The 141511-nt window shown below is 40.4% G+C and overlaps 5 protein-coding genes across 9 annotated transcripts; 1 reads left to right on the top strand and 4 right to left on the bottom strand.

Annotated features, from left to right (window-relative positions):
- Positions 1-33642: 33642 nt before the first annotated feature.
- On the bottom strand, positions 33643-71483 carry opa1 (OPA1 mitochondrial dynamin like GTPase). 4 transcript variants are annotated; one of them, XM_034708178.1, is made up of 31 exons: positions 71279-71483; positions 69513-69837; positions 69097-69193; positions 68837-68944; positions 67402-67455; positions 65576-65658; positions 63789-63944; positions 62190-62243; positions 61821-61925; positions 61597-61683; positions 61317-61430; positions 61091-61171; positions 60924-60998; positions 60757-60828; positions 60437-60536; positions 60142-60272; positions 59363-59435; positions 59178-59250; positions 58977-59092; positions 57967-58031; positions 57803-57879; positions 56014-56179; positions 55728-55880; positions 55409-55517; positions 55065-55144; positions 54745-54885; positions 54402-54518; positions 54211-54304; positions 53654-53764; positions 35832-35905; positions 33643-35715 (listed from the first exon to the last, which is right to left on the bottom strand). In XM_034708178.1, exons 1-30 carry the CDS (start codon positions 71305-71307, stop codon positions 35841-35843), a joined length of 3111 nt encoding a protein of 1036 aa, XP_034564069.1. In that variant the 5' UTR covers positions 71308-71483; the 3' UTR covers positions 33643-35715; positions 35832-35840. The 4 variants fall into 4 exon arrangements, with proteins under 4 accessions (XP_034564069.1, XP_034564088.1, XP_034564077.1 ...); XM_034708197.1 differs by lacking the exon at positions 63789-63944; XM_034708186.1 differs by lacking the exon at positions 67402-67455.
- Positions 71484-73358: 1875 nt separating this feature from the next.
- On the bottom strand, positions 73359-113134 carry atp13a3 (ATPase 13A3). The gene is made up of 34 exons (XM_034704250.1): positions 112916-113134; positions 100788-100868; positions 95658-95744; positions 95377-95550; positions 93613-93846; positions 93419-93489; positions 92530-92613; positions 92139-92208; positions 90775-90909; positions 90192-90264; positions 89244-89375; positions 88911-89093; positions 88635-88792; positions 88179-88367; positions 87950-88011; positions 86870-87020; positions 86518-86637; positions 86150-86167; positions 85598-85751; positions 85362-85482; positions 85054-85178; positions 83982-84142; positions 83708-83836; positions 83488-83567; positions 83329-83371; positions 83117-83226; positions 82799-82895; positions 82652-82724; positions 82308-82485; positions 80694-80872; positions 80490-80578; positions 80297-80377; positions 79413-79505; positions 73359-78082 (listed from the first exon to the last, which is right to left on the bottom strand). The coding sequence occupies exons 3-34, from the start codon at positions 95706-95708 to the stop codon at positions 77885-77887; spliced, it is 3816 nt and encodes a 1271-aa protein (XP_034560141.1). The 5' UTR covers positions 95709-95744; positions 100788-100868; positions 112916-113134; the 3' UTR covers positions 73359-77884.
- Positions 113135-118124: 4990 nt separating this feature from the next.
- On the bottom strand, positions 118125-124972 carry tmem44 (transmembrane protein 44). The gene is made up of 10 exons (XM_034704258.1): positions 124683-124972; positions 124481-124607; positions 124312-124402; positions 123919-124073; positions 123707-123793; positions 123420-123590; positions 122191-122349; positions 121478-121546; positions 121210-121350; positions 118125-118353 (listed from the first exon to the last, which is right to left on the bottom strand). The coding sequence occupies exons 1-10, from the start codon at positions 124850-124852 to the stop codon at positions 118180-118182; spliced, it is 1344 nt and encodes a 447-aa protein (XP_034560149.1). The 5' UTR covers positions 124853-124972; the 3' UTR covers positions 118125-118179.
- Positions 124973-126019: 1047 nt separating this feature from the next.
- Positions 126020-133607, bottom strand: lsg1 (large 60S subunit nuclear export GTPase 1). Its single transcript, XM_034674328.1, has 14 exons — positions 133370-133607; positions 132646-132772; positions 132150-132270; positions 131979-132065; positions 131798-131884; positions 131647-131707; positions 131231-131407; positions 129579-129923; positions 129264-129365; positions 129022-129165; positions 127368-127491; positions 127129-127208; positions 126744-126914; positions 126020-126642 (listed from the first exon to the last, which is right to left on the bottom strand). The coding sequence occupies exons 1-14, from the start codon at positions 133466-133468 to the stop codon at positions 126463-126465; spliced, it is 1905 nt and encodes a 634-aa protein (XP_034530219.1). The 5' UTR covers positions 133469-133607; the 3' UTR covers positions 126020-126462.
- Positions 133608-134568: 961 nt separating this feature from the next.
- fam43a (family with sequence similarity 43 member A) lies at positions 134569-136629 on the top strand. Of its 2 annotated transcripts, none has more exons than XM_034700141.1 (2): positions 134569-134693; positions 134816-136629. In XM_034700141.1, exon 2 carries the CDS (start codon positions 134843-134845, stop codon positions 135881-135883), a length of 1041 nt encoding a protein of 346 aa, XP_034556032.1. In that variant the 5' UTR covers positions 134569-134693; positions 134816-134842; the 3' UTR covers positions 135884-136629. The 2 variants fall into 2 exon arrangements, with proteins under 2 accessions (XP_034556032.1, XP_034556025.1); XM_034700134.1 differs by having other exon boundaries at positions 134609-134693; positions 134813-136629.
- Positions 136630-141511: the final 4882 nt, after the last annotated feature.

Below are 141511 nucleotides of genomic sequence, written 5' to 3'. Positions count from 1 at the left end.
CCTCCAGGTCAAATATTACTCCAATACAAGTGAAAGTTGCTCTGTCAGATTATTACTTGAGTTAAAGTACTGAAGTACTTGCTTTTAAAATTCTGCAGTATTCAAAGTACTTCTTAAAAAATCTTAAAACATTGTATTTTCAAAATACATAAGTGCAGTCAAGAATACATAGGAGTACACTCTCTTACATTATGTTTATTTAGAAACCATTATTTGAAATCTCTAAAAAAAACTATATCATGGAATTAAAACAGGAACTAAGTTACTCCAAGCACAGACAACTTAGTTTGAAATGTTCATCTGGAATGAAATAAATGTTATGTAGCTCAACACGCTTTCTCAGGTTGGACATTACATTTTGTATGTTTGGACCAAGTGGGAAACAGGGTGAACATTTCACATGATATGTATCATTCTTCATTTCAAAAACCTCTAACACAGGCTGAAGATATGGCCACGAGTGCTCATGTGGAGAATTACAGCCATCATTACCACCTCTAAATGAACTGCCTGATCTGAGTGAAATCTGCTCTGTGTTTGCTCCATGTACAACTGTGGAGACGCACGATATACTGGTACGACTAAACACTGAGACAACAGAACTACACAAACACATTTTACTGTCTTAGGGATCAGATTTAGAAAATAGAAGGAAATTCATGAGCTGACTTTAAGCAAATGTAGTGAGTAACAAGAGCACTGATAAAAATGTAGTGGAGTAAAAAGTACAATAATTGTCTTCTGAATGTAGTGGAGTAAAGTAATACGTATTCCCAAAAAATATACTCAAGTAAAGTACAGATACTCAAAAAATGTACTTAAGTACAGTACTCAAGTAAATTGACTTTGTTACTGTCCTACACTGGGAATTTATGAGTTAATGTATGTATTAAAGAGGACAGAAAGTCAACTCCAACACCCAAACCAGACTGGCCACAATTCACAGTTCATCCCTTATAGCAGCTGGTGATATATTTAATCAGTGTATAGTATGGTAATGTATGATGAAGCATTTGGCCAGTGTGATAAGGCCTAAATCTGCTGTATCTTAACTATCAGCATACTTTATCATGTTTAAGATACACATTATTGATGGATTCACTTCAAATTCTCTTTAAGATAATGAAATAAAACTCACAAAACACACTGTTCAAATAAAATGTCTTATTTATAGTTTTAATCAATAAATATAAGTGTAATTGCAAACTTATAACACATTAACCACAAAATGATAAATACACATTTAAACCCAGCCATAGATGAAGTACTGATGTTTGAATGAACTCCCTCCATTTAATACAGCAAGTCCTTCAACTGAGAGCTACATAAAAACAAATCCAATAGCTTGGAGGGCTTTCTGCTACTCTGAAATTGCCATGAGAAGACATAGAGTTACAATGAAGATAATGTCTTGCTGAGTATTTGTGAAGTATAGAACTGAGGATCAACACATTTGTTTAAATCTGCTTAGAGTAAATATAAGATGGAAGAATGTAACACATTGATTAAAAGTATATATTTACTTTGCAAAATGCTTCCTTTTGTTTTACTCTCACAAAAATAAATTCATAGAATCCAGCCTGAATCTTTGGCAAACTGACCCCAGCTCTTGGTAAAAGCAGCTCTGGTATTCAAACATTCCCACTGGGGAGAAAAACACACCTGAGCCTGAAGGTGTGTGAGCCACGTGCAGGGAGAAGTGAACCTAGGTCTTATTTTGCCTACACTGACTCCCTGCATGACTCGTCCCTTCTCTCATTTCCACGCTTGAGTTACCTTCCCTTCTCCTGCCGGGACTTCCCTTATCCCAACCTATGTGATGAGCACATGTCCCTGAGGGCCTCTCCGCACAGAGTTTCACATTCTCTGCAACTCATATTGTCTGTCTGAGATGAACAGATGAGGAATTCTGGCAGGGAAGGGGAGCTGTCTGCCTGCAGGGTTGGAGGGAGCTGGTGTCGTGGGATATTTCAGGATCTCCTGGGGCTTTGTTGGCATCCCGTGCGGCTTTGTTATCAGCTCCAGTTGGGAATTAGGGGATATTTAGGGGGGAATCCTCGGCTGTGTGTTGGGTGGGTCGGACTTGGCAGTTAATTGTACACGTGAAATGTGCATTTGATTTTTGAACATAAAGAGTTGTTAGAGTTTTATGGGTTACATCATGCATTTATCCATTTCATTGTGAAATATGACTTTCCATTCCAGAAGAATTTCACATGGAGTGACATTGTCGTACTGTTCAGTGCTGATGTAATTGTGGAGAAAAATGGTCATGTGGAATGAAGGAAGAAATCTGCATTATCTCAACTCCAGCCTCTCAGATTACAAATACATGACTATTCTTATCACTATATATGCAGTTGAAAGTTTTCTTATTACTGCATGACCAAACTTTTTATGCATAAATGTGGATTTGTGGATTTCAAATGAGTATAAGCCAACATGTTGTCTACTTTTGCCAGGTAACAACTCATAAAGTAATTTCTATGCCCAGCCAGTTGTATAATAAATCAAGTTTCATAAGTACTTGTGCCACTTTTAAGATGCATCACCAACCTGTAAGCAAGTTTAATTTACATATAGGAGAGACAAACTCTCTGGTGTCTTGAGGGGTAGCAAGACTGTGTCCTTTCTAGATCCCAAAACAACTCCAACAAACAATAAGTGAGAAAGCAGATGTGATTTTCATCAACAATTATACTTTTAAATCAGTGCACAAAGCTCATGTTCAACCCTTTGTGAACCAGTTCTTCCTATGATTGGTGCTTGTAGAGTTTTATTTCACCTTGTAGCAGTGTTGGTGGTTCAGTGTCTGGCTTTTCCTACGCATTGCTACATATATGCAATGTGTGGTTGGTGATTGTGTAGCAGCTCAGTGGTCTATATGTCTCTGTTAATTGATGGTAAGAGGTAATGGTACAGCCATGTATAAATCATAGTCCAGATCATATCATGATTTAATTTTGAACTAAAGTCTTGTATCATTGTTATAATTTGCAGTTTGGTGCCTTTTGCAATAAGATTTCATACTCCCCCCAAAATTACTTGTAGTCGTTTTATGAATGATTGTGGATTTATTTAACAAATCAAGAAATTCAAAGACACTAAACTTGCCATGTTGGCTGCATTCAATAGTAAAGGGGTATAATAAATGTGACTCTGTACAGATATTAAACCAGAGAGCTGGAAACAAAACTTCAATTCCATCACTTTTCTTCTCCAGTGCCCTTCTGACCGAGTAATGCCCCCGTGGGGGAACAACATGCCTGCAGTGGTGACACACCTTGGCCTTCCCGTGCCACCTCTGAAGCATCAGCCAGTTGTGATGCAGTTGCCCTCTTGTCCTCTCAGCTGCTCCCTGTACACTGCACCTCCTCTGCTGGTTAACAGACAGCAGCTACATTAAGCCCCTCTGCCCCACAGCACTTTCACCTGCAGAGTAAAAGGCAGCCCAGATAATACAGGATCACCTTGCACCGCCTGCAGCTCTGCTGAGCACACAGCACACAGATGAGCTGATCCCTGACAGCACTGTATGTGTTTATCTCTGTGTGTGTGTGTGTGTGGTGTGTGTGTGTGTGTGTGGTGTGTGTGTGTGTGGTGTGTGTGTGTGTGTGTGTGTGTGTGTGTGTGTGTTGGAGGGGAAATTTCTGTCTTTGCTTTCTAGTTCAAAGTGCCAGCTTGTTCATCCTCAGTTGGATAGAGTCCTGTGTCCTTACCAAGGAATTTTCCCATTAAGGAACCTGCACAACTGCCCTAAAATTACTTCACACACTAAGCTGCCCTTGTCCTCTCTTTAATCTAGCCTTTAAAGTCTCTAATCATTATTATGGCACTCCCATGCTCAATGAAGGCAATAGAAACATAAAGCCTCTCTCAGCAAGCTAGCACAACACTCTAGGACAGCCTCCACTCCGGCCTTTATGAGCTTTCGGATTATAGATTCATTTTTGCTGGACGTGTGGTCAAATTCCTCCCTGGGAAAAGCCCCTCAGTATTCCCTCCTTTCATCTCCGGCTCATTTTCAGGGTATCTAATGGTCATAATCGAGGCAGCCATGCTGGGGGTGTGTTTGAAGGAGCGGTCAAGGAGCCCCTAATCCCCTCATACACAGTTTGTAGTGGCGGCCCCTGATACAAGAGCTGATTTTGTTGCCGAACGCTGAGAGAGAGCTGGTGGGATTTGAGTTTTGGGACTTATGAATACACACACACACACCCACTTTGGACACACACACATACAAAGACACAAATACTCTTGCAGGAATCTGTGGGATCCTGGCTTTGTAGAAGACCAAGATTTTAATGCAGGAGTGCAATCATGAGATTAAAAAAAAAGAGGAGACATGGCAGGATATTCAAGTTACTAAGACTTCAAATCTTCGTTCAACAATGATCAACAGTGTGTAACTGCATGTAAAAACACTCAATTTGTGTAAAAGTCATGCTTTCTCCAAGTGTGAAGAACTCTGTACGAGTTCAAGAACCAATTAGAATCCAAAAGCTTATTTGGAAATATAAGGGCTAAGTTTGCAATAAGTGAAAATAAGTTGCTGCATCTCTCTTTACTAGTACAGAAAATGGTTATTTAAAGATATTTTTTACTGTCAACTTAAGGCATACAAAATTGTAACAACAACACACTTTTCACAAGTTGACAATGACGAATTAATGCACTTAATTGTGACAATTTTCATGATAAATTGATCTTGATATTAAGTACATTTTGATGTCAATGTGCTCCTACAAAAAAAATCTTTAAAAACAACCTTGCATTTGTTTTTGAGTATCTATAATTGTAGCATTGCTTATTTTTCTCAACCATAGCATCCCAGTATAAAAATAAAAAGACTGATGAATATACGTAATTAAGTGTCAAAACTCCAACTCTGCACGTTTAACCTCTCTTCTCCCCTGAGCGCACTGAAATGTATCAGGAGACTGATACTACATGAAATGAAAAGAGCGGCCGTTTTACTCTCCTTTTAGATGAGCAGAGGCTTCAGCTCTTTTCTGTTTCAGCAGATTACTGAAGTCAAGTGTGGTTTAGTTATCAGCCCACTCCTCTCCCAGCAAGAGAGACTCAGAAACAGGAGTGAAGATGCTCTCTCAAGCAGCCGGCAGAGAAAGAGTGGGGACCCTCACCGCTAAATGCTGGGGCCTCTTTAGACGGACAGCAGCAGGACGTCTGCCTCGGACCTCCCAGTGATCAAGTTCACCCTCTCCACCAGCACCTGGCCCCTCGGCTGGATGGCCTGTCACTCACAGAGGGGCAAGTGGAGGGAAAGCCGGGATGTTTTGTGTAGAGGAGAGGAGAGGAGAGGAGAGGAGAGGATGAAGAACATGTTAAGGAGAAAAAAAAGAAAAAGATGGGTGGAAAGGAACATAAAACAGCATAAGACCGAAAATTGTCATGAAGTAAAGCAAGGCAAATGAAAGGATACATCACAACAGGAAGGGAGGAAAATACATGTAGGGAAACAAAATGAAAGGAAAGAAATAGAAAGAAGACAATGAAAAGAAGGGAAAGAAGGGACAAGAAAATGAAAGAAAAGAAACATAGGATGTAGAAAGACACAAGAAGAGAACGGTCAAAGTGGGAAAGTGGAAGAAAAGACAATAGAAGATGAGGATGGAAAAGGAAAATGGAAGAAAAGAAAAGAAAAGAAAAGAAAAGAAGAGAAATTACAGGACTGCAGCAAAGAAAAGGAAAAAGTGGAAGAAAAGGAAAGGAAAGGGGAAAAGACGAGGAAAGGAAAAAAGACAAGACAAGAGTAATGGAAGGGAGAGGTAAATAGAAAAGAGAGGAGAGAGGAAAGGAAAGAAATAGGGGGAAGAAGAAGAAAAGTAAGGGAAAAGGCAAGAGAGGATAAGAGGAAAGGTATGGAAGGAAAGGAAAAAAGACATGAAAGGGAAAAAATGGAGGACACTTTTTAAGGGAAACAAATAAAAAAAAGGGTGACAGAAGAAAGAAAGACAGAAAGAAGAAAGAAAGAAGAAAGAAAGAAAGAAAGACAGAAAAAGAGAGAGAAAGAAGAAAGGAAAGAAAGAAAAAAGAAAGAAAGAAAGAAAGAAAGAAGGAAAGAAAGAAAAAAGAAAGAAAGAAAAGATGGAATGTAAAAGAGTGAAAGTAACGTAGAAAAACACGAGAAACAGAGGAGCAGAGAGAAAAAGAGTAAACAACAGAAAAGAATGAGACATCTCAGTTTTATGACGTGGAGAATGATGCTGCATGAACAGTCGGAGTGTTTTTGTAGATTTATCATTCAGGTGAAGCTTGTTTTTTTTTATTGTTTGTTACAGCAGAAAAACCCTCCTCTCTGCTTCTGCAGCATTTCGGAGCCAAGAGATGAGCAAGTAAAGATCTCGAGGTAAAATCAAGATGCTTTTAAGCTCCTACATTCCATCAATTCCCTCACCATGCTCAGTTTTCCGTGTTTCTCCCACTTCCCGTGTTCCCCATGTCTGCCCATCCCGTGGGGCTGCAGGTTTCTGGTCCAGCAGGCTGGGACAAGGCCTCCATTAACTGCAGGGTTGTGCAGAGGGCACGTGGGACAAAAGGCCCAACACGGCGTCCCTGCCCTCAGACAAGGCCTGAAACAAATGTTACAGCGCTGGCACAGAAGGGAATCATCCGGCCGGTGTCACTGAATACATTTACCTACCTCAGAGCCCTTTCAGCCTGCTGCTTTGTTTTAGCCCAGGAAGAAGGGAGGGCGTGAATGGAGGGGCGGGAGAGGCAGTGACCGGGGGGGTGTGTGTTAGTGTGTGTGCAATGAGAGAAAAACGCAAGACGGGAGGGAGGAAGGGAAGTGAACGAATGAAATGAACGAAAGAAGCTCCAGGTTTCCACAGTGACCGCCTGAGCTCTGAAAACTCCACAGCGTTTCTCTGTGTGTGTCCACGCCAGTGTGTGTGTGTGTGTGTGTGTGTGTGTGTGTCCTTCCCCAACAAGGACGCCAGGAGGTCTTGTTGATTGTTGTGTTTTGTTTTTCTTTTGGCCTCCCGCTCCCTTTTCTACTCCTTTGTCTCTTCTATCCTTCCTGGGGTCTTTTTAGGCTAATTGGAGACCTGGAGAGCAGTGCAAACTGCAGACAAGACATTCTCTAAGCTCCTCGACTCCAGTTTGGTCAAATAATTAACAGTGAGAGAGAAGCATTCGGTCAACATGAGTGGACGTCACAAAGTCAGAGTGGTATTCTCTTGTTTCTCTTAAAGTGCTTGACTTAAGTTTGAATTCTTTACATAGTATACGAGGTGCTCCAGAGGAACAGAACAGATCAGGAATAAGTATCAGCTGTACATTTAAAATGTTTGACTTGGATTTAAGAGGCTTTCAGACAACGACGCAGAAGAAGAGTTCTCACTTCAAAACACTATAAAGAAGGATCCCGTCCATGTTTTTTATCTGGATATTTCTTGTACGAAAGTGCCTTTGAAATGAACCTTAAACTTTATACACTTTATCACATTTCCTGAAAAGGCTTAGCTTTTTGTAAGTTGTCAGTTTTTTATGGATTAGTGTTCTCCTTTTTACCTTCAATGTACTGAATTCATTGTCTTGGCTGTAGCTCATAATGTTGTGTCCATTTTAGTCATATTATACACAATATCATACAAAAACCTACGTTTTTTAAGCAGCACTACTATAAGGTTTATGGTTATAATCTGTTAACATTTAGACTTTCTTTGCTTAACTGCACTATCTGTAACTTTGTCTCCAAACTGTTTACAGTTACGTAAATCTAAGGAAGCACTTGTAAACCTACAGTCAGGACATTACTCTTTAAGGGTTTGTCTTTTCTCAGTTAAACCAGAAATTGATGATTCAGAGGTAAGTTGCTGACATGTTTCCTGTTGATTACTATCATTCAATCAAGTAATCATGTCATCTGAGATTTTTACAAGAGATACATGATACTGATTATTTTTTAGCCAATGCCAATAACCAATAATAACCTGCTCCTGATGGCCAATATTGATAAGATTACATATTTTGTTCTGTTTCACATTTTTGTGTTTTAAGTTTTGGGTGCATGCACACCTGAGGCTAATATGGCTAAGATTTAGTGAAAACAGATCCATTAATATACAAAGTTCTGACTTTTCTTTGTTCAAATTATTTTATGTTTAACAGACTGTGAATGTGGGTAGAGATCACACCATACAGGACAAGTTATATGTCTGCAAAGTAATGGGGATTCAGGACACTGCTTGAAATATGCCTTGAACTGATGAAATCATTGGTCCTCTACTTCAGTGAAAGTTTGGTCATCAAGTGCTGGAAATTCCGCTCATTGCTTTAGATTTTGTTTGTCCATTGTAGTCTTTCTGCGTTTTTCAAATGCCCGTTGAACCGACACAACAGCATTTTTATTTGGTGCTAAAGCTATTAGCGGCTACTGCTACTTCCTATCTCCTCAAAATATCTTTTCAGATGACTTAGCAGATTTGTTGCATTAGAACTTGAGGACTTTTTTCATGCTCTGGTGGTACTTATGGCACATGTTTGGAAGTTGCAATCCTATTTTCCACTAAACAGTAAAAACATGCACGATGACGCAATTTTTCTCTCTTGTAAGCTTAATGCAGCTGTTCTTCTTCTCTATATGTAACGGTGGATCACATACTGCCACCTACTGTGTCAGAATTTGTAAGCTTGTGAATAAGTAAATACATTTTTTTTTTCAGATAAAATTGTGTTATTTGAAAATTGAAAAGTGATAATATATCCATTCATCTGGCTGATAACCTACCTATCCGATGTATACTGTGCACCCCTAATTTTTAACTGTTTATATATTCTTATTCTTGTCTTACCAATATGTTTTAAGTGTTTTTACAATTTCAGATTCTCTAATAAAGTTTAATTTGCATATTTGTACAGTCTAGACTCTGACGCCTTGAAGTTTGCAACAAGAATTGTATCAGAAGTAAGACCCAAAATATCCCCTGAATGCACATCTCCCTCAGATACAGGCCCTTTAAAACCCAACTCTTTCCCTACCCCAACAGAAAGTAATTAGTGTGTCATTTCGTCCATAATCCCTTCAGCTAATCTCCTCCAATCCACTGGGTTTGATTCAGTCATCTTTTCTCTCATATTCTAATCCATTTTGCCTTTGAGTTTTTGTGTGGCTCGCAGCGCGCCGCCCCGTTCACAAAGAGCAGTCACTGAGCTATGACATTAAAGGTATTGTTGGGCAGGCCTCGGCCCAGCGGCCCCCTTATATGGGCTCACTGTGCAAGGAAGTGCGTGTTTTCATCATGGTTGTCATGGGAATGAACACCAACACACACAAGCACATAACCATCTCCCCCTTCGTCAGCCTCCTGATTTTAGCTGACATAAATTCATTCTTTTGTGTGCAACACGCTGATTCGTCTCCCACCATGTAGCAGCTTTCAGCACCTGAACTTTAAAATATGAAGCAGGAAACTCTATTTCTGTAAAATGGGGTGGTGCAAGGTGAAATATGTTTTATGAAGGTATGGTGCAGGGATGAGAGGAAGGTCTTGTGAATAACTCAGGCTGTGCCACGGAAAACTGACAGTGCTATTCATCAGGGCTTTCAGAGAGTCACAGAGACCAGATAAGATACAGTAAAGGGCTAAACATGACCTCGGGAAATCACCGCCTATATCTGCACCAACACACACTTGTCTATCATCTCCTAACTGTACACACGTGCATGGTGCAACATGTTCAAGCATTCATTGAACATTCATATGTGTGTACTGGAAATACATTCTTTCACAGTACGTGTATAGTTTCATACTCAATATAAGTGTTTATTTGTTTCTGTATTTATATGTGTTCATTAAGAGCAATGCAAAAACTAGATTAAAATCCCTTTTATGTGCAGAAGAATTCCTCTGGTTAAATTCCCACCACCACAATGTGAATGAACATTTAATGAGCCTTAACATTTCCACGAGGTGTCCTTCATTTATAAACGTTTCTCATGTAAAATCATTAAATGTTTCCATTTTTTATTTGGAAAAATGTATATCATAATAACTGATGCATCCATGTGTAAACAGCATTTAATATAACAGATAAATATGATGGAGCTAATTAGAAGGATACCATACATATGCAGTGTAAGGTAACCTGGCATAACGTAACGCAATATAGCGCAGCATAATGTAATGCAGCAGACATAATGCAGCGTGATGTAACACAGCTTTAGTGTCCCCTTGAGGCTAGCTCCGGAAGTACCAGAAACCACATAGACACAAATTCAAAACAGACGATATCTACAGCAGAAACAAACATGTTAATGCTCAATCGGCATACACTGGTGAATTTTTTTGAAGGTTTTAAGATTACGAGTTTTCCATTTTGAGAGGCACAGCTGACTTTAATGACAGGTGGGAACACTGTAGCTGTTGGCTGGAGGCTCAAAGCCCGCCTTTTTACCTCACACTGGCTCGACAGCAGTTAGGTTGAATCCAGCATATCAAATAGGGCTTCCGCCCACTACATCCATTATTTATACAGTCTATGAGTGTAACTTAGCACAGTGTAATGAAGCATAGTGTAATGTAGCACAGTGTTACATAATGCAGCATGACATAATGCAGCGAAACATTAGCTAGCTAATGTAATGTAAATAGTGGCCAATCTTATTTCTGATGGTCTTGTTGGCCTTTGTGTGTCTGAAAGAGACATCAGTAACAAATTCTGTCTGTTCCATGAGAAGTTAAAAACTCCTCACTGGAGCTTTAATAGAATGGTTAACAGGTTGGTACTTCATTTTAATTCGAAAGTAGTCAGTTGCCTCTAGAGTCTTAGCTCTTCTGACAGCTTGCTCCACATTTTAAGCCAAGTATAAGATAAGGGAAACTTCACAATGTTTAGCTTTGTCTCTGAGAACAACCATGACTGCTGGTTTTCGTCACCACAGTAATCTGTTGCAGCTGTCCAGAGAGGTCTGCAAGGTTTGGGATCCAAGGAAGACTCTCAAGGTATCCAAATATCCAAAGAAGCTTGTCCCAGTAAATGTCTCTGAGTTAGAACTGGTGTACACACTGTTTATCTGTCTCTTTGGCTGTCACTGTTGTCATTGTGTCTCGTGGTTTTCTCTACATCACTCTGCCCGTCTCTAAATCTCAGACTGCCTCTAACCTGTCTGCCACTGCCTCAAACCCAACAAAGAGATATGTTTGTCATACATTCACCACAGCCATATGTCAAAACAGGTTTCCTATTGTGGCACTAGACACCTCCTTCAAATCTCTGTGCTGCTAATTGAGTTTGTCTATGGAGCATTCTACCACTGTCAGACATTTGACAGGGAAGAGAGCCAAGTCCCTCGTCAATCTTTCCCGAAAGTCAACAGTGGACCAGACACGCACACACAAGCACAGAAACACACACATGACAATGAAGCGCCGAGGGGTCTGGGACATCCCGCAGACAGCATCCTGTTCCTGCTCAATGGCTCTTGTGTCACAAAGGACAATTTGGCTTCATTCTGGCAGTGCTACCTGCGTGGGATCTGAATGCCTCCCTCACTGACTTGTGGCCTCAGGTTTTTGTGTTTTAGGAACGTCTCTCCCTTCTCCCCTCTCTCCCTCTCTCACTCACCCTTTTCTCTTTCTCCTCATCTCAAGTGGTCTGCAGAGGGGTGTCCTGGGAACCTGGCTGGCTGCCCCGCTGACAACTTGCCCCCCTCTAACAACGCCAAGAGGCCTTTCCCATCCCTTTAGCCCACTGTCTGACAACCAGACTGCACATTCACTGACGTGTACTGACGTTTACACTAACACAATTAGGTACGATTAATATACAGGCAAACTGACATGCAAATGAAATGAAGACACAGACACACAGTGAGACAATGGCAGAGCTGTGCAAGCAGAATGCCAAGGAACGGGCAAAAGGCATGGGAGGAGAGCAACATGCCAATTTTCTTCTGCACAAATAGAAAGGAACCCACACTCACAGACAGAAACAAGAAGTTATATTATAAGTTGAAGTTTGTGTCAGTCCAAATTGAAAAGAACACTGTCATTTACTGAGAACTTTGTGGATTGGCAAAATGCCTCACCTGTTAAAGTAAGACAGTCACTTCTTTGAGGCAAAAGATACCACAGCACAGCAATGTGAACTTTCTGAAAACTGCCTCACTTGCTTGTGATGCATGTGCTCCTTGTAAAAACCTAATAAAGAGTTAACTTACGGAAAAAGAAAAAGGAAACTACAAAAAATGAGACGGGTCCTTTTTAAATATTCTCTAAAGATGACAAGCTCTCAACACCATAAAATCTGAGGGAGAACTGATCATGATAGGTTTTATATAAAGGAAGATGAAGATGTTAACCCAGAAACAATCATTTTAAAGACAATGTAAGAATATATATTTGTATATAAACACATCTCTGATGAATATTTATGTCATATACTATAAGTTTTTGGAAGAGGGGGACGGAGGCTTCAATCAAGTTGGAGAAAATTGCCAATCTCACAAGACGTTTTTGCAACAAATGAAGTTCATGAAGGTTGGAGGAGTAAGTATTTGACCAGATAATATTCCCACAGATCAAATAGACATAAATCATGAATGTTACAACATCTATAAACAGGGAAGTTATAAAATTTTTAAGTTTGCTGATTTTTTTTTATGAATAAGATGTATGTTTTTTACCCCAATTTAAATTCTCACTCACTTGTTTCCCCTAAGAACTGAATATTCGATTGATACTCCAGCATAATCGCTCTGATAACCCCTTCCTTCCTGCAAATATTAGGAAATTTGAGTCTTCAAAATTTATAAGAGCTTATTAAGCTTAAACCATGTTGCGACTCTCACTATCTCATTATTTGTATTATTTATTAATGAAGTTAAGGTGTTAACTTAAATTCGGGAGCAGGACCACGCCTAAATCACACCCTCAATCTCCTGACAAGCCTACTTAAACGTAGCAAGACTACTCAACCGCTCGTCTGTTGCTCTTCGACCCGCCCTCCCTCACCTTGCTCTGCTTCAATTGCCCTTTTTTTCTTACCCCTTACTACTCAACGCTCTTTTGTGCCCTTGTCTAATTCCAGGTACTGCCTGGGATCAAGATCAGCTCCGGCTAGGATAACGCTGAGAGGTAATCCCCATCCTGAGTCTCCATCCGCTGGGCTATACGACGCACAATAAATCATTACATGTTCAAACTTATATTCTCGTGTGGCGTAGTCCTTGCTAGTGAAGTGTGTATAAGTCTATGTGTGATAAAAAAATGTTTGCATCATCAGCAAATGCAAATAAAAATGTTCTCTGTCCCATTGCTCCCTTAAAGCACAATTTATGGAAATTGGTTGGATGGATGTCTTCATTTTAAACATTCATAACTGGTGGGGTGTGAGCTAGCTATATGACTTAAATATTACACATTTAATACAGTTAGACAGGCCAAGCTAAAGTGTATCAAGTGCACTTAACACATTAAATATATGTGATTCAAACTGAATCTGACTCTGTAGTTCCTCGGCAGACTTTCTGACGTTGGTCCACTGTGTGTGTGTGTGTGTTTGTGTGTGTGTGTGTGTGTGTGTGTGTGTGTGTGTGTTTGTGTGTGTTTGTGTATGTGTGTGTGTGTGTGTGTTCCTGTGTGTGTTCCTGTGTGTTCTTGTGTGTGTGCAGGGAACGTGGCGGCAGGCAGCAGTTCCCCCCTGAGGATCCTTGCTCATTACCCAGAGGTCACAGCCCACGCCTGGCCACTTCCTGCCTGACCTCCCTCAGGAGAGCAGTGCATGCTGGGCTGTGGATCACACGTGCTGGTCACAAACAATCCCACTTCCTGTCCCAGTTTGGGTTTGAGACCCACAGAGAAAGAAACAGAGAAAGAGAGACATAGAGAGACATAGAGACATAGAGAGACAGAGAGAGAGAGAGAGAGAGAGAGAGAGAGAGAGAGAGAGAGAGAGAGAGAGAGAGAGAGAGAGAGAGAGAGAGAAAAAGGGAGTCCTGGCTTCTATCTGCCACTTGCTGTGCTCACTTCCTGCAATCTCACGCTCCCTCTCTGTCTCTGGCTCTCTGGCTCTCATTCATTAGCCTCCTGACTATTCACCCCGGCCCAGCCGGCCCAGCACCACAACTGGGAACAAAATAGTCACTGGTCATCTTGTTCCAAACTTCCTCCCACACTCTTCTGTATAAAGACATGAGTCATATGAGCCTGAATCAAGTTTGAATGAAGAGGTTTTGGGACTTTCTCATTAGCATGTTGTGGGAAATTTGTGTAGGTGTAACGGTTTCTTATGATCACCAACAAACATCAACCGACTGGACTGTCGAGGAAAATACAAAAGCCCCAAATACAGGCTTCTAGTTTGATGTGAGCTTTGTCTTCAACTGAACAGTACTGGGATTTTGTGGATTGATTAGTAATGAATGGGGGAAAGCCATGCACTGTGCTGCAACACTGTTTGTAAATGACCCTTTTAGTCAATAATGTGTAAGAAGGGCCCTATAATTAAAGCAACATTATGTAAGAGTTGATATTTTCTTTATCTTGCTGCTCCCACAGTTGAAGAGTGAAATTAAATATTTTTTACCTACTCAAAATAAAGTCTGAGATGTATTCTTTTCTAACCTTTTTACCTCAGTTACCTTCTCTTTTGTCTCCTTGTTTCTTACTTCATTGTTATTTGGGGTATTTTTGTCTCAGCTGTGATGTACTAAGAATAGAGCTAACACTGGTAACAGGTAGAGTTAAGCCCTCACGGTTTTCTAACACAATTTTCTGCGTGGTTTGAACACCCTAAACAAAAGTCACACAGGACCTTCAAGGTGCTGAGTAAGTATAAAATAGGCTATTCCCATCCATTCAAGTCAGTCAAGTTTGTTGTCGTACTGTTTACTCAGTGGTCTCTTTTGAGTTCCTAACTTGATGCTGATAAGTGTCACATATGATTCCAGAATTTTTTCCTCCTGGAAAAGACTCAAAAGTTTACTAATGAAGTCTCATCGCCTATGTAAAAGTATTTTCTGGAATCCAATTAAAGATAGATTCCACATATGTTCAAGTCCCATCAAAAACTTTACTCTACAGCATCTGCCACTTCATAAGTGTGAACCAATACAAGGTATTGGGCATCTAGAGAAGACCTTTCCTGAAAAGCCAGCTAAAATGAAGACTGATGTGTTGAATAGCAGCTCAGGACATCTTATTGATGCCAGATGGGCTTTGTGAGCGCTAGATTGGCCCCAAGAAAGAGACCTTGCACAAACATTATTGTTTACCAGCGCAGAGCCATTGTTGGTACGGCGTCTGTTGCTGAGACTCCAGCATCCTTCCAAATTAGACCACAACGGCAGGGGTGCTGCTATCCCCTCGCTTTCATGGCTCCTACAGCCTCGTGGCCGGACCACAAGCCTTTTTTTTTATCATTGGTCAGCAGCAGCTACAAAGACCCTCCAGGAGACTGACCCCTTGACTCACCACAGGGGGTTCAGCCAGGCCTGCAGCGGGTCAGGCCTGTCCAGGGTTGCTGACTAGGACCTGACCCTGGCCTGCTCCCCTTTCGTTGGGTCAGGGCCTGGACTGAAAAGAGCGAGGTGTCCTGCGGAGAACAGGGGATGAGCAGCTATTCAGTAGAGTTGAACCAGGAGCTGTGTCCGGCTCAGCGTTGACCACCGAGGACTGAGCAGGTCAGCCGGGCTAGACTCCTGCTGCTGGCCACAGATCACAGAGTGAAAGCAGTCATGCTCATTAGGGAAGGCATTCTGCTCTGAAGATATGTGTGAAAAGTCCCAATTAGCTGGAATTAGGTTGCACGCTGCAGTGACGCCCCAATTTATCATATTGATCAGACTCCTGGCGCTCAGTCCCATTCCTCATATTCACAATGGTATGATGGTAAGGATCAGCACAGTCCAGGCAGAAGTAACCCTGAGAAAAACCAGATGGGGACTCTCCTTAACATTGCACATGCATCAATATCACCCACCTGTACCACGAAGAGGACAAGTCATTTACATGCAGACAACACAGATCCTCATTCCAACACAGATGTGGTTCAGTCACTGATCTGACAGATGGTTCCTCTACCTGTTCGTTTTCTTAGAGCTTAGATGGGCATGTCTCTGGCTGTATGATGTCAAATGTTGGTGGAAATCCACGGCTGTCAAATGTTAGCTAAATATTTGAGTCTGGGAGTGTTATGTTCACTTATATGTATAAGATGAGAGTTTTCTATAAGCATTCTTTGTTGTATCCAAGATGCAAATATAAAAGTAAGATTGCACTTCTTCTCTATAGTAATTTTAAATTATGACCAACAGTCTTAAGCCAAGCTAGTAAAGGTTTTGAGCTAAATGCTAACATTAGAATGCTATCTTGATGTTATTGTTTAACTTTACATTTAGTTTGGTGAGGTTCATACTTTTTGTCATGGCAAATGTTTGCAAACTAACTTACTTTCGAGAGTTTGCATGCTATATGAGCTAATTAGCAAATATTAAAACATGCTAGGGCACTACATGGAAAAGTCTCAGCTATGAATTCTCTGGGAGACATGATAAGCAAATGGTCGGGGCCGTGAGTCAAGCCTCAACCGCTGCCACAAGGACTGTAGCCTCTGGACATGGGGCACGCACTTGAACCGCTAGGCCAGCATCACCTCTTTTAAACATTCTTATTGAGATCATAGACTGTATAAAATATGGACGTAGTATTCGTGACGTCACCCATCTGTTCCTGAGCGCTGTTTTGAAGCCAATCGACCGCGGCAGCCATATTGGAAATGCGGAATTCAACCAGGCATAGTGTGACGTAAAGGGGCTGAGTTTGAGCCTCTTAGCCAACAGCTATGTGCTCCTGTCCGGGAGTCAAGTCAGTCGTGTCCTTATTTGGGCAAAAACTTGAAACGTCGCATTAGAAAAAAATTCACCCCCGTACAGTGTGTGCCGATAGAGAAATTAACTACTGTAGCCAAGCCGTTTTTTGAACCAGGCTGTAAACATGTTTTTTAATGCTGCAAAGATCGTCTTTTTTGAATTGGGGTCTATGTGGTTTTCGGTGTTTCTGCAGCCGGCCTCAAACTGATTCTCAATGAATTGCAGTTTATAACACTTCCGCATGGGCTTCATCATTTGAGACCGGAGGTTGCCGCTTGATTGAGATATTTAAATCTAGAGTAAAATAGAGGACTGAGTTACTGCCAGATCTACATCTGTCCCTCAAGTCTTCAACCAGAGATTGTGCCCCCATCCAGCCATGCCCTCCATGTGCACCTCTGGTTTCAAGGCCCATTTGACAAAAAAAAAAAAAAAAAGTTAAGAGGTGAACAGATAACGCCTAAGCACAGGTTGTGCCTTGTTCCATAAGAAAACCCTCATGTCTGTCCCCTCCTATCATCCATCCATCCATCAATCCATCCACCTTACCTCACATCCATCTCATTCTGTCGACACCATGTGACTGAGCTTAGGTTAGGAGAGGAAGCCCCTGTCAAGATAGAGCCCTTATCATGACTAGGTCAACCCCTCCTGTTCCCATCATCCATCAGGGAGGCAGCCACCTGGATGACTGCTGACCCTCGCTACAAACTGATTGGACAGCCGGGCAGAGAGGACACACAGGAGTGGAAGAGATAAGAGAGATAAGGAGCCTGAGCACATTCCTGTAATTCGCCATTTTTTTCCTCATCACATGACCTCACTTAAAAAATCTATTAGTCTTTTTTACCAATTACATAAGAATTGTTTTAATGACCCTAAATAAGGGGACAAATAAGGACCCAGCTGACATATTTGAACAGGATATCAATCCTATTGTGGAGTCAAAGTCCAGCTGGTCTCTTTTAAGACGCCCCACACTGTATTTTTATGACCCGTAGAGGTGTGGAAAGCCTCCAAATCTCCTCTGAGACATTCACCAATTTTCTCCACCACCCTTCCTCCTGCTATTCTGTTTGTTTTGCTTGTATTAGCACCCCTGAGGGCCAAATTATGGATCAACAGAGGAACATCCATCTCCATCTCACCTTAGCCTCCCGCTCGTGCTAAAATAAGTGGCCAATTAACTTGGCAGCAACCGTGTGCGCTTGTCCCCATCTGGGTGCAGATTAATGACTGGCCAATGCTTTCCCTCCCCAGGCCCATTTATCAGAACCAGCAACTAGGTCACACGATGACTAAACGCCCGGCCGCCACAGCCTCCAGGGGCCCAGGTCCGTGCTTCGCTGTAGACTCCAATTGGATTTAATTGCTCGGCTTCCTCTTGGCTGTGAGAGGAAAAAGAGACGACTCTGCTGGCAGGTCCCATTAGGTAGCGCGTCGGTGAGTGCTGAGGAGCCTGGGATGTCGTACGTCTTTTGAGTGGGGGTTTGAAGAGGACTCAGAGAGTCCACTTCATTAAAACATACCCACTTAGGTGAGGATGGACTTTCCTTAGACCAGCTACTGTGTCACCCATCATGATTCAAATGCTTGTCAAGTTACAATGAGTTGGTGCAGTAGTAGAGGGAGCAGAGGGAGAGGGCAACAGGACTACTTACTTCAGAGGAATTCAAATGTCATACAAGTAAGGTCTCATATTTTGCAGTTTTTGACACAGTTTCTAGCATAAACGTTGGCCGGCCAATTTTGAGTAAGTGGAAATATTTCAGAACTATTAAATAGAAGTCCCCTGAGGCAAGTAAAGCAAGCAGTCAGAGGATGATACAAGTTTTAAATAAGTTATCAAACCTAACTGTGTGCCTTTTTTGCTTTAAGGACAGATAAAGAAATATAATAATTACTGGATGGAAAGAGTAGGGTGCCGTATTAGCCAGGACATCTTGTAAGTAAATCAAATTGTCCCATATCTTATCCAATATACTGGCGTTATTCTCAGTTATCACTAGACAATGCTTAACTGATCCTTGATCAGATCTGACACAGGCAGTTCCCAGCCATGCACTGATCACATCCATCATTTGACATCTGTCATCCAATCACAGCCCCCCTCGTTTACAGCATCAAGTGCCCAATCCCTCTGAAATTAGTTTTGTTTATGGATTTTGTTGTTCACTTTAATTATAGCGCAGTGTGGATAAAGATATTACGGAGCCTCTAAAGTGACATGGGTAGAAAAAAGTATTTGATATGTTCCCGTGCGCACCAGAAACTAACCCGTGCACACGCGAAAAATGTCTTGAGATCACAAGATATTATTGCGTACTCATGTGAAAGTTTCCCGTGCTTACGAAAAAGTTTATCATGTGCACAAGGTAACAAGTGCGCACTGGAGATCAACCAGTGCATCGCTGTTTTCCAGTTTCGATCTCAAAATGACAGCACGGCAGTTAGTTGAGCTTTATTTCAACCTCATAAGGATATTAGGGCTTTGCTTGCACATCATCACCGCTTTATTGTCTCAGAATGGCACCTAAAACATACAACCGCTGAAGTGTGTTTTGCCCAATGGAATATGCAGTTAATTTCACATGCGCATGTCATACCTTTTCGTGCTCACAGGAAATTATTAGGATCACTGGAAAGTTTCTCGTGAGCACGCAATAATATTTTGTGATCTCAAGAAATTTTCTGGTGAGCACAGGATATTTTCTGGTGCGCACAAGGACATATCAAATTTTTTTTTCTGCTCATGTCACTTTAGGGGCTTCGTAAGATATAGATAAACCAGCAAAAAAAATGTTGCAGCTACAACTAGTGATGAGAAGCAACGAAAACGTGGGTTAAGCCAGTCAGGGACGACTCTGCACTTTATGCTGTCAGGAATATTCAATAGGCCACAGAGGTCAGCATGATGTGATACAACATGCTGCTACAGAGGGGAGAAGGCCATGTTGGCAAAAGATGCAAGCAGTAGTTTTCACTTTCAATCAATCATTCATGTACAAATATCTTAAATTATTCTTAGTTTGAGTTTGGTTGTATTATTTGTCAATTTAAGACGAATGAATCTGCATAAAAGGAATGCTCTCTCCTGAAACATGCAGTGATAAAGCCCTGAAATATATGTTCTTAATGTGTTTGTAATAATCTGGATAATGTGCTGATGTCAAACTGAAAATTCAGCCAGTTAATCAATGAAAACTACTCTTGTATACTTCTCAGCAAACCTTTGCATCACCTTCCCTTCAAACCAAAAACAGTCATTACAAAATGAAAAGTGAACCTTGCAAGCTCTTCAACAGGATTAAACAAACCCTTATTTAATCTCTGGTCATCTCAGGAATGCGTCTTTAAGAGAGGCTTGTGTTACTTCAATAGCCCCAACACACCACTTCATTTCCATGCCCACCTCATTGAGCAGTGCTAAATGTGATTAGGGTGAGTAAGTTAGCGAGAGATGCTTGATGAAATTAGCCAGGCAGATGGTTGTAATAGAATTACCGTGTGCAGGTCAGCCTTTGAAGGCAGCCTGAAGACATCAGTTGTTAATGTTGAAGTGAATCAGGAGTCCGGCAGCGTCTTTTTATCGGCTGCTAATTGAGTCCTGGGTCAACAAGGAAAGGATGTGTGGAGTGTGCTTGCGTGTGTGAGTGTGTGTAGTTGGACCTGGCCTGAGTGGGCTCCTGCCATACACCTGAAATTATTTTTACCTCCAGCCAAAGATTTTTGTTTCATGAGAAAATTTTAGTTTGCTTCACAAAGGACAGTTTACCTCAGCTTGATCTGATTTGAGGGGGGGATTTGGTTATTTTGAGCTATGAAAGACTCGGTATGTTGAATTCAATACTGGATACATCATCTGGAAAGTGTCCCCTGCCAGGATGTTGTATTACTTTCCCTAATAAAAGCATTTTTCTTTCTCTAAACCAAGGACTTGAAGGATTTGGAGAAAGATGGAAAGACAATTAAAAGACTAAAGGAAACAAAGAAGTTTTTATCTAAGATCCAGTATGATTATGTACAAGATAAGTAGTACTTTTTAAAATCAAATTGTCCAAATCCACCTATATATGACTCGCTACATTTCTTCATGATTAGCATTGTGTTCCTATCCTGAGCTATGTCATCTTCTGTTATCTAGCTTTAGGAAGGTATCGATGGCATTTGAAAGGCACTAGAGCGCTGCGGCCAGTCTGACCCTGTGCTGCCCCGGTCTTTCAGTGCCAGGCCTTTCAGACATGGGTGGACAATATTGACTGCTCTCCGGCCTCTGACTGGCCTCTGAGCCGATTATGAACCGGACCTTCCACAGAGGGAAGGAGCAATAGCTCGACACCACCCACAGCCAACAACCCCCCCCCCCCCCCCACCACCACCACCACCACCACCACCATCCCGCCCCTTACTGGGCCTCCAAAGGGGCCACTAGGGGCCAAGGTCAGCAGCCAGGTTGACCTATGATCTCCCGCCATGTTTGGACACGTCCGCACACAAAACGAGGCCCAAGGCATCTGATTAGAATATGGAGGGGATGAAAGGGCAAGAGGGCTCCGGACTGTTGCAGGCAGTTGTTCGTGTGTATGTATGCATGTATGTTGTTGGCATGACGACCTGGTCAGTGACTGCTCGGACCACCGGACCTTCCTTGAACCTCCCCCACATGTGCAGCTCTTGTCCCAGGTCTCTTTGTTGGGGGACAGGAGGGAGGAATTACACCAGGGATGATCCTGTATTACTGGGCCTGCCTGCCTTTCAGGTTGGGCTTACTTTTGTATGCTGGCTCTGGTCTTATCCTCCCCTCAGTGTTGCCTCCACTGAGCTGATCTCTTTGATGTCCTCATACGCTGACCACCACATCGCAACAAATCACTTTTTGTCCCTGCAAAACTTTTGAGGCATTGTGTTGGGTTTGGTGAAAAGGTAATATGCAACAAAAGACTGAAAGATAAGGGATAACGTGTCTGTAGGTTGTAAAAATGTAAGCTCTCATCCAACGTTACTTGTATCTATTTCTTTAGAATTATTTGACAAAAAGTGACTAAATGTAGCTCAAGTTTATGCTACATTTATCTACATATTCTGTTTCAGAAGACAGAATTTGTTGGCAGATAAAACTGTCTCTGGTTTCCATTTGTTGTTTGAGCCGCATCGTCCTTGGTGCTCTTGGCCTCATCTCTCAACTACAACTTGTCATACTTCTGAAGTTGCTAGTCTTTTTGTAAAAAATGAATGGAAATGGAGGTATTGGCAGAAAGCCTTTTTTCACTACCAGCTGTCTTCACCGGAAGGAAATAAAAAATTGTCTGTAACTCTCAGAGTCTATAATGTCTTTCGTAGTTGAGTATACATCAATTGCATCCTTCTTGGCCAACCATATCCCATGATGAGCGACTGAATAAGACAGTGTTAAATTAAAAGTATAAAGGATTTGGTTTCAACTCAATAGTGAGCTTTACAAATGTTACAAAAAGACAGGTGCCTTCAAACTTTGAATTATCTTTAAAATGATGGTGATAGTGGTCAAGTTACATGATGCTAACTATGTTAGCTAGTTAGCTAGCTAGCAACAAGTTGCTTTGCAACAGTGGCGGCGCTAAGTAATGCTGGTGTAAGGTAAGGAACAGCTGGTAGTCCTCTGTAAACTAAACTGTCTGAATGTGTGTGTGCGTGTGTGTGTTTGTGTGTGTGTGTGTGTGTGTGTGTGTCAGCGCTCCTTGGCGGGCTGAGTTCTTCGAAGGAGGATGCAGCCCCTGAATTGGGGTTCAGATAAAATCCAACCATCCAGTCCTTCAAATTCATCATTTTTTAATCCCTTTGACTTTGACTGGATCCAAAAATGAAAACCCACTTCTCAATCAAAAAATAAACCACAGAGCTAGAATACTTTCAGGAACCCAACAAAATCTGCTTTCCACACCTCTGCAGCGCCCCCTACATCCTGCAGCTGCCCTCTCCATTTGCGATGTATTAACCAGCGACCTACAGCTAACCTCACCTTCCAGCTGTTTGTGTGTGTGTGTGTGTGTGTGTGTGTGTGTGTGTATGCGTGTGTATTGCAAGACGCCTTGTGCATGACCAGTGGTCCATACCATTTTTTTACTACTTAGTGTGCACAGCCAGAGGGTTTTTGGTGAGCGGTGTGTGTGTGTGTGTGTCATGATGCAGGAATAGCCGGGGGTCTCGCTTTGACGCCCCTGTGTGTACTCATTCAGCACAGAGGTCGTGTGTCAGGGGTCAAAGGGTCTTTAAGGGAGGAGGTGGTGGTGGTGGTCGCTCGTGGGGAAGGTTGGGGGTGAGGACATACAAATGCCCCAAGGTAGGTAGACTATCTTAATTGGCCTCTAGAGACTTCAGTGAATGTGTGTGATGGGTGTGTGTTTAAATGCACTTGCATACCTACCCATTGGCATCATCGAACATCCACTAACGAAGGAATACAGCGCCAATGGAGACACTTCTGAGGTCCTGTTTTTGTCATGTGTTAAATCTTCCTAAAATCATGCACCTTGTTTATTTTCTGTAACTTTTGCTAGGATGCTGAAAGTGTGAGTGTGTGACGTGATGCTCTGGTGTATCTGTTTGAATGTAAGTTTCACAGTATGTTTACATCAATGAGATGAGTTTGTGTATTCAGGAGTAAGCACTGAGAAAGTCTGTTTTAGGGCATAAATAGTCTAAGAAAAAATATAAAATACCATGAAATTACAAGATATTAAATTAAAACATTCATATAAAGTGATACAAATGTACTGTGTGTTTCTTACAAGAGTTAACAAATGATTAAATCCTTCAATCCTTATAGGCACGTACAGCTGCAGGACTGTGCCTGAGTGCGAGTGTGAGACAAAAGACTAAAAGTATACTTTTCTTCTTGACGTTTTTACCTTTTGTTTAGGAGAACTATTGGCCTGTGTTAGTGTTGGTGTGTGTGTAGCTGCTTTGGACCTGTTTGCTCAGGGACAGTCAGTCTTGTGCCCTGCGACAACATTATCCACCTATTAAAGTCTGGCCGTTATTTACCTTCCTCCTCTTAAAGGGACGGGTCGCGTCCGGCTGATAAAAGGCTGCAGAGTGTCTGTTTCACTCCAGGCTGGAGAGACGAGCACGGCTACAGTCACTGAGTGTTGGCAGAGCAAACACTCCTGAGTACCCAGGATCACACTCACATACACACACAAATACACCCACACAGACACACACACACACACACACACACACACACACACACACACACACACACACACACACACACACACACACACACACAATGCAGAGAAGGGCAAACACATTGCTAGACAATAGCTCTGAGAAACAATCTTTAAATCTGAAGGGAAACATTCTCATCAGCACACAAAGCAGCCAAGCGCACAATCATACACAAACATACAGCGTGGATGCACATGCTGGAATTTCTAAATATTTGACAATAATGACACAATAACTTTATCACTTTTATACAAGAGGATTATTGTTTTGTACTGACAAGATATGATACCATGCAATGTAATGATCGGTTTTATTGTTTCATTGGCTCAATTGTTTGGTTTACTTTTAATTTCTACCACAACCTGACTACATTTTTTACTTTTGCACTGTAAGAAGCTCAAGTCCTACACTGAATGTTGTTTAACGTTATTTTACCCAGCACATTGTAACATTTTTGAAAGGTGCTATATAAATTAATTTAAAGATAGGATTAAAAAAATGAAATTAAAAATGCCAACTTTAGATAATCATGTTTAAGTTTTTGCAGCTCTCTAAGTAGCACCTCTGTTTGTACACTGTGGGACAAACAATGGCACACTGACAAATCAAGTGTATTCAGCCTTTTTTTTTTTTTAAGTTTATATTATCATTCAAGCCATGTAAACTGAAATCCTGATGACAATGTAAGATATATTTTGAACTCAGCTAATATTTCATATCCACTCCCAATAGTAAAGATTTGCTGCACTAAAGGAGACAGGTTTAAGTTACAGTATTTCTCAGTTGCTAAAACACTAAACCCTATTGTCTGAATGAAATTCCTTAGTGCCCTGAACCCATGTATTGAATCAGTCACTTTTTTTTGCAAAACCATAAGCACTTTTCACCTGTTACACACAACTTGCAAACACATTCTCACTCACTAAAACACATTTTGCACTGTGATGAACTTGTGTTGCATAATGGTAAGCACAGGTAGCAAAATTTAAACACATTTGAAGCACAGGTGTCACTGCTTAAACACAACGACTCAAAACTGATCACACTTGTGGCTAATGATGTGAGGAAACCAATATTGTGTGGGACAATGTCATTTTCACCGCACCATCCAGGTCAGAGAGTGGTTCAACATCAACCAGGAATTCATCAATGTTTGCCTTCCACCGTACTCCCCTTTTCTGAACCCAAAAGAAGAGTTGAGAAATATTATAAAATACTAATTAGATCTAAAACTCAATTTTTCTGAATGTAATTATGACCTGAGTTTGAATCTTTTGATTTCGTCAAAGTCTTGAGTTAACTAATAATTACAGTGGCCCTGAAGTGCAAATCACAACGGCATATTAGAAAACACAACGGCAAATCAGGAAACACAACAACAAATCAGAAAACACAACAACAAATCAGGAAACACAACGGCAAATCAGGAAACACAAAGGCAAATTAGGAAACACAACAACAAATCAGGAAACACAACAACAAATCAGGAAACACATCCACAAATCAGGAAACACAACGGCAAATCAGGAAACACAACCACAAATCAGGAATCACAACACCAAATCAGGAAACACAACCACAAATCAGGAAACACAACCACAAATCAGGAAACACAACCACAAATCAGGAAACACAACCACAAATCAGGAAACACAACGGCAAATCAGGAAACACAACGGCAAATCAGGAAACACAACCACAAATCAGGAAACACAACGGCAAATCAGGAAACACAACGGCAAATCAGGAAACACAACCACAAATCAGGAATCACAACACCAAATCAGGAAACACAACCACAAATCAGGAAACACAACGACAAATCAGGAAACACAACCACAAATCAGGAAACACAACAACAAATCAGGAAACACAACCACAAATCAGGAAACACAACAACAAATCAGGAAACACAACCACAAATCAGGAAACACAACCACAAATCAGGAAACACAACAACAAATCAGGAAACACAACCACAAATCAGGAAACACAACCACAAATCAGGAAACACAACCACAAATCAGGAATCACAACACCAAATCAGGAAACACAACCACAAATCAGGAAACACAGCAACAAATCAGGAAACACAACCACAAATCAGGAAACAAAACAGAAATTCAGGAAACACAACGGCAAATCAGGAAACACAACCACAAATCAGGAAACACAACACCAAATCAGGAAACACAACCACAAATCAGGAAACACAACGACAAATCAGGAAACACAACCACAAATCAGGAAACACAACAACAAATCAGGAAACACAACCACAAATCAGGAAACACAACAACAAATCAGGAAACACAACCACAAATCAGGAAACACAACCACAAATCAGGAAACACAACAACAAATCAGGAAACACAACGGCAAATCAGGAAACACAACGGCAAATCAGGAAACACAACGGCAAATCAGGAAACACAACAGAAAATCAGGAATCACAACACCAAATCAGGAAACACAACCACAAATCAGGAAACACAACCACAAATCAGGAAACACAACAACAAATCAGGAAACACAACCACAAATCAGGAAACACAACCACAAATCAGGAAACACAACCACAAATCAGGAAACACAACAACAAATCAGGAAACACAACCACAAATCAGGAAACACAACCACAAATCAGGAAACACAACCACAAATCAGGAAACACAACCACAAATCAGGAAACACAACAACAAATCAGGAAACACAACCACAAATCAGGAAACACAACCACAAATCAGGAAACACAACAACAAATCAGGAAACACAACCACAAATCAGGAAACACAACAACAAATCAGGAAACACAACCACAAATCAGGAATCACAACACCAAATCAGGAAACACAACAACAAATCAGGAATCACAACCACAAATCAGGAAACACAACCACAAATCAGGAATCACAACACCAAATCAGGAAACACAACAACAAATCAGGAATCACAACAACAAATCAGGAAACACAACCACAAATCAGGAAACACAACCACAAATCAGGAAACACAACAACAAATCAGGAAACACAACCACAAATCAGGAAACACAACCACAAATCAGGAAACACAACCACAAATCAGGAAACACAACAGAAAATCAGGAAACACAACCACAAATCAGGAAACACAACGGCAAATCAGGAAACACAACCACAAATCAGGAAACACAACGGCAAATCAGGAAACACACTCCTGCCAAAGTCTGCCTTTATTATTGAAGCAAATGAATGGAATACCGATCTTATTTTAATACTACGTTTCTTTGATTAATACCATGTAGTATAGGGTTCTGAGTGATGAGCTAATGTACTGATTTGTAACTAAATAAAATTATTAACTGTAGTGTAACAATGATGACACTTTGAAAACTATGATTTAACCAATCTTGTTGCTGATAATCCCACATTACTGAGTAGGTCATCAGGAGGTGCCTTTAACCATTCTGTTTTAACCTTGATACTTGCTTAAACTTTGATGATATTATAAAAGCATAATTTAACCCAGGTTTTTGGACACACACACACACACACACGCGCACACACACACACACACACACACACACACACACACACACACACACACACACACACACACACACACACACAGGGGGGCATGCCCTGGCCTGCTGTTGCCGTTGTCCAGTTGTGTTAAAGCTGTTCTCTGGCAACAGCCAAACAGTCGGTGGGCAGCAGAGCGACCCTGACCGACTGGTTCAATATTTGCTGGTCCAGAGAGGAGGCGTGTGGAGGCTGCAGGAGGTCAGAGGGTCAGCGGGGCAAAGCGGTCGGCTTTCAGGCTCAACACGACTGACCAGCAGGTGAGCAAACAGAGGCTGCAGAGGAGGAGGAGCCCGACGGTGACATGATAGTATAGAGCAGAGATGGATCTCACTTTAAAGGTTTGGTTTAGGGATACGATGTGCATGCATTTAGAATAATTTCTACTAAAGACCTACACGCTCACATCTTAAGTCTTAGATAGCTGCAGGTCTTAAAGTTTAATATAAATGTAGCTTTTTCTTGTCTTTATTTTTCTCATACTCTAATAAAATGAATCAGGACATGATGTTCTCCGGACAACTTTAATTTTGTTAGTTCCCCTAAACTCAATCCTCCCAGAGCTGCTCTTCTTCTAGTTAAATAACTCCTCTTATCCTATTTTTTTACTTTTATTTGTGTAAAGGTCATGTGAAAAAAAATAACCTTTGTGTGTGTGAAACAAATGTGCAAGAATTCCTAAAAACCCTGAGTATGTAACATGGCAATTTCCTTGTCTTAATCTGACGTGATGTCAGGCAGGTTGAAAACGAGAACACTAAACTATTCATTTGGGTAAGCCTGTTTCACTGTTTATCTCACAGAACACATGTAAAACAGCCAAGTTAGAAAATGCTAATCAAATTAAAAGTGAAAATGAGATCAGGACTTCCTGAAAAGAGACAAAAGCTCACAGACTTGATCACTTTACCAGGCCTGTTGTCATTTCAGCTCTGCTTTAACACACGATGCAACAGAGCCACGTCTCAAACATTCACTCTCGGGCCCGTTGTGTGTTTGCTTTTGGTTTTAGCGCCTGCTAAGATACTATTGATGGCCAGTCAAGTAATGTCACCAGACCGTTTTTGGTCCGGCCTTGCTGTGGCACTTAGACGATGAAAGCGGGCCCTCAGCGTCCCCCATCCAGCAACAAGTGCGGCCCCCTGTCAGCGCCAGCCTGCAGGAGGAAGCAGATCAGGCTGACTGACGTAAGTAGTGTGGACAGATACAATTTCAGCCTGGCAACACAGCCAGGATCTGGCAACCCTTCTCTGTGTTTACCTAAAGGCTAAGGCAGCTGAGCCCAGACCTCACCTGCTGGCCTCAGTGGCTGCCATGAATGCTCGCATAATCCCTCTAAGTCCATGCAAACCCAGAGCCGCTTCTTGTGCTAAAAGCTCTGAGTCCCTCCCTCGCTCTAAGACCTCCACTCGATTAAGAAACAGTTTGTGCGACGATCACTTTTTCCATGGCAACTTTGCATAACTCCATTCTGGAGGGAAGGAGTTCCCACCCCTCTGGTTACACACACACACATGCGCACACATACACACTGTTTCTGCATTTAATCACTCAGTCTCCATTTACCCGCCTTTCAGAGGGAGGCGGGAGAAGTGTAAGTGTCTTTATATCTTACACATTGCAGACTACAATTTAATGATTAGTGGCAGTTCTTTTGGTTTGATCTGGGGTATTTGCTCTAATTGTAATTAAATCAGGTATCAGGACAAACCATTCAGGTGAAAGAAAAAAAGACAAAAGCATCGTCAATACTGATTTTGCCATGTTATGTAGACAGTCCAGCCTTTGCATTTTCTTTCTTTACATGTAAGTTGGCTGATCCTGTATGCAAGCAGACTCCCTGATTCTTAGTGGATTAGTAAGAAAACAGAGACCCACCATCAGGGATTTATTAATGGAAGCTGTTTCCCAATGTCCTGACTCATATGACATCAGCGTGAGAAGATGAGGTCATTTTATGGATTCTTTCAGGGTGGACGTTAGCCTTGAATGGTGAGAACATGCAGTGGTCACACCACGCACACACACAGGATACGAACACAGGACCACCTCAGAATTCACACGATCAGCCTCCTCCAATCCCTAAAATTGCAGCTCTGAGTATTGCCATGATTTATAGCTCACACAGAACAAGAACGGGGCTGTCTGTATGTGCATGTGAGGGGTGTGACAAGAAAGGTCACTGACCTTTGTGACTTGGCTAAAATCCCCCTGGGCCTAATTCAGCATTGGAATGGACCCCACAGCGCAATGGGAAGATGCCTCCAACATAATGAACACAAAGACCAATTGTGACGCTATTCTCTGCGGGCCAGAAAGCAGCGGGCCCCGGGGACAGTACAAGGTTTTGTTGGCTGAAACGGAGAAGGAAGCCTGTTGCTTAAAAAGCCTCTGATAAGATTCATCAGCGGTGACTCAACAGCAGCAATTTGTCTCCCGGGGCACAAAGTGTTGGATTTACATCCACTGTATATCTGCACTTGTTGACTGAAGAGCTGATGAGTGTCTCTTGTAGGTCAGATTAGTGTCGTTTATGTGTTGCACAGTCTCCTTGCATTTTATGTAGGGTCTCTTGTGCACTGAGGGTCACAGAAGTAGAAATGTACTGTCCAGGATTGAGATGGTCAGTTTACAAAAGACACGTCATCCAGGGATCAAGTGCTCTTCACTTTAATGTCAAATACTGGGAAAACAACCTGCCACATCACTGGTCTTCAGTAATATTCATGTACCAAAATCAAAACTTAAACAGCTAGGGTGATAGGTTTTCATGATAACTACTGTTATTGTGCAAAGATCTAAATTACAGTTAAGGAAACATGAGACTTCAAAGACAAACACTTGAGTATTGGGGTCCTGGGATTTGGTTCAGATTTTGCTTCACTGAATAGTGCAAAGTGATATCAACTTTCCCAAAGTGACTCAAGGCAATATTAAATAGGTGGTTATCACATTTGGCTGAAGTGAGAGTTTGATTGAGAAAATGTGTTAGCAGACACCTTCAATAAGGGGTTTTTATGTATTGTAGAAATAATAAACCTTAACTCGATGCATTTGTAAAAGGCCAAATTAGCTTTTAAATAGGAGACTTAAGAGGATAATTGTTTTAAAAAATGATGACATATTAAAGTACTTCATTACCTGGCTATGTTCAATACTTGATTCTGAGTTGACAAAACCTTATAACAAAGGTTATTTCATTCTCACTAGCAAAAGTGACTATAGGGACAAGCTGATCACGTCATATCAAAACAATCTGCAGGAAGGGGCACAGCATATTTCACCTGTACCTGTTGACACTGTGACAGAAACGTTGTTTTTGGAATAAAAAAATTGAAGTCATTATTAATATCACTTTTAACTGATTTGGAGAACACTGAACTTTAGATTCATGACTGACCAGTCTTCAGCAAAAAAAGAAGGAGATAGGAGGAAAACAACACAGAAACTGTCAAGGAAGTTAAACTGGGAATGGGCTTTGGCAGTGTTTTAAGATTGGTTAAAGGAAAAATAAGATTATTTTATGCATTGGATCAAAATCCCAACAGAAAACAGTGATGTTTTGACTTTACTGTAGGTGCAAAGGTGACGCTGAATTTTAATTCAGCCCATGAATAGTTTGATGAGACTATTACGTTGCTGTGGAAGTACTACAAGCATTTAATGTGATGGACTATGTTTTTTAGTGAGTAAATAATCTTTAAATCAATATTTAGAATCAACTTGTTCATTCCTTAGTTGCTAGACGGGTAATCAGCAGGATAACAAAGGTTACAAATGATCCCTTCAGGATGAGAAAAACCCTTGCCTATCCTATCAGGATTCTAATTCACAAAGCCACCTGCTCACTATAAAAGTATCCTTTATACAGTTATTGTAAATGTTGACCTGAGTGATGATTTCACACAGCAGTACTGTAACAAACATCCCTGTTCAACCAGGATCCCATCAGTTGACCACCATGTACGTTTATCTGGTCGCCAGAAACTCTACCTCATCCTAACAACCCTACCCGACAGCTTGATAACAGAGGGAACAGAAAGACAAGAACAAAGCCAGCATTGCCAACAAGAGGGCAGACAAATGCTAACACCGCCGCTACTGCCAAAAAACACCCATCCCCACAATTTATTGCCCTTTTCTTAGACTTATTCAACATTTCCATCATATACTGACCTGCCACACCCCCTGCCAAAACACCCCGAATGTGTCTGTGTGATGAGGTGGGGGATTAAAAAAAAAGAAGCAACAAGATCGGCCCTTTCTTTTTGGTAAGAAAGACTAGAAATGAAGCTTTGTGCAGGTCCGCTGCTGTGGCATATTTGAAAGGTCTGGCCCGGCTGCTTTTGTGTCACACACATAAAGGGGATTGAGGGAAAACACAAACTGAACCACTGTGCCGTTGTGGCTTTGGCTATTAGTCAACGTGACGGCCTTTGCAGATGCTAATGGCGTATAGTGTGTCCCGGCCTGCCTCCCTCCTCCCAGAACGTGGCTATCTGATAGCACAAAGGCCTTCAGCTGGAGGTTGACTCTTCCCCCTTTCTTTTCACGCCTGCTGCAAAGTCATTAGCTTTTACTCTGCTTTTCCCTTGTTTTGAAGAAAACAGGGGAATATAATAGCCGCACAGACAACAGAAAGTTGACGTGAGGCAGTTATCTCCATGTGTAAAGCCTCAGGTGATCGTAGTAAGGATGAGGTTGCCCCCCTCTTTCTTCCCTCCATCCAGACCTCCCCTCTGCGCTGCCCTTTGAGCGATGTGGAGATGAAGTAACAAGCAGCCTCTTGTGAAAGAAGAGAGGATGCCCAGGAGTGGAGGACCTCTGGACTCTGACTTATTAATCAGGCAGGCCCTCAGCTGCACGCCTGCCTCTCTCTGGCTGCTGCGTCGGGCTGCAGCGTGTTCTCAGCCTGCTCGGGGTTGAGATAACAGCCTGCAGAGTTAAATACTCGGAGGGTTTGCTCGGTCCTGGGGCAGAGGCCTCATCACTTCAGCACATAGGTCACTGCATCCAGCAGCAACCAGCCGCAGGAGAACAGCACACTGTCTAATGGAAACTAGCGTTGGTTCAACGCAGCTCTCCAAGGATGAGAGTGAAACAAAGCATAAAAGCTAATTGTGCTTAACTTTGCAACTCTTCATCCAAATAAAATATCTTATCCAAAATCATAATATTTTGTGTGGATATTTATCACACCCAGAGGCTGATCTTCGAAAGCTGCATTGTTCACTTAAAGTGCTCCTCTGGTTCAATCATCAGGTTCAAACTAGCAGCACAACAACCAGACTCAACTGTACTTGTAACCTAATCACATGGCTAATAAGGTAATCATAGAATACTTTATATGGCATGATCAACAGATAATGATGCTATCCCTGTTAGCATGACTGCCAGTAGACATTTAGCTCAACCCTCCTTAGTATTACTTAGAGGTGTTAGCATGGCTGTAAGCTAGTGATGTTCATTACAGCCTGTGATAAAGTGTGAAAGGTGAAGTGTGTATCCTGTTTGTCTCCATCATGTCACATGACTGCAGTCTGTACATTGAGTGGGCCCTGTTGTCATGATAATGTAATGTAATGTTAGGATTTCTGTTTCCTCTGAGCCTTTTAATGAGTGTTAGTGTTGGCTCAATAAGAAATATTTTCATCATCTTATGTCAGCTGTTTTTGGGTCATGATCTTTGAAGCTAAAATGATCTGCTGACACGTACAAGTAGTCCCCAAGAGGGTCATAAAAATTGGGAAAATGTACTACCCTTCAAATCATTTCTTTTTTCCTTGCATTTTCCTACATAGGGGTACATTTTAGGCTTGATTCTTGCTATTTTGATCAAATGTAATGTTAAAATGCGTTAAATGGAAGCTTAATAAGGGCTAAAAGTTTGGTTTCAGAATGTTTTCTACATTTGATTTCAACTTGGTTAAATGGTTCAAGACAAGGTAAATGATCAATGTTAAATTCAGCCCTGAAAAAAGGCAGAAATTATGATATTAACCTGATGACAACGCTCACAACAAACACGCCATAAAAAAAAGGCCTTTTTATTTAAGTCAATTTTATTCTAACTTTTTCCTTTCAACACAAATTTAATAAATAAAGCACATCTGATGGGGTGCATCATGCAAACATTACTTTCTACAACATAAAACATCGTTTCGAAACCAACACACCAGTTCTCTGTTACATGTGGCTCACTCTGTATGTATGCTGTACATGATAATAGATCCATGACTTCCCTCTTACTCTGCCTGTACAGAATGCACGGCTTATTATATATATTTATACCCATATACACATGAATGAATGACTGGGCTAGGGTTAGCACATTTGCTGACCCCCTTTTGCCAGTCACACATTATAGACTGTTTTACAAGCTAGGAAGAGAACGTAGATGATCACAAGGGTAATGAAAGAGTTGAGGAAGGAGCAGAAGATTAGGGGTGTTTGTGGACACATCCCGTCATGGATAGTGACTTCAAGATGAATCAGTGAGAAGACAAACGCAGTCACATTTAAAAACTACCAGCATGTGAGATATTCTTCTTTTTTCTTGACTTTAAAGGGCAGTTTTTGATCATTTACAAAGGAAGAGAACTACCAGTGTTTAGATTGGTGTTTCGGTGTGTGATCTGTGTATGAAATCATACACCCCTGGCTGAAGCAGCGAGAAGAATGGGAACTCAACCACCACTCAGAAACAGAAGAGGCTTTGTAAAAATGAATATCTGTGCTGCAAAAATGTATGTAGAAATAACTGATCTGCCAAATGAAAAAAAGGATATCAAACCAGATGAAGACTAGAAACACAGCAACACTGTGTGAACATGGACTGGAAAGTTAACCAGAGAGGTATAAACCCAAGATCAAAAGGTACAGATGTGAAATCTAAAAATTGACTGTCGTTGTTTTTCAAATCAAATCTAACTCCAAATAAGTTCACAATGTATTTTTAGCTTGTGATGTAATGCTCATGACTGATGTCTCCATCTTGATCACATCATCAGTTAGAAAGCTGTTGTACTGTGTTCAAAACACGAGTCAACATCTAGAAACATCCTGCATTTATGTTCAATAATAATAATAATTTGAATCATCTTAAAGGAGTGTTCTCCTGCTTTTGTGGAAGTTTGATTATCATTTGTGGTTTGCAGCATGCGGAGAATACAGATCAAATGTTAATGCAGGAAGATGGAAGTGCAAATACCACACACACACTCACGCAGACAAAGACAAAACAAAAGGTAAAGTATGTGCATTTGGCAGGCATATAAAAAAATGTATCGTCAAAAAAAAGCCCCAAAGATCAAATCAAAGAGAAAGACATTTTTTACAGAGTATTGTTACCACTAACACCAGAGGTGATTGTGAGTACAAACTGATGCAAACAAAAGGTGCCGATGTGAGGGGAGGGAAGATGAATACTCCACCAAGTAGTTGCTTTTTTTGCCTCGTGGATTGAAGGTAAGAATTTCTTGAAATAAACACTATCATTAAGGGGTAGAGTAAATGAAGAGTACAGCTGCAGCTCGGAGGTAAAACTTAAGTGCTTTGGATCTGAAGTGCGACAAAAAAAAAAAAAAAAGGTGAATGTAAAATGGACGAAGATTCTGGGGTGCCAGGTAGGTGTCATTGTGTGTTTCAGGAGCACCAGGCGTAATGAAGGTATGAAACCCATCAGGAGTATGAATGGTGTGTCTTTGTACAGAGATCAGAGTTTACACACTTCTAATCACATATACACAGATACCATCAGCTAAAAAAAAAAAAGATCAATGTGTTCCCAGTCTTCATTTATTGAAAATGAGTGGTCAGGTGTCCAAACTCCTCATTTTCTTTCTGGTTACAGCTCCTATACAGAAGTCCCCCCTGGACAGTAAAGTCTATGAGAAAGCGTGACATCAGTCTTTTCCTATTTTCCTCCTGTTAAGGTCCATCTTTTCATCTGCAGCAAGGGGGGACAGGAAGCCAAGCGACAGGTTTTAAAATCAGGTGGGTGGTGGAGGAGCATGGTGATGACGGGTCGAAGGTCATTAACATATTTTGTTGTCTTTGTTCAGTGCATTTCTTTGTTGTGATCCATAGATTTACTTTAAACAGTTCCTTGAAAGGAGAGGAGAAACAGAACAGTGAGTTTTTCCCCCCAAACTTCCATGCTGATGTAGGATCTTTAAATTCCTGAGACAATAAAAATGATCTTCATTCCCAGACTCACATACCGGCTTCTCTTATTTTTCCTTGTGAAGAGCTTCTATGAAGGCTTCAAGTTTCTCCTGGATCTCCCGAACTTTCTCTGCAGACAAGAGGACAAAGATAATGGTGAGTTAAATCCATGACACATATACAAAATACACAAAAAGTTAAGTGGGCTCGCACAAATTGGTACATTTTTAATTGCCTATTAAAGGTTAAAGTTGTCTTTTCAATACAAAAATACCACAAACCAAAGTCCGACTTTATTAATAACATTATTTCTTATTTTCTTCAGTGGCAGGGAAAAGGATTGCAGACCAAATTAGTAGTTTTATTGATAGATCACTGATTAGCAGCTAACTGTAAATGTTGGGGTCACAGTTCAAATAGAGAAACAAGGTCCTGGTTCCAGTTCTTCAAAAGTGAGGATTTGCTGCTCTTTGTAATTCTTTTCAGTCACATATCAAATTAAAGAAGCATAAACTTTTCCCTAGTATCATTTAAATCGAGTTATTCAACCTATCAGGAAATATCTGTCTTTGGTAAAAGTGCTTTTAATGTCTTTGCTCTCTCTTCTTGGTTTGAGCTTCAGGGTCACCTGAAACTGGATTCTTTAATTTTATTGGAGGATTTTAAAAATAGGACAAGGTATCAGCTGATCAGCCTATGCAAATGTATTAGAGCTTAATACTGCTTTATATTTATAAATTTATAAATCGATGTAATAGTTACTTGTCACTATATGTTTTGTCCTGTTCTATTTGTGAAACTTTTTATGCTGCTGTCTTGGCCAGGACTCCTTTGTAAAAGAGACTTTGTATCTCAATGGGACTATTCCTGGTAAAATAAAGGTTACATAAAAAAATAAAATAAAAAGGCAGGTTTGGTAGCTCGAACTAAAGAAACATGAAACTGTTGTTTAAAAAAGAGGAGTGATTTAACAATATTCTCATCCATATCATACTTTTGTGCAGGTGGAAATTCCCTCCCATTTTTCACCCAGACACCAGATGGTCCCCTCTGACAGCGACAGCCAAACCTCAAGGCAGACCTCCTCCACACATCACGAGAAGGGCTTGTGCACCCTTTCCCGGTTAGCTTATACCACATCAAAGCTCACCCTCCCCTTTTCATGGCATGTAGCTCACGGGCACGTTACTAATGGACAGGAGGAGATACCATAACAACAACATTTCACATGAAAGGGGGGGAATCTACTGGAAACGCAGTCAGTCACTTCTTTTCATGATTACACTCCCATTGTCCGGAGAGGAGCATAAGACCAGCAATCCTTCCAGCCAACATGTACTGTCACACGAGATGAGCGAGCCATCTAAAGCAGTCTTAATCGCTGATTAAACAGTGGCTGAAGGAAGTCTGTGGGCCAACACAGAGAAAAAGGAAGCAGTGGCTCTGCATTGCCAGCTGCACCTCCAGGCCCTGGCTGCTGCTCAGGCTTCCCTGTCACCCTCGCTAATCTGTCTGGATCTCCCCCAAGCACAAACTCAAACAGCGGCTCTGAAGAACAAACTAGCGCTGTGCTATCTTGATCAATCAGCCACACGAGATCCATAGGCGACCTTTTGTTGATTGTTTTCCTGAGAGGAGGCCCGGCGAAAACAGTTCGGAAAAAAAGGCTGGTCCGTTTTCAGGGAGATAAATCATTGCGGTCTGGAGCTCAGAGCAACAGTGTCCTAAGTGTCCATTTCAGGTCGCCACAAAGGTGATAACTGTGTGCGTGCTTTGGAGTGAAACTGAATATGGTACTCGGGGGCTTGTGTGTGCAGCCCCCTTTTGATGGGAGCACGGCTGCTGAGGTATCCTTTTCCTGATGGATGAAAAGCACACGGTTGGAAGAGACGTAGGCACACCCCCACACACGTCTTGAAACACAAGCAGAGCTAAGAAGTGTGGGAAAACACACACACACACACTGAGACAGACAGGTAGGCAGAACTCATAAAAACTTAACTGACAGCCAGAAAAGCTCTGCCCTGAGAAAACACACAGCCCCAACCCTTCCTAATGTATTGAAAAGCAGCAAGAGCTGTACAGTCATGCCACCTCCACCTCCTTTCACCTTCCTACACTCTCACCGCTGGCAGGTGGCAGAAAGAAAAAAAAAATCCCCGGCCTTTGATACTCTGTTAACACACTCAGGCGGAATGGCAGGGCGTTAGGTGGAGATTACAACACCTAATGGAGGTATTAAGGGGGCCTGTCGAGGGGCATGCTGACAAGTCGGTGCAGCAGGTGTGGGGTTGAATGAAACATAACCCTGCGGTACGCCATTCCAGCATGCAGCCCACCGCAGGGCACGGCTCAAAGGCAACTGACAGAGTTCAGCAGTGTGGGCTGAGCGGCCTGACCACAGGACAACATAACTCAATCCAGGCCAATCAGAGAAGGATTACAAACATCTGTCCAACCTGGAGAAAAAAAAAATTTAAAAAGAGATAGAAGGGTGGAGTTTTGGTTGGTGTGAAGAAAGAAGGGTAGTGACTGTCAGATCATCAAAACATGGGAAATCCCCTGGCTCAGGCTTCAAAGCTTCTAACTGGGTTCAGATGTGGCCTATGATGCGTTCTTTTATGGAGCCTCTGTGTTTCAGATGCAGGGCGCTTCACACGGGTCAAACATTTAAAATCCTGCCAACTGTCGGGCAGAGAGCTCCAAGTAATCACAGGGGCAGCAGCGCCAAGCAAGCAGATTAGAGGGCTTGTGTTAAGATAGGACACAGGTTTGATTCCCATGATCGTCTGAGAAAGCTAATTGTGAGAGGCTGAAAATCATTTCCCTCTCTGTCAACACCTGCTGCAACCTCCGGTGTAGAAAGAAGAAGCCAACACACAAGTGCAACAAGCTGCAGTTTCTTGAGTGTCTATTTGAAGCTAGATGCAAAAGCCAAGGAATCCCTAATTGGTCCCATATTAAATTGCTCATCTTTACAACAGAAAGATGCGTGAGTAGAGCCTACTTCAAAAACGACTCTCCATCAAAAACTCATTTCTGCATTCAGTCCCATAGACTGTATAAATAATGGACGTAGTATCCGTGACGTCTCTCATCTGTTCCTGAACGCTGTTTTGTAGCCAATCGGTGGCAGCGGCAAGGTGGAAATACGGAACTCAACCAGGAGTAGTGTGACGTAAAGAGACAGAGTTTGAGCCTCCTAGCCAACAGCTATGTGTTCCGGTCTGCGAGTCATGTCAGTCATGTCCTTATTTGAGCAAAAACTTGTAATCTTAATATATTTTGAACCTTCGTGTTAGAAAGAAATTCACCCCCCGTACAGTGTGTGCCGATAGAGAAGTGAGCTACGTAGAGCCAAGCCGTTTTTTGAACCAGGCTGTAAACATGTTTATTAATGCTGCAAAGATCGTCTTTTTTGAATTGATGTCTATGTGGTTTTCGGTGTTTCTGCAGCCAGCCTCAAGCAGATTCTCGATGAATTGCAGTTTTTAACACTTCTGCATGGGCTTCATAGTTTGAGACCGGAGGTTGCCGCTTGATTCAGTCACACTGTACATGGGGCACCTTTTTATTTGTACCTAATCTGTTTGGCCGGCTTAGTTCCACCTCTGCTGCCACCTAGATTGATCAAAAGATAGGTTGAGTCATCATTTCCTACTTGGGCTTTATATTGCCTCTTCAGAGACCAATGGGGGATGCCATTGGAACTATGTTCATGTTTTATACAGTCTATGACTGGAAACCATACTTGGTCCAATGCTTCAGTTGAGCTTTACAACGAACAATGGTTGAACTAGGAAACACTCATGGACTTTCACTTGAGATGATTAAACTTTTTGTGGCATTTGGTGGCAATTTTGTCTTCTTTGTCTTGCAACCATTTTCCATTGCCCTGCATGCATGTGATGTGTAAATACCATAGACTGTATAAAATAAGGACGTGGTATCCGTGACGTCACCTATCTATTTCTGAAGCGCTGTTTTGAGGCCAGTTGGCGGGGGCAGCCATATTGCTGCTGTCGAGCAATTGTGACGTAAAGAGGCGGGCTTTAAGCCTCCTAGCCAACAGCTACAGTGTTCCCGCCAGTCAATCAAGTCAGCTGTGCCTCTTAATGGAAGACTCATACTCAATATCTTCGAAATTGCAGAGTTAGAAAAAAATTCAACCCCCGTGCAGTGAGTGCCGATCGAGAAATGAGTTATCCAGACTACTACTAATACTACTCGTCTTTTGTACCAGGCTGTAAAAATCTTCTTTTTTGAATTGGTGTGTATGTGGTTTCCGGTACTTCTGGAGCCAGCCTCAAGCGGATCCTTGATGGACTGCAGTTTTTAGCACTTCAGCATTGGACTCATATTTTTAGACCGGAGGTTGCCGCTTGGTAAATACCCATCCTTGGTCAAGACTTTTTTTATTTTCCAAAAATAAAAGGCTTTATTACGCATATATATTTACAGGATGTATTACAAATGACATTTTCCCCAAGGGTACCTTTTATGATGACTTTATCATTGTACGAGATATATGTTGTTCTTTTTTGTGTAGCAGAGGCTGTGTGATGACATGATGACAATATGATCATGTTAAAGTTATGGAACAAAACTTTTTCAAACTTCTTGGAACATACTCCCTAGTAGGTACAATGACCAGCCACCTTTTACCTATGGCCACCAGCATGTGCTTTATTACTCTGCCATTCTGGAGCAACGGTGGCATTGACGGCAACAGCAAAGCCCATCAAGCATTCCCTGACAGCGAGGCTCTTAATGACTTTAAAATGAGCCCTCAGCAGCTTTAAGGAGCCCAGGAGGCCACCGATGTATGTGAATGGCGTCTTTCAGAAAAGCCAATATTCTGTGGATGAAAACTGTGAGAAACAGATATTTATTTCCCCCAGCACCATCTGTTTGCCACCAAAAGACAGCAGTGAAAGGGGGAAAAGGCCACAACAAGGCTTTCTTTTCACCGTCCTGTGGAAATGCAACAAAAAAACAGTGGACAGAGTCACTATTGCCTGGTGCTCACTGAGCAGCAGTGGGAGTAGTGATCTAAAACTCCATTTAGGCGCCTGTTTACCTAAGAGATGAGCCCCAAAACACAGTCATTCAACCGCTCACCCCTTTATCTAGTCATGAATATTCCCATAATCCCCTGGCCTCTATCCCAGAGGCCCCTGCTTTAAGATGCTGGGTGTTGTGTTGGTCGGCAAGGCTGGAGGGACAGAGCGAGGGACAGAAGGGGGAGCCTTTCCCCCACAATCCCTCTTTCAATGCCTTCTCTCGGCTGATCTCCACATGAAATGATATCTCATTCACTCTCACTCTGTAGAGTCGTCTAAGCCTGCGACGGCCAGAGCGCTGGCAGAAGGAGGGCCGAGCCACAAAGCCGTTAATTGACCTGTAATTAGACTGCGAAACTGCCTGGCCCTGCTGGACAAGTAGCCAACACAGAGGAGAAGGCGAAGAGGGAGGAATAAAAGATGAGAGGAAGAGCCTGCAACTTACAGGGAGAAGAAAATAAGTAATCCTTCTTTGATGAGAGATGGCCACTCTCCTGCAAAAAAAATGGTGTTTTTTTACAAAAATGTAGCAAACCGATTATTTCAACAGATCAAGTCTGAAGTCAGGATTGTGGCTACTTTAACATGGATCTCTTGAAATTTCCAACTGAAAACCGAGCAGCAGCTGACAGCACGGTCACTGGAGAGCTTGGGGAAGAAGGGTTGGTTCCTGTCCTGACCTGTCATCATCAGGAGGAAACTTTTTATATCCAATGACTGTGTTCTGCTGTTTCCTTCTCTGAAAGCTGATCTCTTAATGTAACAAACAGAGAGGCCTTTTTCTTCAGCATGCTGCTTGATTTGTCACTAAATCTGGATTGTCACGCTATAAAAAACTGAGCCATGGGAGACACGGACACAGGGGGAGCAGGGATGTCAACGGCCCAAACGCCATGTTAGTGACAGAGCTATGAATCAACACTTGCTCTCAACACTCTTATCTGGAAAACAGATGCCTGAGAGAGAGCAGCCCAACCTGGGGGAAAGACGTGCGTAGGTCTGAACAGGTCAGGGCATGGGGTCAGCTGCAGGGCAGACTAAACAAAAACAGGAAAAAAAACTGGCAAAATCCTTTGAAAAAGCCAGATGATGACTGTTGTTGAGCTGTTTTCTGCAGGTTTTATAGACTAGCACTGCTTGGGCCTTTGAAGTGCCAGACTGTTTAGAGAGTTTTAGAGAGGGGGCTGTAAAGATGAGGATAAGGTGACAACATTTCCAAGATGGTTGATTTTGCTCTAGGCCTGATGAGTTCAAATTAAAGAAGACCAACATAGTAACAAAATCAAGTATTGATGCATGAGCAAAGAACTTTAAGTGACTGAATCTTTTCTTACATATACAGCGGTGAACGGTGGCCTTCACTTTTAATATTCACTCTTTAAAATGTGAAGGTCTAAGACACTAATCTACTCTTAACTTATGTAGTAAATCAAAAAAAGTCACAGGTTTGAAGTTTTCCAGGACTCACCTTTTTGCCCCAAAATGGAGCCCTCTGCTGAGGCTAAGTGGCAATCAATCCTGAGCAGCCACATGGGTCAAAGGATGTGAAGCTGACAGGTCTGGTTTAACACAGATCCAGTCATAATCTTCGAGAGAAAACTCCCCCTCTGCTGACTCAGCCACAGGTGTGTGGACTGAGGTAACTGACGCTGAACTCTGGGGTGAGCGCTCAAATTATGTGCAACTGCAGCTTGAAAATGCACGCATGTCAGGTCGTCACTGCAAATAAGAATTTGTTCTTAATGACTTACCTGGTTAAATAAAGGTTAAATAAAATAAATAAATACATAAAACATGCATACAGCCCTGAGGACACTTAATTTGTAATTACATATTTTATGCCATCTACAGCTGGGAGTCTGCATTTTTAGTATTGGGAGTATTCTGTTTTTTGTTCGTTGTACGTATTTTGTAAGACTGGTATTGACCAATCACTTAGCTGCAGGAAGTGGAGTATGCCGAACAAACAGTCCACATGGGGAGCAGAAGCAGGCAGAACCCAATCCACCATAATGACATTCTGGTTCCCCTTGCCAGTAATCTGATAACAAGGGGTGGGTGATATATAAATATTATATAATATTATGTAAATATAATTAAACACAATCTTAACTTAATCTAAAATTATTAAAACTCAAATTTATTTCATATGATGAGCAAAGAGCCAGTGAGCATTTTAGTTTTAAACAGAGTGAGACTCTGTCTTTGTGCTTGACATCTTTGCTTTTCACCATGTGTGCTGCTCTGCGAAGATCAAAAATTACAACTTCAGCAGCAAATGTGCAAACAAGAATTTATAATTTGTTTTCCTCTCCACACGAGGACAGACCTAACACAACTTATATCTTCACTTTTCACAGATCTGCACCACAATGTTGTTATTACGGCAAATTTAAGACCAAGTACTTATTAGTAAATCACGAGACAATCAATTCATTCTTGGGGTTCATACCATTGAAGTAAGCCAGGATGAAGCCATTGTGTAATTTGATATCCACAGTGTAACTAAGACTCAGCATAAACAGATGAATTTGCATTTATTTTGCGGATATATTTGGAGGGGCGAATATGATCCGAATACATGATCCCTTCTCCTGTTGCAAACTTGAGATAAAACAATGCAGATCACTGAAGAAGAAGAAGTTTTGGCTTGAGGCTGTTCATCGCTAAATTCTGGCCTCACCTGAATGCCCCGAAAGTTCACAATCACTCCCAGAGGCTTATCATCAGTTGAGGACAGCAGATGGCTTCTGAGATAGCCTGGGACTAAATAGTAAAGATATTTCTTAAATCACCTTCTCTCAGTCCATTCTTGACACAGAGGTGACCCCAAAGTAACCGACCAAACAGGATGATGGAGAAGGATATGGCAGTCTTCTGCTGCCTTCAGGTACAAACATGTCTCCAGCTGCTCTGGAGGCCACACACCGTCACAACCATATAACACTGCACAGACAGCAAACGCACCTGGAATTCTTTAGAGCCTCTAGCAAAGTCCTATAGGCTGGAGTCACTGGACAGCAGGTGTTTGCCTCAGAAAAGGTCTCAATGTACCTTCTCAAAAACATCCTTTCCTACCAAAGTTTACTTCTTTCTTTACAACAAACACAAAAACACCTGAGTAAATACATAAATACATACAAAACTGAGGCAACTGCTGAGGTTGCATGTTCCTGTTTAATCTAACTAGAGGAAGTTTACCAGAGTGAGCCTTGCATCAACTTCTGAAGACCACAATAAAATGTATTTTATTGTGTTTCCACTTTTCAGAATGTCTATCTCATAACAACACAGCTATATATCAAGATGAAGTTTACAACAACTTCCTTGGGGCTGTTTGCATATAATATGAAAAAATGCCAACCTAAAGTTAGCATTTTTACTATGGAGAGGGATCATCTGGTTTTCCTATTACTTCATCCCAACCAGCATCTGATGTCACAACTGTGTGTGTGTGTGTGTGTGTGTGTGTGTGTGTGTGTGTGTGTGTGTGTGTGTGTGTGTCTTTGTAAGTGCGTAAGTGTGTGTAAGTGTGTGAGTGACAGGCATATCAGCGGGAATGGGTCTCTGGTGGCCACACTGTGCTGGAAACATGTGAACAGAAGCCTTGCTGGAGTTCCCCTCGCATCACACACCTCCTCTGCTTTCCTATTTTCCCACACTTGTTCCCTCTCTCAGCCGCTCCCTGAGGAGAATGAAAGATGGCTTCGCAGTCTCCGTCATGGTTTTACTTTGTTATCATCACTCCTATTATCACCACTAGATTGACTGTCATCTAAAACACACGGCTCTTTTCCTCGTTTGCTCAGCCTGCAGGATTTATTTCCTGAGTTCGTGTCTGGGGAGGGTATTTAGAAGATGGAGATTGTTTATTAGACAATTACATTTGAATAATCTATTGGTGTATAATGCAGAGACTCTTGAGCAAGAGATTAAGTGTCACAGTTAAATATTGTTTAATTTTTTTCAAATTGTCTCACTATATTAAAGGTGATCTGGTGATTCATCGAAGCACCCAACAAATGACCACCACAAACGGCGTTTTTCGACCACAGGAACTTTAACCCGGAAATAGGGACTTTACCCCTGAACTACGTGCGTTTCGACCGGAGGAACCAGGGTCTAAATTTAGTTCAGGGGTAGATAATCTCCCCATGGAAGGCCCCTGCTTGGGGGGGTAGTACTTTTCAAAGGTCCTGGGACTCTTGGTTGAACGTAACATGTTTGTGGAGTTAACACAGTTGTTGAAACACAGAGGGAGTTCCTGGTAATGCATACTAGTTTAGTTTTTTATTAAAGCTGGGGTTGGTAATCAGATTCAGATACACTTTTTGTCATACTGGTTAAAATGATCTTTATGTCCTGATGGCAATCATTACATGATGTGTTCCTAAAAAAGAGTGACAAAAAAACTGCTATCTACAGCCGGAGTAAACCTGGGAAAACACTAACCAATCACCGTTTTTTGGCTCCCCAAATTTTAAACCAATCAAATCCTGTCCAGCCGTTCTGCCCTCCTCCTGCGCGTACATTTCCCCGGCGTGCACTCCTCCGAGTCCCCGTCTCCTGCCTCTACTTCCCCTGACTCTACTGACTGCCCCTCTCACTCGTCCTCGGGCCTGTCCCCTCTGACCTGATGAGGTGCTTTGCTCAGAACTTTAGACCGGATCAGAGTCTAAAAAGCTCTCACCAACAAGCAGAATAATTAATGACGTTCAGTAAGTCCTACAGAAAATATATATTTATTGTAGCGTCCGTCCGGACACTGTAGTGATGACGAGCCGATTCGTGAATACATTGATCTTTAATAACCGGTCACTGTCGGCCGTGATCACGCCAACCAACAAAGCAACAATCAATGTTTGAATGAATGAAGAACTTCTCCTCTCCTCTCTCCCACTCGCACACTCTACACCTCTCCTGATGCCTTCACTGACAGTCAACACTGTAGGAATTAAGAACATCTACACTGAACACATTTAACAAACAGTAGAGCTGTTACAGTATTATATGTATTATAACTTTTGAGCGGGGGGCGTCGTTTTGGAGGAGCTCCGAGGGAGGAGGGGAGGGGTAGACGGAGTCATGAGGAAAAGCTACATTCAAATTCATGCTGGTTTTCCGAGACTACCAACCCTAGCTTTAAGATTTCAAAATATTATTTACTATAACTTTTTTTCTCCATACGTCCCTGGTCGAAACGCAGACAACAATGGGGGCACAGGAACCTTTTAGTTCCGGGGAAAGTAGTTCTGGGGGCTAAAAGACCCCGGAACTCTTGGTCGAATGCACCTAAAGATTACAAGCTGTGTTTTCAAGAGCTTATCAATCAGCTGCTGGCTTGATGGGAACCCACTGTGTCTGTGAGAAGTATATTAGAGACATTCTTGGTTCTTAGCGTGACAGAAGGGAGTGATGTGAGTGAGGGAAGCAAGGAAGAAAGACTGTGTGGGGGAAAGGGGCAGGAGATTGATTATGAGAAAGTGTAAAAAACATGGGTCATGACTTTGGTAAATGGTGGCAGATGGCTGGTTGAGGCCTTAATAGAGTGAGGTAAAAGGAGGAAGTGGAAGAAGAAATGGGACGGTGTGTTTTAAAGTAGCTTATGAAAAGGTTAGAAGAGAGTCAGAAACAGGGAGAGAGAGAGAGAGAGAGTGAGTAGGTAAATGAAGAGGAGTTAGCAACGGAGGTGCCTCATGCCTCGCATCAGTCTTGCTTCTTAAGATCTGTCTTGTAAGGAGAGAAGGAGAACGTTCAGAGAAGAGAGATGTTTAGGAAAAGTTCCGCACAAATGGAGAGCGGAGAAAGTGTAACTGTGAAAGACTTTGAAACTAACAGAGGAGACTTTAAAAATTAGATGAAAGACAAAATGACCTGGATGATATCCCTAGAACTAAAGAAAAATTAAAAGAAGGGAACCGTTTCATTATGAGAGGAACCAGTGTGTAGTTAGTCTGATGACAAAAATGTCTTTCATCTGTATTAATTTTTTATACACCAGGAGACAGACAAAGAAAGCTATCATAAGATGTGGACAAAGACATAAAATAACAAGTGTTGGCAGTCGCTTTCACACATTAAAAGGATAAGATTAGACAAAATGCTCGAGGGGCGGCTTTACTGTCTTCACTGTGCTAGTGTTATGACAACTGTGGATCTAGTCTTTGTGAACGTGTTGCTTCAAGGGAGAAATTGATCACTTGGTAGCTGAAGTCTGAGGTTTCCTCTTCTGTGGGAAAAAAACACAAACCTGTATTATATAAGACTTCCCAGTTTAGACAGAGGCAATGCTAACTTGATAGCGTTTGATTCAGAAACAGTAAGTGTCGGGATGATTTCACAGAAATGTGACCTATCAGAAGAATAAAGGGGCTTAAATAGAAAGAAAGAGAGAGCCAAGAAAGGGAAGATAAGGACGCAAGATGAGTATCAGAGAAGGCAACAGACTACAAAGTGTAGACGGAGAAACAAAACAGAGGAAGTAATTCAAATTCATAAAAGGTCATGTTTAAGTATGAGTGGAAGTAAGAGCATCAGTCCCCAATGTGCCAAAGAGCAGACAGTCTGCCCACTATCTCACTGCACAAAACCACCCCCACGCTCCCAAAGTGCACACTAAGGCCATGTCTACAATGATATGGATGCATTTTAAAATGCATGTTTTTGTCTCTGTTTTGACTTTTGTTTCTGTTAAAGGTGGCACTTTTGACCTCTGACTTTTAAAAAGACACTTTCCACAACAAGTAGTCATATCGGAGATACTGGATTGTGTTGTATTATGGCGAGGGAAAGCCTTACTGTAAGAAATACTAACTCAAGTTCAGGTTGTATCATTAAGTTTGGTTATTCTTATTCATGTTCAGGGTTAGGTGCTGGATAGGGACACCACAGTAAAAAAAGGACTTCTAACATTAGGGTGCAGAATAATGCTAAATACAGTGGGTCAAGATTTCAAACCCTGTATTTGCAGAGAGAGAATGAGTGAGTGAGACTACCTTACCGATGCAGCATTTTAAAAGTCATCCTGACTACGCTACATTGAGATGCATCAATACCAAGCGGCAACCTCCGCTAAACGTTTAGCTGCTGATCTGGCACATCTCCAGACAATGATGACTGTCTTCTCTGGCGGCAATATTTGATAATGTGAGACACAAAGCTGGCCAGGATTCTTGTGCAATACTCACTTTGAGAGGCCTGAGGTTGTACGGTAGGTACAATGGGGTTTGGAAAATGTGAGGGATGTAGGTAAGGTAAGCAAACCTTACTTGTGCAGTCATGGGGTGTGTATCACTATAAAGTCAAATGAATCGTTTTCTTCAATTGAGGAGCAGCAAGTGAAGTTTTAAAAGCAATCTGAAAACCTGACTTTGGGCATAACCACGTGTCTCATGATGAGGATTAATGATTATTCCATAGTCAGAGGTAGAATGGCCTCACTCAAACACTGCAGAGGTGAAAAGACCAAGACATGTTCAGCCTCATTTCCCACTTGCCCTCACAAAGCCACACAGAAAACATGAACCAGCTGTAAGGTGCAGGAGCCACAGCAGTGTCCTGATAAAGTATGGCCCCCACCCAACCCCTTTGACAACAGCCGCATGTGCACGCAACACCTTAAGACGATACGTCATCCTCTACAGAGCAGAACTCCTCCTCACTAATCACTCCGGAGGAAGCTGCTCAAAAGGAGGATGATGAGGAGGAGGGGGGAGGAGATGAAAGGAAATGAAGTGAGCGTGAGGCTGAGAGGGCATTCCGGTGAGCAAGCCCAGACAACCAGAGCTTTATGGTACTCTGCTTCCACACAGGAAAAAGGAAAAGGAGAAAGTAACAGCGTGTGCAAACATGCAAACACTTCACACATTATCACTGTTCTTGAGGGCACCTTGTGTTGACACCTTTGATTCCTTAACCCTCCAAAAGCCTCAATGCAAAGATGATATCCATACTTTTTACGCACATAGTTGCATTGATTGGGTGCATGTTGTATCAAATTGATAGTATTGAACGCAGCTCTATTGCTACTGCACCATGAAACGATTATGTTGCATATATTTCAAATGGCTGTGGGACTGTTGCTGCTTCTACTATTCCCACACTTCTGATATTCTAACCACATTTGATACACACTGTCCCTTTAAATAAATAAAGTAACAGGCTTTCCTGTGTTTGGTTGATATTTTGTAAGTCACAATATCAAATATGACATCCAAAACTTCCGAATGAAGTACCAGTAGTGACACACACACATTTCTATGGATGGCAATGAAGCAACCAAGTGTCATCCCAGTGGTCTCCTCGGGCTCTGCTCCAGAAACGGCTCTGTGCCATACAGCTGGTCTGGCATACGCTGCCAAACACACACACCTTTTTGCTGTGTACATTGTGCTACTCATTAACGGCCTTACTCACTGAGGCACACACACACACACACACCTGACCTGTGTTTGTAACTTGAGCGCTAAGCCTGCTAGTAGGGGCAAACAGAGCTTTACAACAAAGTGCCCCTGGGAACACATTTCTGCCTTTGTTAACTACTGTGTTTATCCTTTCTCCCAACTCCTATCTGCCCCTCTTTTCCCTCCTCTTTTCCCTCCTTTTCCTAGAGTAGAGGCTGTCAGGTGAAGGTAGGGTCTCAGTTTCTCATTCCTTTGTGAGGGATAAGGCGAAGGAGTGGGTGAGAGAGAGACAGAAAGCGACAGAGAGAGAGAGAAAGAGAGAGAAAGAGAGAGAGAGAGAGAGAGAAAGAGAGAGAAAGAGAAAGAGAAAGAGAGAGAGAGAGAGAGAGAGAGAGAGAGAGAGAGAGAGAGAGAGAGAGAGAGAGAGAGGCAGAAGAAAAAACAGAGAGAGAGTGGGACAGAGAGAACCAGGGTGTAAACAGTGTCAAAGACAACCATAGAGATGAAGAGGTGAACAGAATGCTAGCTAGATCCAGCAGCGCGTGCTGTTAGCTTACTGACCTGTGGGGTCAGGTCAGTTTGGGCCAGAGGCGATCTTCGTTGTTGGGACATTAGCTCTAATCTAGAGTAAGACATCTAGAAAATGAATATATAACTCTAGGACCTTGCGTTACTGGAGAGAGGTGTGTGGAGCTACTATTAGATACCCTTAATTCATGATTTGATTTTCAATTGAAAAAAAAAAGCTGTTATAGGGAAGATTTAGAGATGCTGCTTTGGCTAAGATCCCCTTGGTTGGGTGTATTAAGACTGATCTAAATTCCTGAAAGCACAGAATGGAAACAGATATTCGATTCCTACTTGTATAGTACTGGAGTTAAACATTCAGGTAATGTGACAACCCTTCTTTGGATACAGCAGCGCATCACAGAAATGGACACACCAATGCACACTTCCTTTACATCTTCATGGAAGAAATGTTTTGGCTCCTTCAGAACTTCCCTCACTTTGTGCTCAGAGGCACATTACCAAGTCTGCCCTTCAGCCAGCCATCACAGTTCAGTCTAGACTGATGGACCCACATACCCACACCCACACTTGGGTCTAGTCTGCATTACCCTGAAAGGCCTTTGCAAAGTGTCAGAAAACTAATGACCCAGATCCTCCACTCACCCACCAACTCAAACTGACAGACTGACAAAGCTAAAACTTTCAAACATACATTTTCTGGGTAGGAGGTGAAGAAAAGTCTGACTTCAACATAAAATTAGCTCTAAGTGATATGGGCATGCTGGGAAGTGTATTTGCATCACATTGTATGAGTGGTGTGAGTATTTTTGGGGGCATTTTCATGCATCTAATGGAGATTAAACAGGGAAGTCAGACAGGATATGAGCGAGGAAGGGCACATGAATGAACATGCAACTAAAAGTACCCATCCAGATGCAGACCAGGAATAATGCGGTTCATAGTAAGTAACTTCTAAGTCTTAGTTAGCTCCATTTATGTAGATGCAGAACCTCAAGCTATCACATAACATGAGGTCATTTAAAAAAAGCAAACTAATACATTGCGCATGAGAAACGATGAGAGTTTTGTCCACTTTATGAGTAACTTTAGCATTGAACCATCTGTATTTCAGTCGTCACTTCTCACAAAGCAGGTCGGAAATGACAGAAAAACTGAGATGAACTAGAGAGCAAAGTTTACATGTTCCCATGCCTGACCCTGCGAGCTGTTGAGAGGGTTTGTAGTGCATGCCCAGGTGTTTTTCTACCCTATAGATCCCATGACAAAGTCATACTGCATTCCCACGTTTATCAAAGAGCGGAGTCTGTGATGGTGGAAGTGGGGATGTCATGCCTGTTTGGGAAAGTTTGGAATCAACTTGCCTCATAGGATTTGCAAGGTCAGGCAGGTCTGAGCATTCCTGGCGGTGTGTGGAATAGAGAAAGTACTCCGAGCGTGTGTGTGTGTGTGTGTGTGCGTGTGTGTGTGTGTGTGTGTGCGTTCTCCCCTCTCCTTTAGGCTCACAAATAAAAAAAGACAGTAAGAGTCGGTGTCATGCTAAATAGTGCGTGTATGTGTGTAGATTTAATACCTGCTCTATTTTGTTTGCTTAAATGTGCAATACGGTTGGTATCCTGTTCATACATGATCTAGGGACACATCTTTGTTTACACTAGTAGTAACAGAGCGAAAACGCTATTCAAGGTGATTGTGTGTGTGTGTGTGTTTTCACAGGGTGATGCATGTGAGTCTTGGTCACACACATTGGCAGACTAACCACTTAAAGTCTTGCATCCTTCAACTGTGCAGCTTTTGTTTTGTGTCACCAGAGAATATGTGAGCTAAGATGCTGCTATTGTGTATGACATTTATAATGACAGGATGTATTATTATCTTTGTGCATCATACAGGGAGTTCTGGAATGTGTGCTGCTATGTGAACACAGACTTTTCTTTACAAGCACAGTTTTGCGGAGTAAGACATACTGGAGACGACTCAACCTGAGTTGTACTGTTGTTAATTAACAATAGCCCTAAAAACGTACATAGAATGAGTATAATGTATTTTATATGGACAGAATGCCACTGTACAAACACAAACTAAGATAGAATGGTACCATTTACTATCCTTCCTGGCTTCCGCTTTCATGTTTTATCTAAATTCTCAGAGTTTCTTAAAGTCTAGTCACCAGTGCAGATAAGATCATTACTGCAGATGACTTTGATATCCACGTTGTTCTAGCATATGGCCTTAAAACTGACAATTTACCAGTCTTCCTACAAAATCCTCTATCACATCATGTTCTTTTTTTATCTTTGATCTCTTCCTATCAGAGTTTACTCCACTTCTAAAAATGTGTTAACCAGGCTGTCAGGAAGCTGAACTCCATTCACTACCTCCCCCCTCTGTCCCCTGGACTGTAACATACCCACTACATAGAAGGACTCTACCTCTACTGCTTTTGCACATTAAACCATTTACTTTATCTCCAGTACTGTCTGCACCTTAATATCATTTGCACTATTATCTATTTACATTTGTCCATTTTTAAACTGTCACGGCACTGCACTACCTGCACTGTGTACATAGGCTGTTTTTAACTGTATTTTATTATAATTCAATTGTGTTTTATATTACAATTTTTGCTGATTAAGAGTTGGTAGAGAGAAACAGCATCTCGATTTTCCTGTATGTCTTGTATATATGGTGAAAAATTGACAATAAAAACCTTTGAATCTTGAATCTCAACTAGGAGTTTGTCTAATAGAGCCATGGCTAAGTCCAAACAAAATTGAAAGCTCTTATAAAAACATCTGTCCCTCTCAGATCAGTTTGTTAGTGCCACAGGATCGCTGCCAGTTATTTCCCCCCCACAGGCGACAACTAAGCAGCAGAGCTCTGAGGTGTAACGCTGAAACTTATGAGCTGAAACAAATGTCCACAAAATTTAAAGGAATGTAGCGCTCCACCGTAGCAGCTGAAACTCATTTACTGTACTCATTACTTTGACTTTAACTGCCATAATAATCAACATCAGTCTATCATCATTAATTAGCTGTTCCTTTAAATAGTACACACACTTATATCATTGTCATTGGCACTGAAACCATAAGTCTGTATAAACTGTTGTTGTTTAAGTATGTCACTATCCCTCCATCCCTCTTTCCAAGCCCAAGTGTAAATTGTCTTTCTGTACATTTGTTATGAACTGGTGCAGTATCAATTAATATTGATTGATTGATTAATTGATTGAAATTGATTGGCAAAATCAAAGAGGGTATTATTCAAATCCATGTGTGTGTGTGTGTGTGTGTGCATGATGAACAAAAGTGCAGAGTGTGCATGCAGGTCTGGGCTTGTCTTGAAGGCACGAGGACAATCTGTTTCTTGCGTGTGTGTTTGTGTATGTGTGAGATGGACAGCCTCGATAATTGAACACAGCATCATTTACAAACACCAATCTAGGTCTTCATATCTGTAACCAAATTACATCACATCACTTTGCCTGTGTTAGGGCTGTCACCAACAAGTGTAACAAGTGCCTGTGTATTGTAAGGTGCTTCTACAGTAAACACATGCGAGGACAGGCCTGGCATACTTAGGTTCCATCAGTTTGTTGCTTGACTGTAAGAACACTGCTGTAGTAAACTGGCCACTACCATTCCCTTAAGCACTACTGCCACCTACTGGCAACTTTAAGATGTCCTATAAGGACACAGTTCACCAGAGACAAGTTGAGGAGCTAGAGTAGGTGTATGACAAGTTTAGGGTAAATGAAAATAACTTGTATGATTCCTAAAAGCAACTATGTCTTATCGCTTTGACTCCTAAAATGAACGCTTGCATTTTTCTTTCGCTTACAAGCAGGAATCATTTTTCTGCCGTCATATCTGAGTGACTTACTGAGATCCTCTGCCAGCTGGACACGGCGACCGGTGATAAGATGGGTCTTCTTCTCCAAATCTTCCCCAAAGTCATCCAGCACCTCCTTTACGTTTTTCTCCAACCGACGCACTGAGAGGACAAATAGAGGAACAAACACACGCACACACACAAAGCAGAACAATCAATATTCAATTCTGCAACAGTGTATCAGATTTTTCCTCCCATTGTCTTCATTGAATGGTTTGATCAACACATTTACCCATCAGAAAGGAGTTCATTCTCATAATAGATGTATTCGAGCATACTGGTGATAGGAACAATTTTGTCATCGAACAATTATTGGTAACCTGTATAACTGATTTTGCACTGTATCACAAAGCCCAGGCCAGCAGTCTGCATTGTTTGGTTAACCACATATCAACAATTAAGACGTATGGGGGTAGTGTGGCTCTTGAAGATGATCAAGATCATATAAGAAGATCAAGATCATGTAACCAAAATTATCTTCAATTTGTCTGTTTTCTTTAAAAAATGTACACCTTATAATGTAACACAACCTTTCACTAGTCCCTTACCCTCAGTGTTGGTGAGCTGCTGTCTGAGAGTGTTGGCTGTGATGACCAGCATCCTCTGGATCCTCCAGAAAAGAACCACATCATTGCACTCCAACTGGAAAAAAATATACAAGAATAAAGATTAGCTTTTCACATACTTTAAAATCAGCTCAGGATAAGTCGTATATAAAAAGGCTTGTTCTCCTCCTTACCTCAGAGTCAACAAAGTGTCTCTGGTAGTAATAGAAACCTCTCTTGCAGAGGTTACAGTGGGACAGGGCATTTTTCAGGAAGTGTCTGCGATACAGCTGATGCCATGTGTCCTTGATCTGTAAAGGTAAGGAGGTCAGTTTTTAAAAATATTCAAAGAGGCCACATATACTTAATGCATTATACAGCTGTTATTACTCTCATTGAAAATAAAATGTCAAGTTTTTGCTTGAAATAAAATAAATAAATAAACATTAAAGAAGAGAGATTTGATAATGTGCATTGAACTGTTACACATTTTTCTTGTCTCTTTCTTAGAACCTGAGACGGATATTTTGATCTCACCAGCACAGGGTCGACTTCAACCCCTCGTCCCTCCAGGTTCTTCCTAACCGTGGTGACCTCGTCATTGGCCAAGTAGGCTGTGTGATCATCGTGAAGCTTCAGCAGGCGCTCCAGCTCATTTTTCGTTTCATTACGAATGTGCTGAAAGGTAAGAAAGACAAGTGAGTGCTTTCTCTGTGGTGGAAAATTGGTGTATTGAAAAGGGAATACACAAATCCAATGGGTGTTTTATATCTGTCATACTTCAAAACCTATATGGTGCCTTAGAAAACACAGCACAGTTTTAACCCAGGTGTTAGGGAGTTCAGTTCATTACTGACCTGTTCTGGAGTGCGATTCTTCCAGTTGAGCCACCTCTGCTTCCAGTCTGGACCGACCATATCCTTGATGACTGACTCAGCTACAAGTAAAGCAAAAGAAGAAGTCAGGAGAGGAAAAATGCATCAAGACAACAAAGAGTATGTTTTGACCTCTTGAAACAAGCTTTCCTCTTCCTACCGAGTGTTTCTGTAACAATTAGTTCATGTAAAATGTTTGCAAAGCATGAGAGTACTGTCGTTGAAAACTTTTAACATTGACTGGCACGTCTACAAAGGGCTTTGAAACATTGACAGGTTTATTTGCACATGGTCAAGATTGGGCAAGCTGCACTATCTCAACATACTGTCTCTGAGGCGTGACTGCAGGGTTTCCTCCATGAACCCGATGGCTGCATCCCACTGGGGCTTATCTGTGATGGACCTGTCTTCTAGGGCATTGTGCTGGATCACCCTCTGACACACAAACACACACAGACACACAGGGCAAGAAGAAAACATTGTTATTAGCTGATCTGAATGTCAAACAACAAATATAAATATGCCACTTCTTAGCACCAGTGTATATTCGTATACATGCATCTGTGTAGGGAGTTGTCAATTTAAATAATGTGTGTGCTCTCTGTATCCTCAGACCCGGGATACAGAGATTTAAGGTGTGTTTACCAGACTGTCCATGGCCCTCTCGTTCCATTTGTGTCTCTTGATGCTCTCGTCTTTCACAGCCTCCTTCAGCTTGTCGAAAATGTCGTCCTGGTCTTTGCCTTTGTATTCAGCCATGAAGCGGGCAAACTCTTCCTGCAGTGTCTCCCAGGCAACCTAATGGCAGGCCAAGTATAGCAGAGGAGAGAAAAGGCTGGTATTACCATAAGCCATCACTTAAAAGATCTTTCATTTCTGCAGACGGTGAACAAACGATCAAAAGCCAGTGCAATAAACCAGTTAGCATTACCTCTAGTGCTTTATGTGGAAGCTGCTTGTCAGTCCACTGCTTGAGCTTGATGTCGACGGTGGTGTTAAAGGTACCGGAGTCCATTGTTTGAGCAGCAGGCAGGTAGATGTTTTCAATTACATGAGTAGAAACACGTTCCCACAACTTCTTCTGCAGCATAGACTCCCTGAATGAGTGACAGAAAAGACATTTCAGCTTTTAGTAACACAGGGAAAGATTACATTTTTGAACTGCGTACTCTAGCTGTTGTGATTTTGATTGGTCGTCAAGAAACAGACTGAAGATTCCTTATCAATACTATAGCAAATACTTAATTGAGATTAAGATGGATTCAACAAGAAAGAGGGTAACAGTATTTATAATGTGTCCTACTCAGCTCAGAAAATGGATGAAGTTAAGGGGAAGAACTATGAGTGAGGAGGGAGATCAGTAAGATCAGCCCCTCGGCAATCGCACTTGGACTGTAGTTTCCAATACAGCCTCAGTTTAACCCTGTTAGCAGCTACCAGCCTCCAGACTATCTCCAAATCCCTCTGTGGAAGTGTGGCAATGAAACAAAACCCTCCCCAAGGGTTAGAAGAGGCCAGGTTTATGCCTTTCTCATTTATCATAAACACACGCTCATATTTCATTAGGCTCTCCTTTTGTTCAAGCTAGCACTCCTCACTGTCAATAAGCACTATCTCCAATACTGCTGGCTGGCTGCTGGCTGGCTAACAGGGCCACTCCTGTTCCCATCCATGGGCCATTCATCAGAGTATTGATCAGGCAGAAGTGACGGCACGCACACTTGGGACAACCAGAAAACGATGTATACATCTCATTTAGCAAGGTTTTCCTCACTGGTGGGGAGGTAGGACTCCACATTCATGCACATGGTACATACAGAGAAGACCTGCAGTGTGATCTTAAAATAACTTCACACTTACGCTTTCTTAAACCTTCTATGAAAAGTTTCTAACCGATTGTGAAATAGACCGAAACTGAAATGGATGCCTCATTATAATCTAGAAGAGTAAACAAGACCATCAGCAACACAGCTGACACTTTCTATATTTAAATGTTTGATGCTTGAAACTGCTGTGAAGGGGCAGGTGTAAAACCTGAGGACTGATTGCATGTCTCTTTCCATTTCACAGAACAAATCTTTACAATGAGTGAAACATTTAACTCTTAAGAAAAAGTATGATGACATTTTTTGGCAGAAATCCTGGGCATGTACAGAACAAGATCAGCAAAGTGCCACTGATTTAAAACATCTACATAGAGCATAGATAGAGGCACTGGGCTTTATAATAAGTATAAAATAAATACAAAATAAACAAATAAATAAATAGACAAATAAATAAATAAATAAAAATGATACCTAATAACGGTATAGGTTAAAATATGTGAATTATATGTAAAACAAATATGAATATTTAATAACAAAACATGTATATTGTCACCATCACTCAGAAACCTCATATCTCCAAAACCACTACTTTCCAAGTATAGTGTAACTAATCACTGCATGAGATTTAATCACAAGCTTTTCAAAAAATATGTACGTTTCATCCATTTAATTTTAGAAGGCCTACTAGCAGGCATAAAGCAAGGTTAGTGATTCATGCAAAAAAAATGAAAAGAGAAAATCTGGAGATACAAGGTTTCTGCCTGACAGCAACAATATTTTGTTGTACTTTAACCCATATTTGTATACCTAAAACTAATACAGCAGGAAGGCAAACTGAACTTTTGACCAATCCAAAATTAATAAGCCTCAAGTAAGACATTATCATCAACTTACCAGTGTTGGGGGGTCACTTGACTCAAACTGATGACTTCGTCCAATATTTCATTTTTGGCCTTTTCATAGAGCTCGTTCTGTAAAATGCAAAATGTTGTTATAGTTTTTTTCAAGGAAAATCCCAACATGAAATCCTTCAGTTATTCTACTGGTGTCACTCTTACCCTGTCCAGCTCTCTTAGACGAGGATAGTTGTTTTTCCATTCAGTCTCCAGATTGAAGCGAGATGCTGAGGAGAGGAGGGACAGTTAAATTGTCATTTCTTTTAAAATAATAATTTTTATTTATAACTTTCATCTGAAAATAATATATAACCTAAATATCAATGGATTTCCCCTATGTAATAATAATTCTCCTTGACATCTATCATTTTGTAAGTGCTCATTTGCCCGCATGAAGGAACCTCATATCTTGCATGTTATTATTTTTTCACTTTTAATGTTACGCTCCATCTAACAGTAATTCTCTATAATCAAGAGGCAATGAGCATACGAGTACAGGGCCTCCTTTGTTTTAGCATGGTATGATATAAAGGCAGCTCTCAGGCTGCTAATGGTGTCTATCCTTTAATAAAAGTGGGTGAGGACACTCTCACTGTCTTAACAGGTCCCTAAGGGGGGGGGGGGGGGAGAGGGGCTAGGTCAATTTCACATTCTATATCAAAAGCCAGTTTAATTCTCATGTATGCTCACAGACAGGGGAGCAACTAGACACACACACAACAACACCAAGCCTGCTGTCCCTTTCCACAGCTCCCTATCCACAGTGGAGATTAGGCTAATTGCTGGTTTGTGGGGCCACATGGGCGCCAAGCATAGAGGATGGAGTCCGGCTGTGTTTGATTTGATGGGATATGGATCAATACACCACACAATGGACCTATGGGAACTGCAGTTTCAAAGCCATAAATCTCCTGTGCTGTTAGTAACGGGCTTGTGATTGTCTGGACTAATTGCAGTTGGAAGGCTGGATTGGGGAAAAGTGTGGCAGGGTGGGCTGAATAAAACCAATACAGAGGGGAGGAGGATTAGCATCTGTGAAGTTAATGGATAAAACTCTACCATGTCCTTTACACTATTAAATCATGCCTGGGACAGTAACAGGCATTGGACATAACATTCACTAAAGGGCACAAATAACAAGGTAAGGTAATATGTATTGTGTGTATTCATACCTTTGAAGACGTCCGCCTGCTGCTCGACAGACTCCCTAACCATCTTCCAGAAGCAGTCAGAGACAGCCAGACTCAAGTTCTTTGTGGTCACCTGGTGCGCCTTCAGCATGCCGTCCCTAGTTACAAAGAGATACAACATTGTCAACTTTAAAGTAGTTATACGATGAGGTGTTTAAGTTGGGGGAGCATGGTGTCACTTGCCTTAGTAATCTGGAGTTCTGGAAGAAGTCTTCCTCATAGTCTTTGATGGAGTCTATGCTTTCACTGCTGCTTCCTGCACAAATGGACCCCAAAACAAGGTGTGAAAAAGTGACATGACAAAGGACATGATCATGACCTTACAGTTTGAACTAAATGAAGTGAAATCAAATGTATCGTGATATTACCTCTTCCTGTCACTACAGCAAAGTAACCAAGAGCCTTCATGGGAAACAGCTTGCCTTCCACTATTTGCTGAATCTGAAAGAGAAAATACAAACAACAACTTACACTTAGTGTCAGTCCATTTAAGAGTACTAGCTTCCTTATCACTTTCTTAATAATGGAACAACATCTTACAGATGCATTCAAAAATAAGAATATCTTGAAAAAATTCAATTTTTACACTAGATTTTTTAAGAATCGGAACATGTCCAACTCTTAGCCAAAACACATTCTAGACTCAAAACTTATCTAAAATGTTTCAACCTTTTTTCTTTTTAAATTTTGATAATTCAAAAAATGGCCTTCGGGTCAAAAAAACTACTCAAAATATTAGAATATTTCATTTTGAGTTTGGGTAAATTATGATTCAAACAGGGCCGGCTGATGGCAGAGTGCTGTATCGAAGCATATTAGTGGTAAGGTCACTGAAACTGTGTAACACTGGTTGGAAAAGGTGTGACAGGGATGACCGCAGCATTGTGCAAATTGTCTCCAAAGAGATGCACCTGCATAAGAAAGTGGTTGGCTCCCTCTTGTGGAGCTACTGCTTCACTCCAAGGGCTATCACTTGATGCACTGGTTGGAGGATGTTGTAGTAGGTATTATATATGCAGCCTTGAAATTTATTAATTTACTCTATGTTGACAAAAAATGCTTTGTTATCATGTTTGGATGGCAGTCAACAAAGTCCTTGAAGACATTTCTATGCTTTCATCACAACAAACATAATGAGCTGTATTACTCTGCTCGGGCTGGCCAGGTTCTTCTCAGCGAGGTCCACCTTAGTCAGGACAAATATGGTTCTCTTCCCCTGAGGGTCCATCTGGCTCACTAAGTCTGTTACAATGCTCCGCTCTGCGTCCACACTGCCATCTGTAGGGGAAACATGGAAGGTCCGAAATGATACGATTACTGATTACATGACTATGAAGAGTGTAACAAGTGCAAAGTTGTGTGGAAGTCCATCTCATTGCTTAACATATCACATGCAGCCTTCATATATGACTGCAGCTGCTTTTAGTATGCTCATTGCTCACCCTGAATACAGAGGATGATTGCGTTGGGATTCTGCATGTATGCCTTGCTGATGCTGAAGATTGTTTCCTTCGTATCTGCTGCCATGCCTGCGGTCACCGTCTTAAAAAAGACAAAGATAAAAAAAAAAACATTTAAAACTTGTTGTTTTGTCATTTTTAAGACAATTTAAGTCGATTGGCCTTGTTGTACAAAAATGAAATCTTAATATTATCAGGATTATAATCTAAAAGACTTTAAGATTAAATAATCTGTAGAAAAATCTCACCAGAACCGACATCGATGCATCCCCACCCTTACAAGTTTAAGATAGTATACTCACACTGATGACACCCGGTAGGTCGACGAGCACCATCCTTTGGATGCCAGGACCTTTGACACTAAGGGATATCGTCTGCATGAAGAAAGCAAACATCAGTTTTTAATGAAGGAAGGAAATAAATGAGTACAAGCTTTGTAAAAAACATGCATGAAAGCTCTATATCCAACCTCAGTGCTGACTGTCTGTCCTTCTTTCACACTCTTCCTCATTCTCAGCTCAATCTCATGCCTCAGAGCAGCCAGCTGATGGACAGAAGAAGATATATATGAGTAGATGTAACAAAGAGGATATTATATTAAACTTGAAATATTCATTCATTCATTTTAATACTTACATCATCCTCCTTAGAGAGGTCAAACTCTCTGCCACTGTCCTTGAACATGGCGACATGGTGGGGGCCTTCACTGAGTGTTACCTGCAGAGATGAAAAGAATGTTGTCAGGAGTCAAGATGGATCAAAGAAAATCTGGTTTTCTGTTTTAATAAGAAACATGCAACAGGTAAATCTGGTTTGCTGTTTTTGTAAATATAAAAACATGAGCTGGTCTGGTCCCACATACCTTGACGGGAGAGCGTGTCATCATCTCTCCAGAGCCCCTGGGAAAGATCCTGGCCTGGGCTATCATCTCCAGCACACTGGTCTTACCAGCACTCTGATCTCCAACCACAACCACCTGAAACATAGAGGTAATAAATGAGAGGAAGGAGCAAACAGATATACAGAAAAGATATATCCTCTCCAATATCTATATTGTGAATGTAGAATGAGAAAGAAAATGAAGTTCCTGTTGAATCATCATTTTTCAAATGTTCATAAAATGAAGTTTGACTGCTCCATACTCTGGGCAGGTGGTCCTGGGTGTTGTAGTTGGAGTCATAGTCAGACAAGATATCCAGAACTTCTGAATACAAGTCGATGAGGGATTTCTGCAGAATGGAACAATAGTTACACACATTACTGTTTAGTGTCTTCACGTTGGGATTAAAGGGACAATGGCAGCAATATAATACAAAAAACCTGTTGCGACATTACAGGCGATTAATCCCAATCTGATAAAACATACCTTCACTTTTCTTTGGTGAATCCCCTTATCGTCTTTTTGGAGGACCACTTTTCTTAACTCTTTATTCTCCTTCTCCAGTCTCTCCAGCATGCGCTGATATTTTAACTGTGTGATAAACAACAAAAAAACCAAAACAACACCATAAACATCAGCATCACATGTCAAATAGTGTCAATGCATTACATAGACAATTTGTTCCACTCCTTTTTTAAACCCTTTCAGCCCATCATTTCAAAGAGCTTTCATTCTCTTTGAAGGTCTAAATGCAACATTGGATCTTAAAAGCTTGAAATATGTTATGATGAGTTACATGTTACGAATGTTCCTTCAGTATAGATTTGATAGAAAATAAAACCCAGTCTACTGTACCTGTGTGCGGAGCAGATCTTCTTGAAGCTGGTCTATCTTTTCTCTGTCAGATGACTAAAAATTAAAGTTAAAAAAAAGAAGAAGAACAGCAAGAAAATGGGTTAATGCTTTCTTTCTAATCTGAAAATGAGGCCTTTCCGTCACTCTCGCCGGGCAACTTCGCAAGCATAAAATCCCACCAACACCATGAAGACTGATTACGTGCACAGTGAATCTCAGAGAGAACCAGTGTTGCAGATCAAAAAGAGAGAGAGGGATGTAAATCAGATCTCAGGCAGATAAAACTCATTCAGGTACGATTTAGACTTTATAAACCAGCTATTGATTCACAAACAAGCACACATTACAGGGTGAGTCCTTACATCTGAGGATAATCACAAAATCATGTAGACATTATAATCAGATTTTTATGACAGAGCAGATTAAATGTCTCGTAATTGTAGGATTGTTATCAGGATGAGAGACAGGACAGAGCGGGAGACAGAACACAGGGGCAGATGGGATTTGGAAGCAAAAGAAAACACACCAAACTAGTTTATCAGAAACAGTTTAGGACTACACAACAGAACAGGGTGAAGAAGTCTGCTCTGAAACACCCACAGTGTATTAAATGTTGTTGATTTCCTTTAGAAAGAGATGTATTTATGCATTACAACACTGCTCATGAGCTAAACGCTCCTACCTCGCGTCCACTCAAGTTAGCTTCACACCATGCAGCGGGTTGCCACTCCACTCCATGCAGTGCATCTGGACATGAATGGAGTGCTGCTGATGACTATCTATCCATTTGCATGAGAGAGCTATGTCACTGTGCCTTTTGAACTCCTATGAGAGTGCATGCAAGCCTTCTCCAACGACTGAGCAAGAAAAGCTTAGCTAGCCTGGCAGACTATTTGGGCTGATACGTGGAGGCCAGTGATGGGTGTTTAATAATGGGACATACTATAGAAATAAAAGGCCAGATTTGTCTGCACTAGAAATACTGAGGTTATAAAAATCATTGAAAAACACTGACACCATGGCTTTAAGCAGAGGGCTGGAAAAACGCGTAAAGATATAATGCAACCTCGTCATGTAACATTATATTTAATACTTCATACAGGAGACCTCTTCATTAATATCGGACTATAAGCTGTAGCTATCTAGCATATATTTTATTTTCTATTTAAATGTACCACTGATGGCATATTGTGCAGGTAAGAAAGATCGAATTCAAAGCATTGCTGCAATATTTAAATGTATACTGTCCATCCAAATTGCTGGTTCTAATCTGATCAATTTAAGAGACACATCAGCTGAAGATGTTTGTGCTGACCTCATCCCTAACTCACAGTGACAATGAAGTATGTATAAGCATTGTGAAAGCAGTGTTGTGTTGGGTGTGCTTATAGATGCACACTTCCGAGGACATCCAACCAGTTGCAACTGACTTGAAACTTTCACAGAAGACTTAAAACTCTGCTTTTCAGCCTGGTGGTCAATTATTTTGCATATTCTGTAAATTTGGCTTGATTTCAAAGTTTTTTCAGTATAAATTCTATTTCTTCTCTGAAGGCATTAGTGGGATAGGGCGAATCTAAGTGGGTTTGGGACCTTCACCTTGCGTTTCTGTTGAAGGGGGCTGGGGTTCGGAGGCGGACTGGGAGCAGGCTCTGGCGGTGGGGGACGCGCATTATTGGCAGCTGCGGCCCGCCGGACCTCCTCCTCGTGCCGCTGGATCTGCTGTTGAATAAGAATGAGCTCGCCCAGCAGACCCTGCTGGGGTACGTCATAATGAGAGACAGGTAGGAGCAGCACAAAGACAACAACCAGCCATTGGGCTGGTCAGTCATACAAGCAACGCTGCATCCTAAACACAGGGCGACAACAGAGGAAACCTGGCCCTGGTTCGCAGTCTCATGAATCTCAAAGGTGTCTCAGAATCATGATACAGTTAAAGCTGAAGTTAATGAGACCTAAGGATTTTGGCTTTGGTAATCTTGCCACCAACATCAGTGTGACCCAACAAAGTCAGTCTCTCTCTCATACAGAGCAGAGATGCCAAACTTTGCCAGACTGAAGGCGGAGGAGGTTACTAATACCACAACTAGCACCTCTTAGCAAGTGGCAACAACACTAAATCTTTCCTCACCGTCGCGCACTACTGTTGACTTATGACTGTGCGTTCACTGTACATCAGAAAACACTATGACTGCTTTCCATATTTGCACTTAATGTAAAATGCTGTCAAATCTTTACAGTACTGGTTCAATCAGATCTACAATGTTTGATGATGTTGGTCAGTGCTAATCATAATAAGTCTGATGAAGCTGAAGATGGTGATTATGTAAGCAAAGCAGGCTATGGAGTATGCCTCCATGGGGGAAAGCACAGAGCATTGGCTTAGCAGGTGAGGTATGCTTTAGTTCAGGGTTCCCCAACATGACATCATCATTTAACTTTGTGCAGATTTTTTTGCTCTGTAAAAAGTGCATACAAAATCTGTTGGATGTAGTTTGAACAGAAACATCATCTTTCAAAAAAGTTGCATTAAATGTGCTCATGTTGGAGACCATGACTGCAGACTAAAAGCAGGGCAAAGAAGAGGAAAGCCAAATATCTTCTTTTATCTCTTAAAGCTATTCCTTATATTGATGATCAAACGTTCAGTTTTGACATGAACTCTTGGGAGTTAAAAAAAAAAAACACAAACAGATGAATATAAAGCAGAGGGAAACTGAAACATGTCACTTTGCGGGAAAGAACAGAGAGAAAAAAAAAGAAAAATACAGAGAGGGCAATGGAAACAACACAAATGTGCATCTTGAGTGTTCAGTCAGACTAATGGTGTATAATAAGGAAATAACACAGGAGTGACCTCTATGAACATGATTCCTGGAAAAGAACTGTGGAGAAACTTGACAAGCAGTGAGGCCGGAGTTGAAGCAGCAAGTTCATAACCTCTCAGGTTTTAATCTGAAAGAATGAGTCCTATAGAGTGAGAATAAAATGTTGGTCAAATTTCATAAACTCTTTACGTAAGAGCACTGTAGTAAAACTCTATTCAATGCTCGGAAAACTAACGACTTATCAAATTAAACTACTGCATGGCCCTAACAAAAGAGGCATGCTCTTACCATATCATTGCAAGCAACACAGCCATAAAAACCTTATCTTGACTACATTCTAGGCTGACAGCCAGCGTGAGACCAACAGTTTACAATCGGTGGAACTTCATCTTAAAATCATTAATATGTTCTGGGTACGTTTCAATTCAATCCACCGCAGTTCTTGCCACTGAAGCGAAGGGTAGCCAAGCTGCGGGCAGGAGCTGGGTGATAAGTGGCGCAAGTTAAGTTGAGCGTTTTGAAGCCTTTAGGTGGATGCAGGTTTTTTTAAATACTTGCCTTTTTGTACTGCTTGTCACTGCTATCTGGCGTGGTTGCTGCAGATGAATCTGTGGCTTTAAGTGGAGGATCGCCTGTGGTTTCTACCAGAGGAGACACAACAAACAGTAAAAGGTTAAATCTAAAAAAAACAAAGTTGAGTTGAGTGCTGAGTTTGAAATAAAAGGAGATTAGGGTGACAATAATGCCCACAGTGGAAAGATGCCAGAGTGCAATTTAAAGCAGGCTTATGATAAGAAAAAAGAGACTAGAGAGAGTGCTTTGTTTTCAAATGTTTGGAAATCTGAAGTTTCACTTCTTATTTATTTATTTATTCATTCAACAAACCTATGTTAACAGTGCAGCATAAATGTAATACTCTTATAAATAATTAACTAGTAGCTAGCATGTTATTAGCTCCACTAGGAGGAAACAGTGATAAATGCAACCTAACTTTAAAGCACGCAATTAAGGTTTTAAATCTAGTTGTACGTCACCACTCACTGTGGAATTGATTGGTGGATTTTCTTGGGGTAAGCAGTTAATGAAGGATTAAAAGTAAACCTTGATAATTACATACAGTGAAAGCTATCAACGCATTCTGGGAATCAAAACATCTTAAGAAGGAAGATTTGTGAAAGGATTTTTACATCATATTCTTATGACATGAACTAACATGCTGATATAACCATGCAATGTTCTGTTCGCATTGAATTTGAGGGAGTTTTTTTTTTAGAGGCACTGAACATATAGATATGAAAACTGGAAAGTCTTCTAGAAACATTTCCAAAAGCTATGGAAGGGTGTGGAAGCATGGAGCCTGAAGAAACAATATCTAGAGACATGCCTTGTAGCTAACTTTATGAGTCACAGCAGAGGCGTGGTCCTGTCTGGTCTGTTTGAATGACTGAGGAGGTTTGTCCTCACAGCACTCTTCATGACCTGATTGATAGTATATCAAACTATTTAATCACTACCACAAACAAGCATTTTAATTACCGTTATTACGATAACATTAAAAACGTTACACGTTTTTTCTGAATTTTATCATCATCAACTAGACAGTTTAATGTGTGAAAATATATTTATTGAGATCCGGAAATATAAAAGCTAGCACGTCGATGTACGTTTAATGTATCTTCAGCACTTTTTCCAAACATTTGAGGAGGAATGAATAACAGCAGATGGAGGTAGCCCCAAAGATTAGTGAGTGTTAATGTAATTAAAGAAAGCAGCCAATACAGGCCAGGGTGGAGAGGGTGGAAGTCAAAGGAGGTAAACAACACACAGGGAAGAGGAAGTACAGCCAAGGGCAATCAGGTTAAAGAAAAACAAAATGGAAAAGGGAGAAATGCTGGATCTGCATTTCGGAGTTTTTCAGACCAGGAAAATAACACCTTTTTATCATAATGGGTTTTCTTTTAACACTTCTTTGAGAATATTAACAAATTAAGCTCTCTTAGGATTTAAAAATAATACAGAAAGAGAGAGAGAGAGACTTGAAAAAGTAGGAGGTACTTCCAGCCAAAAGATCTGGATGATTAAAAAAAATATACTTCTTTGAATACCTGGAGTCCAAGATAACTCGTTTTCACAATCCCTGTGTTTGACTAAATACAGAACCTGTGTTCATTTTAAATGATGCCGTTGTAATCAACAGCACTGGTCTGCAACCTGGAAGCCACCGTCCTGGGGAGATGCTCTGCTACCGTCTTTTGAGCCAACCATGGCAAGCAGGAACCCCACAACAATACTACTATCACAGCAAGAGGGGAGTTAAACTGCAGCAGAGAGACAGGAAGGGAGGGGGGCGGGCGGGCAGCGCTACAGAGTGCAGGTTTACACACCTAACAACAGCTGCAGACCAGAAGCTCCTTTGACTTCACTACCCAAACTCACACCTGTGAAGAATGTTGAGGAGGACAGGAGGGTAGGGGAGGAGGAAAAAGGAAGAACAACACAAGATAAAAAATCATATAAGACAGAAGCTGAGGGATGGTGGTCAAAGCAGGGACACAGCTGGATGATGTGTGATCAAACAAAGCAGTTGCTGTGCCAGAGCTTCAGTGAAGTGGCCACTTGTTGAAAAAATGTTAAAAGGCATAAGCACACCCCAGACTAGGCTTGAACCTAAAGGAGCCCAATATGTATATATCTTATCAGTAGGGTATAACAATGTATTTGTTATTATACATTATTAATACTGTATTATGTCTTATCCTTCATAGTAGAATTGAAGTCAGGTCAGTTTGTAGTCAAAGTGCTGTATCGAAATAACTGGGGCAAAAGCACTCTGGGGATTAGGGACTGTTTAACAGCAAGTTGTTCTGCAACAATGTGTGAAAACATTGAGAAAGTTTGGATTGACAGGACATTTGAATTGCCAGCAGGGAAAGTGATTCCAACACATTTGGTCTATGTTATCTGATATAAAACTATGAGCTTTATGTAGGACACATTATCAACCACAACCAAATACAGAAGTGCTGGAGCAGAAAAAGCAGACCTTTAGAAAGAGTTGCAGGTTACTTATTCATATCTTTTCATAACTCTGAGTTTACGATATCTCTTTCTGCTGGAGGCACTTTAAGGCAGGGGTTCCCAAACTTTTCAGCCTGCGATCCCAAAAATATACGTGCCAAAGACTTGTGACCTCCTCTGTCCCTCAAAGTGGTCTAAAGTGGCTTCATTTAGCTGGTCTACAGAAAATTAGCCCACCTATATGAGCATGTGGCTGTGTTTCCTGTGCCGTTGTGAATTAACCTTCTGATTAACTGCTACTGATGCTTTAGATAACTAACTGTTCTCTAACCCTAAACTTAGGAGTCATCTAAAGAAAGAAAGGCAGAAAACTCATTACATTTTCTAATTTCAAGGTTTAATTTCAAGCTTAGCTACTATTTTGTCAATATATTTTACTATAATGGGTAAAATGTACTAATTTTAGATAACTTAAAAAAACAAAAACCTTTTGGAAGATATCTCACGACACCCCTTTTGTGTCTTGCGACCCCCCAGGGTGTCCCGTCCCACACTTTGGGAACCCCTGCTTTAAGGTACGAGAAACAAGTAACCTACTGAAAGAATGGAATGCTGCAGTGATTAGAATAAAGCATAAAAAATTTATAACAGAGAGGAGTGAATGAGAGGTTTACACCTACTACTAATGCTCCACGGATACAATTAAAGTAGACTACAAGAGTACACACACTGATGGCACTGATAATTAATTTTGTTGTTAAAGTTATCATTGGAGGGAATCGTTGAACATTGTTCACCTACCAGAGGAGAGGAGGCTTTTGATGAAAGCGAAGTTCTCTCCTATTTTGTCGAGGTCAGGTAGCAGTTTGGCTATTTCTTCTATCTCTGGGAGAGCTTTGGCCAGTTTATCTGAGGATACAGATACAATGTTAAGTATGGAAAAACGGACAGGTACAGAGTCTTATCATAAAACACGAATAATTGTTTCATTGAGCAATTTTGAAATCAGACATTTACATGTGGATTCATTTAAACTATGACAGTAATATGATAACACTCACCAAGATCAATTTGTTCACTCAGTTCCCAGACAAAATCTGGAATGACCCAGTTGTATTCGCTAAAATCAGGCAGCATGTCTTTCCACTCCTCATAGGTCTGGAAAGAAAATGACAAGGTTATGCTACTATCACTGTACCTCTGAATAAGAATCCACTACAGGTTGAAAGAGCAGATTGTTTAGGTGCCGAGGGAAATTGTGTCACACATGAAATCAATGGCAAATCTAAGATGATTGTCAGTGACTTCATCTGTATTCATTTTTGGTTTGTTTGTTTGTTAAGTGTGTGCCTAATATGACCGAATGACTTATTTTGAACTCAGGGATAATACATAACTTAGCACTTAACAATAGCTAATGGGAAATAAAAAGTGAACAATATTTGAGAGACCCTGAGATGGAGACATTTATACTGGCCTTTTTAGCTGTGTAGCCGCCTCCAACTGCCGAGCCGAGCAGAATGTACCGAAGCTTCAGCAGCCTTGCTGCGAGGCGGGCCACCCAGAAACCGCGCTGCTGCTGGTAACCATGGCCTCCCGACCCTGGGGGAGGCTTGGGAGTTCTCATGGGCAACCGTGACATGGAAGTGAAATAACGGGCTGCAGTGCGATGAGGGGTGCGTTGAGGGTTGGTGTTGTTGGAGTAACGGTGGTGGATGGCACGGGAAAAAGGGTGGAGCTTCTGCAGGGGTACCCGAAATCTCACCCCCATGTTGGTGGAGACCAGGTTCCTGCAGGCCATGCTGAGGGACAGAGAAATTGGATGATAAAGTACACAAGCTCACTTTGCATCCTCTTCCTATAAACACCATAAAGTCATTGGAAGTTCATGGTCACCTCACTGATTCTGGGGAGAATGACATGAAATCAAATTTTTCACAAAGGCAAGGCAACTTTATATGAACAGCGCATTTCATACACCGGGGCAACTCAATGTGCTTTACATTAAAACATTAAAAGCATTGGAAACATTCAGACAAGCATAAAAGAGCACAATTAAAATGACAAATAGAATAAAACAGAAAAGAAAAGGATAATTAGAAATATATTAAAAATAAATTTAAAACTTGCATTTAAAGTGAGTTAAAATAAGATAAGATAGGAAGGCAGTGGCAAATAAAAAAGTCTTAATCTTTGATATAAAAGAGGTGAGAGTTGGAGCGGACCTACAGCTTTCAGGGAGTGTTTCAGATATGTGGTGCATAATGACTAAATGCTGCTTCACCATGTTTCGATCTGACCCTCCGGACTGAAAGCAGACCAGTACCTGATGACCTCAGAGGTCGAGATGGTTCATAAAGTAGCAGCAGATCAGCAATGTATTTTAGGCCTAAACCATTCAGAGCTCCAAAACCATCAGCAAGATTTTAAAGTCTATTCTCTGACAGACAGGAAGCCAGTGTAGAGATCTAAGAACTGGAGTGATGTGGTCTACTTTTTTGGTACAAAACATTATTGACCAAGTAAAAACTTAGCACTTTGGAACAAGAAAGGCTGAACAAAATAGTAGTTCAAGCCATATTAATGTGATCAATTCCAAAGCTAATCTCCACACAGTGACTCCATCGTCAGGTAAAGGCCCTGGATTAATAAACCCAAAACAAAGTCACTGTCTCTGGTGTATCAGCCCGTGATACTATGACATGACATTTTTTAGAATATCCATGATTGAAAGGAACGTTTGAACAAAAGAACCAACAGACAAAAAGAAGGTACGGATCCATTACCTATATGAATGTAGTGTACCTAAAACGATAACGTGATGTTAACAAGTCAGCATATATATTCATCTGAAGTTTACTGACACGTTATCTAACATGCTAATAAATACTAACGGGTGGCTCAAGTCACAATAGCCTATAAGCCAATTGATCTCAAATGACACCTGAAAACCGAGCCAAACCCAAATGGATAGACCACATTATCTCTTAGCTAGCGAGGCTAACTGGCTAACGACAAAACCCACAACAGCGAGTAAATCCGCTTTGACTTTTCTAAAGACATTGTAGTTTCTATGTCTGGAGATGTTCTGAATCCAAAGACCTCTGTTTAATGTAACTACTTAAAGTAGTAAGGCGGATAAATACATGATGCAAGTCGCTAGCAGCGCTGTCCTCAGCTGTCAGAATGACCGGCTAGGTGTGATCTCTGAGCTTATCGTTTCCTGACTGAACACAAACTTACCAGGCGGATTTGCTCCCCACACGCAACATGACGCTGTTATCAACAGCAGGTTCACGCAAATCTCTGAACAATTCTCTCGTCAGGCACGTTTTAGTTCATCTTTCCAGATGGTACACATTTGTTTGCCTCTTCTGGCAGCTAACTAGCTCGTTAGCTTACAAGGACACAGACAGAATGACAGTCCACTTCCTGTTGACGGTGCAACCCTCAAATCAACCCTGACAGAAACGAACAAATTGAATTTCTTCCTATGTAGATTCAAGATTCAAGATTCAAGATTCAAGATAGCTTTATTGCCAAGTGAGCTCGCACACACAATGAATTTGACGTGGTGAATGGAATACTGGTACCTAACAACAAGAAAGCAAGGACACAACAAGACAATAAGGACAATAAATATATAAACCTAAACACAAATCCAAAAGTTCTAAATAAAAATATTATTTGTACAAAGAAAGGTAAAGAAGCACTTATAAAGACATGAAATAAGTTAAATTAGCCTAAGCCAGAGTGCACATGTAGTAGATGAATATAATAATAAGATATGTTATGGAATAATTTACAATATTTCACATGGGTATTGAGGTGTTGCACTGGAAGATGTAGCACTACCCCTTACTATTGTGGAACTATTTCACACTTGTTCACAAAGGTCCCTTCTCTAATTTCAAACGTTGTGTTGGAGCTTTTTGTTTATTAGTTGTATTTAATGGTTTATTTATTTTAGAATTAATAAGTAGAATTAGTTGTTAGATTTATTCAAACCTTTCTTTTTATAAGTAACTTAAGTTAGATTTGGGGGATATATTTTTTGCTAGTCATTTGTTTAGTATATTTAGTTTTTTTTTCCTATTTAGTATTTATTTTGTTTGTTTTTGTCTGTTTGGTAATTAGGAACTGTGGGCACCTGGGGTTATTTAGGTAGGTAGGTGGCAGAAGACCAGCATGCACCTGGGTAGGCCTATGGGTTTTTACCAGCACAAGAGAGGCAGCAGGAGCCGTGATTTTTCTTTGTTTTTTGTTCGCTTGCTTGCCATCAAAATAAATCATTGGAAAACGCTGAACTTTTGCATGGACATTGGACTTCTTTTGCCGACTTACATTACATTCCCACGGTGCATCAGTGACCTTTTGATTACGTTTAGTTAAAGTTTGAGTTTGGTATTATGATTTTTTTTTTTATAAAAAATGGCATCTACATGTTGGTTGCAAACTATTTCTGTATAGATATTTTATGTGTAAGAGGTTGCAGGGTCATAACATAGCACTTTGCTGTCCATTGGCTGCGCACTGATGGATGCTGAATAACTGCAACATTGCAGGCATCCGGGAAGGGCCCAAAAATGACTGATATAGATTGAAACAATGACTCATCAGATTGAATTTAGACTAACAATATTACATAAATGGCTGATATACAGCTGTAGAGCTACACTAGACTATTAAAACATACAAATAAATGTCAGTGCTTAGTTCTGTAGTTTTGGTCAACGCTTGTCTTTGCAAATACAGTTGGTAGATAAGCCAGTTTTGCATCATGTCACACTTAAAGATCTAGAAATTTAAATAGGAAGTTTTCTCTCTGCAACTGTGTAACATCTCCCATACAGATCATTTTTGGTGAGCTAGATTTGTGTTCCGACACCTTTGCAATCCATAACTACACAAGACTGAAACTGTCATCTCTCTGTCCAAGTTCAGGTGCTAGACCCATATAAGGCTACATTTATGAAATAAATGCTTCCAAATGAACCCAACGAGACCCATTTTGTTTTAAAAGAATTGTTTATTGTGATAGGTATCTCATGTTTGAACTTTGAGGGCACAGCTAGTCCAAAGCTGTAGCCAGCATTCACCCACAATCCATAGTGTTCTTCTCATTTCTATACCTGTTGTGTAGGTGATCCATGTCAGCTCATTAAGTCAGTTTTCCACTTCACAACCAAGATAAATCCTACAGATTTTTTTTTGTATTTTTTCCCCCCAAATGTAGCTACATACTCTCTTATAAGTTTCTGTAGGATAATTCTGTCATGTTCTTGTCCAATGGAAACAAAATAATGCACACACTCACATCATACAGTTTTGAGAACATTTATTGAAAAGAAAAGAAATCAAGATAAATCTGAAATAAAATCAGGGGAAAATAAATGAAAATAAATAAAAAATAAATTATAAGGTACAAAAATTTTCAAAGCAAAAATTCACATTTTTGCCAATATAAACAATACACATACCCCATGATGAGCTCCTTGCTGAGGTGAGGGAGCTTCAAATAAAAAAACACTAAATAAACTGTATTGAAATAGCAGACATACATAGATAGACTGAAATGAACATTTACCAACATTAATTTTTTTATAGTTTGGGTGTTTATCATTTTTCTATCCATTACAAATAGACACATTTCCCTGAGGAAACAACATCCACATGAGTCTTCAAATACTCAGTGGCTGACTCAATCTGAATGCCATTCGATGGTTTGTTTAAAACACATGATGTGAATATGAGGCCAATGCTAACTGTCAACAGTCGGTATATGTTGTACCTGTATAGGAGCAAAGAGGTTTCAGCATAAAATCCATTGCTTTGACATGTCAGTGTCAGATTGAAAGGCAAAGCTGTAGCGTAGAAGAAAAACTTGTATTTACACTTTGCACTTCAGTAAATTGGTGACTTTTCTGTATTAAGGTGCACAGTTATGATACAGCTGAGACTAAACCATTTTGCCCATAGCAGCAATATTATCACTTTTTTCAATAGACTGCTGATATTGAGCAGCAGTGCACATTCTTTTCGCCAATTACATTTAAAAATGTATGGATGAAAAAAATGTTTAACAGTAAAATGAGCACATTTAGACAGAAACAAAGAGAAAAGTAAAGATTGTCAGAAGTTGCTCTAATTGTGACTTTGCGGAGAGGCGCCAGAAAGACTGAATGAGTTATATTCCCTTCTTTAGAAAAGTATTTAGAAAAAAACAGGCAAGCAGTAAGCAGAAGACAGAGTCTACTTCAATAACCCAAAGGAAAAATCTCCCCCTTCAGGATGTTTTTTTTTAAACTTTCTTCAAACTCTGAAGCAGACATGTGTTTCATTGTGTTTTAACCAGGACAAACCAAACATTAATCCAAGTGCCCAAATCATACTTCACAATAACGGATTCATTCTGTGAAATAAATGCCCAGGATGCCCAAATAAGGAAATCCGAGAAAATGCAAGTTAACAAAAGTGAAGCTACAAATAAATTCAACAGACATTATTAAAACAAAAGCAGACTGATTGCAACACAGTACCAAAATAGTAGAAAAACACACACCAGCCCTTTGATAATTCAAAAACCATACATTATTATCACTAAATCTTTAGACTTTTATGCACACACTAGAAATGTACATCTCATATATACAGATAGAATCCATCTCTACAATTACTGTTACCTTTAAAGTCAATTTCTGCTGAATCAAATTATATAAGAAAAAGTAAAACAGCCTAAATTTAAACTTTCATTTTTGTTTCTTTTTTTGTTTCAAATACAAATGTAACAAAACAACTCTTTGGAAATAGATTCAATAATCATTGTATTGCCTTGCAATAAATCAAGAAATTTTGTTCTTTACACAACATTCAGTTTAAGCCTCTGTAGGTTACTAAAATAATGTGAAAACAAATGTAAAGACAAAAATTTGCGACCATGTTTAACATAACTTTTGATTTTAAACAGAAATGTCCAAATTACTTTTATTTTCTGTGTCCAACAGTGTTTCAGAGTCTTTCCACAAAATGGCACAAGGAAGTCAATATGAACTGGATTTTGTATTTCTCACCATGTTAATATCCTTTACACACTGATAATTCACCAAAAATACTATAACAAAACACTTGAGCTTTGATTATCAAATAAACAATGTTTTCATTTAAGCTATGGTCACAGATCATATTTGAATTTATCATTAAAACAGAATAATTTGTAAATTTATTACAATATTCTAGCGATGGCTTTTAGCTTTTTTTTTTATTAGTAGTATAGAAGGAAATTTTTGATTTTACTGTTATAGTACTAAATCAGTGATAACCAGTGGACAAGGTAAATGTGATGTCATGTGTTATACATGATTATGAGTCATGTGATCCAGTGATTTTACCAGATTTTTGCAAAATAAGTTGTTCAATTTTTTGAGCAAAAAGAGCAACATTACAGGAAAGTTGATAGACTTTTGAAATGGCATACTCTAGGAAACATGAGATTGGTGAAACCATGAATGCTTACAACTCTTGGAAGGCAGGCTGCAATGATAAATCAAGTTATACTGGCTTTGTGCGTTGGACTTGTACAGTTCTGCTCCACCCCAAATCTGCCTATTTGAGTATCAAACACATGATTGCTGTAAAATAAATCAGTTGCTTTCTCCTTAGTTGAATTCAAATGACATTTTTTTTTCAGCTGGAAAATTAGCCTAATGTGAAATAAAGCTTCATTAGTCATTCATGTACTATGAACTGCTTCTCAATCTAGTCAGGCCAGATTTTACTGAGGAGGAGGCTCCTTTTATTCAGCCACCTCTGAAGTTTCCAGCAAGTGTTTGATGCTTAGCAAAAAGCTTTTGGGGAGCAACTCTTAAAACGCAAAGGAAAGAGCACTGAACATAAAATATAGCCCTTAGCTCTCTATGCAAGTAGCCTACTTTATATTCAATGCAGGAATACAATGATATATGGTCCATCCAGTTTATGCAGCTTGTGTTGTTGCATGGATGTTTAAAAGTGCCTAGAGCAGCAAGCTGATGAGATGCATAAATGCTTTGCCTAAACTGACTTTCATGTTTTATCAGTCTTCCATGGGAAGAATTTCTTTTAAAAAAGGACACATTCGAAGAACTGCTGGCTTTGGAGATGATCTGAAATGGCTTTGTAGCTGTAGGATGCTATATGATGTCATGCATGTGATAACATATCAACATTATCCAGCCATGCGGTTTCCTCTTTCAGATACAGAAATGTCGATGTAATCAACAGTAATGTGATATTTGTAGTATATTTGCTGGACTGAAACCATCAAGTCTGCAGAACATGATGACGGGATGACAGGAAGCTGGCTTCATGCAAGTCATAGGATGCTTTCTGTTCCCTGTTGAATGTTATAATATGCTGACAGGACATGGCTTATAGACACAAACACAAATGTTTGAGGTGTTTAACCACATTAAAGGCCCAAATGAACAGCCCAAGAAGACAGGTTTGCTGTTCCTAGATATTTACCAGAGGAACGAAAAGTTGTCCTGCAGAGAATGCCAGAGAAAAAGCCATGATGTTCCCTGTTATACAATGCCAATGAGCCGACATTAAGTATTTTGCATGCAATCATAGCATTAGTGTGAAAGTACAGCTTGGGTGGATGAAGATTCAGCCATAAGTTTCTGAGGTCTCCTGTTAGAAAGTTAAGAGTTGTTGAGCAATTTGTGGAAGTACATGAAAAAGCTGGAGCATTTAATGTCTGTGCTCAATTACATGGCAATAAATGATACAGTATTTCTTTCAGGTCAGTCAATTAATCAGTCTAAAGGGTTTGCTATGCTAACGTCTTTAAAAGCTGAGATGAAAATCATCTCTTTCTGAAATGATTTTATATATATATATTTTAAAATGTTATACTGAACAATCTCTTTATTAAAACCCTACAACGAACCTCCTATAAACGAAAAAACCCAATATGGATCCCTCCACAGGTCTGTGACAAATAACTGTGTATCTGTTTGGGGTGTGAAGATGAACGAGTTGACAGTAGCCTATCAAACATTTCCAGTCTTCCACTTTGCACAGCAAGCTTGAATGAATGTTTGGATACTGGTCTGTAGAGTGTATTTTTGTCCATCCCTTGGGGTCCAATGTAAGCTTTAGAGCTTTACATTTTGGTTAGGATTCAATGCTTTCTGTTAAGTCCCTGCAAGGTGATAATGCCAGCTAATAACAATGGCTCTTTATAAGTACATTAGCAGTCTAAGACCACTACATAGTAGCAATCTGAGCCAATTACCAGTATCTATGCATCAGCCCACCCGCCTTCAACCTCATCGGTCCTTCTGCTTTTAATAACACAGCATCTCCCTTTTATAGTGAACCCTCTTTCTTTTGCCTTCTCCACACACTCTTTTCCATTCACTAACTACATCACTTGCTGTTTCAGTCAGAGTGGGCTATCCTTTTTCAGGCCTTAGTTCTATGTAGCTTCTCTTTGACATCTAGCCCATACCATAGTTTCAAAGTTTGACAGCCTTGTTGTCATTATAATTGCATAAAAGCAATTATTTTTCCTTGATCAGCTAGGAAGATAGGAGGTTCCATTTACTGTTACTTTTTAGACACTTTCTCAAAGCTAGAGAGACCTGAGAGGACATAAGTGGATGAGCAAGAGTACTGCCAGGACTGAAACTGAGATTCATTTGGTACTTCTCTGAAAGGTTTTAGCAGTAAAGGCTCTTGAACTACAGTATAAGACGCAAGTATCAACCAAATATCTTGTGACAATTTGCTTTCAAGAGGTTGAATGCGTGTTCACTGAACACATGTTTAGGGCTTATTTAAATAATGCGAGGGACTTTGGGTGTGCTAGGAGTTGACCATGATGTGATAGGTGGAGCCGTTTTCTGGGCGAGGCTTGGCTTCAGTCGTAGTGGTTGGCTTTGGAGGCCAGTCGGGGTCCACACTGAGCTCCTGGGCCAGATGCATGTAGCGGGCCTTGGGTGCCATCTTGCTTGGGCAGCATAGCCAGGAGAGACACTTGTATGCCCCCAGGTTAATGCCCCTCTGGAAACACCACAGCCCAAAAACAAACAATTAACAAGATAGAATTAACAAAGAAGGAAAGGAAGGGGAAATTGGGAAGGTTCCATAAACCAAATTCATATACTATAAATATACGACATTACTGACATGCAAATAAGATACAAACATGCATGTAAAACTGTCACAAGCAACATATAGAACTTATAAGGAGCTATTGCGAGCACATTTGAACAGGAATGCATGCATGCAAGTCATTCAAAATAAACTCAGCATGATAAAATCTAGGAGATGTCGTCCGGTGGACAGCTTAAAGAGTGAGTCCACTCCTTAAAAACAAGCTCATGGAATCAAAGATCAACGCAAACAAAAGATTCAACAGCTGATCTTTCTATATATATATATATATATATATATATATATATAAATTCTCATTAACTTTAAAGTCTGCCTGGATTTTACCTACATATGTTACTTAATAAGAACCTCAGACAGTTCTGATGGCTTTATTTTCATAGACATAATAGTGGAGTAAGTAAAGCTTAGTGTTTCCATAAGTCTGAACAGAAGATGCAGTAAAGGGAGGAAGAGGAGTTGGCAAGCAATCAGTCCTGTAAAAACCAAACATGGGAGACATCCAAGGCTTGGGAACGGTTTATGCAATCAATATAAACCTGATATCAGAAATATAAATAACACTAACAATAGCACCACGTTAAAACAACCTGGAAAAAACACATTTTTACGCATCACTCTGTGAAAAGCAAAATGCAACCACAGAAATGGACATGTGCAGTGCATAGAACTGTATGTGCACTTTCAATTTATAGTATATTTAGTAATTTTATTGCACTGTCATATATGTAACTACTCTTTTTGATCAAAAACAAAGGTGACGTTTAGATTACTACCATGACACCTGATGATTTTAACTTATAGACAGCTAAGCAAGGTGGTTGTAAGGCAACTTCTAAAGTAGATGAAAGCATTCATTCACTTTACCATCCAACCAACTTACCTTAGTATAAAATATTGACCACCAGTAGCTCTAAATTGGAAGTAGTTTTCCAGCTTTCTTTAGGCTTATTTTAAAGTTTAGCTGGTGAGCAGCAGGTTTGGAGTTAAACTGCAACTGTTATCAAGCCCTGAACAGAAGGCCTATCAGGAGGGATAGGGGTAGGGAGGGGGTAGATCAGGATGGGACTGACGTCTCGCACATGCATGTCAGGGTTAAAGGTTACAATAAAAGGTTGTGCTCTGTGGCATTGTGGGAAGAAGTAGGGACAGAGAGAGGGAACACCACACAAGAGGAAAAGGAAAGGGCTAAAGAGGAAGGTGTCATATTTTTCCCAACCTGTGGTGTCGGTGCAGCGGGAGTGTCGACAAAGCTGCCCTGTTTGTCTCGGCTGAACACAAGCTTCCATAAGATGATGTCAAGGACGAAGGTCTATGGAATAGCGCAGTGGGCAGGGGAAAGAATTACAAAGAGGCTAATTTGATTTTCACACAGTGTCAGCTAGTTGTTTCTTGCACAGAGGTATTTTGTTTTTGCACAGCCACAATGTGTCAAAGATTTCAATTATCACGTGAGGCAACTGTTGTCTTCCATCAAGATGTTAGTCGTTACATGTGAGGTTATGATTCAATTTGACATATTAGTCAGAAAAGAGTGCAGCCGTTCAAGTTCTTCAAAAAATAATACACAAAATGTTGATTAAATGCTAAATAATTTGGTTATTTTTTTATGATTTATTTGAAAAAGTGAAGGAATATGCACTGGTAGTTCAGGAGCATCCTCTCAGGTATGTGGTAAGTAGTACATGGATGCAAGGATGGCTTTCTACAAGGAAGAAAGAGGCATAGTGATCCCGCTCTACAAAGTGCGGCAAGCCAGCATAATCTGTTTGTCTTGACAGAATAATTATATTCTTAAGGAGCATGTGTCTATCAAATACTTTAAGATAAACATATGCTGCTTTAGGGAATTTCAAAGCCCAAAAAAAGCAGAAATCACAAAAATTGTTTCAAGTGGTGGAACACTATCTGTTCAGTATTACATAATCTGTAGCTCGTCTCTTAAGACACAGAATTTTCACTACAAAACATATTTACGCCCCACAGCACAAGATTGATCCTGCTGTCTGAGACAAAGATGAGCACACTGCATGACAAAAACAAAAACTGGACATGAAGAAAACACACACCTCACTTCTCTGTGTGTTCAAATGTGTTTCTTACCTCCATCAAAACAGACGCAGCAGCGTTGACTAAGACGATGAAGAAGAGTTTTACCCTCCACTCAAACGGGACACAAACAATCTGAAGAGAGAAAGAGACTCAAACCGTGATTATGAGGGATTATAAAGTAAGCCTTTAAATTATAGCATTATAGAAAGAGAGCACAGTAAAAGTGAATGATTTCGGCGCTTACCTCTAGAAACTCGTCAATGCTTCTGACAGGGCAGAACATGATCAACAGCAGGAACACATACAAACCAAAGGCAGACAGCACAAAAGGCCCTGCACAGATACACACACACACAAACACAAACACACACACAATTATACAATTTAAATGTAACTTATTAACTACCTTAGCACAGAATTATCAGAGTTAATGATAAAGTTTTCTTACAATTCTTGTAGCTCGGCTGCCTGAAAGGTTTTCCCTTTGAAAAAACGATGGCAACAATGAGATACTGGAAGCAGGAGACGTAGAAGAGGCTGGTGTTCTCAAAGTTCTGGATGTTGTGGTCATCCAATTCTGTGTCGTTGTGGTCGGACATGTTAATGTGTGATGACTGGTTGCAGACGCTAAATGAGAGAGAATTCAAAAGCAGTCAAGTAACAGTGACCCAAAAAAAAAAAATCTGAACAAGAAGAAGACAGTTAGATGGTTGCAGACTATTTGAGGCAGGCTTGTATTAGAGGCAGGCCTTTATTTACAGTTTTCTCTTTTTAAAATGTATAATCGGTCAACCCCCGAACAAAGCTTGTGTTATATCTGATCCTATATATTGTATTCTGATCCTTCGTTTTACCTTATTATTCAATTGCAATATGCTCAACTAACTACATATTGTATTTGTTTCAAATTAAAAGCCGTCCAAATTTTCAGTAGGAACAAAGTTTTCTCCAGAGAAATGTGCAGGAACTTACTTCGGATGATTCTATGGCTACTCATACAGCACTTGAACTGTAGCTACTGCCATCTTGTGGCACTCATATGTTACTACAGGTGTATGGCTGAGACATTACACCAGTCAGCCATTACATTATGACCATGCTCCTGACACTGTGTAGCCCCCCTCTGATCAGGTCAGGGCCAAAACAGCCCTGACCCATTGAGACATGGACTAGACATCTGAAGGTGTACTGTGCTGTATGGCACCAAGAGTGCTTTGAGGTCAAGTTTTGATTCTCACATGCCCATTGTGGGTGTTTTTGACAATGGACAGGGGTCAGCATGGGTGCTATGCAGTCCCCTATGCAGCAAACTGCAATGCAATCTACATAAAACAGCAAATTTGCAGCAGTTTGTAGCCACAGTAGCTCTTCTGTTGGATCAGACCACTGAGGCCAACCTTTGTGGCCGGTACTGGCCACTGCAGAAAATGAAGAGCTGCAGCTTTGGAGATGTTCTGACCCACAATATGGCTCTTGTCAAAGTTACTGTATGAGCCATTTTATCTACGTTGTTTTTGTTTTTTGTTTTGCTCCTCGCACAATCACCACAAGGGGCACTTCAGTTAAACGGGCAGGTAAATGCTACAAAAGGGGCACAGGTGAAGCAGTGATCTTGGGAGCGTGAAGAGCACACAGTTTTTACCGCTCGTCTTAGACCGCACTGTTAACCTAATCACGTATTTCATTGTCAAAGTAAGCTGTCTGTACCTGTTTATCATTTGACTCAATAAATGGCAAGAAGTAACGCAACGATAACACCGGATTGGACATTTGACTCTTTTAGAAGCGCATCAAAAAGCGCATCAGTTCCCTTGCTGTGGAGATAATCTATGACATTCACTTAGACTGTCAGTGGTTATAGTGTTGTGACAGATTAGTGTACATCAAGCCACATTTACTGTAATAGAATAGTAACACCAAAGATACGTACGGGTCTTTATTGGTTATTTGTGCAAATTGAAATGCTGCGATCAATTTACTACCGATATTGAAAAAACATTGGAAGATAATGACAATGTTGTGATGTCATTGGCTGAGGTTCAGCAGCTCTGACACTACTTACTCTGTATGTGGTGTCCAGACTGTGTACCAGGGCTGATGTCGGACCCAGAGGAATGTAATGGTCTGGAAGCCCAAGCAGATAAGGATCTGGGTCAGCACAGAGAACAGCAGAGGCCCTGAGATGAGACCTGATGGGGGACGACGCGACACCAGCTCTTTCCACGCTGGATTTAAACTCACTGAAAGGTGCAGAGGCAGAGAGGGGCATGATGAAGATGGGCAGAATAGAGACAATGAGGGCGAAGACAAAGATCAAAAGTATTGATATAGGTCAGAAAAAATATTAGGACAATTAAGTGTTGTAAAAAAAAAACTGCTTATGTTTGTGACTTGTCTTAGACTTACTGGTAAAGACAATAAGGAGGATGATGGCAATATCGATGAAGAGGAATTGAAAGTCTCCAAGGTTGCTGAGGATCTATGAAACAGAAGCTCATGTGAATTCTGTGATGCCGTTTCTCTGATAATTTCACATCTAAGCAGCATACTTACAGAGTAGAGGAGAGTGACACTGATGTACTGGATGATGCTGTAGAGGGCCATGAACTTGAACACACAGAAGGATGTGATGAGAGCAGCACGCCCCTCCCTGTCAAAGCAAGCAGACAGTGTCATTTTTAATCAGCATATAGATAACTTTACATCATGAAGCAATACAAAAATCCACTTGACAAGTGACGTCACAACACACTTGTCTGGAAGGGTTAATTTGAAAAAAAGGTGGTGGTTTCTAGTATTAGTATTTTAATAGTATTTCAAGTGTAATTCATTTATTCATGTATTGCATGGAACAAAAAGGCAATAGAAAACCTGATGAGGCTGGGTACACAAGAGATGTTGGGGGTCCGAGAGGTGAACGGAGAGGCCACAGAGGCCTCGAGCTCCGACAGAGAGATGCCACCATGAGCCCTCTTGAGAGCCTAGGGTAAAGAAATTGGGAGTCACAAAGTATGCCCACACTGCAATCTTTTCAAGTACATTTAAAACTGTTAATATCACACTTCACAAGTGGCTATACATACCCCACAGTCGTTTGCTCCGTCTCCACACATCCCCACAAAGTAGCTGTCAGCAAAAAGTGACAAAAAGCAGTTATTGTTTGCTCAGTATAACCACTTTTTCTCACAGTTATAGAAAGCATAAACAGCGTGTGCAGTTTTGTAGCTACAACAGTTACTTACTCTACACCCTGCAGCGCCTCAATGAGTTGAGTTTTCTGGTCGGGAGCCATTCTGGCAAACACTGTCCCATGAAGCACCAGCTACAAGGCAGAATGCATCCAAACACAAACTTGTGACATCAGGAAGGTTGTTATAGATGTTAAGAGCAGCTGCTTTAACAATCTAATTGAGTCATAGTAACTACCGGAGCAATGCCTGGTCTCACTTAAGATGCTCGTACCTTTTGAAGCATGTCAGGGAAATGCTCCTCGATGACAGCAAATGATTTTCCATTCATAGCAAAGTGATACAGCTCTTGTGTTTTTTGCTCAACTACGTGGTAATTATCCTCCAGACTGATAGTCACTTCCTGTTAAAGAAATGAGAGGGAGGATTAGAGACAAAACATCATCATATAAAGCTTACATCACAGCCTTTAACCATGTTTGTGACTGTTTGAGCCTTTGCACTGGCTTTGTGCAAGTAGTTCATTTGCATTAGAGAGAATTCCTCACCTCCAGACGAGATGTCTTGGTGGGCTTGTCGGCGTATCTCCAGGTGATTTTGGCGGCTTGTCCATTATGTGGAGGGAGAGCGTCAGCAATGATAACTGTGTCCTGAGGAGGGATCATGCCACAGTCCCGGGCCACAGAGATGGCTGTCAGCATGTTGTCACCTGGAGTGTGAATACAAAAGATATCTTATTTTACAATGAGTCGGCTAAAAATATCATCACTTCTTTCAGATAAAACCTTGATGTCATGCTCCCCTGGGGATATTTCAAGGGTAACATACTTAAGTTATGTGATTCATAATAATTGTTTTAGGAAGGCTGATTAATTTAATTTATTTTCATTTAAAAAAACACATTTAATATTTATATAAGTAGAACACAAGGCCTGTGAGTGATCAATCAATCAAACAATTAATCTTTGTTTAAATAGCACCAAATCACAACAAACATTCACAAAAACATCCTTTTAACAGGCAGAAACCTCCAGTAGAAACAGTCTTATGTTAAACAGCCATCTGCCTCAACCCAGTTGGGGTGGAAAAGAGGGATAGAGGAGATTATAGGAGAGAGAGATATAGTGGTGAGACAGGTAGAAGTGGTTGTAGTGGCTGGCACGTTCGTAGCGTGATGGTGGGTCAGTGCATGTCAACAGGAAGCCTTTGGGTTTGGGACGTATTGGGACAATGGAGGAGGGCTAGTTCTGAAATGATGCTATAACAGTGTGTGCAGATCACAAATCGATCAGGAGTTGAGAGGTTTTCTGACTGTCTTTTGTTTTAAGAACTATTAAGCAAACTCCTAAATGCATATTTTAACGTGAAAGCCAAGCAAGCAATGTAATTGATCCTCTAGTACATATAAAAGTGAGTTTATACCAGTCCCACCAAACAATCTAGAAACAGGTATATGTTGAGATTACGGGCACAGCTGAGTAAATACTAGAAGATTATACCTTTAGAAAACACAGATTACCAGACTCATTATGTTTTGTTTTCATTTGCGATCTCAGCATGCCCTTGTGTTAATTTTAGAGACACACCGATACAAACATTGTTCAAGATTTGTGTACTAACCAGTAACCATGACAGTGCGAATGTGTGCTCTGTAGAGGTCTTGCAGCACCCCGGGCGTTTCTGCTTTGAGCTTGTTCTGCATGATGATCAGACCCAGAAACTCCATGTTTGACTCAATGTGATCCCTTGTTTGAAAGAAAAATAAATACACATATGAGTTCTTTTGAGTCAAGAACAAAGACTAAAAATGCATTGGCCTTCCTGAATTTGTGTTTTAGCTTTGAAAAATAAACTGGTGACACAAAAGCCCTTCCAATCTGATTTGCTGATTCTTCATTTTTTCATCATTGACGACAGAAAGCAGCTACCTGTTGACATTCTGAACTTTATGCCAGGTGAGTTTGGATTCAAGTCGACGATGTGCCAGAGCTATGACCCTGAAACCCTGCTTGGTGTAGCCCTCCAAAACTTCAGCAAAGTCCTCTGGCACTGCAAAGGAACAGAGAAATAAAGAAGACATCAGTAATGTTTGGAGATGAATAGACAGGAAGTAAAGAAGTCTAATCTGACTTCAGGGGTTTAGTCAAATGAATTAAGAGCTCACCTGTATCTTTCTTGCAGAGACTAGCCACCACTTCTGGCGCTCCCTTCACATAGGCATCCATACGTTTCTCCCCCAGCAGACGAGCCACCACACTCATTCTCTGGAGTGCTGAAGAAAAAGGAAACTGGCGCACGATACCTATCTCATACACTGACTGCTCATGCACACCAACACAGACACACACAAAAACAGATTAAGTTTTTATTGTCTGTGTCAGAGAAAGGAAACATTTCTACAAAAAAAACATCTGTTTGGTGTCAAAAGATGTCTGGTTGACATATTCATAAAACCCAAGATATTTAGGTTAGATCTTATCTATTTCATACTGAAAGACAATAGATCTGAAACTTTAAAATTTCAATTAGCATCGTGAAATCTTGTTAAGTTTGTCACAATACTTTTTCCAAAAGTCTGACCTTCAAGTCATATTTAAATTTATTGGCAGACATTACTGATACAGCTATAAATTCACTTTTAAGTAAGAACTGACGGCTCATTTTAATTTGGTTGTATGAATTTGAGTACATTTTCAATAGGAAGCAGGCTACTTACCGAGATCTCAAAGAGCTCCTAAAATGAGACAAAGAGAATAGTGGTATCAGTCAGTGAGGAAAAAATAAACACAGTCATTCAGTATTATAAAAATTCTGCTTCTGTTCTTCTGTTATGATAGATCTGCAACATGTTGATTTAAATTAAAGCTAATAAACTTCAGATTCAGGATTAGTCAACTTGTCGACAACAGAAAGTCATGAAACTAACTATGTAATAAAACAGCGATCCTGTCGTTTTAAAAAATAGATTTATAAGTTTGTCACATGCTTGTTTGCAATGCTAATAAAGTCTGATTTATCTTAAATATTTCCCTGACACAAACGACCTGTGGTTAAACTGTTGAACATTGAGGTTCTTGTCCTTACCATGTCCTGTTCTGGTGATGTGGCAGGCTCTGGGGGAAGCAGCTGTTTTGGGGGTCGAACCACAGTGGGCATGATACGGTTGTGGAGGGATGTCTCCTCTTCAGTGGCCTCCTCCAGGATCTAAGCAGAGAAAGTTTGAAGAAAATACAGATCAAAAACACTCAGACTATGAAAATGTGTGAATATTTTAAATTACTTAAAATTTCCTTTTTTTCTGTAAAGCATTGCTAGCCAAAAAAAGGAAAATTGAATTTCAAGTCACATCTAAGGGTGGCCTGTGTAACCACACCCCACACTGTGCTGACCTGACTCATATACAGTAATGCTTTTGCACTGATACATATCAACTCACCCAGCCTGTGGCCTCAAACATTTTTAGGTCCAGTGGGTCTCCAGACAGCTGGCCATCTATTTTGGTGAGAGAGTGGCAGGTGGCCATACAGGCCACAAACTGGGACTTGACAAGACTTTCCTTATAGGCATTTTCCTCTGACATGTGGAACCTGGAGAGGCAGAAGAAGTAGGAGGTGGATAAGGAAAGACCCTCTTAAAACTAAGAACTTGTTGAAAAATGTGCATCATGAAGTAAATGAAAAGGCTGCAGGGAGCAATGGATTTCAATGAAATCAGTTTCTTAAACTGAGGAACGATGGTATGTTATGGTGCATATATTGGTTACACTTACAGGATTGACTCAAGCTACAGATACAAACAACTTTTTTGATGCCATACAAACAATCAAAATATTCTGTTCTAGATTCGGGGAAATATTTATCAGCAAACCCACAGCTGTATATTACAACTTTGACTAACACCTGCAAGAAACAAAAAGAGCCAAAAGAGAAACACATTTCATAAATGGACAATGGATAGTTTAGGATCCTCTCATTTAAAAAATATGTTCATTTCATCCTGATCAGACAAACATTATTTTTTTTACTGATTATCCCATCAGAAGTGAAATTTTGACTTTTTTCATGATTTTCCCATAAGACAAAAAAATGTTACTTTTTTTCAGATCATGTCAGTAGAAAATGTTTTACTTTTTTCAATATTCAGTCAGTGTAAAAAATGTCAAATTCTTTTTTTTATGATTTTCGTATCAGTAGAAAAATGTACCTATTTTTGTGTTTTTACATCAGTCGAAAATATTTCCCTTTTTTTTTTTTTTAAGATTTCGCATCTGTAGAAAAATGTTAACTTTTTTTTCATGATTTTTCACGTCAGTAGAAAAGAGTCTATTTTCATGATTGTCGTGTCAGACACATTTTTATGTACTTTTTCTATGATTATTGCCCCGGAAGTGAACTTTTCACTTTTTTCTTGATTTTCCAAAACACAAACTTGGTCAACAAATTAAGATTTCAAAGGAAAAAGGACACTAAAACAGTAATTTTTCCTTGTTAGCTAAAATGACTGCAGACCAGCTTACCTGCCGTTCTCAACCCTCTGGACTCCCCACATATCTAACCCATCTTCAGTCAGAGTTCCAGTCTATAAGTGAACAGAAGTGGAATTAAACTGAGTTTCATATGACTGAATCATACAGACAGTCATTTTTACAGCAAAGTATACCATCTTAGACTCCAAATTCTTAGTTACTGGAGTTGAAAGTTTAAGGTCTGTGTTAAGTGATCATTGATTCAACCACTAGTACCCACCTTGTCAAAGCACACCAGATTGATCTGTCCACAGATATTGATCCTCTGTGGGCTGATGCAGAAGATGCCTATGTCTTTGAGGCGCCGCTGGGCATACACAATGCCAGCTGTCATTGCGGCAGGCAGTGCGGGTGGCACAGTGATGGTGATGATGTCCAGGGACTCAATGATGATGGTCTTAGCTGGCACCTGGGGCAGGAGGGAGATATTTAAAGTGGCATGTCCTGACGTAATTCAATGAGGGATAGTTTTAGCCGAAGCTGTCTAGTGTGGGGCAGGAACATCTCTTAGGGGCATGTTTTTGCTCGGATTGTTCTTGTAAAAAATAAAACTATATCCAGAGCATGGACAAAGAACAGCACAGGTGTAGCTTTTCTGAAAGTTGCATCTTCTTCGTCTTCACTTATAAATCCAAACATTTTCATCGTTAATTCTGCTTATGTCTTCCTGTATTACCTTGTTCATGATGCTGAGGACGATGGAGTAGACAAAGCCAATTCCAGCCACAGCCACCAGACACAACAAGAAGAGGTAGGCATCGCGGTACAGCTTGAAGTCGGTGGGTTTTGGGTAAAGGATGGAGCGCACCAGCTGGCCTTTGGCGGTGCTAAAACCTGGATGAAAAAGTCGGCATGAGCAACTGCTACAAATATTCGATTTTGCTCCCTTTAATTAACAGGCTCAGGTCGATAAACTGTGATAGAAAAGGATGACATTGTAACAGAAGTATACCTGTGCGGATCACCACAGCCTTGACCAGTTCTCCCGTGTAGAATCGGGTCTGGATGACGTTTGTGCCGCAGAAGAGCGTGTGTCTCTTATGCTCCTCTGTGTTGTAAGTACTCTCACCCTCCTCCCCTCCGTCACCCGGTGCTGGATTCGGAAGGTTGGTCTTCGTCACAGGAACGCTCTCACCTAACAGGAGGTAGGTTGATTTTAGGACCAGCTGCTTTGAGATTTAAAGGACGAGTATTTTCTGTTTGGACTCTCCTGAGATGAGTCGTTGAACTAATCAACAGATATTCATGCAGTGTCTAAGATGTACATTCCCACAAATCAGCTAACCTGTGAGCATGCTTTCATTGACGATGCAGGTGCCGCTGACCAGCACGGCATCACATGGCATGATGGTCCCATTGCTGGGGATGATCATCACATCACCAGGCACCAGATCAGTGGACATGATCTCTTCGATATCTGCCAGGAAGGGGGAGGTTAAAACAGAGGAGTGAAGAAGGTCAATGTGTGCATTAAATCCAAACAAAAAGAGAGAAGTGGGCATTACAAAAAAAACCTGAGAATTTGGAGTTTGGTGAAAAGTGTGAAATTGAGCCAACATTAGCAGATGGTGGGAGGGGTGAGTGAGGAGGGAGATATTTTGTGTGTCAGAGCCCCAGAGTCTTGTTCAGCACATCTCTCATTACTCACGGCTCTCTGGGCAGCAGGGAAAAAAGCTGAGGCATCACAAGTAAGGGGCCAGTGCAGTAGGTGAGTGCACAAAAAATGCAAGTGGTGTACAAACCTCCACAGCCTTAGAGCAAACTGAAGATGAATTCTGTCCTTTAGCTAACTCAGGGGATGAGTTCAAGTAGACTGAGCTGATAAGTATCTAATGATTCTGTTTATGCATCAATTCTGCAGAGATAGACATCACCTTTTTCGAGACGCTTTCAGACATAAAAAGGAATGTGCAGAACAATTTAAAAGAGTGCTTTCAAATGTACACGTCTTTTTTTTTTATTGCACACACTAGTCATTGTCTCTCAAAGTCTGCATTGTCCCAGCCTAGCAGCCTTCTGGAGGACAGCCAAAGCAGGGTGACTGTATCATTGAGTCTGGGCCAGCACTGGAGCTGTAACTGTCTACTGTCAGGTTCGGCGTGGAAAGCACTCTTTATAAAAACAGGGAGCTGAATAGAGTAATACTTGCTTGTATTGCTGTAAAAAAGGAATTTAAATGTGTAATCAGAGAAAAAGAAGAAGAAGAAGAGAAATGATGAAGAAATTGACAAACCATTGTTGGCTCGGCATACAGACACTCGGACGATACTGTGAGTTGCCACCATGTCGTGAAGCATGATGTATTGCTGGAAAACAAAACAAAAGAAACCCTTTTAGATTGTGAAGATTTGAGTGTGTGGAGTATAGAGACAGGGGCAGCAGACGGTTTGCAGAAGACCCTTTAGGCTACACTCAAAATCCTTGAGACACAGGGGGCTGTACCAGTTACTTTAATGTCTTTTAGTGTTCGTAAGTGTACTTTAAAGTTTCAGTGATGTTTATGTAAGCAGTAACTTTCTTTGATTTTGTATCCCTGTGGTTATTTTTAGGACTGTTTGCCATTTAATGTCCTGTTCCTTGTAGATGAACCCTATGTTTTGGAAGCTCATTTCAGGTAAAAGGATATAATTAAATGTACTGTGTCTAAGTTTATATGAGACACATGTGACTCATCAATTGATCCGGTGAGATAATGCTGTGTAACCTGACAGACATTGTAAAATTTAAGCTGTAATTTAAGTCTGTTGTGGTTTCCCCATTGCCAAGTAACAAAAACACAAGTGAGAATACAAGTCAAGACTTCATGCAGGACTCACCTTTTTGATGGTGTACAGAGAGGTAGCTATGGATATGACCGACATGAAAACAATGGCCACAGCATAGTAGTAATACTCATCGGCACTCCACAGGATCACACTGAAGAGCTGGAAGATGTAGAAAGGGTTGAGGACCTGCAGGTAGAGAGAGTGAGAGAGAGACATTAGTTTGGCAAATGCATGCATGAGAGCATCAAAGTAGTACAGCTGTAATGAATCTGCAAACAAAGAAATAACATAATGAAGACACTGCCAGGACACTGAGGTGTTATCAAGTTCCCTTATATAAGCATGATTCCCCTTTACGAGATGTAAACTTCTTAATGCAGCGTGAGAAGTGCAGTTGTTATACTGGGTACACATGTTTATTAGTGCTTAAGGTTCAGGTTAATGATACAACATGTGTTAATTAAGAGGGGGATTGAAAAGTGCAGACAAAGCAGGTTGGGGCTTGATGTAAATTCCTATTGGATAATGTTACCACAGTTTCTCAAATGCAAGCTGTGATCCGCATTACTTAGTAAGTCTGACAGAAGGATCTGGCATGTTATTAACCATTAAACAGCATTCCTGTTATATAACTATACTGAGTGTATATACAAAACAGCTTCTTTAAAAATGATGCAATAACTGCAAAAGTCTCAATTATAGGGGAAGAATAAAAGTCAGAGTATTTGGTCCATGTTACTGAAACCGGATCAAATTGGCAATAATAAGGATGAAGTAGTCCGAGAACACAGGAACAGATGTGCCCTGAAGTGCACAGCTTAAGTACACAAGCAGGTGTTTGCGTTGCTAAAGTAGTTCCTGTTGCAAATTAAAATAATTAATTCCTTGCACAAATAACAACAGGCAGTTGACCAATAATATTATTTGCTGACTAACTAAACAAATTTGCAGGTATATAACCGTCTCTTTTTCCTCCAAACCCTCTGCATCTTGGAGACAAGGATGTAGTTATAAACGTTTGTTCAACATATCAATGTACTTTATTCTGGTAATCTACTGAATGTTTGAAGGATACAAATTTAACTTGTATCTCTTTGACTGTCTAATTTAATAATTGACTGAAAATGTAATTGGCAACAAAAGCTGGCACTTAAACTGACCCCGTATAAATCACTATAATGAAATAATAAAGAAGATGGCACTTTGTGATAATGCATCTATTAGAGTACAAACCACAAATATTTATTTTAAAGCTATGACAAACTCTAGCAAAAACCAGAGTATCAGTAATTAAAGTGTTTTTCATAAACTCTATGAATCACAGCAGCTTATTCACAGGTGCAAAATTCTAAGTATCTGGATTAATGGTGTGCTTATTAAAATGGCTGAATCTGTTTATGCACACTGGATCCTACCTCTTTGATAAGCAGCTTGAAAACAGAAGGCACTTTCACTGCAATTTCATTCACTCCGAAGAACAGTTTCCTGAGAAGAGGAAAAAGACACATTCATATGAGAGGAGTGGAGCGAACTACTTGATCTAAAAACACAAACACAACCAGAGTCCATAACAAGTGTGAAGCAGAAATGTACAAAAAACAATGTTAACACGTGATTTCACTGGTTACTACTTGAAGGACGTTTAATAATTGAAATGTAGCAATGTTATATCAGAGAAAGTGTTTGTAACATATTAACCATGACTTCTAACTGCAGCTGCTGGAACTCACAAATAAATAAACTGGCCATTCCCTTGTTGGGCTGCTTTAAGTTGCACAACCAAACATTCGACTGCTCAGCAGTTACCTGTACTCCTGCTGGTTCCTAGACAGGCCTGTACTGTGCTCCGAGTGGAGGGTGGAGCAGCTGACCTGCAGATCCTCCAGGCCGCTGTGAGGATAATATATACAAGTCAAATCAGGGTACGGAGCAAACACTTTCAATTCAACCCAAGCGGCAACCTCCGGTCTCAAACGATGAAGCCCATGCCAAAGTGTTATAAACTGCAATACATCGAGAATACACTTGAGGCTGGCTGCAGAAACACCGGAAACCACATAGATATGAATGGGAAAAAGACGATCTTTGCAGCATTAATAAACATGTTTACAGCCTGGTTCAAAAAACGGCTTGGCCCTATGAAGCTAATCTCTCTATCGGCACACACTGTACTGGGGGTGAACTTTTTTCTAACGTGACGGTTCAGTAGATATTAAGATTACAAGTTTTGCCCAAATAAGGACATGACTGACTTGACTCCCGGTCGGGAACACATAGCTGTTGGCTAGGAGGCTCAAACTACGTCACACTCTGCCTGGTTGAGTTCCGCATTTCCAATATGGCTGCTGCCGTCGATTTGCTTCAAAACAGCTCTCAGGAACAGATGGGTGACGTCATGGATACTACGTCCATATTCCATACAGTCTATGATTCAACCTTAAGTGCCCAAATTAAGAGTTAACATTTGTTTAGGTTGTTTTATCTTAATGGTCTTTATAAAAAAAACTATCAGCACTGTACAGATGCTCTTATAACTGTTATACCATGCTCATTACACCTTGAACTAAAGACGTAACCTGTGTGTATCACTGCACATATATTGAAAGGCAAAAGCCTTTGTCAACTCAGCTAACTTTAGGTAACACAGTTTGAATATATCTAACAAGATGACTTCAGATAATCAGAGATGGCTTACGTTAAAACTTCGAAGTTCTGGACCTCGTCGCTCCAATAATACTTTGTGCTATGGAAGGTAAAATAGCGAATCTGAGTGATAAAACAGACGTAAAGAGAAGATGAGTTGTTATTTTCTGTTAATGTAAGGTGTCATGTAAAGAATGTAGTCAAAGGGTGTGTCCGTATGAGGTATAATTTGAGATGAGTGCCTACCTGTACGGGCTGGTAGTCGGCAAATCTACTGATGAGCTCCTGAGCGGGGCTGCCATCGGAGGGGTGGGGGGTATGTCCATTGGCCAGAGGTGGGGATGCACGGGAGGAGAAGGGGCGGGAAGGGGAGGAGGGGGAGGAAGGGGAGGTGGTCTGGGTGTCCAGGCTGTGGAAGGGGTTGCTCCCTGGGGCCAGCATCACTCGAACCCTGGCCAGGAACCAGCGCCGGAACTCATCCTAAACAGAGAAAAAAAAAAGACGCAAAAGGTTAAAACTAGAGTATCAAAGATCTTCATTCATGAACCAGCTCCAAAACAAAGTGACACTTCTTCTCCTGTCTGCTTTTAAGACAGCCAGTCTAAAAACATACGCTGGTCAGAAATAAACAGCATACGACACCTTCATACACCTTAAAAAAAAACACAGCACTGCATTTGGTGCTAGGCAGGTGTTATTTTCAGACTGTCTTAACACCACCTAATCCCAGCTCTTAACCCTTAACTATAAATCAAAAATGCTGTACTGAACAAGAGTCTTCAAGAAGTGAGTAGTTGCAAAACATATACAAGTAAAGTCTGTCCTCTCAATGATTTAACCCTCTCAAGGGCATTAATAAATCAAAAGCCACAATCGGATATTGATTTATACACACATGGTCATGGAGGAAACCACATGCATGCAAAAAAAGCAGGAGATCAAGGGAGAAAGAAAGGAATGCAGAGACATATATACAAACACACACAAGTGCACCTCAATGTCATGGACACACAGCGAATTATCTCTGCGTTCCTACTGCGTGCCTGCAGTAGATCATTAGTCACAGTGTTTTGCATATGTGGGTTCACTCCACTAACTCAACAGACACAATCTGAATTCAGTATTCTTTCAACTGAGGCATTCAATTATCCTTTTATAATGCTCTCTCATCAGGGTACCTAAAGGTTGTCCTAATTCATTTGCTTCTTGCAGGGTTGTGTCTGTCTTGCCCCTGGTGCCCCATTTATAGCTTGGATACATCTGCAGCTTTAAGAAAGGCTATATTTGTCATATACCTTGTCTCTAAGATATTTAGCACAAGTAGTTATTTCCTGTAGGGAGCATTGCACCAACAACATCTATTATATTCTCACACAGCTTTAAAAGCACATGAGCTGTAGACTCTTCTGCATACAGTACACCACATACATGGCTGTGCCTTACAGCATTTGTACTATCTCTGTGGTTCAAAGAAAAAAGGATCCTTTACACACAATCATTCATTCATGATGCCCAAAATTACTTTCAAATAGAATATAACTTAAACACAGATTAATTTTACACAATCTATGAGGAAAAAGGATCATAAGGAAGCAACAGTCTTATTTAATTGTTAGGATTTCATTCCTAAAAATATAAAAGTGATATACAATTGAAGTATTTTTGTGTGTGTGTTTAAATTAATGACACAGGTCTGAAAACACCTTTGTCAGAAAGGTATTCAATTTAAATTGAAACATTCATTTTGCTCTCTTCCTCACCTTTTTTTTTACTTTACAAGCAGGTGTTTCAATTTAAATGAGGATTCACACTTTAGCTTGCTGTTATTATTTTATGTGCACATCATTTCCTTTCTTAAATTATTTTTCCTCCATAGCAGCAAGTCCTCACATTTGAAAAATTAAGTTGTTTTTTTTTTACTCATTTGCATAAAAGCAACTGACAGTAACGTACTTCAACACAGGGTTCATTGTTTATCAGTTATTCATTTCAGATCTTCCTGCAACCTACCGTGGAGCGCAGCAAAACCACTTCGGCATCACGGGCTGTGGTACGGGTGCAGGTGGATTTCACGCACCACTCTGGCATCCAGTAGAGCAGCAGGAGGAGGAAGCCCCCCGTACACAGCACCCCGAGGCCCACCAGAGCCAGTCGCCATCGACACAGACGGTAGCCCTGCAGCTCCTAAAAGGTGGGAGGCAAAAAAAAAAAGGTTTTGCATTCTGATATTTCAGAAATCATAAACTCTGATATTGTAAGTGGTGTATAATGAAACATTATTCAATAAATACCATCTCCTCTTCCTCCCCTTTGTTGAGGATTTTCTGGTCTTCTTTCTCCATGCTGCACAACAGTTTGCCGAGCGCCTGCCTTAGTCACTGAAAACACAACGGAAAAAATGTGAGTGATTATAACATAATGACGTAAAAAGAACAACAAACAAAACAAAACAAACACAAGAGAGTCAGACACTCTGGGTGGAGTCCCGAGATAATTGATCATTGTAGGATGATGATGATGATGCAGGAGAGTACAGTCTTAAAAGCGCTGTTGAAACCAGATCTGCATTCATTGTTTTTATCTGATTCAATAAATGTAGTTAATGAGCTGAACCACAGGAACCACAATGTGCAGCCTATCACCATTAGGTTTCCAAATCTAGTATAACAGGGGTGGTGTACAAGAAGAAGAAGAAGAAGAAGAAGAAGAAGAAGAAGAAGAAGAAGAAGAAGAAGAAGAAGAAGAAGAAGAAGAAGAAGAAGAAGAAGAAGAAGAAGAAGAAGAAGAAGAAGAAGAAGAAGAAGAAGAAGAAGAAGAAGAAGAAGAAGAAGAAGAAGAAGAAGAAGAAGAAGAAGAAGAAGAAGAAGAAGAAGAAGAAGAAGAAGAAGAAGAAGAAGAAGAAGAAGAAGAAGAAGAAGAAGAAGAAGAAGAAGAAGAAGAAGAAGAAGAAGAAGAAGAAGAAGAAGAAGAAGAAGAAGAAGAAGAAGAAGAAGAAGAAGAAGAAGAATGTGACAGATAATTCACTTTTTCCTTTTCCAGCAATTTTCTTCAATGGGGATACTTCAGGATAGAGAACATTTCAAAGTTCTCACAATTCAGATAATAGCAGGTTATAGGCTCCTCTTTAGCAATCTCTCCCTTGTGCAAATACATGACAGGAGGAATCAGATATTCCAATGGAAAACAATTATAAATGTACATCCGTTTCTGGTGAAGCATTGTAAACAAAGACGACTGTTGTCAGTGCATGAGAGTCGCCTCCATCAGAACCACGTGCCCCATGTGTTTGAGCAGCGTATGACGACAGGACTCATCGTTATAACTGGCCCACTGGCCCAGATGCATGATTGACTGATTCCAGGCCAGCTGATTGCATGTTTCACTGGCCCGCTCCGGCCTGCTACAATACTATCTTCAGAGATCATATTGCCTATGAGAACATGAGAACCTGGGGCGATAGGGCTTACTCCATTGCTGCCCCTGCCCTCTGGAACTCCCTCCCCACACACATACGCAACTCCACTGACCTCCAAACATTCAAATCCCACCTCAAAACACACCTCTTCAGAACTGCTTTTAACTGTTAATGTTTTTATTTCCACTGTGTTTTTAACTTGTTTCTTTTATTGTGTCTTTTATTGTGTGCTATTTGTAAAGTGTCTTTGAGTTCTGTGAAAAGCGCTATATAAATAAAATGTATTATTATTATTTATTATTATTATGTCAAATACGTTTCCATCGTTTTCCTGATTTCGATTCTTGTCATCTCGTAAATTACTGCTACAGCATCAACTGAGTCATCAAATGCAGATGTCACAGTTAAGGAGCTGACGCTGACAGCTTCACTGCTGTCACTCCTGCAAGCGTTCTCCCTACACTCGAGGTGTACACTTGGACACCGACTGCAGCGCAGGTTTTTCTCTCAAGCTAGTGTGTTTTAATGCCAAGAGAGCTCCGGGTCAAGAGCCAGACACCCAGGATTTACAGCCTGGGCATCTGGAGGATATCAGAACCAGCCAACTGAGGAGGAGATGAAGGAAGATCTACGTGGAATAGACAGAGTTCCCTATATGAATTACTTGTTCATCAAATTGGATCATTTTCTTTATTTCAAGAGTGAATTCTAGGTCATTGATCGTGAAAAGCCATTGCAAATTTAGCTTAATATCAACCTCTGCTAATATTAGACTTTATAAAAGCATAGAATGTTCTGTTGAGATAAAGCACTGGTTCTTGTGTTTCTGTTCAAATCTATCAATATTCCCTAAAGTTAGCATATTTTCCTATTGAGTTGACAATTCCTATTCATTGATGATGATTAGACACTTCAGGAGGCAAAATGTAAGAAAACTGAATCTGGAAATAGTTCAAACAAATTTTATGGAGCCCTATTGACCTCAATAGTTGGTTGACACAGGAGACAATTGAATTTTACCTCAAATTTAGCTAAACATTTTTACACTAGGCCAGACAAGGCAAGTTTATTCATAAAGCACCATTCATACAAAGAGCAATTCAAAGTGCTTTAAGAACAGTGACAATCAACAAAAACATACGGCTAACACTTAAAACATTTTATAAGCATTACATTTTTTTTATGCGGCCAGTTATGTTTGATCTGTTTGATTGATAAAAATATGCAATTTTAAAATCATTCTGAATTTTCATTGTTTTTTGGAATTCATCTCACGACCCTCCAATCAGTGTCTCGCGACCCCACAGGGGGGCCCAACCCGCACTTTGGGAATCACTGCCACAATCCATACATTTGACTATTTTAATTTGTTGTAATTACAGAGAATATCTTTTGGTAAGCTCTATCCATTGGAAGTAGTTTCTCTGAAGCGTGCCGCTAAAAAGCAGCATTTGTGAGGGGAGAATGCTCTGTATACAGACTCATGATTTCCATGATTCCCGCAGAAAATGCTGAAGCACGTGTATCAAGTAAATGTTCAACAGCACACAGGACAATTTAATGAAGAACAGGGCCAGCAGGCATTGAAATATTTTACTCCACTCTGTTAATACCAATTCAACCCACTGCAAATACATCAACTCTCTCTAGCTAGAAGGAGATAAGACAGTTTCACCATCTGTGGATCCAAAGTGCAGGAAAGCTCTCAGAGGTCAATGGTTCACTGGAGCACATGTGACTTGCTCAAACTACAATAATGCATGGCTCTTCACAGACAGCTGCTCAGCCTCAGAGCACCTGAGATTATCTCTTAAGAGTGTCAATACGCGCACGCACACACACTGATCAACTGAGTCATCAGATGTGTGTGTTACTAAATATTGAGCTCGTTTGCATCTCCACCTCCTCTCGGTCGTACCGGAGAACCCAGCCATCTGCCAAGGAAGGCCCGCTGTCACTTTGTGTGGGTATGTTTGAGTTCTTCACTGACATTGGCAGAGGGGGCATGTGGGTCAGGGGATGAACAGGCACTTGGAAACACCAGGCGGGCTGCAGACAATATGTCTCTGTGGCTAAAAGCACAACCAAGCTCTGGCGGGGAGCTCTGCCATGTTGGTGCTCAGGCATTGCATTGGGTTACACAGAGAACTCGTGAAGGTCAATGTGTGTAGTAAGCATTTAGGATTTGATTTACTTAGGGTTTTATTGGGATTTCAAGGGGAACTTGTGACATACTATCAATACATACAACATTAAGATGCCAGGACTAATCAGAATCATAACATGACATACTGTATGTGAACAAACACAACCAGTGTCTTTTACTCTGCTGGAACGCCATGGCTTTTACACGTTTTTACGGGATTATGGATGTCGTGACTTAAACTTTTGGCACAAAACAAGATCATAAAAGAAAAACCTCAAAGTGGTGGGCACCAGTTCCCCATATACCACTTCTTAAAGAGCTGCATACACCAGCAAGAAACAATGGCCTTCCTCTGTGCTGTGTTGTGACTGAATCTTTGGTGTGAAAGGCCAAAGAATTTGGTGGTGATTCATACATGACTTTCAAAGCATGTGTTGTTACATCAAAATGAAGAGGGACAAAAAAACAAAAAGAGTACACACACACACACAATGAGAAAAGATGCAAAAACCACACAGAGTGACCCAAAACAGCAAGAGTTAGGACATCCATGTATTTGAGGAGCACTGGCATGTTTTGTTAAGACATGATGCCCGTACGGCCACCCTGCCTCTGCCGCTACCGTACAACGCCTATTTATCCTTTATCTCTCACCTCTAAGACCCAGATTTTATCTGCCAGCTGCAACCGGCTGCATTTTTTTCTCTGGCATACTGCTGGATATTTTGCTTAGGACCAAGCCCTTCCTAGTATTTTACAATAGCAGCCCCCTGGCCGGCGCTAGGCAGGCGCTGGGTGCAGCTCACAAGAACATTCCCTCCCAACTCCCTGATATGACTGGAAATGCCGACACCAGTACATCATGAATACACTCTTTTTACCAGATTACTACAACTGTGACCAATGATTTTTATGGGCTCTTTTTCTGAAATTATATCTGCAGATAACAACTTGTTACAACAAAACATAAGAGGCTGTTACGTTGTTTGGTTGTTAAATAAATGCATTTGAAATAGAAATCTCTTTCTGTTGTTAGTTATTCATATTAATGTTTAAATATCGAATGTTTATGTCATTTTACAGGCATAAAGTTACAATACTGGTCCGGGAGGTCCATGTCCGACAGACTTTTATTTATTTACGGTTAAAAAATTATAATAATTGCAATTACTCGAGTAATCGTTCATTAGTTAATTTGAGTAATCAACAAGGATTACTGTAAATTCCCATCCCTACTGCAAACACTGTGCAACAGAGAAATACAAATGTAATCATCAGCCTCTAAAATGCACATTTTGGAACCATCCACACAATGTCAACTGCCTACTAACGTGCAAATGATGTGAATGTGTTTTCTTTACTAAAACATTAAAGAATGATTTCATTTAAACAAAACGGCCAGACTATGTCACATGCACATGTTACCTTCGAGGTAACAGGTCTGACAGACACCGAACATCCTGGAATGAAGTTGAACCTTTTTTCTTTCCTGCAGCTAACTGACCAATGAGAGCTCAGCAAACAGAGACTCTTCTCACAGGCTGACGTTTGATCTACTCATCAGAGGCAGCCTTAGTTGTAACCTCAGAAAACATACATGGGTCTATAATTACAGGCTACTACGCTAACAGTTGGACGCAGAAAAGCTCCAGCTGACTCTGCAGAGGGCTAGAGTATCAATGTGTTAACGCAGGCTGGAGACAAGTGAAGTTATACTTTATTTAAGTGTGCAAGGGCAGGAAGGAAGGGAGACTGTTGGAAATTCAACAGGGATTTTTGTATGTAGGATTATGTTGCTATAAAAAGTTAATCAGCAGATTTAATCACATAAAAGTTTTTTGTTGAGTGGTGTGCTCCTACCTTGCGAGCCAGGGACAAGATGCCCCAGGCGGTCCTCCTCCCTGCAATTAGCTTGCTCTCTCACCACACCAACCTGGAACCCTGCAGGGAAAAGGCACAAACATTGCAACACACAATACAAACAAAGCTTTCATAAACCTTAAGTTTCCCCAGTGAACTGACTATAGGACACTGGAGGTTACCTAAGAGAGGCTTTCATAAAGGTGGAACATATCACAACTGAGATGTTTTATAGAACAATGTCTTGTCAACGCTATCAGGTAAAGAGGAAGCAAAAGCCAAGGAGTTCAAAGCTTGACCATTCAGTCTGTGATTTCTTTCCTTCACGCAACAAGAAAGTTTTATATCAGCCATGTGAGCCTCATGTTTTCTGTACGAAGCAAATAATTGGGCTAAGGAAGTGAAAACAGTGAAATTTCGGAGTCCATAAACAAGTAGAGTACCTAGAATTAAGGTAATGCCAGCTCTGCAGTCCTGTGGCCCAAAGAGAGGTCACAGGAACAGCTGTGTTTTGTACTCATCTTACATCCAGGTCCCATTAATTTGTGACATGGTTTTAAAAGTTTACAGGCGGTCATGCTGTTACCATTTTTGTTCACTGACAGAAAAAAAGAAGAGTGCAAAGACTGGAAAAAAATGAGTTGCCTTGGGGACTTCTTCATTGATTAATGGAATCATAAAATTTAAGGGAGCAGCTCTAATTTAGACCTCTAACAATCATTTCATTTTGGAAAAATTGCTCATTTTTCAGCAACTTTTTATGATTTATGAAAATGGGTTATCTGAAGTTCAATTCTCAAGTAAACAAGTTGAGCTATAAAGGTGTCAACATCTTGTGACACACAAAAACAGTTTTTGGGAGATAATATCACGAAGTAGACCACACTGAAGAAAGTGAATGAGATGTTTCTCCATCACTTTAAATGTAGATCTATCCGTTCCCACCAGTTCCTGGGAACTTCTGTTGTTGCTAATCCTGTCCTATGTCGACCTTAATCATTTTACGCTTCACTTCCAGATTTTTTTCCCACAGCTGCTTAAAAGCCTGGGTTTTGTAGAGGTCAACATGATAAGCAACACTGTGACCAAAGTATCATGACCTAATACTGTATTGAAGAGCTGTCAGGTGACAACTCCTGACTCATTCACTCATGAGGCTTGGAGCTCCTGTGTTGATTCAAAGCCTATGACATAACACGAAAATTCCCAACCTTTTTCCCTGATAAGCAGCAAAAACAACAACAACAAAGGCTGAGTCATGTCTCGTGTTTAGAACATGACGATGGCAGAAGAAACCTGCTTTTTAATGTAGAACAGCGAGTGGAGCCTCAAGGAGTCAGCATGACATCACTGATATTTATAGTTTCTTTCAGCCCAGCCTAAAGCCACATTGTTGTCTGTCATTTGATTAGTCTGCTGCCGAATTAATAAGCAAAGCTGAAAAGGACAAAAAAAAAAAAAAAAAAAAAGGCAGCAGTTGGATTAAAAATGCCAAACATTAGTGTTCCAAGAAAAAAGAATGAAAGATGTAATCAAATTAACTGAATATACAAAATAATCCAACCTTTGCTGAGGTAGACACAGTCCCAAGGCATGTGAAAATCTGTATCCCTAACTGTAATGTGTACTCTAAGGTGATTAAATTCTATAAACAATTCATTATTATTCATTCATTTTAATAATCTGAAAGGAGGTTTGAGTATTTGTTTTTGAGGTCAGAAATCATCGACTTGAAGAGTAATATTAGCTTCCATTAAAGGCATTGAAATGTAGAATTTAACAGTTAACCATAAAATAAAAATGTTAAATTCTTTCATCCTAGTTTCTCATAAATGGAAGTTGCTGTCAACGTATCTTTAAGATATTAAGTTGATTGTCACATAAGATAAAGAAAAGCTAGCAACACTCAAAATACAGATTTTAGACTTCTGAAAATGTCAGAAAATTTGATTCAATATCATAAATGAGAGGTAATTATATTCCAACAAATTTCAAATCTGACCGATATTATGCATCAATGTTTTTCAGCTAAAGCTGTTCCAATTTGATTTTCTAGGAGTTGAAATGGAAATATGGATTCCTACTATAGCCAACTAGTCTAAATGTCTTATATTACTCAGAAAAGTTAAAACTGAGCACAATTTATTTAACTCGGGTAACCCTGGGGTCACAGAGTCTGTAGGAACTATGTCAAATTGGTTTGCCAAGTGTGGCTAACTTTGGCAAAGCCAGCACCAGCAGCTTTAAGTCCTCTTTACAGGTGAACAGCCATATGTCTGTGCTGGTTACACTTTGCTGCAGTTTGTCAGTGGCAGTTAGCAGGAGGCAAACTGGTTGTTAAACGGTGCAAACATGGACAACTTTACAGCTCTTTACCCATAGGAACGTATTATATGATAGCTTCTCCTGTTTACTTTCCTTCTTCTCCATTCTTTTAAAACTTTTTAAATTGGATTTATTTACTGTTTGTTATTTAAACTCTGTTTGTTTTAATGATGTAAGGTGACCTTGAGTGTCAAGAAAGGCGCCTATAAATAAAAAAATAAAAATGCATTCAGTTGAGATTTTGTTTACTACTTGGTTATTCCACGCATTTATGTTGTTTGACTTCCGGTGTGCAAATTGTGGAGCATGCGCGGGTTGCCTAGTCCAGTTTGTGTCAAATTGAGGTGTATACAAGCAAGAGAAAATGGATCCCCAACCCTAGTATCTAGGCATGTTAGTCCGACTGCAAGACATTAAACTTGGTGAGATTTCAGACTAACATGTTTATGTATTTTAAAAGTCCGGTTTTAGTCAGACTTACCCAATGGATCGCCAACAAACAAGGGTTATGATGGTTCAATCGTTTAGTCCACTAGATGCATACATCCCTAATTTGAACAATCTGCTTCAAGTCCTGTGCATGTGCAGAAGGAGGATGAACGAAGTGAATCATCTGTACAAAGTCAAGGTTACTTTATGAGGCAGAGCCTAGTGGAGGAGCCCAAACACTTCACTTACATATTTTCATACAAATCTGAACCCGAGCCAAACTGTTGGGTTTCTAAGACTAGACATATTCTCCTTTCCCTTTCTGTCCCTGTTCCTCAACAAACGGTCAAAAAGGAAAAAGCTAACAATGAGCCATGACCTAATGACAGAGGTCTATAATTCATGGAAGCATTTAGAGGGAAACGTGTTTTGTTGCCATCATGCTCTGCACTCAATGGGCTTTCTTTATCACTTCCCCTCCTTCTCAGGGGGCGTTATGGCAAGGCTTTGTTCCCCATCGCGGGCCAATCAGACTGTTTATCACTCTGGATACCAGCCATGCCAAAATCTAAGATCACCTGCCCTGTGCCCTGATGTCTGGACAACCTCCCACAAATAAGCAGAGAGCCATGACATTTCTTTCCCAGCTTATTAAAGATAAAAATCAAAGTAAAATTTCAAGAGCAGATGTAGCAAGAGAACACGCACACACAGACACACACACACACACATACAGCTAGTTTATAATTATCAGGCAAAAAGCTGACATGTTATGTGTAACTAATAAAACTTCAAACTCACTTTAAACTCTTTGAAATCACAATCTCTTAGTCAAACTCACCTTTCAATGAAGCAAACATCCACACCTTTAATCCATAGCATCACCCCCAAAATCAAGGATTAAATAAAGGCTCTTCTAGGATGACATACACACACTTCAGATCAAACCCCAGTGTGAAGACCTCTTGAACATTGCAGGCTACTATAATCGTCCCAGAGGGAAAGGGGTGTTGACATGGATGGCATCAGGGAGGAGGGAGGACACAAAGAGGTCAGCAAGGTATGATAGAGTCTGTGTGTTAGCTTAAAACCTTTGAAAAATCTCTAATAGGGAAAATGGAGGGAAAGGGCTGTGACAAATTAAAACAATAATCCCCCAGATCAAAAGTGTTGCTAAGTTTAAGTCGGACCGTATGCTCATGGATTAACAGCTGCAATACTTGACAGTGTAAGAAACGGCCACTGTGCAAGAGATTGAAACACGTTTTACTTCATTGAGCACATTGGTGCATTATAATCCCGACAGTGACACGTTATTGAGACATCCACATTCATTTCAAGAGGATAAAACAATGAGGTTAAAGTAGAAGGCTAATTTTAGCAGGGAAAAGCAAGACTTAAGACATAAATACGCTGTTACAAACTTAAAGTTAAGAAATAATAGAGGGGATAAAAATAATTCACATTGCAATGTCATTGCCCAATGTTTCTATAAAACACCCAACTCCTTTTATGTCCCTGTCCTGCAAGACCAGCCCAGACTTCAAATGCACTTAGAGTATCTACAGACTGCCAGTGCCTTGAGAATAGTTGGAGTGCATTTCATGCTGCAAGCTGACAGAGCAAATGAGAGTCTTTCAGTACTTTCAATGCAAACGTGTACTTTGGAGAAGCTCTCTGATGCGTCAGAGTTTCATGTATCCACAGAGCATTTAGTCAGACTTGCAGCGTCTTTTCCTGCTTCACAGCTTCTCACGCTGCTTTGAACCCATCAATCAAACTGTTATGAGACTGCATCGTGTGAGGCGACATAACAGCTGTGATGCTAGGTGGATTAGATTTAGAAAAATCGGCTGTGGTGTTTTCATCAGTTCACCAGCTTTACTACGAGTATGAACAGCATGCAACTTCTAACCTATTCAGCAGCCCTTCATCAGGAGTAGCAACAAAAGTGGGATGTAATCCAGAGTTCCTTCATCAACACTCTGCTACAAACCAGGGCCCAAGTGTCATTCTTCCAATGGGGGGAATTCCTCTCTGAAATTTTTTTATTTAGGGGGATTTTTTTTTTATTTTTTGGGAGGAAGCTGCGGTGACAACAGCTGGTCTGTCCTAAACTCAACCAGGCATACATTTTTTGTTGGTCATGCGGGGTCATTGCAGTAAAAAATATTTCAAATAAGTGCAGGATTTTGTCGACCTGACCAGCAGGAATTTAATAGTGTGTGTGCAATGCCCTGAACGCCGTGCTGATATTCAGGTCTTGTAGATAATACAACATGCCGAATTATCCCAACAGCCAATGATACAGACGAGAAAGAGCAAACAGAAAAAACTTTGATTGCTGGTCAGCATCGGATTACAATGCAAGTTTTACGCATAGACTGTATAAATAATGGATGTAGTATCCATGACGTCACCCATCTGATTCTGAAGCGCTGTTTTGAAGCCGGCCAGCGGGAGCCACACTGGAAATGCTGAACTCAACCTAACTGCTGGCAGGCTTTGAGCCTCCTAGCCAACAGCTACAGTGTTCCCGTCTGTCAGTTAAGTCAGCTGTACCTCTCATAATTGAGAACTCGTAATCTTAATGTCTTCGAAATTGCCGCGTTATGAAAAAATTCACCACCCATACAGTGTGTGCCGATTGAGAAATGAGCTTTCCAGACTAAACTCGATTTTGACCCAGGCTATAAACATGTTTATTTCTGCTGTAAAAATCATCTTTTTTGAATTTGTGTCCATGTGGTTTTCTGGTATTTCTGGAGCCAGCCTCAAGCGGACACTCCTTGAATTGCAGTTTTTAACACTTCCGCAGTAGCTTAAATTCTCGTGGGCGGAGGTTGTCGCTTGGTTTTATGTTGTCACTCTACCATTATAGATTTATCTCCATTACAAGGGAGCAGGTGCTTGCTGGCTGCTGAAAATACATTTGAGGTTTGTGTGACGTTGACTAACAGGATGTGTAAACATGTCCTCTTCAGTGCTATCGCCTCCAGTGTTTGGCTGTCTAAAAATGACTGTCCAAGGTGTTTTGGCTATTGTAGTCCTTGACAGTTCATAAATGTAGGGCCCTATGAAATCAGTTTAATTTTTTAGAATTCTGTTTTACCCTTTACACTTATTTTACCACCATATAGTGTGTGCTTTTTGTGTCAGTGAATAGGTGGGATGTCCGCTTTTGTACACATTGCAACAAAATCCTCAACAAAGTTTCTTCTTGAATCCGCTTACTTGTTTGAAGCAGCAATGCTTGTCTGTAAGTGCAGGTTGGCCTGGCTAGCATTAGCAGCAGTGTTTTTCTGTTTTTCACATGGCTTTTGGACGACAAGTGGTCATCACACATATTTTTACATTTCCAGTCAACAGTATGTTAGCAGAATTTGCAAAAAAGCATGTCACCTGGCACATAGAAGTCATTTGGGAACTGTTCAGCTCTGTAGTTTGGAGTAAGAGATGAGTTTCGTAGTTTTTTTTGCAGACTTAGCCTGGTGTTTCTGGTGGCCGCTTCGACATATTGTTTATTTCGGAGTGGGTGGGTGAGTGTTTGTCAGGAGATGCAAAGGTGGTGCCACAAATTAGCGGTCCCTGGAAACATTTCCCCAGACAAACGTTCCTTCCCCTCATGATGACAGCATTTCAGTCACATTATGTCAATTTTCCGCGACATTCTGCGATTAACAGTAGAATCCGTTTTTATTGGCCAATTTCTTGATTCCATGAACGCAGAAATCATAGGGCCCTATAAATGTCACACAGGAAATATTTGAGCTAACTTGCTAGCTAAGGTTTCATGGTAATGCTAGCTTGTGGTAGTGGGAAGTGTAAACCAGGGTAAAGAACACTGATGTTAGATCTAATGTTTTTATGGTGCTTTCACATTAGAACCAGCAGACGTTCCTGTTGAGCTTGCCAAATACAATATATCTGACCAGAACAGCAGCCAGTCTTTCCCAAAACTCCCTGAAGCTAAAAGCTAGTATGAGTGAACTTTGAACACACCAGTAGAAACCCTTATTCAAAACAAATTTGCAAATTTGGATTAGTAATGAACTCAGCCCATTCGCAATGTCCACCATATTCACCTTTAATGTTACACATTTCTATTCTCAGGTTTGTGTTACTCTGTTAAATTTCACAGTTGTTTCTGTTTCTTCTCACTTCCACTGATGCGGGCCGCTGGTTTGTCTTGGTCTTGTTGGAGGCAAACCACTAGACCGGCACTTGAAAGTTCTGTTTCTCCATCGCACTGCTTCTGGGCTCCCACAGCAAACAGTGCCGGGCTGCTGAAAGCACTTTTACCATGTCAGGATATTTCTCGTCTCCCCTCTGAATCAACACTGGCAGGTCTTCCATCACAGGCTGCTGTGTTTACACTCACCTGTGAAAAGTCTTGAGGCATTGGCTCAAAGGCTTGTGGAAAAATGGCACCTTACTTCTTAAACTGAGACTAAACTGCTCTAAATCTTGAATTTGGACAAGATCTTACGCTCCCTCACAGAGAGGAAGAAAGTTCAAAGATGCAAAGAGGCAAGTTCAATGCTATGAATGCTCCAGGTATCCAGATAATAACAGACACCAAGAGCACCTGCAACTTCTAAGTCTATGAGATTCTGTTTTTTTCAAAATGCAAAAGGTTAAGAGGTTTACATTGCTGTCTGTGTTTCAAACAAGGTCTAAAGACAAGCAAAGAATTGGCAAAAAAGTTGGCTGATGTGTGAAAAAGTGCTATGAAGCTGTAGTTACCCAACCAATCAGAGATGTTTGTTTGGTATTGCAAAAACCATTCCAAAGTCCCTGTACTTCCAGCCAGCATTGCCCTCCTAGAAGAGATTAACTCTTATGGACAGTCTTTACTCACTGAAGTAATGAAAAGAACAAAATGTATAGCCTTACTCTACATAATTACAATGCAAAGTACATGGAGATATGCAATATCATAAAACAGTCCTGCTAATCTCCTATTAGAAGGCTTAATTCAAACAGAAGAAGGAGCCTCTCACACTAAGTAGAGCTGCAATGATTAGTCAACAAAATCCAGCCAGAGAACATTTGGCAACAAATACCAAATCCGTCAGGCCCCAGAACTCAGCCGCTGCAGTCCATAAACTCAGGTGGACAGATAAACACAAAGTAAACAAAAGAAATGTGTGAAATGTTCAGGAATTTATGTTTCTTTTTACTTTCAAATGAAAAATCCATCAAAGCATCTCAGCTCAAGTTGTTAACCATGATTCTACTTATATATTTAATTCAGGGAAGTTCATGGAGGGAAGCTGTAAAATTTTGGGCTTGTATGGGCTTGCTGACTCACAGATACTACACAGATTGACTTCATCCTGATTCTAGCTAAATCCTGGGAAAAATGACTCCTACTTTCCCGTGATGGGGATAAATAAACCGATGATTCACCAGAGATATTTCATTTTTCCCAGAAGTATTTCACACCGGCTGTAACACAATCTTTTGTAAAAAGGAGAGTTAAATGAAAAAGTTTTTGCCGCTCAGTTTTTTCCTGTGAGTGGAGAGCTTAACTTATAGACTGTGGGAACAACAGAAACACACAGTGTGTGTATGGATATCATTTCTCTCCACTCAAAAGGTCACATTCTCATTAAAACCACACAAACTAATTATCTGCTAAGCCTCTCTGGAGCACAGAAGACACAGGTGCCAGCCAGTCAACAGTCTTGTTAATATATAAACTGAAAGGTGAACAGACAATGGATTGCACATGTCCTGAACTGTACAGAACAATATGTTTTTGTGCTTTACACAGGAATTAATCAGGTCATTCTGAAATTGATCTGGACGTCTATATAAAGTCAAGTCCCCTTTCTGAACCTTTGTTTACTGAAACCTTCTTCTGTACAGGTATGCCAGACATGCTGCAGCACAAACAAGTGAACAGCGAGCAACAGTCTCAATTAATGATATGGAGGCTGACAGTGTGCAGCAACAGGCAAAGCTCCTAAACAATCTCAGTGGAAATAAACCTCTGCAAACATATCGTATTGAAATAAAAACATTAGTGTTAAAATGCTGAAGTAACATAAACATGAATTCACTTTTCTCTGACACACTTTAACCTATTGCAACCTTTGTAATTGCATTACGTAGACTAGGTTTTACCTGTGTGTCAGCCAGGTGTGAAAAGTCATCCTGGACACCCATGGCTGTGAAGCCTAAGCTAATAATCTAGCCGTATGTACACCATGAAGACCAAGAAACATTCTTACAAATCTGAAACATAGAAACTGCAAAGTCTGAATAAACTGCAAAAGGCCTTCAGTGCGTGACCTGCAGCACCTCTGGAGCAGAGACAGGAAGGAGCCACAGTGAGGGATCGGATCAGAGACAGTATGCATACAACAGCTGTTACCCTGGTGCCTCACCAGTGACAGCTTCGGGCTAGATTGTCAAAGAGAACGCCACAGTTGAAAATAACTCACATGACATCTCCTCTACTATTGGCCAGAAGGCTTGTGGGAGAATCTGAAATAAAGCGTAATGTGAAAGTTGTAGTCTAGACTCCATTCTAATTGATAATTAGTGTCAGGACTTGTGGGAAGACAACTATTTACTCATGGACCCATTTGCAATTTCACATTAAAAGTACTAGAATGCAGATGTGCAAAACAAGAGCTGTACGCCAAAATTTGGAAACAATCAATAAGTTAGCATTATAAATATGTACCAACACCAAATTACAAAATTTGGTTCCTTCATTGTTATAACTTGCAGATGGCACAGCTTGTGACAATTTAAAAGATTTTCCTGATGACATCAATTACCTATTTTTTCCACTTGTCCTATTTTTGACTGATTAATGACAATTTTCTGAGAAAAGAGTTTGCCCAGAGGTTTTAACCGTCAACTCAAACACATTTTTTAATCTCTGAGTGTGAACACGCTGTACAGAATAGAACATAGACTGCATTTTCCTTGTGTTGCATTAATATTACGCTAACATAGGACATTCAAAATTCAAATCAGACATATCAACTCACACTGATTTAGATGCATAATTGCGACCTCATTGTTAAGCAGTGCACAAATGTTCACAACATCCCAGCATCGTCCATGAATTGATAAGCTCAAAGGCATTCCTTTCTGACATTCAGACAACTTTATTTTGGGTTCTCTTTTTTTTATATATATATATATATATATATATTTGGCCTTTTGCCTTTATTTTATAGGACAGCTGAAGAGAGACAGGAAATGTGGGGAGTAGAGAGCGGGGGAAGACATGCAGGAAATGGTCAACCGCCCGGGAATCGAACCGGCGACCCCTGCGACGAGGACTGTAGCCTCTGTATATGGGGCGCTTAGACCACTAGGCCACCAGCGCCCCTATTTTGGGTTCTCAAAGCCATCTTTGTATGTGTAGTTTCACTCTGCATGGTTTCTCTAAATCATGTTTACACTTGGTTACACTGTAACATGTATTTAATAAGCTGTGCGCTACATTAAGAATAAAAAGTTCAAGCCATTGACAATCTAAATGGGCTGTTTCAGCTACACACGGTTATTCAATTTTGAGTCAATATGCTTCAGGGTTACTTCTTGACACTGTTTGTTTTGTGGTAATGTTTGTCCCTTGCAAGTCTTGTCAAACACGGGCAGTTTCATTAATTGAGGTAGCAATGTATTTTCTTCATGGTATTAACTATATGTTCTCATACACATGTTCTGTAGCAGGTGTTTTTGATAGGTGTTCCCTGAACTGACTAGCAGATTGTTGCACATTACATCATGACTGTTTCTGGAGACTAGTGTCAAGAGTGTTCTTGTGTACTGTCTGTGTGTGTGGTATGCCAGCTGCACAGCGGCAGAGAGGAGAACGCTCCAGAGGGTCATCAACACCACCTCAAAAAATCATCGGCTGCTCTCTCTCATCCCTGGATGAACTTTATAGCGCACGCATGGTATCTCAAGAAAGTGAGAAACATCCTCAGGGACCAAACACACCCCCGGGACACCACCTGTTTGAACTTCTGCCCTCAGGTAGGAGACCGGTACAGGACATTTAAAACAAACTGAAAAACAGTTTTTATCCCAGAGCAATAAGTGCACTAACTGCCAAGTAATGCAATATAAAATGGGACTGTGTAATCTTCCTGTTCACTGAATGCCTGCCTGTTGAATGCTGGATGTGTCTAGTGTTTTTATTTATTTGTATTTATTTACGTTTGTCCACTGTTTTTATGATTTTGTCTTCTCTTTTTTCTTTTACTACTGTTCTTTTGTGCATCTTTTGCACTGAAAGGGGTTGTGCCTCAATTTCGTTGCACAATGTATAATGACAATAAAGATATATTTTATATATATTTTATCCACCAGGCAGTCAGGATGCTGAACTCTCTCCCTGTTTTGAACCCTCTTCCCATAGTGCCACCTTCACAGACTTAACCCGGTCACTGACCTTCCCCCCAAATCAACGCTGAGGTCTGTCATCCTCAGGACTGAACATGCACACACTCACTTTTAAATTGCACTATAGTAAAGTTTTTGCACTGTTTTAAAATGTATTTTATTATTTTTTATTAGCTTACTCTTTTTAATTTTAGTTTATCTTTTTCTAGCTATTTCATATGTTTATCTGTTGTTGTCGTTGCTAGGGTCAAATCCTCTCTATGTCTGGTGCATACTGCAGTTTTTGACAATAGAAAATACTTTGAACTTTGATATTCTATTCTATTCTATTCTATTCTATTCTATAGTGACAGGTGTTAGGAAGGAACGAGGCCAACCATGCAGAGACGAGGTACGTCGGCCAAACATTTTACCAGCTTTAAATCTTTCTATTTATTAATTCTAATGAAATCACTTCACACACTGAATGAAAGGTATCTCTAAATGTGAACACTCACCAGCCCAATAGAAGAAAACAAGCCCTAATGCAATTAAGAAGCACATCTGTTGTATGCTTTGACTTCTCCAGGTTGTTGCAGTATGTTATCTTTGGTTAAGGCCTTGTTCTGTCACAGCTCATTGAAAGTAAATATAACAATTGCTGCAGATACATTGTCATTTTTTGGCCATATAAGTCAGTGAGGTAAGTTCCTTATCTGCAGGACGAGAAGACATCGCTTGACGTTGGCTAGCAGGCTAATGTTAGCAAAGCTTCATTGTTAGAAAGCTTCTTAGTGCCTAGCTTAATAACAGCGTCCATGTGTTTGCTGAACCCTGCTTTCGGGTTCAAGTATAACCGGACCACATCGGTGTTTCAATGGGAACCACAACCTGTCCTCCGCACACCTCCTAGATATCTAGCTCATGTTAGCTTAGCCCCGCTAGCGACTGACACATGGGTGATGATGACAGCGATGAAGGCAGAAACCGCAAACATACTGGAGCATAACACTCACCCAGAACCACCTGGACACTCTGAAGATCACCTTCGAGTCATGATGAGAAGAGAGCGTCTGTTATCTGAAGGAAAACGTCGTTGAAGAGAGAGAAGGGCTAAGTTTAATAGAAAAATGTTGTCAGACACACAGAGAGCACAGAGGGCTGCTGGGTTGACAGCTCAGTGGGACAGACTGAGTACTACAGCAATAGTGAACTGGCCTGAACTGGCTGTCTGACGGCAGGAAGTGACGTGTCGTCGTGACATCATGGGAGGTCTGTGCAAGGTGAACAGTGCGTCTATCACCAAAAAGTAAATATTGGCAGGGTTATAAAAGGCTCGTTCAGTGCCATGTACAGCAACAAATGACACATGGTAACATAATTATGAAGTGATGATCCACTGGTGACAGCTCAATATGATGCAGTGACCAAAATGTTATACTGTACGGGAGCCCCAAGCAGACATGCATATTGATCCATTTCAATTTAGGCTGCTGTTTTTCTTGAGATCTCCACACTGATATGAGCATAATCCATCACCCACAGTTACAAGGACTTTACTTATCTCATTACAGTTTTTTACAACTGACTAAAAACTAAAATCAAAAGTATTATACAATTATCAAAACCTTACACTCAAGGAGCAAAATATCAGCCCAGATCTGCACCACTATAAGCACAATGACAGCCTCACACTATTTGCAAAACAATACACACAGTGATTTGCAAATCGCTAAACACACTTTTATACTTTGACACAGAAGTATATCATGATGTCACTTCCTTCAATTACAAGCACACTGGCTGTCAAATTACCACACCTATGAGCCAATTGGTTAAGCCATCAGGTGCGCAAACACATGATTGCTTAATTGAAGACACACCAATCAGGTTTAAGCACTATAAAAATGCAGCAGGTGAGTTCACCTGTCTTCAACTGGATCCAGTATTTTATGTTTGTCTGATATTTACTGAGCTTACAGTGCTATGCACACTACTCTAGTAGCATGAAACCTGGGACATGTTGTGATTCTCCATGTTGACTGATGTAGGTCTATAGAGAGAAATAAATGATATTTTCATCAGTCTGCAGCATTACTCTTGTATAGTTTGGTGAATTTATTATATATTTAAATAGGTAACTGGTTCAAACAGGATTAAGTCATATGAAATGTGTGTGTTTCATATGATAAGAAAATATGTTTTTTATTAATTAGTGTAAAGTTTTTACAAGAGTGTTTCATTTAGCAAAGGATCTGAGGTGTTATGCTACTTGTGTGTGTGTGGTTGTGTGAATTGTGTGTAGTGTTTTGACAAAATTGGCCCTGTTTTCAAAATTGTGTTTAAGCAATCGAAAAAAAATAATTAATGTGGGCAATGGCAGAATGGCATGTTCTGGTCCAGCCTATCCCAGGGACCAATCTATTATTTTCTAAATTGCCAGAAAATGATTCCATTATTTTGGGATAACAAGCTTTTCTATCTTGAGAAAATAAGATAAATGTATCTGTTATAATGAGAAAACTAGTTCTGATATCCCAAGATAAAATGAAAAATAATCTGGGATTTTGAGATAACAAATGAAATTGACTTATCGCAAGAAAACCAGCTTCTTTATATCCAAAGAACGAGTTCAGCAAAACAATATCTACAAAAACGACTGGGAATGAAGCAACTCAACATTATAGAAAATGTAAAGAGTAAACAAAAAATATGGATGCATGCTTTGGTGATTACCACTTTTTTTGTGGTAAACCAATTTTTTCTTTGTGCCTCTTTCAAATGTATAATTAAGAAAAATGATTATTAATTCTAATTTCACCATCTCCATTAAGTTGGGGTACATGCCTAATAGAAAATATACTAGCTTCCATCCATCCTGTGAGTCAAGCTTTTTAAATGTATAAAAGAAATTTAAAAAATATTACTTTTCCATTTTTGTTGAAGTTAATGTCACTAACTTGTAATGGTCAATGTTTTTTAAGATATATGAGAGAGTTTGTCTAGAGCCATAGAGGACACGAGACAGCTGTTTTTCCTGACTGTGACTATCTGTTTGTAACAAGAACCGCACGTGGAGTCCTCGTGTTACAAATAACTCACATGGCTTGTTGTTATACAATCTTTTTTTTCAGAGTTATTCAGTAACAATAAGGTAATCTTCAATCAGTGTTCAGTATCTGATGATTCATTCACTGCAACTCTTAAGGATTTTGTGTTGTGCCTGAACAATTTCCCTCTCCCTCCTCTCTTTTCGGACGACTATAGCAAGTATAGAAAAATGTCCTGCAGGCTCAAATCATCACGCATTTTCCCTGTCCTCTGCAGTGAAGCGATCAGTGACGCACGAGCCAAGAAAAACAAAAAGACCTGTTTCCCACTGCTGCTTCAGATGTGCTAATCCATTCCCTTCATCACTTCTGCAAACAGAATTCCACCTTTTTATAGGGACACAATTTGTTTTTCTTTGACCCTGTCTCAGAAGTGACAATGCTGGGGCCCAGAGATGGGCTAGTGCTTGCTCAGCATTCATCATGACATCAAAAGGCATCAAAGGCTTACAAACACTGTGTCTTTCTTGACTTTATTACAGCCTCAATTCCCCCCCAAAATGGTGTATAGCTGTGTAATTGCTGAGTAAAATGTTGATAAAAACAAATTAAAACTGATTTAACCCCCATATTGAATTTTAGGAGCAATAATCTGAAAAGGTGTGTTTTATGAAAAATATATGCTCATTTCAAACGTGTTGCCGGCAACACGTTTCAAAAAGAGTTGGAACAGGGACAATAAAAAAAACAGATGAAGGAACATCTCCCAAATAATCTGGTTAATTTATAACAGGTTAGTTACATGAATGAGTATCAAAAGGGTATTCAAGAATCCAGAGAGGCTGAGTCTCTAAGAAGTAAAGACCAATACTGGATGGCTATGAACTTCAGGCGTGCCGCAGGAGTACTGCACTAAAAACAGACATGACTCTGTAGTGGAAATCACTGCATGGGCCAAAATCATTGTCTGTGAAACCATTAGCTGCTTCCACAAATGCATGTTAAAACAAGAAACTTTTCTGAGCCCAAGCCCATTTCAGATGGACTGAGGAAAAGTGGAACACTGTCCAGTGGTCTGACGGACCAAAATTTGACATGTTCTTTTTGGAAATCACAGACACCACATTCTCTGTTCTAAAGAGGGACCATTCTCCTTTTTTTTTTAGAATCAGGGCATAGTTCAAAAGCCAGCATCATTGATGGTATGGGGATATATAAGTGATTATGGCTTGGGGAGCTTAAACATCTAGGAAGGCTCAATTGATGCTGAACAATATATACACATTTTAGAGCAACATATGCTGCCATCTAGACAACACCTTTTTCAGGGAAGACCTTACATATTTCAGCAAGACAATTCCAAACCGCATTCTGGATGTATGACAGTCTGCAGTCCTGACTTGACACTCATTGAGAACATTTGGCGTATCATGAAATAAAAAATGCAAAGGAAACCCCTAACTGTTGTAGCTGAAATACTATATCAGGCAAGGCTCAAATACATTTCACTTTCAAATCTCAACAAGCTGGTCTCCTTGATCCTCAGACATTTAGAAGATACAGATGAAAAAACTAAACTTAAGATTTTCCCTATTTCCATCATGATTTGGCATTAAAGCGCTCAGATTTATGGAAGAAAAATCACCCAGTAAAGCTGAAGAGAGTTTTTCTACAATATGACCCCCGGTACAATAGCTATTGTGTGCATTATCAATGATCTTGCTCAACATCTCAGATTTCAGGCCTCTTTAGAAAGATATACACGTGGGATATATTCCTATTCATCAGCAACACGAGGTTAGCCTAGGCATCAGGAAGCACTTAATGGTTTAAGATTGTGAACTCCTCGTCGTATTCTTGATGTATTTAAGATAAAACTATATAAGCAATTACTTTTATCTTTACCTTTTCTATTGTCTTAACTATTTAGGTTATATCTTTTTATTTATTTCTTAACTATTTTCCTTTGTTTAATTATATGAATGTTATTGCAATTACTGTGCAGTAGTCTCTATTTCTAAATCCATTTCTGTTTTATGTTTAGTCAATACATTTTTATTTTTATTTTATTTCAATTGCTGTAAAGCACTTTGAACTGCATTTGATTCATCTGAAATATGCTATATAAAAGTAAGCTTGATTGATTAATAGCTATATATGAGGATCAGGCTAAATTATGAGTATTTCACATGGTGGAAAGTATTATCAAGAGCTCATGACAATGAAAAAAATACATTGAAATACAAGCGGAAAATGATCAGTTGGTGAGGGTCGTTCATTTTTCTCTATTGATCTTTGATGCACTAATTCCTCATGAATCAGAAGTCTTCATACTCATGTCAAGCTAGACCCCAACTAAGTTGTGTTGTCAAACTGTAATAAAATCTCCTGTAAAGTTCAAAGTTCAACATCAATAATTGATCTCTTACAGAATTCTGTTGTACATATAAACTCAATATCATATTAAATTGAATAATGTCCTTGCCATGTTTACAGGCTGAACAAGGTGGAATGTCACAATAATTTGTACTGCTGAAATCAGCAACTGCTTTGTTCAACTTCATTAGTTGTGTACCAGTCATCTGTCTCAAACACGACACTTAAGGAAATGTAACCGGGAGGAGCAAACTGTGCTTTATAACTTTTCTTTATCTCTGTATTGTTCCATTATCAGGATTATCAGGCTTTAGGAAGTCCCTTCTAAAAGAAATCTCCAGCTCAGTTGCACTACAGTCATCACCCGAAGCTCCAAAGAAAGCAGATGGACAGAGGTCGGAAGGATGATGGAGAGGACGAAGGGGCCCTGGCCGTCTAGTCTGGTGCTTATCTGCTTCACTGGGCCTTTTCCCAGCCCAGCCCTGATAAAGGGGTCGACTAGCAAAATACAGGATGTGACCCAATAACCTTGAAAGGCAGCAGGAGACCAATATTGTTTTAATAAAGGAGATTTTCTTCTGTAAACTTTCCCTTCAGATTGGCTTCATCAGGCTTGATGAATGCTTCCGAGACAGATCTTTGACGTCAGCTGTAGTCATTTACTTTGTGCACTGGCAAACCTGCACAGTGGAGACCTGCGATTTACAGCATAATTTTAACCCACACTGGGCAGCTTATGTGATTAGGAAGATACAGCATATAACACGTTATAATTCAACTGTACAACACAGATAACAGATCATTGTTTACATTTTTTATTTGGCTTCAAACAACAACACCAAATGTGGCTTACATTACTCATCGTTATTTTCACCAGGCAGAGTTTTCTGTGAGGGTCTGAACATGGAATAAGTGCAGGGTTTACAGGGTTTGGGGTGTTTTAGCCATTCTTGGAGTGCGAACTTCACCTTCTCCTGTTGTTTTGCTGTTGGTTCATTCCATCGAGCATTTGCCTCCTCAAAATCCCACTGGAAAAAAATGACAAGGCAAGGAGTTATAATGAAGAATCAAGCAGAATAAAAAAATATGTATCATATTCTACCATGCTAATATGTGGTTAAAAGTACCGTATAGGCTAATTTATTATGGTTTAATTGAAACATGAAAAACATATTCAAAAAGTGTATGTCATCTCTCATAGTGATGCTACGAATACCAATCATGTATCACATTTGTGGTTGTGTTTTTCTTAACTTTGTTCCGTTCAACACCGGTGACACAGAATTCTGTTATTATCGGCCAGCCATTACATGTCCTTCGTACCGAGTTTGTACTGATGCCTTCAGCTCACCATTTTTATGCACCCGTGAGGAGAACTAATCGGTATTCAAAATCTTTTATCCCGTCTGCTATCCGGCTTTTAAACTCAGACAGCAGTCTTTTTAGTCATTTTAAATAACATTGGTATGACAAGAGATTATATTGTCTTTTAATCGTTGTCGTATCTTACGGTTATTTATTTATTACATTAACTTATTGCTGTCCTCCACAGACCCTCTGGTCCCATGTACAGACCCAGTGCTTGACTTGTGACTTGTAGCATGTATATATGATGGATGTGTTGTAGATGTTAAATGTTGTATGGTTGTTGTATGGTAAGCTATAAATAAATTGCCCTTCTTGTGATCAATAAAGTTGTCTGAATATGAATTACTTGAAAATAAAAATCTACTCATTATGTCTCATGTTGTGAGAAAGAGAAAGCTCCATCCAAAGAATGCAAACGATTTGTTTGCACATGGACTTAAGTCCTAGCCAGCAGGCATCACACAGGAGACCATAAACATCTCTCAAAATAGCAGAGGGTAACACGGGCCCCCTATACACCAGTCACATATTTTAACTTTACTTCCTAAGCAGACAGACCCAACCCTGTACTGGTCCTTAATCAAAGACCCTTTACAGGAGAACAATTGGGCCACAAGGCAAATCTCAAACAATTCCACCCCTAGCTGTACCCCTCAGCATACCGTCCCCTCCCTCCCTCACCTCCACCTTAGTCCCCCCCACCCCCGCGACAAAGAGACGACACTCAGCACAAATGTGCAAGAAACACACACACAGCACAATGGACAATTCAAGCTTCAGGCTGCTCCGACTGCTCCGTTTGTCCAGGCTGCACACTACAAATTCTTATGTGGTTTTATCATGATCTGCCATTGTGGTCATGTAAAGAAGGGCAATGTTACTTTATTTGTAAAATTGTTCACAATTCAAACTTCTCCTTTCTGTCCTCAGCTGGCCTTGAAATGTTTTTGACAGTTTGCTAATTTCTAGAAAAATGAATGGAAAAGTTTTGCAATTGACTAAAAAGTAACACTTCACAGTGTTGGTGCTGTGTCCAATGTTTAATTACCAATCCACAGCACAGGGTTCTGTGGATTAAACATTAAACACAGCGCCACCTTTGTGGGAACCATCTTCTTATTGATTTACCAAGTAAACAGCCTCTGTTAATTCTAACTATGATGTGTGAAAGTGCCAAGAGAAGGGACAACTGTAGGAACTTCCCTGTGTTTTTCGTTTAGAGAACACTGCAGATAAGAGATTAGTTCAGCACTGAATTCATAGATTTCCACAACTACTGAATTAAGCAGCTCAAAGTATTGAAAATTAGGAAGCTCTTTTAGTATTTAAGGTGGTTGATGGGCCCAGAAACCGTTTAAAGATGAGATTAGGTTCTCTAAATAGAGTTACATGTTTCACTCAATAAAACATGGCACATTTTTAACATTTTTAAAGCCCTTCCTTCTCTGCCAGGGGCATTCACATCATTTGCTTTTTCCTGTTTGGTGAACATTATCAAGCTGCAATTGTTGGAGCACAAACCATTTGCCTTTGTTTCACATTAAATGACATCCTCCGTACTTAGCTGGGCTCACTACAGCAGCATAGTCAGTGAGGGAGTTTCTCATGTGGCAGTGAGCCTCAGGGCCTGAAAAGGATGAGGCTTGTAATTTCAATCTCTGTGAAACTTAAGCTCTGCCTTTTTCAAAGAGGAAAAATTATATAAATGTGAAGTGTCCTCTAAAATCAAGTCTGGTTTTCCACTATGTAGCCAATATTTAACTTTGGACACAACTGCAGATTAAAGCTTCATTCCTCTGGATCCTCTCTGTACTCTTTAACCCACAGACATTCATGCACATATGCTCACCCACTCATAAACCCATCTTTGGAGTTTGACTCATCAATCCTACATGGATATGCTGACAGCTGTCTTCACACAAAAACCTCTTAGCGGCTGTCTTGACTTACTTCCCTCAAAGTCACATGTGAAATGCACAAAGCTAAGTTTTGCGTAATCCTGTCCTGACTGCTACTTCCTCTTGTGAGTTTTTCTGAATGCTTTTCATTTGCTCCACTTCTTCAGTTTATAACACTCAAATAATAGCAAATAAAGATAATGGCATGAACATTGTCAAACATTCATCAGACAGCCTCTGCTTCAACTTTTACCGCTTTGTAAACTTTTGTGGTTTGTTATGCAAGGGAAACAGGTTTAATGGGCTCATGTAATCTATCAACAAACTAAACTACTCCAAGTGTACACAGCAGTTCAAACAAGGTGACATGAGAGACGCTAACTGGGGTCAAACACCCTGTCATAGTCATTACACTTTGCAGCAGTCACACACCAATCTTCTGTTGTAAAGATGATGTCTACCCCTAGTGGTAGACTGCTAGTAGTACACATCATAGCTGTTTAGATGTCATCACTTTTTCAGTATCAACAATTATACATGATTAAACATTTCTTCTGCCGTCAACAGAATTAATCTTTTTTTTTTTTTTACACAAAAAAATTTAGTAGTCTAGCCCACCTCTAGATCTGAGCTCTCCAGTAAAGAGTCATACGATGTGTCTGAGGAACAGAAACTGTTGAATCTGATCACTCGCACTGTGCCGTGGAGAGGCTGGTCCTCCATCTCCTCTTTGGACAGTGTCTCCAATGGAAGGCATTTCTGCAATAACAACCACAAGAACAACAACAACAACAAACATAATTAACTGCAGAATCAACTCTGACTGATATGTTTAATATATGAACTGAGAGTGTATTCCTGTTACCAATACAAATTCTTCCCTTACTTTTCTTGCAGATTGAACACTGACATCCATGTAACAGCCCATGTCAGCTGTCTTCTGGACACTTCTGTTCTATAAAGAAAAAAAACCATTTCAATTATTCTGCACATCTTAGCTTACACAGATACATTAATGAGAAAAACTCTTACACAAGGGTTCATGTGACAAGTGTAAAAGGGGGGCTGAGTACACTCATGTGAAAGGGGCCCACGAAGACAAGGAAATGAATAGCTGTGGTTTCTAGTAGGGTCCAGAGAAAATCCCAAAGGGCAGGTCCAATAATATACACTATGTAGAGCAGGGGTTCCCAAAGTGTGGGTCGGGACCCCGTTGGGGGTCGCGAGATACAAATGGGGGGTTGTGAGATGTCTTCAAGAATGTTTTTTTTTTTTTTAAGTTATCTTAAAGTAGTACATTTTACCCATAACAGTAAATAATAGACAAAAAATAGTAGAGTTTTCTGCCTTTCTTTTTGCCAGATGACTCCTACGTTTAGGGTTGGTTAACAGTGAATTATCAAAAGCATCAGTAGCCGCCATAGACTGTTAAAAATATGAACGTAGTATCCGTGACGTCACCCATTTGTTCCTGAGAGCTCTTTGGAAGCCAATCGACGGCGGCAGCCATATTGGAAATGCGGAACTCAACCAGGCAGAGTGTGGGTTGCAGGCTGAAAAGTTTGGGAACCCCTGATGTAGAGGAAAGAATCTGCTTACTTTTGTTTGTGCAGATGAATTAACTCGCTGTTTTCTGTGTTTCTTCATGTCAGTGTTATCCTCAGGGAAGAGGCCAGGGCAGCCTAAAAGGCTCTCTGTATCTGGAGACAAGGTGGTCAGCTGCTGTCTGCCTCTCTTGCACCAGCAGATTACTATAATCTGAGGATGCAGAGTTAAAGGTCTACTGATCACATCTGGTAGAAATTCATTAAAATTTACATTCAATAACTGTGATTAATGGCATATTGTCAGTGTCAGGCAGAAACCTTGTATCTCCATATTCAATTATATTTATTTTTTCAATCAACTTTTAGAATATAACAGATGAAAATATTTTAAAAAGCTTGTGGTTGAACCTTATGCAGTGTTTCAGTGAGTGAAATATGTAGGGTTTTTAGTATTCTGTGGTGAAGTGGTGTTTTTGGAGATACAAGGTTTCTGACCAATTGTGGCAATATCTATACCGAAGATCAAATGTGATCATGTTCTCTTTTGTTTCATACTGATGACAATGTTTATTGCTCCAATTAACTTTAGAAAAAAACATTTTTCATTTTTTTGGATGATTATTGCTGATGCTGCCTCTTCTTTAAAGCTGGGGTTGGTAGTCAGATTTAGATACACTTTTCGTTATACTGGTTAAAATGATCTTTCTGTCCCGATGGCGATCAATACATAATGTGTTCTTAAAAAAGAGCCAAAAAAAGCCGCTATGTACAGCCGGAGTAAACCTGGGAAAACACCAACCAATCCCTGCCATCAGGAGCCAAATTATGAGACCAATCAAATCCTGTCCTGCCAGCCTCCTGCGCGTACATTTCATGTCTTGTTTGTGTTTTACGCTACGTCAACTTTATATATAACATAGTGAAAGTTAACAAACAATGTGCTGAGGACTGGTTTGGAATCAGTGGTCGCGAATCAGCAGCGCTCGTGCATCTAAGCAGGGGCGTTGTTTTGGAGGAGCTCTGAGGGTAGGGGGGGAGGGGTTAGACGGGGTTCTGATGAAATGCCACATTCAAATTCATGCTAGTTTTCTGTGGCTACCAACCCTAGTTTTAAACCTTCTAAAAAACTCTAAAAAAAAAAGACAAGGGAATGATAGGAGCGTGGCTAATTAATAATGTTAATATATATTCACTACCAAGCATTATTTCTAGTTCTGTGGCAAATGCCACAATGAAGGGCCATTGAAGCCTCTAACCTGGCTTTATACAGCACAAGGATACAAGAAGGTCCAGGTGGACACAGCAAATTGCTGAGAGCAGCCATGGCAGGACTCTTAAAACAAAAGTAAACTGAGAGTCATAAAGGAGTATTGCGCTGGCATAGAGAGCACTGGCTGATGAGGAGAGCAGCCCAGAGGACATATGGACCCAGGTCAACATCTGTCCTTGGAGCTAAAGGAAAAATACAGATGAAATCAGTTTGACCCTAGGAATCATAATGGGAAAAAGATTTAGAAGTAAGCCAGACACCAAAACACTTGTATGTGTTTAGTTTGTTTGTTACTCACTGATCTGTTGATTGCAGGAAGCCTAGAGGTACAGGAGATGACAAAAGAGAGCACACCAAGTATGTAGCCGAGGATTTCAGTGTTGTCCTGAGTGAAAAACAGTTTTAGGTTGTGATAATGTGAATAACAAGTGAGGATTATTAATCTGAACAGACCAGGGTTGAAGAAGCTGAATGACTACAAATAGCCACAGTGGAGGTGTGTGCACTCACTTGGAGGGTGACATGCAGCAGTTTCCTCCCACCCAGAGGAGTCTGTGCTGGATGGTAGTCGACAAGGGGCTTCAAAAATCCTCCAACCACCAACAGCACACACATGGCAAGGAGGTGCTGCCTCCTCCTGTTCTTGATCATCCTCTGCCTCTTTTCTGCAGAAACACACACACACAATGAGGTAGTTGTTAAAGCGCATCCTGTGGTCAGAACATTTGGTTATCTGTGGAGTGGCTTTTATCTGTTTTGCCTAACAGTTTTACCAGTTGGGTGGTGATAGAAGAAACCCTTGTGTTACTTTTCTACACTCTGTTGAACATTACATAGCTGAGAGTTGTCTGAGATTAATAAGGCTTTTTCCCTTGAGAAAAAAATGCTTTATTCTAAACTTACCTGCCTGGGAGTTCCAGCACAGAAATAAATGAAAGCAGCATGAAATGACATGGATAACATCTACAGCAGCAGCAAAAGCACCCATTAACATCTACAAAAAAGGAGAGCAGAAATAAGTTCTCACAGTTTTGAACTGATGATAGGTCACATTATTTTTTAAAAAGGTTACCAGTATATAAAGCTGACTGGACAGAATGGCTCCAACTGTGCTGCACATGTTACCGAGGAAGCTGTAGAAGGATGTTAACGTCCCTCCAGGATTTTCTCTTCGATACATGTACCTCTGGTACACGAGCCTTAACAGTAGAAAAGTTAAATTGCTAAAAGATTCAAAATACATTATTGACTCTGTGTCATCAGCAAATACTTACAGAAAACACGACAGCAGTAAGAGTAGCGCGGACAGACAGCTGAGACCGATAGCGATGCATCGTTTATCAGCGTCAAGGGACAAACAGGTAGACACTGAATTAATGCAAAAGTTAGCAAGGTTGGTTAGAAAAGTGTTGAAGTTCCCCCTCGTAACGTCTAGTACCTCCATGTTTATAGCAGACGTGTTTACATGTTGTATTACTCGAGAGGAACGCTAAGTGCAGCACCTGTGACACTGCGCTGCAACATGCTGATTGAGTGTAGAACGCGCACGCGCCCACAGGTGAGGGCGTGCAGGTTTGAGGGAGGAGCTCCCATGAGACACACCTTGAATACAAACTTCAATATATTTATCCTGCGGCGAAACTTACTTTAAACAGAAATAATTTAACAAAGAAGGAAAGTTACTCTCTCATTTCATTAAAGATACAAACAGTGGTGGACAGTGACAGAGTACATGTACTTGAGTACTGTACTTAAGTATATGTTTTGAGAATCTGTACTTTACTTGAGTATTATTTTTTGGGGGAACTTATTACTTTTACTCCACTACATTCAGAAGACAATTATTGTACTTTTTACTCCACTTTCTATCGATGCTCTAGTTACTCACTACTTTTGCTTTAAAGTCAGATCATGAATTTCCTTCTCTTTTCTGAAATCTGAACCCAAAGACAGTATAATGTGTTTGTGTAGTTCTGTTTGTCTCAGTGGTTTAGACATACCAACTGAGCACCCATGGCCATATCTTCAGCCTGTGTTAGAGGTTTTTGAAATGAAGGATGGTATGTATGGTTTGAATGTTCTCCCTGTTTCCCACTCTGCCCAAACAAAAATTCACAGTCCAACCTGAGAAAGCGTGTTGAGCTATGTAACGTTTGCTTAATTCCAGATGAACATTTCAAACTAAGTTTTCTGTGCTTGGAGTAACTTAGTTCCTGTTTTTATTCAATGGTATTGTTTCAAGAGATTTCAATTATTTCATTCTAAATAAACATAATGTAACAGAATGTACTCCTATGTATTCTTGACTGCACTTTGGTATTGTGAAAATACAAGGTTTTGAGATTTTTTTAAGAAGTACTTTGAATACTTAAGTATTTTTCAAAGCAAGTACTTAAGTACTTTAACAAAAGTAAAAATCTGACAGAGCAACTTTCACTTGTATTTGAGTAATATATGACCTGGAGTATCTATACTTTGACTTAAGTAATGAAGACGTGCACTTTGTCCACCACTGCATCTAAATAATATATGTTTATCCTCCTGCACTGAGGAAAACAGAGCTTTTTAAAGAAGTGCCACTGCACTCTAATGCATCCAAGAAAGGAAATACTGACATGAAAACTTCCAATTTATTTCATTATAAATCTTTACATGAATCACACCTGTTTATGGAACCAGGCAAACCCCAACATACAGTATTATATCTGAATAATGAAGTGTATTTTATAATATAAAGTGAGGTGTTGTTATATTTTTTTTTTTTTAGATTTGCACCCTCTGGAAAATTCCTGAAACCTGCAATGAGTTCAGGTGTATAACTGGTGATCCACTGCATCAATATGATCTTCAGAACAGAGAAGGACATGATGGATGATGCATCTCTTTGACCAGAAAAACCTGCACTTTTCATACACATTGAAATAATGGGTCTGGATCTACTTAAGCCTACTGCTTATCTTAATTCCTTTGGAATCACAAATAAACTGTATTTTCATGTTTCTCTTGATTGCAGAAATGATCTGTAGTTAAAAGTCCCTTGATTTCAGATCATCATCAGGCATCCAGATGCTTGTTTAGACGGCGTACTTTCTCCTTCTTGTTTTTGTTGCCGTGTTTCTTCCAGGGTTTTCCCGCCACCATCTCCGGTCCAGTTTTTCCAGGGCCTACTGGTCCACTACCTGGTTTATAGCCCATGACAGACTGGACCCCCTTGGAGAGCGCTCGCACATTTTCCTGAGGACAGAACACCCATTAGTTCAGAAGCATTTAATTCCCCAACAAACAGCAGCTGTTGGAGCTGTGCATCTTTCTTCCAAAGGGATGATGCGTCATACCTGATGGAAGAAGTTCTTGTCAACCACATTTTCAATTCTTTTGATCCTTGGTCTGTCTGTTGTCCCAGAGAGATCACACATGTCCTCATCTCTGTTTAGGAACTTGCTGTGCTGCGGCTGGAAGTCCTCAGCATTGATATGAGGTGGAGGATGGCAGTATAGAAGTTTGCCCTGTAGGAAGACAACAATATGAGTAAAGGTTTCTATTCTAATTCCTCAGCAGAATGGTACGTTTTCTCAGTCGATGGTTCTTTTTGACTTATTCAGCCTTACGCTCTTTCTAAAATAAGCAGTCAACTTCAACAACAAAATGTGTTAAAGTTTGATTCCCAAAATGTATCAGCAACCTATCATTTTTCTGTTCTGTCTCAAGTCTGGAACTTACGTTGACAAAATCCTTCAGGATGTAACGGGCTGATCTGGACTGATCAGGCTGGCCGTGTGCCGTCATAAAGCCTCTCATGTCTGAAATTAGAACATATAGTAAAACATTTCATATAAATCTTATCCACAGTGCTTGGTCAAAAATAACACCAATAATCTCCATCAACAGTAAATTGCTGCTAAGTGTAATTTTTGGTCTATTTTCAGTGTGTTCTCTGTAGAAATGTCTGGCAGTCTCACATCCGTAAGCCATGAGCAGCTCTTCAGAGGTGGGTTGTCTGTCAGGGTCTTCATCTTCTCGTGGTCGGATGATGTTGATGCCGTAGGTGCCTTCTAACACATGTCGGGGGACCGATTGACATATGTGATGAATCTGTTAAGGACTTATAAACCACCATCCGAGAAACTTGTTTAAATTGGAGCTTCGTGTTGTTCATATTCAAGTCTAACAATAAAAAATGTGTATTTAAAAAACATTTTAAAACTGATTTCTGTTATTTGACTTCACTCTTGGTCATAACAGATGAACACTGAATTCTACTGCCATGATTGATTGCCAGTTAAAGTACTAGTTTGTTGTGGATACATTCAAAATACCTAATCCTGGCAAAATACCTACTATCAATCCTCCACACACTACACAGCGACTGTGTTGTTATTCTGTTAATGTATATTTTAAAATTAAGGACTACACTATTATATTAGTGATTACTACATCATACACAAAGAGTTTGATTGCTTGGCTGGCTCAGGAGAATACAGCTAGAAAATACAGCTTATGTTTCTCAGAGGCAATAAACTCATCCTAAATATATCCTGTGTGTTAGGTAGGGATGTGTTAGGATCACTTCTTCCACGAAATGATTTAATGACGTCACCCTTGCTTGTTGGCACCAGAATTATTTGTCGGTAAACTAATAACTGATATTTTTTATTATTAGAAGCACATGCCTGTTATAGGAATTGTCTGTGCTGTAGTGTAGTCAAACCCTATAAGCCACTATCTGAATGTAAACAATCATAATGGAAGGATGGTATCGTGGTTTACAAGTATTTTGATCCCTAAAAGATTGTATAAAATTCATATTTATCATGAGCACATCCTAAAGAGAATGACTTACTATTGTCGGTTGTTAGCCTGCACCAAACAGAGGGGTGGGAGATGGGTGTATCTCAAAACATCAAAGTATTGTGAAAAAGTTATTCATAATATCTCAAAGTAAGAAAAGTGAGTTGAAATGAAGTACTCTAATATTTTGAGATATGGTTTTAAGATTTTTGAGATGTAGGCCTTGATTATCAAAAAAAGAAAATGCTTGAAACATTTTAGTTTACATGTAACAACTTTAGAATATATAAAATGTTTACTTTCTTAAATAACTGATGTTTAATAATTAACTTCTCAAGATACCATTTTTTTAAAGAAGCACTTGTATGAGTATTAACATTTTGAAAAACAAAAATAATACCTTAAAATCAAAAATCGAATTACTACACCTAAATTCAATAAGAGAGGTTAAGCACTTTCTTCCAACACCAGAAAACTCTATTTTCTCTCTATTGGTTTCTCTGAAGAGCACGTGACAGTCAGCAGACTAACCTCACAACAATGACAATAACAACAACACTGACAATGACTGTAACAAGCACTGGTAGTTAGGAGGAATGAAAGGCACTGATTGTTCACTTATCGATCAAAGATGGGGTAGCTCTCCTGGAGGGACCAAAACAAATAAATCAACAAAATTGTGTCCAGGTGTTCCTGAGATGTCGTGTTCACAAAAACAGGACAGGCAGACAGAAAGATGGACACCCTGAACACATCTTGTCTTGATCATCTCAGAGCTGCAGCTGGGTTTCTAAAGAAGTTGTGCCGAAAGCATTTAAAGGATATAAGAGACACTGCAGGTACATGATCTCTCATCTGGTCAATCGGCAGAATCCCACAGCAGATCATCTCAGCTTTGGTTGAAACAAAGGAGGGCATGACAAGACCTGGGCAGTCACACAGGCACAGACCAGGCTCCACATAGAGAGTCTAGGGTACATGTAAGGAAAGGAAGAAAGAAATCAAATGTGTGGTTTTTGATAAGGAATCCAATGACCTGTGTGCATAATGAAAGCTGTGAGGATTACCTGAAAGTGCTTAGTGTGTCCAGGAGTGGCTGAAACCGAAACCTTCTTATTCCTCAGAATAGTGTTGATGGTGGAACTCTTTCCCACGTTAGGATACCCAACCTGTTGAAATGACACACAGAGGAAATTGTAACTACACTATAATCAATACACATGCTTTACAGGGCTAGCTGGAAGAGCAGCGACCCCTTAGCTAATGCATGCTGTGACCGATGTTCAATAGGAGCCTGCTACATTTTCATGATCTTACATTAAACAAACAGTGAGCAAAAGAAATCTTTAAAGAGTGTGGTTTAGTGTCAACTTGTTACCCACCAGTCCCACTGTCAGCTGTCCGTCTTTACACTTGGTCCCGCTGTGAGCAGCCTTAAATATCTCCAGCAGTTCGTCTTTATGCAGCAAGCGGCTTGAGTTACGGAAGGAGGAGCTGGATGAACCAGCTGCGCTTTCTTCTTCTTCCCCCTCATCTTCTGAGCAGGTGTGCCAGTCCTCTTCTTCCACAGTTATCCTTACCTGCTGCTCTTCTTCATCCTCATCTTCTGTTGTCTTCATCTCAGACTCTGCATCTGCCCTCTTTACAGCCTTGACGTCTTCATTATCTGGCTTTCCCTCCTCTTCTTCATCACTTTGTTCACATTCTTCATCCTCCACTTCCATGCCCTGTGAGGAGAGATATTTTGTGATGCTGGGATTAAAAAGCAGGAATAGCAATCATTCAAATGTCTGTCTGTCTGTCTGTCTGTCTGTCTGTCTGTCTGTCTGTCTGTCTGTCTGTCTGTCTGTCTGAGATGCAGACACACACTGAGGGACAGAGAGCTGATTGGAGGATATTGACAGACCTGAGTGACTGAGTGGTCTAAAACTTTATTTAGGAAGCCTGATGTTTCTCTACAGTTTTAATGTTTATCAGTTAAATACAAGTAATCAACTGCAGATTAGAGTCTCTAATTACAGTGGAATAAAACCAAGTAATCCATGCAATAAACATTTGCATCCACATATATTCAGGTACAAAAATTCTATATCTTCATCAAAATGAATTATTTAAACTAAAGTCAACAACTTGCGGGTCTCATCTCCCAATCGTTAAGGCATGTGGACAAGTAGATCATATAATTTAGAGGATTAGTCGTGGAAATACTGGACAAATAATGCCCCTAATTTTAATTGAGTGTGGTACAAAGGGTGACAATATCATACACAGACAGATCCATGGTATATCTGCGAGACACTAATGGGTGGGCGTTAGACATCTTCCAGCAAATATATATATTTGTATTTTTTAAGTAATCTAAAACAGCATATTTTACCCATTATTGTCATTTTCTGCCTTTCTTTGTTGCCAGATGACTCCTAGGGTTAGGATTAGTGAACAGTTAATTACCAAAAGCCTCCGTAGCAGCAGTGGGTTGATTCACAGCAGCACAGGAAACACAGCCACATGTACATATAGGTAGGCTCATTTTCTGTAGACCAGCTGAATTAAGTATGAAGCAACATTTAATCTCTTTGAGCGACAGTGGGGATTGCAAGTCTTTGGCACCTACAGTATATTTTGAGGGTCATATGAAAAGTTTGGGAACCCCTGTTATAGAGGACTGGAGATGGAAACAGAGGACAGATTGCACCCCTGTATTGTTCCCTCTGGGTCTCACTGCTAATGTGGCACATTGTTTGCAGATGATTCACCCTTTTCTTCCTCTTTTTTGACAAGACTGGCATTTGATCCATATCTATTAATACTGAACATTGGCTTGATCAGCGGAACTCCCTCTCAACATATCAAATCTGGTTGTCGGTTATGATGCGGAAGTTAAAAAAAAAGTACAAAACTGGCAGTAGAGGATACTGTAGTGTATAATTCATACAATTAGTTACATATACATTTTCAAGGCCATTTTCCTACACATTGATTTACTGGGGTCTCCAACCTGTTCTAAATATGTATTTTAAAACCTCTTCCTCACCTTCTCCTCTGCATCCAGTCTGTTGCCTTCAGCCAACGCAGACCAGAAAACTGCTCTGAGTCCTTCTTTCTGAAAGTGCCTGGCCCAGGCTCGTCTCTGCTCTCTGGTCAGCAAGTCGGCCTTGTTCACCAACAGCATGTTCACCTTTTGCTCTGACACTTCCTTTACATACAACTCCTGAAAACACATTATAAGAAAAAAACATGTAGACTGTCACAGAATTGAAATATTTGACTTTTTTAAATACACATTCTTCTGTTTATAGTTCCTCTATCTAGTTTGTTTCTTGTTCTTTCTTTTACATGTTGAAAACAACAATTGCTGTGGGAAAAAATGTAAGACAATGAAGAACAATCAATGAAAAACATTCAGGCACTTTTCCTTTGCTGCTAAAGCAACTGTGCTTGTTTACCCACCATGTCAGGGCATCTGAACAACAATGGATTTCTGGCATCAACGATTTGAACAACGATGTCACTAGGAGGAAACACAAGAGTACATTTTTCATAAGTATTTCACAATATCAGAATATTCCTCAGCATGAGCTACAATTGTTGTAATTTGTACCTCCTCTCGATCACTCTCCACAGCTGTCTCCAGAACTCCAGGTTCCTCTCAAATGGGGTGAGAAATAACTTCTGTTCCTCCTCCAGCCTTTAGAGATAACACTCACAGTTAGAATTCACATCACATACGCTGATCTGGATTTTGTACACAACTTTCATTGAGTTTATTGATTATTGCATACTCTGCAAGCTCCCGTCTCCATTCCAAGAAGCTGTCCTTCTCTGCAAGCTGAAGTGCTTCTGAACTGGTGCTCTCATCCCAGTGGGGTCTTAAATTTAGGAGAGATGACAAAAAATTATAGCACTCATGATTGCAGTTTCATTAAAAAAGGAAATACATCTTTTCTCCTTACCGTCGAGGAATCCTGAGGAAATGCCTATTTTCTTCATGCAGCTTCTTCAGCCTGTCTCTCTCCTCTGTTGTTAATAAACCAGCTCTAGCTTCAGCTGGCACAAACTTTATGTTGAGTTTCTCTGTGAAAACAAAGCAAAATGCAGTGATGGAGACTATGATGGAATCAAAGGATAGATGCAAAGCAAGTAGAGAAAGTCACATTTAGTCAAAACATTTGAACTTCCTACATGACACAAAAAATAATGTAGTAAAGTATATAATCATTAATGAAGATAAGGGACACTGTAAACTTGACAGCAATTAGTTAGTAGTTAGTGAGTTTACCCATGACATAGAGTTACATAAGTCAGTATAATTTACTGTACCAAAAGGTACAGCCCAAAGTCAACATTTATTTTGAGAGATCATGTTTGCTTACAACCACTTTGACAGGATGGTATGCATTACATTGCATTATATGTATCATATGCAAACCTAAGTGATGTCTTACTTACCAGCAACAAACTCTGTTCCTGCCAGTTCGGCAGTGGCCAAAAAGTCATCCATAGAGCTCTGCTCTGTCACTGACTGCAGGTTCAGCCGTCCCCAGTCATAGCCATCATTCAGCTCACTGGTGTGGATCTGTGAATGTGTAACAAGGGTCAGATATTATTAAACGTTCCTATCTGTGAATGGAGGAGAAAAGTGACTTGGAGGAATGGGTAATAGTATAATACCTAAGATCATGCTTGCAATGTTATTGTAGCCGAACTAACAACTGATAAGATCAGGGCTGGAAGAGCGTCATCTTTATGCTTGAATGGGTGGTTCAAGTTAACACACACTGTCAGGGAAAAAGGGTAGATTGAGAGCCTTTAATAGTCTATTTCTGCAACAAGGATCAATTGTGAAGTCGACTAAACCCCTTTTTTTAACCAGACAGTGGTATCACCACCTTACAGCATGGTCTGTTACCTTACACTGTGTTCAATTCTTTGCCTTACAGCCTGGCAGGAGAGATACTTAATGAAGCACTAGGATTGAATAACTGAGCATCTTGATCAAGCAACTCCACAGAACAAATGATCAAAACAGGCGGGACACAGGTGACAGACAGAAAATCCTTGACAAGCTCAGGTCAAAATGTGAACTTGGTAATATAAAATGAATAGTAAGACAACTTTATTTTATCATTTGTTAAAACGTGTTAAATCCACGCAGTGTGTTGCCATATCATACCCATGAGTCGCCCCTCTTGTTTCCTCGGCCTGCCTGTAGTCTTTCCTTTATCAGAGCTCTACCCAGTCCGGCTCCTCCACCTGCCTTCTTCTTACCCATAATAACAGTGGTGCTGTCACCTAACACAAATTACAGTGGTGTAATTTAATGGAAAATGTCAAGACAAAATTCTACCAGTGGTTACAGATCTCCATGTGCACTGCGCCTAGGCAATGTTGTCGTAAGTACCGGAAGTGGGACAAACCAAAGCGTCTTACAGACTGAGGAATCGATCTGAACTGATTGAAAGCATTAACGTTACAAAATAATTCATTTAAAACAAATTTTATAACATTTTTATTGATTACTAATTAAAATAAAGTCAAGGCTGATTCTTATTCAATATTTTATGTGACGTAGATGTGGTACAGTCCATTTTCTGCCCAGCTCCCAAATGTGTCCGGACGAAAATTGGACAGCAGCGTAATAGTTCCTCTTTCAAGTCAATTCTACGAAGAATTTACAAACCATATCGTCCTAATTATTTCTTGTTTCAAGGGTAGGATAAATGTTTTAGCTAACATTACGTGTTTCCCAAATGAATAATTAATTTACATTTATTTCCAAAAATCACACGACGTGAGCCAGAAGAGGGCAGCATAGAACAGCAAATAAATGAGGCTCAAACACCTTACTTCGTCCATGTGCCCCAACATGATGAACTGACAGACAGCAAATATTTACGTAAAATATGTCTCATTTAAAGGAAGACAATTGATTCCATAGGACTACTCTTTCTGTGTTCATTTTCAGAAACAGATAGAACATTGGAATTTCAACCTGCTTAATTTTATAAATGCAGGGGGAAACTTATCAGAAAGCTGAAAGCTGAAAAATTGAGCACAAAACCAATAACTTGATTTTGAGGTTGAAAAGTGGTGGACTTAATGTTCTTAAGACATCAAATTACCAGGAACTTATGGACACGCTTATTTATTAACTTGATATCAGTGGTTATTATACTTTTAAAAAATGGAATCTTATCTTTCCAAGGGTTTTGTATTTTATCTTACTATTTGTGACGAGGAATAAGTTTTTCAGTAAACGTCAGTGTTATCTGAAAACAACACGAGTGGGAGCGAGAAGTATGAATGAAAACAGAGACGAATAACCTGGTTTTCTCTCATTTGGTTTAGTCCCCCCCTACAGTCATGCTCAAATGGTTTCTTCCTGGGTATAAACTGTGAAGCTCGTGCATTCACAGTAGTCTGTACACTGTCCTACTTGGAAGCAGGACAGAGGAAACCACAATGGACCAGAGCACATTAAAGGATCAACAGATGAAGTACGGTGTCTTTGCGTTCCGTTCCCATAGAGTAGCTCATAAATGACCGAAGGGGACAGTAGATACCTCTAGGATTTAGTTGTAGCCTAATACAAGGTTTTATTTGCTTTCTCTCTCAGTAGACTTTGTTGCTGTTGACTGGATATAAAATGCTGCCGTGGAAGAAGAATAAGTTCGACCTGATTGAGGAAGACAAGCAGTCCAAGCAAAAGGGCTATGCGGTGAGTCTCAACTATTCTGCGCTCACCTCCTTCGCCAAGTCCTGCCCTGAGAGCGCACTCAACAGGGTGGGCAGCATGTTCAAGTCAAAGAGGAAAAAGGTGAAGATCACCAGCGAGGACCCCACATACACTGTGCTCTACCTTGGAAATGCCACCACCATCCAGTCCAAAGGGGACGGCTGCACGGACGTGGCGGTGAGCAAGATCTGGGGCAAAAGTGAAATGGGCAAAAACGGCACCAAGATGAGACTGACCATCAGCTCACAAGGCATCCGGATGGTGCACGTGGACGATAAAGCCAGGAGGCCTGGACACTTGTACTTGCTGCACCGGATAACTTATTGCGTAGCAGACCCGAGGCTACCCAAGATATTCGCCTGGATTTACAGGCACGAGATGAAGCACAAGGCCGTGATGCTGCGCTGTCACGCAGTGCTGGTGTCCAAGCCGGAGAAGGCAAAGGCCATGGCGCTTCTGTTGTACCAGACCTCAGCTACGGCTCTGGCAGAGTTCAAAAGACTAAAACGGAGAGACGATGCTCGTCACCAGCAACAGCAACTCATAGGGGAACAGACAATCCCATTGGTCCCCCTTAGGAAGCTGCTGAACGGACAGTGTTACTACAAACCCCCAGTGGAGCGCAGCCGGAGCGCGCCCAAGCTGGGCTCCATCACAGAGGACTTGGTCGGGGAGGAGGAGGAGGAGAAAGCAATGCACTTTGAGTGTGAGGACATTCTGGACACGGCCGATGATTGTGTTACCAACGGTAAACAAGAGTTGTGTCAGATTATTAATGATTTGGGAGAGATGAGCATAGGAAACGATGTGCAGACACTGAAAGCTGACCTCAGAGTCACCAGACTGCTTTCGGGAGAGAGCACGGGGAGTGAATCCTCTATAGAGAGCAACCCTGATCCCCCTCCGCTCATTAACGGGATCCAGGAGATAAAGGTGCAGGAAGTTGCCTAAATTATTTTAGGCTTTTCTGTTCACCTCTGATACATTGTTATGTTAAGCAACAATCTCCAACAGAAACATTTCCCGTTTCAACTTTATGTTGGAGAGTTAACCCATAACCTGTGCCTCCAAGACTTATTTAAATAAACCAGAAACCATGGAAGTAAAATAAGGCTACTGAATGATATTTGGAGAATGTCTAAACAAAGAAAACTTGGAATAGCAAGTGCATGCACATGAGAGGTTGAACCGACAAAATCCCTGTGCGCCTTAGGACGCACGGAACTAATTCCATCTATTTTACTTAAGAGGATTTGTTGTGGCCTCGAGCTTGTTTACCTAATGATTTTTTTTGTCTTTCTTTATCATGAAAATTGCATTTTTCTGTTGAAAAGTGCCCCTAACAACTCGTAAACATTCCGTTTAGACAGCACGTTATTTCCCTGAACGGTTCAGTTGGTCTAAACATGCATCACTACTTTCCTGTCAGGGTTCTTTTGTTACAGCCTGTTCATTTTATTCTTATTTTGCACTGCTGTAAAGTCATTTAAGTATTATGTTGACTTTGTGTACATAATGTTTGTTGGTATGTTGTCTGAAACATAAATGTCATATCTTTGCTGTGCAAAAGGAAACACACCTTAATGTATTAAAATGTAAAGAAAGATGTTTTAAATATAAATATGTTATTTTTTGAAGAAAAAAATGTGGTTTGTTATGTGAACCTCATAGAATTATCAATAAAAAAATGAAAATCATATGAAGTTGTTGAAGTATGTGTACAAACTCAAAAACACACAGATATTGTTTTCATTTGGTACTCTTCAATATGACTGGAAACTATCCTCAGAGTCTTGCAGGAGGTCAGACATGCACTGCTCCTTAAAGGTCACATCAAAAGTGGTTTACTTCAGGTATTATCAGACTTATTTTCAGAGTATCCGCTTTGTTGTTTGTTTGTATTCTATGCCTGGTTTTATAGCCTTTTTCACACAAAGCAGGTTCAGGGAACAAGCTGCGGAGGTTATTGCATTAAGCTATTGAAGGCCCTTTCATTGTGACCGTGCCTCAGGGACTGCCAGGCCACCCAGGAGGACGTCACCACACGCACAAGCAGTTAGAACATCACACAGGTTCTTAAATGACAGGGCAGAAGAAGCACCTGAGGCTGTTTTAACACCTAAGTGTCTGTCTTTTATTTGCTACGTCACTGCTCCTTTGGTGAGAAACTTCTGAAACTCTCTGAAGAAGACAAACAACTGAAGCACATTAAAACCCACATATCAGCCAGTAAGCTACATTGCTTTCACATAACTGGATAAAATTAGAAGTGTCATGTGTCAGTTCCTCTTCACCAAAAATATCCTTTAATACACAGAAGTAACATTGATATACAATTAATCCACTTCCTTCTGTTTAATACAAATACAATACTCCTGGTATATGAGGCCTGAAGTGGCACAAAAAGCAGTCCTCTCTCATGCCAGCGCATGTGACCTTTGGCTGGCGAAGTGATGTGGGTGTCAACACTTCCACCGCTGCTCCGTGTATGCGAAAGCCACACTGTTACTTCCTTTCACATACAGAAGCATGCATACACACACCACACAATCATCACTTCAGACATTTGGGCAGGGACAAGGATAAAATTAACAACTGGCAAAACATAGATAATGATATACGTGTTGTGCACCCGTCTGCAAGAGTCAGAAATAATCTCACTAACACCCAAGTGCTGAAGATGCACACACTAAAGGAGCTGAATAAGACATGAGGAGGGAGAGGCGTTCTGTTACCCGAAGAAGGTGGATGCAAGGATTGTTATCTGTGCAGGCTGTGCCTCACCAGCTGACACAATCCCATTGGCCATGCTGAGGTATTTACTGAAAACAAAAACACTCCCACTGTGGATTTAGACTTAGATACAGAGACAGAGGGTTAATGCAGTTCAGCCAGGGGTTGGCAAGTCCTATAAAAAGCCTCCAAGCCGCTCATTATGAATTGATGTGCTTTCATGAGGCACACATGCACGCACACACACACACCCTAAATCAAGACTGCAGTTGCTCTATTTGTGGGTTCTCAAATGGATATCATTCACTTGAGTTGAAAGCAACAGAAAAACCCCACACAGTCAGTTTCTCTTTCACATGTGGTGTGATGCCCTTTTTTTTTTAACTTCAGCTGGGTTGCAGACTCAAAAAAGTCACCCTCATACAGCAAAGACAGCATGACATCATCAGCATGTGCCCAGCCTAAAGTAATCAGTGGACAACCACGTAAACACATAGCAACAGGCCATTGGTCTACTGCCTCCGCTTTTCCAGACGCTCAGTGCGTTTCCAGTTTGATCTTTCTTTTGACCTACATTCTCAGGCAGCCTTTCTTGTGCCTCACCGGTGCAAATGCAGTTATGGGCCAGCAATCTTCCAGGTTAACCGGAATATCAGTGTATGCGTAGCCAGCCCACTCACACAGCACGATTTGAAAATGTTTGCTGATGACAAGTGGTTGTAGAACATGTCTCAAGCCGCCTTAGCTGATAAAAGAGAATGATAAAAAATACTTTTTAGTATTCACATGCCACATTCGCTTTTCCATTGAACAAATACTCAGGTATTTGCTTTATCTACTCTCAAGCATGTGTGAGTCACAGGGAAGAAGGCTGCACATTTACCAAAAAAATCCTCTCTCTCAGCCACATACGCCAAGTGTCAGCTGTTAGATTTTAATGCCTGCCCACCTTTAATGCTGTTACTTAAAATGTCCATATACTATATTGCCTATCTTAAAAAAATCAAATGTGTGAAGGGTAAGTTAAACATTTTATTATGTTTATTATGTTACAGCAACTATTTGTTTTATACTGTGTAACTGGTGGTGGAATAAGTATTGAAAGTTGTAACTCAAATGTAAGTCAAAACACATTTACTAGAAGTAAACATGCTTAGGAGGTAATGCTACATTATTAAATAATAAGTAGAACATCTGTAAGGGATAATGTATAGTAAGCAGGTGGTTATGCAAAATAGAATCCCAAGACCACTTCACCTCACATTGGGGTCCTGTGTACCCTGAAGGGAATCCTTTTTCATATAATCACCTGCTCTGTCACAATCCCTCCTCTGTGAATGTTGGACTCTGTTCGTTTCATTTAATTTGTATTTCTTATGAATATATTAATCCAGTTGTGTTTTGTGTTTCTCTTCTCCCCCCCTCTCAGTTGCCACAGGATCAGCACACCTGTGTGCTCTGTCCTGCTCAGCTCACAGCTGAGGCAGATCAGCAATTAGAGGGGTATATAGGTTGGGTGCTGGCAGCAGGGTGCTGCCAGAACGTCAGCTATTGTGTGAAGTAGAGTAGTGAGCTATTTCTTGTGTTTTTGTTTTGTACAGTTTTCCTGTTGTTTTTGAAAGTGAACTCTTTTCAAAACCACCTGCTCCTGTGTGCGAGTCTGCTTCTGGGTCCTCCAACCTACCCTGTGTCATGCTCACCATACCATAAATTGTCCTGCTGATTACCCAGCTACTGCTACACTGCAGTCTGGCAGTGTCTGTGTATTGTTTTTCTTTGTCCTTAAACCTTTTATTTTGTTATAGTTAATAATAAAAAAGTTTAATATATAATAAATAATAATAGATAAATATAAGATATAATAATGTAACACATTTTTAAAGTTTTAAATTCTCTCTCTGAAATGTGAAGGATGTAAAACTACAGTTTACACTTTAAAAAAATAACAGTGAAACTATGAAGTTGTACAGTACACCAGTAAAAGCTCTTTCCACCACTGTACCTATAGTGGCTATCTTGAATCTTCTTTATTGCCCTTATGTTTCCACACACTTACTTCTTTTCATAACTGCAATTAAGTGACGACATGATACTGTCTAATGCGTTGAATCGGCTCATAACCAACATTAGCACAGTAAAACAACCATGATGCTCATGATGTCACCACTTGATGTTGATGGCAGCTGAAGGCTTCACAGAAACACACCTCACTTCTTGTCTCTTAATCACATGACCCTGGGAGCTGTTTAAGACGGCAACAAACTCTCAGATATTAGGTACAGAAATAAATCAGCAAATACTAAACGGAGCTCCCACTCCAGGCTCTCAGCAGTGATGCTCCGAGAACATATGAAAACTCCTCATCATAATGAATCATCCTATAATTGAATGAATAGACTTGGCCTTTCTCAAACAATCAATAAATTAACCTGGCTCTCTCTGCCTGCTTTGACACAGAAGCAAACAGAGAGGCTTTCTAATTATCTGTGAGTGGAATGCTGCCCCGAGCCTGTGCCACTACCCTGTGCCAGATCATCGCAGGACAGACCCACAGCTTCACTTTGTGTCATGATAGAAAATCTGTTTGTCTATAATGCATGAGCAGGGCTGGGAAAGCACCCAGAGAGGTTGTTTAGGGTGCCTGGATATGATTACACTAGCAGCACTATGAGCTAATGTCAGAGGGGTTGAATCAGAGTCTAATACGATGGTGACCTCTTGACTGAGGAAACATTAAAAACAAATCTCCAGGAATAGATGAACAACATGTCCCAGTAAGCCTTGAGTTTATAAATAGATGCTATAAAGAGACAGTAACTCAGGACATGGGACAGGTGAGGAGAGGCTGGATTTGATGCTGCTATTAGAAGCTTGAAGGTGGGAAATTAACACGCTCTTCAGGAACAGGAACCAGCAGGGAGGGCCAATTTTACACACAATGTATCATTAGAGTGAAGCAGATCTTATATGAAAAGAACTTTGTACCCATTTTTTCTTGGAGAGGATGATGAGTTTAGACCCTACGCTTCAAATGCAGATGGTGTCAGACAGCAGCAGCAGAGAACACATGCTGTGAAAGTGAGAAAAACAGACAGACTGTAAGACAGTAAGAGAGAAAAAAACCAATTACATCTCTCACCTCATCTGTCATTAGTTGGAATCAGACAACTCTTTTCCAGGAGTTGTGTAGGCTTGTGTATGTGTCCATGTGTGCATTTGACGGACGGAGTCCTGAGGAAATGCTACATTCAAATTCATGCTAGTTTTCTGTGACTTCCAACCCTAGCTTTAAATATGTTCACAACATATTGTGTGGACCATGGGTTGTGTCATTATGCAACAAAAAAGACATGAGAACTGAACATTTCCTTTAAAGGTGCACTTTGGTTTTGGTTTCCTGGTTGAACTTCTGTACATGGAAGAAAGCCAGTAGAAATCAGCAGCGTTTAGAATGACAGGGAACTCTTGATGGTAAGTGATGCAGACTGCAGCTGTATGTGAGTCGCTGGTATCCTCTGATTCAGAAATGTTGTTACAAAGTCCCACTGGTGACAGCCAGTGTTTTTATTTTTATTGACTATTGTGTTGTCTCAGAGCTAGCATGAACATGCTCACATATCCACAGGGACCAAACTAGATTGCTGATGTAGAGCAGGTTGTGTGGTCCATGTAAATCAACTTAGTTTGTTAGCATGCTAACACTGCAAATTTGCAATAAACACAAAGTGCAGTTGAGACTGAAATAAATTATATTTATTTAGCTGATCTTGAATCATGAACTATAGCACTGGAAATCATAGTAGCCATGTTTAATAAGTTAATACTTTATTTGTCCAGGGGGAAACC

This window comes from Notolabrus celidotus, chromosome 2 (assembly GCF_009762535.1).
Source record: "Notolabrus celidotus isolate fNotCel1 chromosome 2, fNotCel1.pri, whole genome shotgun sequence".
NCBI classification, from domain to species: Eukaryota; Metazoa; Chordata; class Actinopteri; order Labriformes; family Labridae; genus Notolabrus; species Notolabrus celidotus.
The sequence above is the reverse complement of the archived record's forward strand: the minus strand, read 5'-3'. Positions and strand labels throughout refer to the sequence as shown.

Excerpts from the sequence above, each read along its gene's own strand:
- fam43a (XM_034700141.1), top strand. The coding sequence starts at position 134,843 with ATGCTGCCGTGGAAGAAGAATAAGTTCGACCTGATTGAGGAAGACAAG.
- tmem44 (XM_034704258.1), bottom strand. The coding sequence starts at position 124,852 with ATGGAGGTACTAGACGTTACGAGGGGGAACTTCAACACTTTTCTAACC. Across the intron at positions 121,547-122,190 it reads ATTCATCTGCACAAACAAAA|AACAGAAGTGTCCAGAAGAC; the intron begins GTAAGCAGATTC and ends TTTTCTTTATAG. Across the intron at positions 118,354-121,209 it reads TGGAGAGCTCAGATCTAGAG|TGGGATTTTGAGGAGGCAAA; the intron begins GTGGGCTAGACT and ends ATTTTTTTCCAG.
- opa1 (XM_034708178.1), bottom strand. The coding sequence starts at position 71,307 with ATGTTGCGTGTGGGGAGCAAATCCGCCTG. Across the intron at positions 62,244-63,788 it reads CCCTTCAACAGAAACGCAAG|TCATCTGACAGAGAAAAGAT; the intron begins GTGAAGGTCCCA and ends TTTAATTTTTAG. Across the intron at positions 35,906-53,653 it reads CCAGCTGGCAGAGGATCTCA|AGAAAGTTCGGGAGATCCAG; the intron begins GTAAGTCACTCA and ends TCTTGTCTGCAG.
- atp13a3 (XM_034704250.1), bottom strand. The coding sequence starts at position 95,708 with ATGGAGAAAGAAGACCAGAAAATCCTCAACAAAGGGGAGGAAGAGGAG. Across the intron at positions 93,847-95,376 it reads TGGTTTTGCTGCGCTCCACG|GATGAGTTCCGGCGCTGGTT; the intron begins GTAGGTTGCAGG and ends TTCTCTGTTTAG. Across the intron at positions 85,483-85,597 it reads TCTCTGCAAGAAAGATACAG|TGCCAGAGGACTTTGCTGAA; the intron begins GTGAGCTCTTAA and ends GTTCCTTTGCAG.
- lsg1 (XM_034674328.1), bottom strand. The coding sequence starts at position 133,468 with ATGGGTAAGAAGAAGGCAGGTGGAGGAGCCGGACTGGGTAGAGCTCTG. Across the intron at positions 129,924-131,230 it reads GACTGGATGCAGAGGAGAAG|GGCATGGAAGTGGAGGATGA; the intron begins GTGAGGAAGAGG and ends CTCTCCTCACAG. Across the intron at positions 126,915-127,128 it reads TCCTGAAGGATTTTGTCAAC|GGCAAACTTCTATACTGCCA; the intron begins GTAAGTTCCAGA and ends GTCTTCCTACAG.